Consider the following 144,179-nt stretch of genomic DNA (forward strand, 5'->3'; position numbering starts at 1 on the left):
TCTTTACAAAATCCTAAGGGAGATAGATTCTAGTTAGGCCTTAATTTATATGCTTTCCAATACCCCATCTCCCTGTTTTACAGTTGTTATGCATCCACATGATATTTCTAATATTTATGTAAATGTTATTTTTTAAGGAATTATTCTATGACTGCTTTTATCTCTCAGTGTTATGTGTTTGAGATCTATCTAGGCACTGTGTGGCTTTAGCTCGTTCGCTTTAACAGCTATGTAGTATCTGTCACTACACCACAGTTTACTCACTGATTCCCATATCAAAGGGCATTTAGGTTTGTTATCTCCTTCCTTCCCTTTTTAGTTTTTACTTTTTTTTGCATTAAAAACAGTGCTGCAGGTGAGTGAGTGTGCCAAGACTTGAATGGATGATGTCATAATTTAAGATTAGATTATCTCTGTTGACTTCTTCTCAAAGACTTTGTATAAATGAAGTGTGCTGGATTTTATCTGAAAGCCACAAAAGTGTATGGTTTGGATATATTTATAATGAACTGATTTAAACTTCTATAAGAAAAGCAATTAAGACCACTTATTTGAAAACAAAGATAAATCCTCACCTTCCAGGTACATTCTCATTGGTTCCTTCCCAAGTAAGGTCTTGATACTCTGACTGACATTCTTTGCTCATAATGAGTACTCTCAGGACATTGTGTAGCCTCTGGGAAGTATGATAGAAAAGAAAGACATTTTTTTTTGTATCATTAATCTACAATTACACGAAGAACATTATGTTTACTAGGCTCTCCCTTTCACCAAGTCCCCCCCACATACCCCTTCACAGTCACTGTCCATCTGCATAGTAAGATGCGGTAAATTCACTACTTCTCTTCTCTGTGTTGCACAGCCCTCCCCGTGCCCCCCACGCACTTTAGATGCTAATCGTAATGCCCTCTTTCTTTTTCCCAGCACTTACCTCTCCCTTCCCACCCATCCTCCCCAGTCCCTTTCCCTTTGGTATCTGTTAGTTTATTCTTGGGTTCTATGATTCTGCTGCTGTTTTGTTCCTTCAGTTTTCCTTTGTTCTTATACTCCACATGTGAGTGAAATCATTTGGTACTTGTCTTTCTCTGCCTGCCTTATTTCACTGAGCATAATACCCTCTAGCTCTATCCATGTTGTTGTGAATGGTAGGATCTGTTTTTTTCTCATGGCTGAGTAATATTCCATTGTGTATATGTACCACATCTTCTTTATCCATTCATCTACTGATGGACATTTAGGTTGCTTCCATATCTTGGCTATTGTAAATAGTGCTGCGATAAACATAGGGGTGCATCTGTCTTTTTCAAATGGAAGTGCTGCATTCTTAGGGTAAATTCCTAGAAGTGGAATTCCTGGGTCAAATGGTATTTTTATTTTGAGCATTCTGAGGAACCTCCGTACTGCTTTCCACAATGGTTGAACTAGTTTATATTCCCATCAGCAGTGTAGGAGGGTTCCCCTTTCTCCACAACCTCACCAACATTTGTTGTTGTTTGTCTTTTCGATGATGGTGATCCTTACTGGTGTGAGGTGATATCTCATTGTGGTTTTAATTTGCATTTCTCTGATGATTAGTGATGTGGAGCATCTTTTCATGTGCCTGTTGGCCATCTGGATTTCTTCTTTAAAGAACTGTCTGTTCAGCTCCTCTGCCCATTTTTTAATTGGATTATTTGCTTTTTGTTTGTTGAGGCATGTGAGCGCTTTATATATTTTAGATGACAATCCTTTATCGGATCTGTCATTTATGAATATGTTCTCCCAAACTGTAGGATACCTTTTTGTTCTATAGATGGTGTCCTTTGCTGTACAGAAGCTTTTTAGCTTGATATAGTCCCACTTGTTCATTTTTGCCTTTCTTTCCCTTGCCCAGGGAGATATGTTCATGAAGAAGTCACTCATGTTTATGGCCAAGAGATTTTTGCCTATGTTCTTTCTAAGAGTTTTATGGTTTCATGACTTACATTCAGGTCTTTGATCCATTTCGAATTTACTTTTGTATATGGGGTTAGACAGTAATCCAGTTTCATTCTCTTACATGTAGCTGTCCAGTTTTGCCAGCACCATCTGTTGAAGAGACTGTCATTTCCCCATTGTATGTCCATGGCTCCTTTATCGTATATTAATTGGCCATATATGTTTGGGTTAATGTCTGGATTCTCTAGTCTGTTCCATTGGTCTGTGGCTCTGTTCTTGTGCCAGTACCAAATTGTCTTGATTACTATGGCTTTGTAGTAGAGCTTAAAGTTGGGAAGCGAGATCCACCCCCACTTTATTCTTCCTTCTCAGGATTCCTTTGGCTATCCGGGGTCTTTGGTGTTTCCATATGAATTTTTGAACTATTTGTTCCAGTTCATTGAAGAATGTTGTTGGTAATTTGATAGGGATTGCATCGAATCTGTATATTGCTTTGGGCAGGATGGCCATTTTGACGATATTAATTCTTCCTAGCCAGGAGCATGGGATGAGTTTCCATTTGTTAGTGACCTCTTTAATTTCTCTTAAGAGTGTCTTGTAGTTTTCAGGGTATAGGTCTTTCACTTCCTTAGTTAGGTTTATTCCTTGGTATTTTATTCTTTTTGTTGCTATTATGAATGGAATTGTTTCCCCGATTTCTCTTTCTATGAGTTCATTGTTAGTGTATAGGAAAGCTACAGATTTCTGTGTGTTAATTTTGTATCCTGCAACTTTGCTGAATTCCGATATTAGTTCTAGTAGTTTTGGAGTGGAGTCTTTAGGGTTTTTTATGTACAATATCATGTCATCTGCAAATAGTGACAGTTTGGCTTCTTCTTTACCAATCTGGATTCCTTGTATTTCTTTGTTTTGACTCATTGCCATGGCTAGAACCTCCACTACTATGTTGATTAACAGTGGGGATAGTGGGCATTCCCATCTTGTTCCCAATGTCAGAGGAAAAGCTTTCAGCATCTCACTGTTCAGCATGATCTTAGCTGTGGGTTTATCATATATGGCCTTTATTATGTTGAGGTACTTGCCCTCTATGCCCATTTTGTTTAGAATTTTTATCATGAATGGATGTTGAATTTTGTCGAATGCTTTTTCAGCATCTATGGAGATGATCATATGGTTTTTGTCCTTCTTTTTGTTGATGTGGTGGATGATGTTGATGGATTTTCGAATGTTGCACCATCCTTGCATCCCTGGGATGAATTGCACTTGATCATGGTGCATGATCCTCTTTATGTATTTTTGAATTCGGTTTGCTAATATTTTGTTGAGTATTTTTGCATCTATGTTCATCAGGGATATTGGTCTGCAATTTTCTTTTTTTGTGAAGTCTTTGCCTGGTTTTGGTATTAGGGTGATGTTGGCATCATAGAATGAGTTGGGAGTATTCCCTCCTCTTCTATTTTTTGGAAAACTTTGAGGAGAATGGGTATTATGTCTTCCCTGTATGTCTGATAAAATTCCGCAGTGAATCCATCTGGCCCAGGGATTTTGTTCTTCGGTAGTTGTTTGATTTCCAATTCGATTTCTTTGCTGGTAATTGGTGTATTTACAGTTTGTTTCTTTCTTGGTTAGCCTTGAAAGTTTGTATTTTTCTAGGAAGTGGTCCATTTCCTCTAGGTTTTCTAGCTTGTTAGCACATAGATTTTCATAGTAGTCTCTAATAATTTTTGTATTTCTGTGGGGTCCATCATGATTTTTCCTTTCTCATTTCTGATTCTGATGATATGTGTAGACTCTCTTTTTCTCTTAACAAGTCTGGCTATGGGCTTATCTATTTTGTTTATTTTCTCAAAGAACCAGCTCTTGGTTTCATTGATTTTTTCTATTGTTTTATTCTTTTCAATGTTATTTATTTCTTCTTTGATCTTTATTATGTCCCTCCTTCTGCTGACTTTAGGCCTCATTTGTTCTTGTTTTTCCAATTTCCATAATTGTGATGTTAGACTATTCATATGGGATTATTCTTCCTTCTTTAAATAGGCCTGGACTGCTATATACTTTCATCTTAGTACTGCCTTCGTGGTGTCCCACAGACCTTGGGGCTTTGTGCTGTTGTTGTCATTCGTCTCCATATATTGTTTGATCTCTGGTTTAATTTGCTCATTGATCTATTGATTATTTAGGAGCATATTGTTAAGCCTCCATGTACTTTTGAGCCTTTTTGTTTTCTTTGTAAATTTATTTCTTGTTTTATGCCTTTGTGGTCTGAGAAGTTGGTTGGTAGAATTTCAATCTTTTCGAATATACTGAGTCTCTTTTTGTGGCCTAGAATGTGGTCTATTCTGGAAAATGTTCCATGTGCACTTGAGAAGAATGTGTATCCTGCTGCTTTTGACCGTAGAGTTCTGCAGATGTCTGTTAAGTCCATCTGTTCTAGTGTGTTGTTTGTTCAGTGCCTCTGTGTCCTTACTTATTTTCTGTCTGGTGGATCTGTCCTTTGGAGTGAGTGGTGTGGTGAAGTCTCCTAGAATGAATGCAGTGCATTCTATTTCCTCCTTTAATTCTGTTAGTATTTCTTTCACATATATAGGTGCTCCTGTATTGGGTGCATATATATTTATAATGGTTATATCCTCTGGTTGGGCTGATAGCTTTATCATTATGTAATGTCCTTCTTTATCTCTTGTTACTTTCTTCATTTTGAAGTCTATTTTGTCTGATACAAGTACTGCTACACCTGCTTTTTTCAAACTATTGTTTGCATGAAATATTTTTTCCATCCCTTGACTTTTAGTGTGTGTATGTCTTTGGGTTTGATGTGTGTCTCTTGTAAGCAGTATATAGATGGGTCTTGCTTTTTTTTCCCATTCTATTACTCTGTGTCTTTTTACTGGTGCATTCAGTCCATTTACATTTAGGGTGACTATTGAAAGATATGTACTTATTGCCATTGCAGGCTTTAGATTTGTGGTTATCAAAGGCTCAAGAGTAGCTTCTTAACTACCTATCCATATAACTTAACTCTCTTATTAAGTTATTATAAACAGTCTGGTGATTCTTTATTTCTCTCCCTTCTTATTCCTCCTCCTCCATTCTTTATATGTTAGGTGTTTCATTTTGTAATCCTTTGTGTTTCCTTTGAATGCTTTTGTGAGTAGTTGTTTTTATTTTTTGCCTTTAGTTAGTATTTGGTTGGTCTGCTTTCTTTGGTGTGATTTTATTTTCTCTGTTGACATCTATCTAGACTTAGGAGTGCTTCCACCTAGAGCAGTCCCATTAAAATATCCTGTAGAGGTGGTTTGTGGAAGGCAAATTCCCTCAACTTTTGCTTGTCTGGGAATTGTTTAATCCCTCCTTCATATTTAAATGATAGTCATGCTGGATACAGTTTTCCTGGTTCAAGACCATTCTGTTTCATTGCATTAAATATATCATGCCATTCTCTTTTGGCCTGTAAGGTTTCTGTTGAGATGTCTGATGATAGCCTGATGGACTTTCCTTTGTAGGTGACCTTTTTTATCTCTCTGGCTGCCTTTAATACTCTGTCCTTGTATTTGATCGTTGCCATTTTAATTATTATATGTCTTGGTGTTGTCTTCCTTGGGTCCCTTGTGTTGCGAGTTCTATGGGCTTCCATGGTCTGAGAGACTATTTCCTCCGTCAGTTTGGGGAAGTTTTCAGCAATTATTTCTTCACAGACCGTTTCTATCCCTTTTACTCTCTCTTCTCCTGGTACTCCTATAATGCGAATATTGTTCCATTTGGATTGATCAAACAATTCTCTTAATATTCTTTCATTCCTAGAGATCCATTTATCTCTATCTGCCTCCACTTCTCTGTGTTCCTGTTCTCTGATTTCTATTCCATTAACGGCATCTTACACCTCATCCAATCTGCTCTTAAGTCCTTCCAGAGATTGTTTTATTTCTGTTTTCTCCCTCCCAACTTGATCCTTTACCTCTTGCATATTTCTCTGTAGGTCCATCAGCATGGTTATGACCTTTATTTTGAATAGTTTTTCAGGAAGATTGGTTAAATCTATCTCCCCAGGCCCTCTCTCAGGGGTTGTCTGGGTAATTCTGGACTGTACCAAATTCTTCTACCTTTTCTTGGTAATAGAGGTAGCTTAGGCAGGTAGCACATGTATCAGTTGGGAGAATAAAGTCCTTTCTTGCTTGTTGGTCACTTGGCCCTTCTCTGCTGCCTATGTTGGTTATCTGCACACCTGGTGCAGCCTCCAGATTAAACCCCTAACCTGCCATGGGTGGGGTCTGCATCAGGGTTGCCAAGAGCCCTGCAGGGAATGGGAGGCATGCCGGGTGTCCTCTCCTGTGAGAACGACACCCCTTCACACCTTGCCCTGGTTTCTTCTGCCTGTGCCAGGTAGCTGCGTGTTGGCGGCGGCCTCTGGGTCTGGCCCAGGCGATTGCACTCTGGGAGGAGATTCTTCGCAGTTTCTGTGGGCACAACCACTCCCCAGCTGCTCCGCTGCTGTGACCAGGTGCACAGCTGCTCCCCAGCTGCTTTGCCACTGCGTGCACACAGACGCGGCCGCTCCCGAGCTGCTGCTCCTCTGCGTGCGCGCACCCGACCGCTCCCCAGCTGCTTGGCCACTGCAGCTGTGCCGCACTAGAGGGGTATCAACTGGCAGGCTGTTTATCGCCATCAGGGGCTTCAGAGCTATGCTGTATCCCAGGGGTCTGGGGCTCCTGAAGTTCCCCAGGATTCCCAGCTGCTGGGATGAGTGTTCTGGAATGCTTCCATCCAACTGTGAGGCCCTTGTCCCTTTAAGACTTTCAAAAAGTACTCGCTTTTCATTTGTCCCAGGGGAGCTGGCTGCAGGGACCGCTCGCAGATTTTACTTTTCAGTTTCTCTAATATCCAGCACACCATGCAATGTGTATCTGCACTCCCATTGCTGATTACTAGGGCTGGTTATTCAGCAGTCCTGTGCTTCCACTCCCTCCCCGCTCTGACTCCTTTCTTCCTGATGGGGAGCTGGGGTGGGGGGAGCCCTTGGGTCCACCGGGCCACAGCTTGTATCTTATTCCCTTCATGAGATGCTGAATTCTCGCAGATGTAGATGTAGCCTGGCTGTTGTACTGTGTCCTCTGGTCTCTCTTTTAGGCATAGTTGTATTTGTTGTATTTTCAAAAATGTATATGGTTTGGGAGGAGATTTCCGCTGCCCTACTCACGCCACCATCTTGGCTCCTCTAGTATTGGGTCTTCCTTTTTTATCCACTGATAATTTCTCTATTTGGTTCTTAAAAAAAAAAACTCTTGTATTCTTTGCCTAAACTACTGCTTTCATTTAAATCCTTGAAGATTTTAAACTAGCACATTTAACATTATTTTCAAATTCTTTCATCCGTCATTTCTTGGCTTATTTTCATTGACTGCGTTTTCTCCTCCTTATGATCCATATTTTTTATTGGAGTCTGGACAGTGTTAGTCTTATTGTTGAGTGCTGGATTTTTTGTATTATTTTAAAGAATGCTGGACTTAATTTTCACAGGCACTTAAGATAGTTGTTAATCAATTTGATCCTTTCAAGGTTTTTAGTAGTGGGAGGCAGATCTAGAGTTATTTTTACCTCCAGGGCTGGTTAGACCTACCACTTATCTGTGAACTGTTAGGGTCTTCTCTGAAAGCTTGTCTATACAGCATAGTCTTCACTGGCTGGTGGAAACTTTAAGTTTCTGGCCCTGTGTAATCTTTGGGAATTGTTCAGCAAAAGTTCCCCAAATTGTTTTCTCATTGGAATTATTTATGTCTAGAGAAAAAAAAGAGAACTTATTTTTGTTTAATCTTGTTGAGTTTTCACCCATGCACATGCAAATTAGCATTCAGCCAGAGAGTAAAAGAAACCACTATGCAGATTTCTGGAGCTCTTCCTCTCCATAGTTCTCACCTCTTCATTTGTCAGCCCTTTAAATTCTAACTACCTTGACCTTCCTGTATTTCTGACATCTGTTTTCTCCAGGCTTTGTTTAGTTTCTACCACCCTATTAAGTGTTAAGAAGTTGCCTCCTGGGAGAAATCTTGGACTAGCGTTGGGCTCATCTCTTTTGTTTTCCTTCTCTCACATATTAGACTTCTATACTGCCTGCTGGCTAACACTTGTACACAACTGTTCCTTGTATTTTGTTTCTTTTTCTAGTCTGTGGCAGGAGAGTAAGGCTAGACTCACTAATGATCGGTGCTTGTAACTACATCTTTAAAGTTGGCGTTTGAATTCATGTTCCTCACTTTAAATAGAATCACCCTGGTTAAATTATGTAAGCATGGATATATTATTTCTTTTAATGGACCTCTGATTAAAGCTTTGATGTCTTTGATGTTTAAAAAACATCATAGAGGATGGGCAGAAGATGGCGGCATGAGTAGAGCAGCAGAAATCTCCTCCCAAAACAACATATATCTATGAAAATATAACAAAGACAACCCTTCCTAGAATAAAGACCAGAGGACACAGGACAATATCCAGACCACATCCGCACCTGAGAGAACCCAGCGCCTAGCAAAGGGGGTAAGATACAAGTCCCAGCCCGGCGGAAGCCGAGCGCCCATCCCCCCAGCGCCCGGCGGGGGAAGAGCAGGCAGAGCGGGAGGGAGACGGAGCCCAGGACTGCCGAACACCCATCCCCAGCCATCCCCAGCCATCCGGGCCAGAGTGCAGGGCCCTCGATACTAGGAAAACAGGGCAGCAAGAACAGTGAGCGGGCATTGGAGGCTGGGTGTCGGAGGACATAAGAAAAGCGTGCGACAGTTGTTTTTTTTTTTTTTTGCTTTTTTGCTGTTTTGTTTTGGCGAGCGCTTTTTGGAAGTCTTAAAGGGATAGGGACCCCAATACTAGGGAAACACAGCAGCAAGGCCAGTGAGCAGAGGCCAGAGGCTGGCACCAGAGAATAAAGAAAAACGAGCGACCATCATTTCTTTTAATTAAAAAAATTTTTTTTTTTTTAAATTAAAAAATTTTTTTTTCTTTTTTTTTTTATTTTGGTGGTCGTTGTTTTTTTTGGCGGGTGCTTTTTGGAAGTCTTAAAGGGGCAGGGCGGGACACTTAATCCAGAGTCCAGAGGTAGGGAATCCGGGGATCTCTGGGCACCCTAACCCCTGGGTTGCAGGGAGCAGGGAGGCCCCCTACGGAGATAAATAGCCTCCCAGCCGCTCCTGCTCCAATGCGACTCCACCATTTTGGAGTAGCTGCCTGAGCCAGGCCACGCCCACAGCAACAGCGGAGATTAACTCCATAGCAGCCGGGCAGGAAGCAGAAACCCTGTCTGCGCACAGCTGTGCAGCACAAGCCACTAGAGGTCGCTGTTCTCCCAGGAGAGGAGGGCCACAAACCACCAAGAAGGGAAGTCCTTCCAGCCATCACTCGTCCCAGCTCTGCAAACTATTCCTATTACCATGAAAAGGCAAAGCTACAGGCAGACAAATATCACAGACACAACACCAGAGAAGGAGACAGACCTAACCAGTCTTCCTGAAAAAGAATTCAAAATAAGAATCATAAACATGCTGACAGAGATGCAGAGAAATACGCAAGAGAAATGGGATGAAGTCCGGAAGGAGATCACAGATGCCAGAAAGGAGATCGCAGAAATGAAACAAACTCTGGAAGGGTTTATAAGCAGAATGGATAGAATGCAAGAGTCCATGGATGGAATTGAAATCAGAGAACAGGAACGCATAGAAGCTGACATAGAGAGAGACAAAAGGATCTCCAGGAATGAAACAATATTAAGAGAACTGTGTGACCAATCCAAAAGGAACAATATCCGTATTATAGGGGTCCCAGAAGAAGAAGAGAGAGGAAAAGAGATGGAAAGTATCTTAGAAGAAATAATTGCTGAAAACTTCCCCAAACTGTGGGAGGAAATAATCGAACAGACCACGGAAATACACAGAACCCCCAACAGAAAGGATCCAAGAAGGACAACACCAAGACACATAATAATTAAAATGGCAAAGATCAAGGACAAGGAAACAGTGTTAAAGGCAGCTAGAGAGAAAAAGGTCACCTATAAAGGGAATCGCATCAGGCTAACATCAGATTTCTCAACAGAAAACCTTCAGGCCAGAAGAGAATGGCATGATATATTTAATACAATGAAACAGAAGGGCCTTGAACCAAGGATACTGTATCCAGCACGACTATCATTCAAATATGACAGTGGGATTAAACAATTCCCAGACAAACAGAAGCTGAGGGAATTTGCTTCCCACAAACCACCTCTACAGAACATCTTACAGGGACTGCTCTAGATGGGAGCACTCCTAGAAAGAGCACAGCACAAAACACCCAACATATGAAGAATCGAGGAGGAGGAACAAGAAAGGAGAGAAGAAAAGAATCTCCAGATAGTGTATATAACAGCTCAATAAGCGAGCTAAGTTAGGCAGTAAGATACTGAAGAGGCTAACCTTGAACCTTTGGTAACCACGAATTTAAAGCCTGCAATGGCAATAAGTACATATCTTTCAATAGTCACCCTAAATGTTAATGGGTTGAATGCACCAATCAAAAGACACAGAGTAACAGAATGGATAAAAAAGCAAGACCCATCTATATGCTGCTTACAAGAAACTCACCTCAAACCCAAAGACAGGTACAGACTAAAAGTCAAGGGATGGAAAAACATATTTCAAGCAAACATCAGTGAGAAGAAAGCAGGGGTTGCAGTACTAATATCAGACAAAATAGACTTCAAAACAAAGAAAATAACAAGAGATAAAGAAGGACTCTACATAATGATAAAGGGCTCAGTCCAACAAGAGGATATAACCATTCTAAATATATATGCACACAACACAGGAGCACCAGCATATGTGAAACAAATACTAACAGAACTAAAGGGGGATATAGACTGCAATGCATTCATTCTAGGAGAGTTCAACACACCACTCACCCCAAAGGATAGATTCACCGGGCAGAAATTAAGTAAGGACACGGAAGCACTAAACAACACAGTAGAGCAGACAGACCTAATAGACATCTACAGAACTCTACATCCAAAAGCAACGGGTATATATTCTTCTCAAGTGCACATGGAACATTCTCCAGAATAGACCACATACTAGGCCACAAAAAGAGCCTCAGAAAATTCCAAAAAATTGAAATCCTACCAACCAACTTTTCAGACCACAAAGGCATAAAACTAGAAATAAACTGTACAAAGAAAGCAAAGAGGCTCACTAACACATGGAGGCTTAACAACACGCTCCTAAATAATCAAAGGATCAATGACCAAATCAAAATGGAGATCCAGCAATATATGGAAACAAATGACAACAAGAACACTAAGCCCCAACTTCTGTGGGACACAGCAAAAGCAGTCTTAAGAGGAAAGTATATAGCAATCCAAGCATATTTAAAAAAGGAAGAGCAATCCCAAATGAATGGTCTAATGTCACAATTATCGAAATTGGAAAAAGAAGAACAGATGAGGCCTAAGGTCAGCAGAAGGAGGGACATAATAAAGATCAGAGAAGAAATTAATAAAATTGAGAAGAATAAAACAATAGCAAAAATCAATGAAACCAAGAGCTGGTTCTTTGAGAAAATAAACAAAATAGATAAGCCTCTAGCCAGACTTATTAAGAAGAAAAGAGAGTCAACACAAATCAACAGTATCAGAAATGACAAAGGAAAAATCACGACGGACCAAACAGAAATACAAAGAATTATTAGAGAATACTATGAAAACCTATATGCTAACAAGCTGGGAAACCTAGGAGAAATGGACAACTTCCTAGAAAAATACAACCTTCCAAGATTGACCCAGGAAGAAACAGAAAATCTAAACAGACCAATCACCAGCAACGAAATTGAAGCGGTAATCAAAAAACTACCAAAGAACAAAACCCCCGGGCCAGATGGATTTACCTCGGAATTTTATCAGACATACAGGGAAGACATAATACCCATTCTCCTTAAAGTTTTCAAAAAAATAGAGGAGGAGGGGATACTCCCAAACTCATTCTATGAAGCTAACATCACCCTAATACCAAAACCAGGCAAAGACCCCACCAAAAAAGAAAACTACAGACCAATATCCGTGATGAACGTAGATGCAAAAATACTCAACAACATATTAGCAAACCGAATTCAAAAATACATCAAAAGGATCATACACCATGACCAAGTGGGATTCATCCCAGAGATGCAAGGATGGTACAACATTCGAAAGCCATCAACATCATCCGACACATCAACATAAGGGAGACAAAAACCACATGATCATCTCCATAGATGCTGAAAAAGCATTTGACAAAGTTCAACATCCATTCATGATAAAAACTCTCAGCAAAATGGGAATAGAGGGCAAGTACCTCAACATGATAAAGCCCATCTGTGATAAATCTACCATCAACATTATATTGAACAGTGAGAAGCTGAAAGCATTACCTCTGAGATCGGGAACTAGACAGGGATGCCCACTCTCTCCACTGTTATTTAACATAGTACTGGAGGTCCTAGCCATGGCAATCAGACAAAACAAAGAAATACAAGGAATCCAGATTGGTAAAGAAGAAGTTAAACTGTCACTATTTGCAGATGACATGGTACTGTACATAAAAAACCCTAAAGACTTCACCCCAAAACTACTAGAACTGATATCGGAATACAGCAAAGTTTCATGATACAAAATCAACACACAGAAATCAGTGTCTTTCCTATACACTAACAATGAACCAACAGTAAGAGAAATCAGGAAAACAACTCCATTCACAATAGCATCAAAAGAGATAAAATACCTAGGAATAAACCTAACCAAAGAAGTTAAAGACTTATACTCTGAAAACTACAAGTCACTCTTAAGAGAAATTAAAGGGGACACTAACAGATGGAAACTCATCCCATGCTCGTGGCTAGGAAGAATTAATATCGTTAAAATGGCCATCCTGCCCAAAGCAATATACAGATTGGATGCAATCCCTATGAAACTACCAGCAACATTCTTCAATGAACTGGAACAAATAATTCAAAAATTCATATGGAAACACCAAAGACCCTGAATAGCCAAAGCAATCCTGAGAAAGAAGAATAAAGTAGGGGGGATCTCACTCCCCAACTTCAAGCTCTACTATAAAGCCATAGTAATCAAGACAATTTGGTACTGGAACAAGAGCAGAGCCACAGACCAATGGAACAGACTAGAGAATCCAGACATTAACCCTGATAAACGGTCAATTAATATTTGAAAAAGGAGACACGGACATACAATGGCGAAATGACAGTCTCTTCAACAGGTGGCGCTGGCAAAACTGGACAGCTATATGTAGGAGAATGAAACTGGACCATTGTCTAACCCCATATACAAAAGTAAACTCCAAATGGATCAAAGACCTGAATGTAAGCCATGAAACCATTAAACTCTTGGAAGAAAACATAGGCAAAAACCTCTTAGACATAAACATGAGTGACCTCTTCTTGAACATATCTCCCCGGGCAAGGAAAACAACAGCAAAAATGAGTAAGTGGGACTATATTAAGCTGAAAAGCTTCTGTACAGCAAAAGACACCATCAATAGAACAAAAAGGATCCCTACAGAATGGGAGAATATATTTGAAAATGACACATCCGATAAAGACTTGACGTCCAGAATATATAAAGAGCTCACACGCCTCAACAAACAAAAAACAAATAACCCAATTAAAAAATGGGCAGAGGAACTGAACAGACAGTTCTCCAAAAAAGAAATACAGATGGCCAACAGACACATGAAAAGATGCTCCACATCGCTTATTATCAGAGAAATGCAAATTAAAACTACAATGAGGTATCACCTCCCACCAGTAAGGATGGCAGCCATCCAAAAGACAAACAACAACAAATGTTGGCGAGGCTGTGGAGAAAGGGGAACCCTCCTACACTGCTGGTGGGAATGTAAGTTAGTTCAACCATTGTGGAAAGCAGTATGGAGGTACATCGAAATGCTCAAAACAGACTTACCATTTGACCCAGGAATTGCACTCCTAGGAATTTACCCTAAGAATGCAGCAATCAAGTATGAGAAAGATCAGTGCACCCCTATGTTTATCGCAGCACTATTTACAATAGCCAAGAATTGAAAGCAACCTAAATGTCCATTGAAAGATGAATGGATAAAGAAGATGTGGTTCATATACACAATGGAATACTACTCAGCCATAAGAAAAGGGCAAATCCAATCATTTGCAGCAACATGGATGGAGCTGGAGGGTATTATGCTCAGTGAAACAAGCCAAGCGGAGAAAGAGAAATAACAAATGATTTCACTTATCTGTGGAATATAAGAAAAAAGGAAAAACTGAAGGAACAAAACAGCACCAGAATCACAGAACTCAAGAATGGACTTACAGGTACCAAAGGGAAAGGGACTGGGGAAGTTGGGTGGGTAGGGAGGGATAAGTGGGGGGGAGAAGTAGGGGGTTATTAAGATTAACATGCATTGGGGGGTAGGAGAAAAGGGAGGGCTGTACAACACAGAGAAGGCAAGTAGTGATTCTACAACATTTTGCTATGCTGATGGACAGTGACTGTAAAGGGGTTTATAGGGGAGACCTGGTATAGGGGAGAGCCTAGTAAACATAATATTCGTCATATAAGTGTAGATTAGTGATACCAAAAACAAAACAAAACAAAACAAAACAAAACAAAACAAAATGGCTGTTCCTGTGTGGTAACCTCCAATGAGTTCTACACAAGGGTATAAAGGGCATATAAAAGTGTAGGCAAAGGGTCTGTTTGTGTTTATACAGAGGATCAAAGCCTAATTGGGCTACCGTGAAGATGAACTAAGATACGATATGAAAGAGAACTTCCAACATCAGCACTCTCTGGAAGACTCATGCCAGAAGATGATCATCAAAAAACCCCAACAAAGATCCACGCACTGCTACAGCTGTAGATGCACTCATCCCACCAGTTCCTGGACTTGTCATGGGAATGAGGAAGGAGATATCTAAGCTGGCCTGTGCATACAGTAAAACAACAAATTTGGCTGGATCTATACTGTTGGAACTCAAACAAGAATTATTAGAAGTGCAAATTGTAGCGCTCCAAAATCTTACAACTACAGACTATTTACTGTTAAAAGAACATAAGGGATGTGAACATTCCCCAGGAGTGGGTTCTTTTAATTTGTCGGATTTTTCTCAGACTGTTCAAGTTCTGTTGGACAATATCCACCATATCATAGATAAGTTTTCACAAATGCCTAAGGTGCCTAACTGGTTTTCTTGATTTCACTGGAGATGGCTGGTATTTACAGATATGCTTTGGTTATGTAACTATACTGCTATTATGTTAATGTGTGTGCGCAATTTCAGTATTAGCTTAAAACCTATACATGCTGAAGTTACTCTACAAGAAGATATGTCAAAGAAATAACCAATCTTCCCATGTTTTCTTCCGCCTGCTACTTCTGTAGCTTTTCTTCTTCCTTCCTAATTACAACCCTTAAATAGAATTCGTGCCTCATATCAAATTTACCGAGTATCATAATTCTTCCAAGTGGTAAAGATACCTCAAGACAAATGCTGGGCATAGAAGCTACATGGCATAAATATGCAAAGAAGTAAAAAGCTAACCATTTCAAACAATAAGGCTTCTCTCTCACTTACCAACTTTACATTTCCCTGTATGGCCCCGGAAGATGACTGGTTAGCCAGAGACGGGTAAGATTCCTCAAGGGAGGAACAACCTAAGACAGGCACAGTCGCAGGGGGAACATCAGGTGAGAAATTGGGGATCAACAGAGGTGAGGCTTAGATCCTCACCCCCCCTTTCTGAGAGAAATCTTCTGCATACGTAGATGTTTTATTGCCCTGGTCTAGCTTGGATTAACACATAGTCTACAGGCACACACTTGATCATCTACATTTGCTCTCTTACAACACTAAACTATGTTTTCTACCTTTATCTTGTATCTACCTACCACTTCAGCATTTTATTAAAAATAATAATAATAAAGAGAGAAATGTGGTATCCACATATAAATCAAGTATAAAAACCAAATGTGTATTCATATTTGAACTGACTGTTTATAGTTCATAATGCATGAGCAAAACCGAAAGTTTCTGTGATGACTGCCCTTATACTACTGTTCACTATGTAACTTATTCATTATGTAAGAATTCGTTCCCCATGTAGGAACTTGTTTGTTATGCCTCAGATGATTGGAGACTGACGAAAATTTGGCTTGGGGTGGATTAATGATTGTGCATTGAGCATTGACTCCCCTATACAGAATTTTATTGTCATTAACAACCATTTGATCAATAAATATGAGAGATACCCTCACACACACACAAAAAAAAGGACAGACTTCCAATGGTAAAATAAATAAGTTACCGGGATGTAATGTATAGCATAAGGAATATAGTCAAGATATTGTAACAGCTTGGTAGGGTGATAGCTGGAACCTAGAATTATGTATATAAATGTTTTATCACTGTGTTGTACACTTGAAACTAATGTAATGTAATACTGTGCGTCAACTACCCTTCAATAAAAAATAACTATAAAAAAAATACATCATATAGTTGTATCTGTAAAACTAACGTTTTTGTCATTTTTATTGGGGGAGTTTTTATTGTCTTTCACGTTGGCATACATTTCTTTCATTGTTATTATGAAATTACTTAAGTCTTATTCTTTTTCCCCAATAGGCTAATAATTTAAAGAAAGTACTTCAAGGAATTATGAGTTATTATAATGAGGTATGGAAAACATCTGACTTTGCTTAAGTACAAAATACTGTGTGATAATTATTGACACTGAAAAATGATGTGACTTTTTATTTATAACATTTACCAGACTATAATTTATAATTGGAATGCACCGTTGTTTCTTGTCATTTTTAGAACATTCAAATTATGTGAAGATAAACAAGCTTAATACACTGATTTGTAAAATAATGTTTTTCTATACTGATACTTTAAATTGATATTTTTTCTCAAATAGAAGTGCCTTCATCTTTATATGATTTGATTTTATGTAGTGCCATCAAGTAGACTTTATAATTAAAAATAGAGGTTATTTCCTATTCAAAGCATTATTTTGACATTTTTTCCCAGTGTAATAACAGCAAAGACATACTGTGAACTTACACTTGTGCAAGTGAATTTGGAAAAAAATGCAAAATGGAAGTAGTGTTAAAGTCACTTTAGATAAGTACATTACTCAGGTAGTTTTTTCCCCCCTTATTCAGCATTATACCAAATTCTTTATTCGGATTATTTGATATAAAAAAGTTCATGTTATTCAAGAAAGTTATGTTTGGGAGATTGTGGTTTAGTGTTGCCTTGAGTTTGTTTTTAATTTTTAGATTTGTCACATAATTGAACTTGTAATTTCTTCCAAATAAACTTCAGACTGAAAATTTTCAATTCATTAATGCATAAAACTCATTTTGAAGCTTTTTGTTTAATGCCAAGAAAACTTAATAAGCTACAAAAAGAATTCATTCGATTCATTATGTATTTGTAAATATGTGATGATTTATATTGTGGTTCTCTTGTCAATCAGTCATACACCAAAATATGAATATCCTTTGGCTTAATATAAATATGCTTATGTTTCAATGGAAAGGCACAAGTTTTGTCATAATAGATCAGACCAGGGGATTCTCAAATTAAACAATCCCTCTGGCAGTGTGATCAAAGGATATTTGGTATAAAACTACTTTAGTTAATTTTGCCTGGTTACCCAACATTTTGGGACATTGCTTGAACTTTGTTAGCTTTAGTCAATAATTATGAATTTATCCATAATTTATCTGAGACGCATCATGAACCTATTTATAATTTATTTTTCTTATAATAATTAAGTGTAGTAAATTCTTTGTAGCCTACATAAATTAGTGATCAGATTTATTGTCTTAATACTGCAGTTTTCGGGCAGCAGATTTCTGAAGAACTTATTCCTGATTTAAACCAAATAACTGAATGTTCCGATTCTGTGGAGCTTGGGAGGTTGCTCCAGCTTATTTTAGGTTGTGCAGTCAACTGTGAAAAGAAGCAAGGTAAGTGAATTTCAATCATTTGAGGATACTGACTTTCTAGAAAAAACTTATATTGCTATTGAATGCATAAAAATTTACTATTACAGCTTGGCAGAAAGCACCCTTGAAATATAAGCCCTAAGATCTGAATTGTAGCCCAGCTCTGACATTAAATGCTGAGGATCTTATTTGCACCTGAATTCTGAGATTCATATTCAGTGGCTTAATTAAATATATTTTAGTTTAATTAGTTTAATATATTCAGTTCTCAGGACTTAATGGATACTCAGCAAAGTTGTACTTATTCATCTGATAGATTATCTGTTACACATGTAAGATAGAACATTAGGTTGATTCAGATTTCCATAAATAAATATGTAGCTGCAAAATTATAACCACAGCTTCTTAAGTGATATTCTGCCTGTCCAGTATGTCCTCCAGATAAGAATTTTGATGCTATACATGGAGTAGAATATTATATTGTTATATCCAAACACAGTGATCCATATCCTGCTCAGTGCAAAAACGTCATTTTTTAATTGCATATAGTAAATAAAAAAATGAACTGAACAGAGCAAGATTTAATTCCATTAGGGGCTTGCACTAGTTTGGGTGATGAGATTTTTGATGGTGATGTGTTTTGCATGATTCATCCAAACTTGGTCTTTAGTACATCACCTTTAAAAGAGATTGTTGGGTGCTTAAGTTTATAAAATATAAAATACTTTAAACCAGGACATTAGAATACACATTCAGTATTATCTAACTAGTGAAGAGAGCATATGAGTTGGGATAAATTCAGGAGGAAGAAAAAAAATGCATGATACCAATTGTTTATCAATAAAAAAGGACAGGGATCAGGTATCAGAAATCTTTGATATTAGTTCATCTAGATCATTAACTGGCTGTTTTCTTCTAGGGCAAGTCAGTACTTCTCCATAGGTCTTTATTTCTTACAAATAATGTCAAAGATCTATATGTTGGATTTTTCATTAAAATAAGAAACATTTGCTCATGTAATGTTAAAACGTACATAAATGTTTAATTACAAGTTAACACATAATAATTCATTTATAAATCTAGCAATTTATTGTCCCTCACTGCGATCCTTTTTTAAGTTGATTAATGCTTTGTTTCTATTTCAATTATTGGCTATAACATCTTTTTTTTTGGCCTAATTTTAGCATGTTCGTCAGTATTAATAGTCTTTTTCAAAGAACCAACTTTTGTCTTTGATTTGATTTTATTTGTACTGTTTAATATCTGTTACTTTTTATCTCATTTCTTATGAATATTTTTGTTGTAAATCGATCAGTCCTTTCCTCTTTAAACTACAATTGTCATTTTAAGCCATAATTTTCCTGTATGTGATGATTTTGTTGCCTACTATGCATTTTGATACATGTGGTACTTTCATAGTTAAGTTGTAAACATTACTTAGCAATTTTATCCTCAGATTTTTAAAAGGAAATTGAATTCCTGGATGCATAAATAAAAGTTTAGCAAGTAGTAAATACAAAATATTTTTCATTGTTATTATTAAGAACAGGATTATCTAATTGGATTTATTTTTGGAGGTACATGAGTTACCAATTTTTACCAGTGAGCAGGTAATTTTTTAAAAAGTGAGTAATTTTACTTAAAATTTAAAAACAAAACACATTCACAATGTAAAACAGATTTCATAACCTTTATACTTTGAAGTGAGAATTTTCAAAATGACTCCAAGATACTGTAATAATCTCAATCTTGAAAGAATGGAATAGTTTGGTTAACAGTAGTATGTCTGTCTTGGTGGGGAAAGAGATTTTTTTATGAAGGTTTCAGCAAACCTGAAACATTCCATTATCTAGAAAGTCCGGGTAAAGGAAATCATCCGGTGCCCGTGCTTTCTCCAGATAGTTCTTCCCCTTCTCCACTGCGTGGCACTTGGTGGTCAGGTGCATCCCGCATCTACCAGAATCTTTGTGTAGTTCTTGGCTTCACAAAAAAAGAAAGCTTTAGAGAACTTTTAGGAGTTTTCCAGAAGAATTGTTAAAACAATAAACATATTAGAAAATAAGTCCTCAAAATTCCTGGAAAATATTTTAGCTGAGAAACAGTTGAAGTGGATTTAAATCTGCAAATATATGAAGGACTTTTTCTCATGGCTCCTCACTTCTTATTAGGACAGAACTAACTTAATTACTGCAGGTGTGTTTGTGGTAACATAAGGCTGTCCTTGAGGTGAGACTTGGTGAATGTTAAGCAGGTGTTACAGGAGGCTGTGTAAGTCCCTTTTTTGAAAGCGTTCCTGAAATGAACTGAATAGGTGACAAAATGAAACTTCTTGGCCTTAAGATTTTAGGAGTTCATTTAATGCATATAAATTCATCCCCATAATATTGAATATTTAATAAGAGGGAAGAAATTGTCATAATTGTTTTAAAATTCATTGCAATTTTTTCTTTCTCTTTCTTATAAGAAAATTAAAGGCTTTCTTGTTCAGGAAAAATAAGACACTTAAAAATATTTATATGACGATTTCCAACTCTACTTATTTGATTTCAGTGGACCTACCTCTTGTGGATAAATAATGTATTTGCCTAAAGAATTAGTGTGATAAATACATTTTTATACTGTTAGTTGAATGGCTAAAGTACTATGGATGAAGAGATTATTTTTTCAGATCTGATTTTTTCTTAAATCATAGAACATATTCAAACTATAATGACCCTGGAAGAATCTGTGCAACATGTGGTCATGACTGCTATTCAAGAGGTAAGTTATATTGTGTTCACCAATGTATACAGATTCTAAACCAAAGGACATAAATTTCTACATAAATTTTACGCTTGTGTATCTTTCTGTTTGTATTAACCTACCATTTGCAAAAGGTTTACTTACCTTTATCTAGTGTCTCCAGCCACCTTTTTTTTTAAGTCTCTTAAAAGAACTTTAAATTCAATTTTTGTACCTCTGCATTTTTTTGTTGCTGTTCTTGATATATATTTTTATTGAAGTATATTGTATTGGTGTCAACATAGTGATTGCAAGCTGGAAAATTCCTGCACGTGAACTGATACCCTCTTGTTTTGGAGTACTGGCCTCTGTTGCTAATAGGCTCCAACCCTCTTTCTGCTTAGGCCCAGGTACAATCTCAACATCCTTCAGAGAGGGCCTAGACAGCCACTAGGGAACATCCACGAGATTTGGCATGTGAGCCAAGTCTGAGGAAAAGCCTTTTTGTGAGTCCTGTACTATGGGAGGCAAAATGGTGTCATTCCTCCTACCCCCACCCCCACTTTCCATTCCATGGTTTTTCTCTGAAACTGAGATGACAGGGGGCTGAATCCAAAGCCTAGTCACTGGGGTGACATCATAATATGGAGCCAGAAGCAGAGGTTGAGATTGAGGCTATTTCCATGATACACTTCTTTCTTTTTTCTTCAATGACACAACTTGATGACTGTTCCATATATTTGAACAGTGAATATTGTGAAATCAAAAGTAACCCAAACATTTTGTATATTTTCTCCCTTAATAGTTTTAAAATGCAGGCAGCTCTGTGCTTCTCTCAGTATTGACTGTACCATCCCTCCTCATGGGAATCCATTCTTATTATTTGGAAAATGGGATGTCTAATACTAAGAATTTTCTGTAACGATAAAGCTTTCAAATCATGAAATGTACATATATGATAATTACCAGGAAGTTCAAGGTAATTTTTTCAGATATGGAATTTCTTGATGATTGAATCTCCATCCTAAATTCATCCCTGAGTTCTTGAATATTTCTGTACCTCCATGAGCATGTTTATGATGTTTATTTTGAACTCTCTTTCAGGAAGATTAGTGAGTTCAGTTTCATTTGGCCCTTTTTCTGGTGTTTCTGAGATTTTTGTTTGAACCAGTTTCCTTTGACATTTCATATTTCTATGTGGGACCCTCCAGTGCCCAGAAACTCTAGTCTCTGGAGCTGCTCAGCCCCCAGAGCGATGTTGGGGATCTTGGGGAAGCGGCGTTGGTGCCTGGAGGGAGGGAACAGCTGTTTCCTGCATCCTGGCTACAGTGCCTGTCTCCACTGTCAGATCCAGTGGGCCAAGCACACAGGTGTAAGCCTCTGTGCTTTGTGTCTGTAACTGCTGTAGGCGGGGCTTCCGGCTGGCTGGCCTGACTCCAGGGCAGGGACTGTGGGTTTGCCAGCCGGTGCTGGCAGGCCAGGAGGAGGGCTCAGCAGGCTGTGTATCACAGTGGGGGGCCTTGGAGCTAAGTAGCCAGCTAAGGACATGGAGCACCTGAAGCTCCTGAAAGTTCCCGCCCTGCTGGGCAGAGTGTGCCCAGACAACCTCGTCCTCCTGTCCCTTTTCCTGTGCAGCAAGCTCTGTGCAAACCCACCCCTTCAGCAGCCCTCTCACTGCTAGGAAGCCTCTCAGACCACCTGCCTTTCCTTTGTCCCAGAGCGGCCAGATGTGGATCCCTGTCCTTCACAAATGGCTGGAATCTCAGTCTGTCCAAATATTACACCTTTCTTAGCTTTCCAAACCCACCAGCCTCCAGAGCACCACACAATGTAGGTTTGTGCTCCCATCGCAGATCTCTAGGGCTGGGTGGGTTTTCAGCTGTCCTAGGCTTCCATCCAGTCCCCACTCCGCTTCTCTTCCTCCTGCTGGTGAGCTGGGGTGAGGGAAGGGCTTGGGCTCTGCCCATCAAGGCTTTGGTACTTAACCGTTTGGTGAGGTCTGCTCTGTTCTCCAGGTGTATGCAGTCTGGCGCAGCCTTCTTTCCTGTTGCTCTTTTAGGATTAGTTGTATTAACTATATTTTCGTATTATATGTGATTTTGGGAGGAGTTCTCTGCCTCACCTCTCATGCTGCCATCTTGAATCTCAGTACTTCTGCATTTTAAAAGATAAATTATTATTGTTGAAGGGCTCCCACCCATAAGATGGCGAACTTCCTGCTTCTCTTCTGGGTCCTCGGTTCCCGCCGGTGCCACCTGAAGCCCAATCACCCCTCGCCGCCCTAATCCCAGCACCTAGCCAATAGCTACCAGCCCCATAGAAGTGACACCTCAATCAGCTCATGCCCCTTCCTATATAACCCAGCACCTTTCCCTAATAAAGCGGAATTCTCCGGTGAATTGCTGCTGTGTGTCGCTCCCTTCCTTTCATTGGTGCTGAAACCCGGGAGACGGGACACCCCAACTGGGCCCCGTCTTCCCCCCGACACCAGCCGCAGCTTGCCCTCGTCCTCTTTTTCTGGTGCTGGCTCATCACACTCACCACTCCTCTCTGGCCTTTGGGTAAGTTTTCCCCCAGAAAGGGCCGCTCTTCCCCGAGCTATCGCAGCGCCATTGACCGTGATCGTCCGGCAAGGCCCTGATGCTCGGGGACGAGGAGGGAACTCTCCCCGCCTCAGGCCTTCACGGATGCGGCGGACCCTCAGGCCCCCCTCCAAAAGCCATAAACGAGGTGACTCCTTTGTGGATGAGAATGCTCCCTCCCCCCCCCTTCCATTCCTTCCGCTGAAAACTCCTAGTACTAGGTACCTCGGACTCCGGCACTCTGCCTCCTTAGAGAAGTCTGGGTGACGACCCACACTTCCTAAGAAACCGACTCGTATACGAGTTTCCGCAGACCACCAAGGATCATCGGGGACACCCTTTGTCTCCTTGCGGTCTGCTCCCAGTCCGAGGACCTCCGTTCGTCTTCTCCTGTTTGTCTCCTTCTCTGTCCTTTAGCCATGGGAGCCTCCTCATCCCTCCCTGAAAGTTCACCTCTTGAATGCCTGCTCAACCATCTAGCCACCCTCTCCCTGATGCCTGATATAAAACCAAAACTTCTCCATAAACACTGCTCCCAAGATTGGCCGACATGCCCCCTAGACAATCACAACCAATGGCCCGCAGGGGGAACTCTTGATCCTAACATCACTCGCGATCTCTTTAACTTCTGCCAGCGCCTGAAAAACTGGAAGGAGATTCCCTATACCGAAGCTTTCCGCCTCCTCCTCCCGCCCCCCTTGCCGCCGCCTCCTCCTCCTCCCCCTGCCTCCCCCCAAGTTCTCCTAGCCCGCAAGCCATCTCCCCCGCAGAAGCCTCCCGTTCACTCCCTTCCCCCTCCTCTCCTACAACAGCCCCTCCCCCTTCCTCCACCACCATCTCCTCCCCCACCTCAACCCCATGCAGATCAAGCCTGAGCCTTTCAGCCCCCCTCTAACTAAGTCCCAGGAGCCTCCTCCGTCTTTGACCCCATCACCTGTTTCTCCCCCACAGACTGAGCCAGAACCCTTCAGTCCCCCACCGCTGTGTGTCTCCTCTCTCGAGATATCTTCACCTGCTGCTTATTAGCAGGTCTGAAAAACGCAGCTCGTAAAGTAGTCAATTTTCAAAAGCTCCAAGACATAATTCAAAGGAGGGAGGAAACTCCCTGCGAGTTCTTAGACAGACTCACCCAAGCCCTATTACAGTTACCAGCCTAGACCCAGAAACGCCTGACGGGAGACATGTCCTTATGACATACTTCCTGACTCAAAGCTACCCCGACATTAAAGCTAAACTCAAAAAGTTAGAACAGGGCCCCGCTACCCCACAGACTGAGATCCTAACAGTGGCCTTTAAAGTCTTCCATAACCGGGAGGAGGAGAAAGAAGGCCGTAAACAAAAGGCTGATCAGGCCAATTTCCAAATGTTGGCCCAGCTGATAAAACCACAACCTGGGCGCCCTTCTACAAACAAGCCCCCCAGGAGCTTGTTTCAAGTGCAGACAAGAAGGACATTGGTCAAGGGCATGCCCCTCCCCCAGATCTCCTACCACCCCATTCCCCAGATGCCACAAAAAGGGCCACTGGGGGTCTGATTGCCCAGCCACCCAAAGGGGAGGCTGGACGAACAACCCCCATCCTAAGCCCACCGTAGTGGGGCTGGCAGAAGAAGATTGATGGGGCCTGGGGGCTTCTCACCCGACCATTTCCATCACCAAACAGAAGCCCAGGGTTACTCTAATAGTAGACGGTCGCCCCATCTCCTTCCTCCTAGATACAGGAGCCACCTTCTCAGTCTTGCGAGAATACTGGGGCCCTACCATGCCTGCCATTACTCCTATAGTCGGGGTAGGAGGTAAACAGATTTTCCCATTAAAACCCCCCCTTTTATGCACAATCCAAGACAATCCCATACCTTTCTCCCACTCCTTCCTGGTTATGCCCCAGTGTCCCATCCCTTTACTGGACGGGACATCCTTTCTCTCCTCCATGTTTCCATAACTGTATCCACTCCCACAGCCCCCAGTACTCCCTTTCTGATGGCCCTCATAGCCGATGACTCCCCTCTACCCAATGAAAGCTCCAGTTCCGCCCTCATACACCCTGTAAATCCCAAAGTTTGGGACATTACAAGCCCCTCCGTGGCTCTATGTCCTCCTGCCTCTATCAAATTATGTGACCCCTCTCAGTATATCTGTCAGGCCCAATACCCCCTAACCACTTCAGCCCTCATAGGCCTCCAACCCATCATTCAAGATCTTTTAAACAAAAATTACCTCAGACCCACTCATTCCCTGTTTAATACCCCCATATTAGCTGTTAAAAAAACCAACGGATCTTTCCGCATCATCCAAGACCTTAGTCTCATCAACATGGCCATCATCCCTATCCATCCCATAGTCCCAAATCCATACACCCTTTTATCGCAGATCCCTGCCTTGGCCTCCCACTTCTCAGTCCTAGATCTCAAGGACGCATTTTTTCTATCTCTCTGGACCCCTCCTCCCAAGATTTTTTACAGAAAACAGCTCCTCTCTGACCTGCCCATTCCCAAAACCAAGACAGAAATCCTTTCCTTTCTAGGCCTGGCTGGGTATTTTAGAGCGTGGATCCCTAACTTCTCCCTGTTGGCAAGACCCCTATACGACCTCAGCAAGGGCCCCCCTGAAGAACCATTATCCTCCTCACCCCAACACTCCTTCATTAAGCTCCGTCAAGCCCTTGTGGAAGCCCCAGCTCTCCATCTTCCTGATTTGTCGAAGCCCTTCTCATTATACATTCATGAGAGGTCCAGTCAAGCTCTAGGAGTCCTAGGCCAACATTATGGCCAATCCTTTGCCGCAGTAGCTTATCTTTCCAAGCAATTAGACCCCACATTTCAGGGATGGGCCCCCTGCCTATGGGCATTAGCCGCTGGACAGCTCTTGCAGAAGGAAGCTCATAAACTGACATTTGAGGCACCCCTTACCATTCTGCCCCCACATCACCTAAAGGATCTCTTAACCTACAAAAGTTTACAGACTCTCCCTCCCTCCACACTCCTGACCTTACTGTCCTCTTTCCTCCAAAATCCCGTTCACCCCCTTTGCCATCCATGCCCGAATCATGACTTTTTCCTCCTTTACTGCTCCCTCGCTCTCTCTCGCTTTTTTCCTCATTCCTATTGTCTTCCCCGCCACCCCAGCCTCCTTTGTATGGCAATTCAAAGTCAGACAGACTTACACACAGCATCAAACAAAAATTACTGCCCTCATTGCCACATCAGACTCCCCTCTGAAAGGCTGCTCCGAGCCTTTATACCCCCACTTTCCTCCCTCCACCGAAGTGTTCACTAGCAGCTACCTTTATTCTCCCTACCTCTGCTTCCTCTATGACCAAAGACAAGCCTATTGCAGGCGATGGCCAGACACCTACAGGGGATGTCCCTACAGGTCTTGCACCATTTACTACATGGGTAACTCCCGGTACTCACAGTATTACTCCTCCAACCATTTCATAAAATATCCCAACAGCTCATTCTCCTTATTAATCCCAGATCCCTGGAACTCTCGATGGGCCACCGGAGTCACAGCCTCAGTTTACTATGGGGGGTCCTCGACCCCCCACGGTACCCTTCATAACTCTCGAGAGTATGTTCCCTCTCATTCCCAGATCTCTCAAGTTGCATCAGACATCGGACATTCCGAAAAAGTCATTGTCCAAACTCTTGAAGGCGCCTCTTCATCTTCTTACCCCTGCTCCTACTCTTGGTTACAGGTCATTCAAGACACCACCATCTTTCTCAACCACACCCTCAACACCACCAATTGTTTCTTGTGTGCATCACTACAGCGCCCACTTCTGGCCGCCGTGCCCCTTAATATTTCCAACTTCTCCTTCCATGCAGAAGGACAACCCTTCTGGCCCCTGGCAGACATACCCCTATGGGAACCAGAATATGCAGATAATCTCACCATCCACCACTGTGTAGGCCCAACCCCTCCCCCCTCCAGTGCACTTCACTGTCTCTCTATCTACACCCCTACCTCCGGCTCTCAGACTTTTATGCAACCAGGTCACTTCTTTTGGTGTAATGGCAGTCTTTTCAACTCACTGCCTCCCAACTCCAATATACCCTGCATTCTCATCACCCTAATCCCACAGCTTACACTTTACAGCATGGCAGAATTCCTTGAGCTCCAACCTCCGTTGCCCTCGTGCACAAAAAGGGCTGCTTTCCTTCCCATCATGGTCGGTATCTCTTTGACCACCTCAGCCATTGGGGCAGGGTTTTCAGGAGGAGCCTTGGGTCACTCTCTATGGGCAATTAGAGATCTCAACACCAAACTTGAGGGAGCCCTGACATCCACTGCCGATTCCCTGGCCTCTCTCCAAAGACAGGTCACTTCGCTAGCTAAGGTCACCCTTCAAAACCAGTGAGCCTTAGATCTGCTTACAGCTGAAAAGGGCGGCACCTGCGTCTTCCTTCGAGAGGAGTGCTGCTATTACATCAACGAATCCGGCATTGTAGAAACTGACATTACCAAACTCACCGACCTTGCCTCCAGCCTCCACTCTGCTTCCAATTCCAACCCATTCTCTTCAATACTAACAAACCCCTTCCTCACCTGGCTGTGGCCTATTGCAGGCCCTATAATAATCATTCTTCTCGCCTGTCTCTTCTTACCTTGTATAGTAAAGTTTATCAAATCCCAAGTTGGTAAAATCTCTAATCAAACTTTCAACCAGCTTTTACTCAGGAACTACCAGCTTTTAGCCACAGAAGATCCCTCACCCTCATGTAACCTCCTCACCACACGCTGATATGGACCCCTCTCTCCTATGGAAACTGTTCCTGGAAACAATGGCCGAAGACACCTGGCTTCTGGCACCCGTATCCTCTTGGCACCATTAGAATCAACAAGTCCTCGACGTATGGTTACAGGGAACCTTCATTGATTTCCAACCTGAAGAAGTCCACATCTACTGGTCCTTACTGTGGGGAGTCCTATCAACCCTTTCCTCCCAGTCCTCAAGCCCTCACTCCCTTCTTCGCCCCCATTCAGCAGGAAGCAGTCAGAGAGAAAGCAATGTCCACAACCCCATAGAGGAGAAAGGGGGGAATGAAGGGCCCCCACTCATAAGATGGCGAACTTACTGCTTCTCTTCCGGGTCCTCGGTTCCCGCCGGCGCCACCTGAAGCCCAATCACCCCTCGCCCCGCTAATCCCAGCCCCTAGCCAATAGCCACCAGCCCCGTAGAAGTGACACCTCAATCAGCTCATGCCCCTTCCTATATAACCCAGCACCTTTCCCTAATAAAGCAGAATTCTCCGGTGAATTGCTGCTGTGTGTTGCTCCTTTCCTTTCAATTGTCATGTTTCTTTAAATACCTTCAGCTAAGCAGGATAAACAATCTTAGTCTAGATGGAAATTTTTCTTTTCTCTTTTACCAATTAGAGAAATCTTCCTTGAAGACTGATTGTGTGTATTTGTGTGTATAACTCATATGTATTTTCAGAATATTAGAACTGTTAGCAAATATAACGACACTTAGGTTTTGGAGCTAGGTAGCCTGGATTGAAACCAATCTAGTTATCTAAATTTGACCACAAGGATTCAAAATTCATGTGGTGTATGATGATTCTTAAAATCAGGCTAAAAGGTTGCCATGAAGTTGAGTGCAGAGGAAACCTGAGGGAGAGATTAGTAAGGACAAACAGTTTGGAAGGGCTTTGATTTAGAGGGAGGCAGCATATGGGACCTCAGCCATTGGCATATGCTGATTGTGCATTGCTGGTTTGAATTCCAAACATCACTACCCCTAAACAAGTCTGCCTTTTGAGTGCAAAAAGTTATTTGACAGGGTCCTGTTCTTTTTTCATACAATTATAATGCCTACTTCAAAAATGACTTCTCAAATTTGGAATTTTGCCATATCACTCATTTAAAGGCTATATTTTAAAAATATTAATTTATATTATAGACATACGTTTTTATTAACATGTCCAATTTTTTTTAGTAATTCATCTTTTAGAACTTGGATTGTAGTTTTTCAGTACACAATTATTTTAAATATATCTACATATTTCAGCACACTTTCCTTATTATACCCTCACTAAGATAATGCTTGAATATTGTGTTATTTAGCTTAGACCTCTAAAGAATTTTTATTTGAACAATCGTCTAAGGAGCATCAAATTAAGGCAAGGAAAAATATATAAATCATGTTATTGTACTGTCAAACCTAGTTTTACTTCATAAACATCATTTTATTGTACTTAATTTTACTATTTTAATTTCCTAGTTGATGAGTAAAGAAATACTAAACTCTCCTACAAACGATGCTGTTGGAGAATTAGAGCAACAGGTGAGTATTTCAGTATGTGAGGAAAATGTTAAAAACATTGCCAATTACTGTCATTGTCATAAGGCCTACATAGGAAAACATATACAAGAATATTTTCCTTAATGAAATTTAGACCATTTGTTCTGCCATAGTATCTCAATTGAATGTTATTATTCATTCTTCGTGAATGTAAGTAGTAACCCAGTTTTTTCTGATCATGTTAATGGAACTTCCTTCTGACACTTAATGTATGTAAACTATTTAGATGGATACACAATTAAAGAATAGACAATTTAAAAATTTCTGCTAAGTTCTAATTTCTCTAATAAGATAAGTTTTGTCACAGTTACTATTCTCTCTCCTGATAGTGAAGAAACAGCTCAGAGGCCTTTACTCAAGGCTCCTTTCCCTGGTTCTGTTACATGACTGTTTTGCATGGAGGAAAAGGCACTGTCCTCCTATGTATACCCCAATCTGGGTTGTAGGGGAAAGGGTAAGAGGAAAGGTAAATGCATCTAGTACTTTCCTGTTTAATTTTTGGATGTCTGTACTTCATGAGTGTCACTAGTAATTTCAAGTATTTCAAATTAAATTTTTTTCTATAAATGCTCTTCTAAAACATGTTCTTTCTAAATTTTTTCTGTGATGAGATTAAATAGTGCATCTTCTAATACTCTTTTGCTTGTATATTTCCCAAAGATTTACATAAAATTTTATTCCTGTAGGGTTTAAGCTTAAAATGCTAATGAGACTATGTATTAATCATAAACAATAAATTAAGACTTATTAATAGGTAAATTTTTAAAAGAATTCCAATTATCAGTGTATATATGTATTGTGATAAAAATCTAGTTTTCAGTTTGTGTCAAAACACGATTTACTAAGAATGAGGGCATTTTATATTTCAGCTTAAGAGGGCCTTGGAAGAACTTCAGGACGCACTAGCAGAGAAAGAAGAACTGAGGCAAAGATGTCAAGAATTAGATATGCAGGTGCTGAAAAGAAACCTAATCTGAGAAAAATTTCCTCTTTAGTTTACAAAGGTGTTATTTTAGTGAATTAATTGGCAAAGTGTTTTGGAGGCTGGGTTTCATTTCATGGATGGACCATTAAAAATATTTGTTATAGGCTTGAATATCCAAGCATTTATAGTTATTTTTCTCTTAGAGTTGAAAATTGCTGGCTTACCTACTTCTTTGAGAAATAATTCTACTTTTCGAATTTCAACTATATTTAGATGAAGCCTTAATTTTTCTTTTATAATTAAAAACTATAATTTAAAATATTAAATTATATTTTAATGTAATTAAAATATCTACTTCATAGGGTATAAAAATTAAGTGAGGTTATTTATAGAAATATTTAGAAGTGCCTGACTCCCAATAAATGCAAATACCAAGTTTGTTTGCTAACATGTACATGTGTATGAAGATGTGTATATAATTCTTGTGCTAATGTGTACATCATACATGTTATCAAAATAAACTTAACATGAGGGATAATAATTAACGGTTAATGGAATAGATTATCAAACCAGGCCACCCATATTCAGGACCTGACCATGTTACTAGCTGGTTGTATATTCTCAGGCAGATTACTTAATTTCTCTGTACTTTAGTTATCTCCGGAGTATTCTGAAGATTAAACTGGTTATTTTATATTAAGCACTTAGAGCAAGGCCTGCACATAAGTGCTATGTACGCATTTGCGTATATTGCTGTTATTATTGTTATATGAAAATGCAAATGAAAAAGTTACAAAATAAGTCTTAAAATTAAATAGGTTAAATGTGTTATATACTATATGTAAAATTACATTTTTTGGTTCAAATAATGAGGTTCATAAATAGGTGACTCTCTCAAAAGTCTGAGGACCAGGACAAGGGTTGTGGTAGCATTATTACTGCTTAAGATAAATATATAATGATAGTCCTGGGTAATATTTCTAACCCTCAAGGGCTTGCCAATAAGGCAAGAGAAGTGACTTGGTCAGGGTGAGTCGGCTACATAGGGCAGGGACAGCACTGGACTCCAGGTCTTTTAACTTCATCTTAAAAAATTAGTTCTCTATGTTTGAACAAAGCCAGTGTTTGTATTTGAACAAAGTCAGAGTGTCAGTACTAGGGGAAATTCTGCCTGTTACTTTATCTTTCCTAACCACATTCATCTCATGCAGTAACACCCATGCGCACACATAGAAAGCATCTAATATGTGTTATTTTCTAAGAAGGTCATATTGGCCCTCGAGAATGCCTCATTAAAGAATAGAGTATTGAATCATTCAGGTATCACCAGTCTCATGAAGGATCTCTGTATAGTTTACTGAGAAACTATTATTCAGTGAAGAACACAAAATTGTAAGTTAAAAGATTTAAATTTTTGTAACACAGTGAAGAAAATATGATCTCAGTATTTTAGTTGAAAACTGCAGACATCCCAAGTTACAGCATTTTTTTTTGAGAGGGCATATCTTATATTTATTGATCAAATGGTTGTTAAAAACAATAAAATTCTGTATAGGGGACTCAATGCACAATCATTAATCAACCCCAAGCCTAATTCTCAACAGTCTCCAATTTTCTAAAGTATAATGAACAAGTTCTTACATAGTGAACAAATTCTTACATAGTGAATAAGTTCTTACATGGTGAACAGTGCAAGGGCAGTCATCACAGAAACTTTCGGTTTTGATCACGCATTATGAACCATAAACAATCAGGTCAAATATGAATATTCGTTTGATTTTTATACTTGATTTATATGTGGATCCCACATTTCTCCCTTATTATTATTATTATTATTATTATTTTTAATAAAATGCTGAAGTGGTAGGTAGATGTAAGATAAAGGTAGGAAACTTAGTTTATTGTTGTAAGAGAGCAAATGTAGATGATCAGGTGTGTGCCTGTAGACTATGTGTTAATCCAAGCTAGACAAGGGCAATAAATCATCCACGGATGCAGAAGATTTCTCTCAAAACAGTGGGGGAGAGGTTCTAAGCCTCACCTCTGTTGATCCCCATTTCTCACCTGATGGCCCCCCTGTGACTGTGCCTGTCTTAGGTTGCTCCTCCCTTGAGGAATCTTACCCGTCTCTGGCTAACCAGTCATCTTCCGGGGCCATACAGGGAAATGTAAAGTTGGAAAGTGAGAGAGAAGCCTTATTGTTTGAAATGGTTAGCTTTTTACTTCTATGCAGATTTATGCCCTGTGGCTTCTATGCCCAGTATTTGTCTTGAGGTATCTTTAGCACTTGGTGGAATTATGATACTTGGTAAATTTGATATGAGGCACGAATTCTACTTAAGGGTTGTAATTAGGAAGGAAGAAGAAAAGCTATAGTGGTAGCAGATGGAAGAAAACATGGGGAGATTGATTATTTCTTTGACATATCTTCTTGTAGAGTAATTTAAGCATGTATAGGTTTTAAACTACTAATTAAATTGCGCACACACATTAACATAATAGGAATACAGTTACATAACCAAAGCAGATCTATAATTACCAGCCATCTCCAGTGAGGCCAAGAAATCCAGTTAGGCATCCTAGGCATTTGTGAAAATTTGTCTATGATATGATCGATATTGTCCAACTGTACTTGAACAGTCTGAGAGAAATCAGACAAATTAAAAGAGCCCATTCCTGGGAATTGTTCACATACCGTATGTTCTTTTAACAGTAGATAGTCTGTAGTTGTACGATTTTGGAGCACTACAACTTGCACTTCTCCTAATTCTTGGTTGAGTTCCAACAGTGTAGATCCAGTCAAATTTGTTGTTGTACTGTATGCACAGGCCAGCTTAGGTATCTCCTTCTTCATTCCAATGGCAAGTCCAGGAACCGGTGGGATGAATGCAGCTACAACTGCAGCATCGCCTGTATCTTTGTTGAGGTTTTTTGATAATAATCTTCTGGTATGACTCTTCCAGAGAGTGCTGATGTTGGAAGTTCTTCTTCGTATCGTATCTTAGTTCATTTTCTGGGTAGCCAAATTAGGCTTTGATCCTCTGTATAAATACAAAGAGACCCTTTGCCCACACTTTGATCTGCCCTTTATACCCTTGTGTAGAACTCATTGAAGGTTACCACACAGGAACTGTTTTTTTTTTTTTAAGAGAAAAGAATATTATCAGAAAAGTGTACCTCCATAGCTGATCATCTGACACCATTTAAGTGATCAAGGTTAAGGATATTTAAAGCAATCATTAATCGTTGATTTACAGTTAGTTTTATCCTATCATGGAGTAATCCACCTTTTCTTTCTTTTTTTTTTGGTTATCTTTAATCTACACTTACATGAAGAATATTATGTTTACTAGGCTCTCCCCTATACCAGGTCCCCCCTATAAATCCCATTACAGTCACCGTCCATCAGCATACCTAAATTTTGTAGAATCACTACTTGTCTTCTCTGTGTTGTACAGCCCTCCCCTTTCTCCCACCCCCCCTATACATGCTGATCTTAATACCTCCCTTCTTCCTCCCCCGATTATCCCTCCATACCCACCCATCCTCCCCAGTCCCTTTCCCTTTGGTACCTGTTAGTCCATTCTTCGGTTCTGTGATTCCGCTGCTGTTTTGTTCCTTCAGTTTTTCCTTTGTTCTTATACTCCACAGATGAGTGAAATCATTTTGTATTTCTCTTTCTCCACTTGGCTTCTTTCACTGAGCATAATACCCTTCAGCTCCATCCATGTTGCTGCAAATGGTAGGATTTGCCCTCTTCTTATGGCTGAGTAGTATTCCATTGTGTATATGTACCACATCTTCTGATCCATTCATCTACCGATGGACATTTAGGTTGTTTCCAATTCTTGGCTATTGTAAATAGTGCTGCGATAAACATAGGGGTGCACTGATCTTTCTCATACTTGATTGCTGCATTCTTAGGGTAAATTCCTAGGAGTGGAATTCCTGGGTCAAATGGTAAATCTGTTTTGAACGTTTTGATGAACCTCCATACTGCTTTCCACAATGGTTGAACTAACTTACATTCCCACCAGCAGTGTAGGAGGGTTCCCCTTTCTCCACAGCCTCGCCAACATTTGTTGTTGTTTGTCTTTTGAATGGCAGCCATCCTTACTGGTGTGAGGTGACACCTCATTGTAGTTTTAATTTGCATTTCTCTGATAATTAGCGATGTGGAGCATCTTTTCATGTGTCTGTTGGCCATCTGTATTTCTTTTATGGAGAACTGTCTGTTCAGTTCGTCTGTCCATTTTTTAATTGGATTACTTGATTTTTGTTTGTTGAAGCATGTGAGCTCTTTATATATTTTGGATGTCAAGCCTTTATCAGAACTGTCATTTACAAATATATTCTCCCATACTGTAGGGTTCCTTTATGTTCTATTGATGGTGTCTTTTGCTGTACAGAAGCTTTTCAGCTTAATATAGTCCCACTTGTTCATTTTTGCTGTTGTTTTCCTTGCCTGGGGAGATATGTTCAAGAAGAGGTCGCTCATGTTTATGTCTAAGAGGTTTTGCCTATGTTTTTTTCCAAGAGTTTAATGGTTTCATGACTTACATTCAGGTCTTTGATACATTTTCAGTTCACTTTTGTATATGGGGTTAGACAATGGTCCAGTTTCATTCTCCTACATGTAGCTGTCCAGTTTTGCCAGCCCTATCTGTTGAAGAGACTGTCATTTCGCCACTGTATGTCCATGGCCCTTTATCAAATATTAATTGACCATATATGTTTGGGTTAATGTCTGGAGTCTCTAGTCTGTTCCACTTGTCTGTGGCTCTGTTCTTGTGCAAGTACCAAATTGTCTTGATTACTGTGGCTTTATAGTAGAGCTTGAAATTGCAGAGTGAGATCCCCCCTACATTATTCTTCTTTCTCAGGATTGCTTTGGCTATTCGGGGTTTTTGGTGTTTCCATGTGAATTTTTGAACTATTTGCTCCAGTTCATTGAAGAATGTTGCTGGTAATATGATAGGGATTGCATCAAAACTCTATATTGCTTTGTGCAGGATGGCCATTTTGACGATATTAATTCTTCCTACCCACGAGCATGGGATGAGTTTCCATTTGTTAGTGTCCCCTCTAATTTCTCTTCAGAGTGTCTTGTAGTTTTCAGAGTATAGGTCATTCACTTCTTTGGTTAGATTTATTCCTAGGTATTTTATTCTTTTTGATGCAATTGTGAATGGAATTGTTTTCCTGATTTCTCTTTCTATTGGTTCATTGTTAGTGTATAGGAAAGCTACAGATTTCTGTGTGTTAATTTTGTATCCTGCAACTTTGCTGTATTCCGATATCAGTTCTAGTAGTTTTGGGGTGGAGTCTTTAGGGTGTTTTATGTACAATATCATGTCATCTGCAAATAGTGTCTATTTTACCTCTTCTTTACCAATCTGGATTTCTTGTATTTGTTTGTTTTGCCTGATTGCCGTGGCTAGGACCTCCAGTACTGTGTTAAATAACAGTGGGGAGAGTGGGCATCCCTTTCTAGTTCCCGATCTCAGAGGAAAAGCTTTCAGCTTCTTGCTGTTCAGTATAATGTTGGCTGTGTGTTTATGATATATGGCCTTTATTATGTTGAGGTACTTGCCCTCTATTCCCATTTTGCTGAGAGTTTTTATCATGAATGGATGCTGAATTTTGTCAAATGCTTTTTCAGCATCTATGGAGATGATCATGTGGTTTTTGTCTTTCTTTTTGTTGATGTGGTGGATGATGTTGATGGATTTTCTAATGTTGTACCATCCTTGCATCCCTGGAATGAATCCCACTTGGTCATCTTGTATGATCCTTTTGATGTATTTTTGAATACGGTTTGCTAATATTTTATTAGGTATTTTTGCATCTACAATGATCAGGGGATATTGGTCTGTAATTTTCTTTTTTGGTGGGGTCTTTGCCTGGTTTTTGTATTAGGGTGATGTTGGCTTCATAGAATGAGTTTGGGAGTATTCCCTCCTCTTCTATTTTTTGGAAAACGTTAAGGAGAATGGGTATTATGTCTTCTCTGTGTGTCTGATAAAATTCCGAGGTAAATCCGCCCGGCCCGGGTGTTTTGTTCTTTGGTAGTTTTTTGATTACCGTTTCAATTTTTTGCTCGTAATTGGTTTGTTTAACTTTTGTGTTTCTTCCTTGATCAGTCTTGGAAGGTTGTATTTTTCTAGGAAGTTGTCCATTTCTTCTAGGTTTTCCAGCTTCTTGGCATATAGATTTTCATAGTAGTCTTTAATAATTCTTTGTATTTCTGTGGAGTCTGTCATGATTTTTCCGTTCTCATTTGTGATTCTGTTGATTTGTGTTGATTCTCTTTTTCTCTTAATAAGTTTGTCTAGAGGCTTATCAATTTTGTTTATTTTCTCAAAGAACCAGCTCTTGGTTTCATTGATTTTTGCTATTGTTTTATTCTTCTCAATTTTGTTTATTTCTTCTCTGATCTTTTTTATGTCCCTCCTTCTGCTGACTTTAGTCCTCACTTGTTCTTCTCTTTCCAATTTCGATAATTGTGATGTTAGACTATTCATTTGGGATTGTTCTTGCTTCTTCAAGTGTGCCTGGATCGCTATATACTTTCCTCTTAAGACTGCTTTCGCTGCGTCCCACAGAAGTTGGGACTTTGTGTTATTGTTGTCATTTGTTTCTATATATTCCTTGATCTCTATTTTAATTTGTTCGTTGATGTATTGTTTATTTAGGAGCATGTTGTTAAGCCTCCATGTGTTTGTGAGCCTTTTTGTTTTCTTTGTAGAATTTATTTCTAGTTTTATACCTTTGTGGTCTGAAAAGTTGGTTGGAAGAATTTCAATATTTTGGATTTTGCTGAGGCTCTTTTTGTAGGCTAGTACGTGGTCTATTCTGGAGAATGTTCCATGTGCACTTGAGAAGAATGTACATCCTGTTGCTTTTGGATGTAGAGTTCTATAGATGTCTATTGGGTCCATCTGCTCTACTGTGTTGTTCATTGCTTCCGTGTCCTTACTTATTTTCTGCCCAGTGGATCTATCCTTTGGGGTGAGTGGTGTGTTGAAGTCTCCTAGAATGAATGCACTGCAGTCTATATCCCCCTTTAGTTCTGTTAGTATTTGTTTCACATATGCTGGTGCTCCTGTGTTGGGTGCATATATATTTAGAATGGTTATATCCTCTTGTTTGACTGAGCCCTTTATCATTATGTAGTGTCCTTCTTTATCTCTTGTTACTTTCTTTGTTTTGAAGTCTATTTCGTCTGATATTAGTACTGCAACCCCTGCTTTCTTCTCGCTGCTGTTTGCCTGAAATATGTTTTTCCATCCCTTGACTTTTAGTCTGTACATGTCTTTGGGTTTGAGGTGAGTTTCTTGTAAGCAGCATATAGATGGGTCTTGCTTTTTTATCCATTCTATTACTCTGTGTCTTTTGATTGGTACATTCAGTCCATTTACATTTAGGGTGACTATTGAAAGATATGTACTTATTGCCATTGCAGGCTTTAAGTTCGTGGTTACCGAAGGTTCAAGGTTATCCTCTTTAGTATCTTATTGCCTAACTTAGCTCGCTTTTTGAGCTGTTATATACACTGTCTGGAGATTCTTTTCTTCTCTCCCTTCTTATACCTCCTCCTCCATTCTTCATATGTTGGGTGTTTTGTTCTGTGCTCTTTCTAGGAGTGCTCTCATCTAGTGCAGTCCCTGTAAGATGTCCTGTAGAGGTGGTTTGTGGGAAGCAAATTCCCTCAGCTTTTGTTTGTCTGGGAATTGTTTAATCCCACCATCATATTTATATGATAGTCATGCTGGATACAGTATCCTTGCTTCCAGGCCCTTCTGTTTCATTGCATTAAATATATCATGCCATTCTCTTCTGGCTTGTAGTGTTTCTGTCAGGAAGTCTGCTGTTAGCCTGATGTGTTTTCCTTTATAGGTTACCTTTTTTCTCTCTAGCTGCCTTTAAAACTCTTTCCTTGTCCTTGATCTTTGCCATTTTAATTATTCTGTGTCTTGGTGTTGTCCTCCTTGGATTCTTTCTGTTGGGGGTTCTTTGTATTTCCGTGGTCTGTTCGATTATTTCCGTCCCTAGTTTGGGGAAGTTTTCAGCAATTATTTCTTCCAAGATACTTTCCATTGCGTTTCCTCTCTCTTCTTCTTCTGGGACCCCTATAATACGGATATTGTTCCTTTTGGATTGGTCACACAGTTCTCTTAATATTGTTTCAGTCCTGGAGATCCTTTTGTCTCTCTCTATGTCAGCTTCTATGCGTTCCTGTTCTCTGGTTTCAATTCCATCAATAGCCTCTTGCTTCCTATCCATTCTGCTTATAAACCCTTCCAGATTTTGTTTCATTTCTGTAATCTCCTTTCTGGCATCTGTAATCTCCCTCCGGACTTCATCCCATTTCTCTTGCGTATTTCTCTGCATCTCTGTCAGCATGTTTATGATTCTTATTTTGAATTCTTTGTCAGGAAGACTGGTTAGGTCTGTCTCCTTCTCTGGTGTTGTCTCTGTGATCTTTGTCGGCCTGTAGTTTTGCCTTTTCATGGTGATAGGAACAGTTTGCAGAGCTGGAACTAGTGACGGCTGGAAGAACTTCCCTTCTTGGTGGTTTGTGGCCCTCCTCTCCTGGGAGAACAGCGACCTCTAGTGGCTTGTGCTGGGTAGCTGCGCGCAGACAGGGATTCTGCTTCCTGCCCGGCTGCTATGGAGTTAATCTCCGCTGTTGCTGTGGGCGTGGCCTGGCTCGGGCAGCTACTCCAAAATGGTGGAGTCGTGTTTGAGGGGGAGCAGCTGGGAGGCTATTTATCTCCGTAAGCCCAGGGGTTAGGGTGCCCAGAGATCCCTGGATTCCCTACCTCTGGATTAAGTGGCCCGCCCTGCCCCTTTAAGACTTTCAAAAAGCACCCACCAAAACAAAACAACGACCAGAAGGAAAAAAAAAATTTTTTTTAATATTAAATAAATAAATAAATAAAAGAAAATGGCCCTCGTTTATCTTTATTCTCTGGCGCCAGCCTCAGGCATCTGCTTCCCGGTCTTGCTGCCCTGTTTCCCTAATATTGGGGTCCCTATCTCTTTAAGACTTCCAAAAAGCGCTAGCAAAAACAAAACAGAAAAAAAAAAAGATGGCCTCTCGCTTTTCTTATGTCCTCCGGCGCCAGTACCCGCTCACCGTTCTTGCAGCTCTGTTTCCCTAGTATCCAGGGCCCTGCGCACACACTGTGTGTTCAGCAGTCCTGGGCTCCCTCTCCCTCCCGCTCTGCCTACTCTTCTTCCGCCGGGAGCTGGGGGGATGGGCGCTCGGGTCACGCCAGGCAGGAACTTGTATCTTATCCCCTTTACGAGGCACCGGGTTCTCACAGGTGTGCATGTAGTCTGGATGATGTCCTGTGTCCTCTGGTCTTTATTCTAGGAAGAGTTGTCTTTGTTATATTTTCATAGATATATGTGGTTTTGGGAGATTTTCACTGCTCTACTCACGCCGCCATCTTGGTGTGCCCCCTTATCCCCAGCCCATGCAGGGGAATTAACAAAAATCTTGAGACTTCTTACTATAGTTTACCTAATCAAAGGATATTCACTCATTGATTCCTTTTGTTTTATCTTTGGGGAGGAATAGAAATAATGGCTAAGAAGAAACTAAGGGCTTGCCTCCTTTAGATAAAAACAAAGGCTGTTGGGCAACTCACCAAATTGGAGTCTTACATCCAGAGAAATTCCTCCATGGGAATGGAATCCACTTCTTACCACCCTGATATAAGTTCTTAAACCTCAGAAGTGAAAGCTTAGCACACATGTTGTAAAAAGATTATCATTGCCTCACCTGGTGCCCCAACCTTCCCTGACCATTCACAAGGCTTTAGAGTGGTGTGGAGAGAAAACAGTCTCTGTTTAGAGGGAAGCACATACTGGGTCTTGGCCACAGTAGGGAGAGGGTATCAAAGAAATCTTCAACACTACACTGGAACACAGGGTATCTTGACTGCCAGTGAAGCAAGACCTAAATAAAAGGAATAAAAACACGACATGTGTGCGAACATTACAGATCAAAAACAGAAATGTAAAAGAGATTAGTCAAGCTTAGAAAATAACTTTTTCTTCATGTTGTGTAACAATGTCATAAAAACACATCACTAAAATACAGTAGGTGGTAGGACAACAAAATGAGGTTTAAAAGGTAATTGCAGGTATACAGAAAGAAATCAGTGAATAATTGCTTAACGCCAAGCCTTATCCTAGTTAAGCTGTTGAACTTCAAGAATAAAAGAAAAACAACAACTCAGTCATTCGGATAGGAAGCATAAGTCATCTCAAAGACAGGAAAGATCAGGCTCTCCTACAGCCTCAAGGCCAGAATACTGGGGAGCAATATCCACAAAAGGCTGAGGCAAGGAAACAGCACTACCCAGATGAAGAGCTCAGATGCAAACTTACAAGCCCTTCTTGAAAAAACTGCTTGTTGACACAGTCCAGCTAGCAAACATATTTTATTCAAAATAAAGACGCAAGAACAGAGATTCTGTGGTGAAAACTGGCAGTGAAGTTTGAATCTGCGATTTAAATATGGAACTGTGTTGGTTCAGTGCAGATCATGGTTATAAATTCTGGAACAACTGAAATTCTGACTCAGTGAAGTCAGGAGGATGGGCTGATTATGCGTACTTAAAAAAAAAAGAGAGAATAAAAAGCTCTCCTGAGATTTTAGTGTGAAGTTTTGAAGTTCTTGAAGTAGTCTTGCCACTCAAGATTATTAGGGGCTTTGGGGCACAGTGTGGCAAGCTTACCCCTTGCTCTTTATTCTGCCTTTCCCAGCTCTTACTCATAGCACCTTGTGGCAGTAGGTGTAGGTAGCACTCCACTTACGGAAGCAGCAGTGACCATTCTTGCTAATAGTATGTTAAAGGAAAATACTCTTGCCCACCATTGTACAACATTAGCTTACATTTTGAGACAGTGATTTCAAATTCTAGTGTGCCTAAGAATCACTGGGACCGGGTACAGTGTACTAAAGGGACTCCAGCTATAGAAATTCATATATATATATTTTAAGTAAGGAAACATATTGAAAATGTAAAATATGGTTGATATGCATAAAATGTTATTTTGTGGTTTTTTTCTTCAGCTTTTTCAAACTTCCTGTCTCTTAAATAGCTCAGAGGGAGACAAAGACAGGAGAGAGGAAAAAACAGAAATAGAGTGAGAGAAAGGGAGAGGGTCCAAGGCAGGTACAGAGTGAGCCTAATGTAAACATCACTATGGGATAAAGAAGATGTTAAGGAAGATGACTAGAACCATCGCTGGATATCGCGTTCACTCCTTGTGGCGGTGACGACAGCGATACGTTCACAGACCTGGTTCACTTCAGTTCTTTATTGTTGCTCCAAAGGTCGGGAGAAGGTGAGTGAGAAGAAGCAACAGCCGGAGAGAGCGAGTGAGAGGAGGAATGAGAGGAGAGAGACTCTCTTTCTCTTTCCTGCTTATGCCTTATATAAAGGAAGCTGGCCTATGGTGATCAAGATCATGCGTGACCTTTAAGCTGATTGGTAGCATGCCTTCTGCATGAGTTGAGCATGAGCGCGGAAACATGGGGCAAGCCTATAGGAGCAACTTCCTTATGCTAATGCCACCAAACCAGGAAGGGTTGCGCCCAGGAAGCGGGCGCCATCTTAGGGCATTGGTCAGCTACAGTGGAAGGGCGGTGTTCAGCTATAGTGGGACTCAGCCTCGGCCGTAGGCCGGCCCCTACATCTCCCCCTTTTTTGTTTTTTAACACAATGAGGCTCGGGTACCATGCTTGTCTTAGGTTGTCAGGGAGGCACAGCATCCTTACCCGTCATAGGGCAACAGACAGCTAAGGTCTGCTCCCTGTCTTAGGTTGGTATGCGTACCTCCTGATCTTACCCGTCTTTGACTACTGGTCCAACATTTTGAGCCACACCCTAGGGGAGATGCCTTCCTCTATAGCTGCCATGGCCTGCACCAGAGCCATCCGCACTTCCCGATGTTGCCGTTGCATGGAACAAACTTTTCTCCCAAGTAGGAGAAGACCTACAAGGAGTAATATACCCACAACACCCATGCCTGACCAGGCTTTGGTGGCATTTAGCACAGCTTCAGCAAACTGAGCTACAGACAGCGCCTCTACCTTTTGGGAACTAACATTCAATATTTCTAGCCGTAGCTGAGTGTTGAGCATGTCAAACTCACTGGACCAATTGGTGGATAACATCTTGCCTAATTCCCTGGACAGATTGGCAGCTTAGAGAGGTTATGAAAAGGAATGCCAGTAACACATAGAGCTGTCAAAGGGCAGATATGGGAGATTAAGTGTACTATTGGTAGAGAAAAAGGCGGGAAAGGTATGTGCAGTTTCAGTCACCAGGAGTGGTAGAGGCAAAGCCTTCACCAGACCCCATAGTTCTCTGGGTTCCGCTATCGCCTGCTGAAGGATCAGTAGCAGGATCAGCATCAGTCGGGTCGGCATCTCGCACTTCCGGTTCTGGTCTTGCCACTCTCCATGTCAGGCATTCAGGCACCCAGATGGGATTGTTTCGGTCCTGTGGGAAAACACAAACAGAGCCACGGTTCCAGATTAACACTGGATCCGGGCCTTTCCATGATCCTTCCAATACATCCTTCCACATAACTGTGGGCATGTCTTTAGGCCTGGAACGGCGATTATGCCGCTCTGCTGCACTGTGGCCATCTTTGTCTAATGTCAAAAAATTTTAACTGAATAATATGATGTTAAGTTTGTCTCTGGGGGATCTGAAGTCTGCCCCTATTCCCCCTTTTTGTTTATAGAGAGCATTTTTAAGGGTCAGGTTGGTGCGCACTACCACGCCTTGCCCTTGAGGGTTGTAGGGAATACCTGTGGTGTGGGTGATATCCATTACCCTTAAAAATCTAAGAAAGGATTGGGATGTATATGCTGGTCCATTATCAGTTTTTACATGCTTGGGTTTTCCCCAGGCCAAAAACGCCTGAAGGCAGTGAGTTATGACATCTCTAGTTTTTTCCCCTGTATGGCAAGAGGCGAAAATGATGCCTGAGCAGGTGTCAACAGACACATGAATATATTTCATCTTGCCAAACTCTGGAATATGAGTGACATCCATTTGCCAAATGTGATTGGGTAGTAGTCCCTTTGGATTGACTCCCTCTGAAACGGTGGGTAAGAGTGTAACACACCATTTACAACTTACTACTATGGCTCTAGCTTGGTCTCTAGTAATATTATATTTTAAGCGAAGGGTGTTTGAATTCACATGAAATTGTTTGTGAAATTGTGTGGCTTGTTCTACATGGTCAAATATCACTGAGATGTTAGACTCACGGGTCAGGGCATCGGCACGTCTGTTTCCCTCAGCAATGGGTCCTGGGAGGGAAGTGTGGGCTCTTACATGTCCAATAAAGAAAGGTGTTGATTGATCCCAGATCCATTGTTGTAGCTTTCTAAAAATACTGGCAAGGGGGGAAGACTGGCTAATATAACTTACATTCTCTAAGATGGACACAGCATTCACTACATACTGACTATCTGCTAAAAGGTTAAAAGGTTCCTGTGAGAAAAGTGTAAAGGCTTGTGCTACAGCCAACAGCTCTGTTTGTTGGGCTGAAGTGGTTGGAAAACTGAATGTCCAAGATTGGTCACCAGTGACCACAGTCCCGATGCCATTCTTTGACCCATCAGTGAACACCACCTTAGCCTTGGGTATGGGATTACATCTTGTGTTTTTAGGAAAGATGACGGGATTAGAGAGGCAGAACTGTAGCCAAGGATGTTTTGGGTAGTGGTTGTCAAAGGAAGCATTGGTGATGGTGTAAGCAACAGCCCATGCATCACAGCATACAGTAAGACATTCAATCTGCTCAGCAGTATAAGGTGTTATTATTATGTTTGGGGGAATCCCAAATGTTTTTATAGCTGTCCTGATTCCCTTGATGATCAAATCAGCTATACTCTGAGGATACCATCTTAATGTTTTTCCTGGAGAGTGGGCCAGATATACCCAGAGAATTGGCCCTTCCTGCCAAAGTACCCCTGTTGGGCTATTATTACTGGGTATCACTATAAGGAATAGCAATTTGCCATAGTCTATTCTATCTACCTGGGCAAGCTGCAAGCGGGATTGGACTAGTCTCAAGGCTTCCTTGGCTTGCTTACTGAGAGAGCGCGGAGATGATAAATCAGAATCGCCCTTCAGTGTCTCATATAATGGACTGAGCTCTTCATCTGTAAGCTTTAAGAATGGCCTTACCCAATTTATATCTCCAAGGAGTTTTTGAAAATCATTTAGGGTGCTTAGATGATCTGTTCTTATGATCACTTTTAATGGTCTAAAAATAGTATCTTCCAATTTTATTCCTAAATACTGTTTGGTACAAGTTACCTGTACCTTTTCTGGTGCTAGTTCTAAGCCCCATTGTTTAAAATGTTCTTGCAAGAAGCAGAGGCCTTCTTCTACTACACTGTTCCTTTCATGACATAAGAGAATATCATCCATATAATGATAGATAATCACTTCAGGGAACTTTTTCTAACTTCTGCCAGGGCCTTATGTACAAACAATTGGCACATAGTAGGGCTACTCGCCATGCCTTGTGGCAACACCTTCCATTCATACCGCTCATCTGGGTGACCATGATTGACAGCTGGTATGGTGAAGGCGAACCTTTTACAATCCTCAGGATGAAGAGGGATGGAAAAGAAACAATCTTTGATATCTATTACAATGGTCTTCCAATATTTTGCCAGGGCCATAGGCAATGGTAAACCTAATTGTACTGATCCCATGAGAATCATCTGATTATTTACAGCTCTTAGATCATGCAGAAATCTCCATTTTCCTGATTTCTTTCTTTTGACAAATATGGGTGTATTCCATGGGGAAGTAGAACTTTGAAGATGCCCTGCAGCAATTTGCTCTTGCACTAATGTGTGGGGTGCTTCCCTTTTCTCTTTAGTAAGGGGCCACTGAGGAACCCACACGGGCTCCTCTGATCGCCATTGTATTTTTAGTTCTTGTCTGTCCTCAATGGCCCCGAGGAAAAACCCAGTCCTGGGCCTCCAATCCTACTGGGTACCACTCCTGAGAGCAGGATGGGTGTCTCTCTGCCAGTCAAGTTTTTTCCTATGCCTCCGGTCCCTGTATGGCCCTGCTTCCTCATAATGGACTTTGCCTGATTACTATAGAAGGTTTCTGTTGTTAGTTTAAGATTCATCTGGGTCAGTATGTCTCTTCCCCAGAGAGACACCAGTATGCTCAGCACATAAGGTTGAACTACTCCCTCATGCCCTTCCGGATCTTTCCAGGGGAGTGTGGCAGCACTACATAATGGGGCTTGAGCTATGCCCAGCCCTCTTAGAGTCTGAGCAGCTCGGTTTAGAGGCCAATCTTTAGGCCACTCAGCTTCCCTTATAATGCTGCGATCTGCCCCTGTGTCTAATAGTCTTAAGAAGTTCCTATCTCTAATCTTCAGGACAAGCATAGGCCTGTCTCCCAGCTCCATTGTGAAACAGGTCAGAGGGGCCCCAGATGATCCAAATCCTGATTGACCTCTTTTCATGTTTTTATGTCCATATTGTCTATGCTTACTAGGAAGCATAAGAATTTGAGCAATGCGGTCTCCAGAATTGATGGCTGTAATGCCTCTTGGGGAGGAGACCATAATCTTTACTACTCCCTCAAAATCTGGGTCAATAACTCCTGGGTGTACTATCAATCCTGCTTTGGTTGTGGAACTCCTGCCCAATAGGAGTCCCACTGTATCCTTAGGTAATGGACCTTTAAAATCTGACTCTACTAACTGGACCCCCATCTTGGGTGTCACTACGAGTCTGGTGGTGGCACGGATGTCCACTCCTGCGCTCCCTGTGGTGGCTCTCCTTGGTTCTTCAACTCCAAGCTGGATCCTTCATCTGTCAGATGAAAATGTGTCCTGGGAATTTGTTGGATCACCCCATACATTTGAGGGCCCTGAGGTGGGGGGCCTGGCCTCCCGTTTTTTGCCTGCTGCGGGGGTTGTGGGCATCCCTCCACATCTACTACTGATCTGCACTCTCTTGCCCAATGGTTTCCTTTTCTACATCTGGGACATAATCTCGGTTGTGGTTTGATGTTGGTCACACTGGCTCCTCCTCCGCCTAATTTTGGGCAATCTCGCTTTAAATGACCCATCTGCTTGCAATGGAAGCATGCCCCGGGAGGGGTACCCCTGCTACGCGCCTGTTGCAGTCCCTGAGTTATGGCTGTGGCTATCACTTGTCCTTGCACTACACTATCATTGATGTCTCGGCAAACTTTGAGGTACACATTTAAATCTTTATTTTTCCAAGGCCTGATAGCTTCTTTACACCATTTATTTGCTTGCTCATAGGCCAACTGTTTCACTAGGGGCATGGCTGTGTCAGCATCTCCAAACATACGGCCTGCGGTTTGCATCAGTCTCACCAAGAAATCTGCGTAAGGCTCATTTGATCCTTGGAGTACTCTGGATAGTTGACCCTGTAAATCACCAGAGCCCTGGAGTGTTTTCCAGGCCTTGACAGCTGCTGTAGCTATTTGCATATACACTGCAGGCGGGTAATTTATCTGATTATGCTGTCCTAAGTAAGGTCCTGTGCCCATCAGCATCTCTAGGTTTTACTGTTCCCTGCGGCAGCGTTGCGCCGGGCAGTGTCTTGTGAAAGCTCTGCCCACGCAGTTTTGAATAGCAGGTACTGACCTCCAGTAAGTCATGCTCTGGCTACATTAGCCCAATCATCTGGTGTTAGATTCTGAGTGGCTAATGACTCCACTATGGCCACAGTGAATGCTGCTTGCACTCCATAGGTGGTGGCAGCTTCCTTGAGGCTTTTTACAAGCTTAAAATTTAGGGCTTGATGGTATCTTTGACTGGGTGTTTGGATCTTCTATTACTGGGAAGGCTGCATTCCCCTCCATGGTTAGCCATTCCCTCCATCTATTCTTGCCCAATTGTTCTTGGCACCCCTGGCCACCACAACATGAGTAACTCTGGTAAGGGGGTGGCTCTGCTCTATAGGTTGGAGAGCAAAATGGATGACTTGGGGCAGTTGGCACAATCTCTTCTACCTTACTGATCTTATTGGGGAGAGGGGCTGAACTAGTCTCTCCTTCCTCTCTGCTTATTCTCAGTTGGCTCAGTGAGGGGTACAATGTGGGCCGATGTCCTCTCTGAGCAGCCCTAGCCTCTAACACTTCTCCTGATAATTCTTGGTCCTCTTCCTCATCAGAGGACACCCCCTGTGTAGATCCTCTTTCAGATGCTCTCGCAGAGGCTTTTTCTTCTTTCACTTCCTCAAGAACCTCCTCTCCTTCCCTTATGGCCTCTCTACAACTAGGTTTATTCTCTTTTAGGCAGCTCGTAACCAACCCCCATATGGGGAGCGTCCCAGCTGGGAGCGGCTCCCTGCAATCTGCGTTGCGCAGATCCTCGCCTAACTTTTTCCACACGGGGGTAGTGATTCTTCCTTCATCTAGGAACCACGGAGCATGCTTCTCTACCGTGTGGAGGAAAGCCCTTGCGGTGTTTGTTTTTAATGGTATTCCGTTGGCCCTCAGGAGTGCTCTCAAAGGCTCTTCTGCTCTCAGTCTAGACCCTTCAGACCCCATGTTAATAGTGAAGAGATTAAGATATACTCCTGATGTCTACAGGTAGGGGGTACTCTTATCACTAATTTACATTCGTTGCTATACCGCGAACTTTCCTTGCTTTGTCGCTATCCCGTGAACTTTCACTGGCGCCTTTACTTCATCTAACATACTTAGCAACAACAAACACAATAATAAGCACAAGGATGAACAAGACGAACAGACAGAATAGAAATCCCCACCTCGGCTGCTTACTTTCGTTTTGCTTGTTGATCCACTCACCCTCCTCTTTCGAGGTGTCCTCCTGAACGATCCTTCCGAATGGAGTCCACTGGTACTGCTTCAGGGTAAGAAGCTCTATGGCGTCTGCATCCGCCAGTTTCTCCTCTGGGTGGTTGGAGAAAAAACTCCCGGGTTTCGGCATCAGATATCGCGTTCGCTCCTTGTGGCGGTGACGACAGCGATACGTACACAGACCTGGTTCACTTCAGTTCTTTATTGTTGCTCCGAAGGTCGGGAGAAGGTGAGTGAGAAGAAGCAACAGCCGGAGAGAGCGAGTGAGAGGAGGAATGAGAGGAGAGAGACTCTCTTTCTCTTTCCTGCTTATGCCTTATATAAAGGAAGCTGGCCTATGGTGATCAAGATCATGCGTGACCTTTAAGCTGATTGGTAGCATGCCTTCTGCATGAGTTGAGCATGAGCGCGGAAACATGGGGCAAGCCTATAGGAGCAACTTCCTTATGCTAATGCCACCAAACCAGGAGGAAGGGTGGCGCCCAGGAAGCGGGCGCCATCTTAGGGCATTGGTCAGCTACAGTGGAAGGGCGGTGTTCCGCCATAGTGGGACTCAGCCTCGGCCATAGGCCGACCCCTACAGCTGGATGCTTTATTTTAATTTCCTGTTATTAGCTCAGGGTATCAGTATGTGGTCTCATTCACATAACTGGGTTGAATTAATTACCTGTTGAAAATATAAATAGCAAACTTGTGCAATAATATGTTGGAAGTCACAATAGGTCAACTTTGATTCAAACTAATATTAATAAATTCATATGTAAACTTCTGATCTTAGAAAAAGATGATATCACAGCCTCAGCTATAAATTTTAAAGATATTTTTAAGTGGAAAAGAAATAGAACAGAGAGACCAAATCATTCTTGTTGCATAAATATGTAAGTCATCTTAAAGTGTATCAGGTACTGATATTGATGTGGTTCTAAAGTTGCACTTTTATCCCTTTTAAATCATAAGCTTTTGTTTCAGTGTGCCAGTGGATTCAGTTCAGCTTTTTGTAAGTAATCCATTAACCAAATAATTTGCTCGTTCCCTGAAGACATGTTGTATAACTGGTAATTCTCCACTATGAGCCTAAAACAGTAACTTTGTGTATATGTGTGTGTGTTTCGGCTTAGTAGGTAACAGCCTCCTAAAAATAAATTTATACCTGATGGGGAATAAATTAATTTTCTGAGATTAATCGGTACATCAAATTTTAGAGCCTAGAAACGTTTTCTTCCCAGAGCTAAGGCAAACATAACACTTTGAAGATGTTCTCTTTATATGTATTAACTGTTTTCACTGTATTAATCAAGTTAACTTCTTTTGTTTGACCCAAAATTTCCTAGAACCAGAATTCCAGAGTTGGAAGGATTTTTCTAAATTATCTAGTCTGATTGACCAAGCTATTTAATGGCTTAGTCAGAATTAGAATGCAGGACTGTGGGATCTAATCTAAGCTTTTCTGCTATTATTGCTTATGTTTGTCTGTTTTTTAGGTGACTTCACTACAAGATGAAAAGAGTTCACTAGTTTCTGAGAATGAGATGATGAATGAAAAACTTGACCAGTTGGATGGATCTTTTGATGATCCAAATACAATGGTTGCAAAAAAGTATTTTCATGCACATTTACAACTGAAACAATTACAGGAAGAAAACTTCAGGTAGCATTTTTAGTAGAAATCCTGTGGAGTTCTATCTGCTAAACTAGTAGCTAAAGAATCATAAGCAATGAATTATTAAGCAGAATAATCATATTTAGGATACTCATTAAACACTGAAAATACCAAATAGTATAATATAAGTAGTTCCTGTCCTCAAAGGGCTTACAATCCAGTAGGCAGGTGGGATGTGTATATAAAAAGCAATTTAAATAACGTGTCCAAGTCAGTAAGGTCCAAGTGAAGTCCATGGACAAGTTCAATAGGAATTTAAGAGAGCAATTATTGAACCTTGGGAAAAGGGGGACATCTCTAAGGAGAGGGAGAGGGAACTTGGTAATAAATGGAAAAACTTCAAATCTGAAGCAAAAAGATGCTTTTCACTTTAACTTTTACATTTCTTCTTTGAAAAAAAAGTGTACATCTTATCTTTAATAAACATTGATTATCTCCTGTGTGTTTACCACTGAGGCTCGAACTATATGGCTTTGAGTGCAGGCACTTTAATTGTGTGTAGTTTTTGTATTTTTTAACTGTATGTATATTTTTGTATTTTTTTACATAATTTCAAACTTACAAAAAATGTTGTAAAAATAGTACAAGGAACTCCTTTATACCTTTTACTCACATCCAACAATTGTTTTACAGTTTTCTTCATTTGGGTTAGCAGTCTCTGCTAGATGTACAAATGTTTTATTTCTAAACCATTTGAGGGTAAGTTGGAGACATGCCCATTTACCCCTATATACTTTGATACACATTTCTTAAGAACAAGGATAGTCTTTTATAAACCACAGTGTAGTGTTTAAACTTAGGGAATTTGCTACTGTCACAATATTATCTAATCCACAGATCATATTCAAATTCTGTTAGTTGTCTTAATGTCCTCTGTAGCAAAAATTTTCCCCCAGTTCAGAAATCAACCCAGGATCATGCATTCCATTTAGTAATGGACTCTAATTCAATAGATGATAAATTCATTACTGTCATCATTTATTTTGATGCTGGAGTTGTCCCAGATTTGACCATTAGGGACCCTTTCAGTTGACCCCTGTGTCCTTTCAACATAGTGCTATCCTTCTTTGAGCATTTACCTTTTTTTGAAACAACAAAATGTTCTAGCCTTATCTTGTCCTTCCCCTTTCCCAACTCTGTAATCAATTATTTCCAAGGAGCCCTGAATCCTTTTAGTGTGGATAATGTTGTTCAGAAACAAAGGTCTATGCTCCAGATGAATTTTTGTTCTGTCATTGCTCTAGGTCCCTGTGGTGTACAGAGCTAGGAAATACACTTATGCAGGTTCATACTTGCCAGTGCTCACACACTTGTTTATACATATAACTGCATTTATTTTTATATTAGTATGAACAATGAATTCATATTGACCTCTTCCATCTCAGCTCTGTGTCATCAGGGTTCATTCTTTTTCTCCATTTCCATTATGTAACTTCCTTTTGCAACAGTCACCTGGCTCCCATTTTCCTCAATAAATTTTCTCATATGCTCAATCCCAAAACACACAGGAAATAATTTAAAAATTGCTAACCCATACCTTTGTAAAAAGCAAACTATTTTTAGACTGGTATGTTTTTGATTATTTTTTTTAACATGGTAATATATACATGTTGTGAAATGAATAAATACTAAGTACAATTTGACATGTTTTTAACAAAGGTGCACATTTGTGTAACTCACACTTTTACCAATATATAGTTCATTTCTATCCCTGCAGAAAGTTCCCTTATGTTCCCCAGTCAAACCCTGCCTTCCAAAGTCTAATTACTCTTCTGATTATTCTTGATCATAGATTAGTTTTCTCTGATCTAGAAATAGGTATAAATTAAATCATGCAGTCTGAACTCTTTGGTAACTGGCTTCTTTTGCTTGGCATGTTTGTGAGATTGATCCACATTGTTGAATGTGTTTGTAATTCTTTTATATTGCTGAATAGTATTCCATTATATGGGCTTATCTCACATTGTACCACATTGTGTTTATCCACTTTCCTTTAGATGGGCATTTAGGTTTCCAGATTTTGGATAATAGACATATGTATATGGAGTATGTCTTCTTTTGGACATAATTTTTCTAATTTTTTTTCTTGCTGCAAATACGAAGAATAATATTGCTGTATTGCTGAGATGGGTCTCCATGAGGAGTTGTTGCTGCTACTTGTAGTTGCTCTGCCTGCATAACATAATTTGATTTTCCAGTCTTCTTAATTTTAGCTATTCCAGAGAATATGTAGGAGTATCTAATTGTGACTTTAATTAGCATTTTACTGATAATTAATGATGTGATAAGCCCGTTTTCATGTGTTTTTGTGGGATATATTTTGTGAATGTCTCTGGACATTGTTGGCCTATTTTTAAATTGGATTGTTTGTCTTTATTACTGAGTTGTAGTCATATTTAAAAATACATTCTGGATACAAATCCTTTGTCAGATATATATATAGTAATATTTCATCTATTCTGTAGCCTACCTTTTCATTTTTTAAATGGTGATTTTCAAAAAGTGAAATTCTTAACTTAGATGAAATTTAACTTGCCAGTATTTTTAACATTAGTGCATTTTTTGTACTGTCCTAGAAATCTTTGTCTACTCCCATGTAGACAAAGATACTCTCCGGTATTTAGAACCTTCATAGTGTTAGCTTTCACTTTTAAGTTATGGTCCATTTGAGTTTATGTTTTTGAAAATAGTGTGAGATGTTGGTAGAGAGAGGTGAAGATTTATTTTTATTTTCCTTATGGTATCTAGTTTTTCAGTATCATCATTTGAAAAGATTTTAACTTTACTCCAGATTGCTTTGTATGTTTATGAAAAATGATATACCATAAAATTTGGGTCATTCCCTGGATTCTTAGTAGTTTTCCATTTATCAGTTTGTCTTTTTTTCTTACATGGCATGTCTTGATTACTATAGCCCCATGATAAATCATTTAAAATCAGGTAGTATTCCAACTTTGTTTTTTCTTTTCTAAATTGTTTTGGCTATTCTAAATGTTTTGCATTTTCACATAAGATTGAGAATTATCTGTTCAGTTTCTGTTAAAAAAAAACTTCTGTGATTATGATTTAGATTGTATATAATTGATATCTTAATTATATTGAGAATTTCTATCTCTGTATCTTCACTGATTTAAGTCTTTAATATTTCTCAGCAATGTTGTGTGGTGTTTCCAGCAGAGAATTCTTGTTTGTCTTTTTAACTGTATTCCCAACTATTTTATGTTTTTGATGCTATTACACCTGCAATTAAATTTTTCTGAAAAGTAGCTATTAATTTGTAGATGAACAGTTGACTTCTGTGTATTGAAACTTTTGTATCTTGAAACTTGATCTTGTATTTTGAAACTTCTGTCTTGCAGTTTCTTAATTCACTTATTGATTCTAGTAGTTACTTGTTTATATAGAAAATCCTAAGAAATTTATAATCATCTAATCTATTAATAGAGCTTTACATCTTCCCTCTATTATTTCTGCTTTGAATTAATTCTTGCTTTGAGAAAGAGACATCTTGTTCCAGGTCTTAAGGGGGCAAATGTTCAGGTTCTATCTAGAATGATGCTAGCTGTAGAGTTTTTCATTGTGCTTTTTGTCAGATTGAAGAGTTACCCTTCCTTTCTGGCTTGCTAGGAGTTGTTTATCTTCACTTGGTGATTTTTGTCAAATGATTTTTCTGCATCTTGAAATGGTAGTGTGGTTTTTCTTTTTCATTCTTTTATTATACTCATTTATTTCTTAATGTTATATAGTCATATTCTGGAAATGAACCACTTTGGTCATATTTATTCTGTTTCTATATACATATATGACTGAATTTGGTTTGTTTATATGTTGAAAGAATTTCTGTGACTGTCTTCATAATAGATTGTGATCTGTAGCTTTTTTCTCTCATAATGTCTTTTCCAGGTTTTGTTATCAGAGTTCTGCTACTCTCATGGAATAATTGGGAAGTATTCTCTCCTCTTCTATTTTCTGAAAGATTTTATGTAAGAATGATGTTATTTCTTCCTTAAATGTGGGATAGAATTTACCAGTAAATCAATCTGGGTCTATGGTTTTCTTTGTGAAAAGGCTTTTAATGACAGGTATAATTTCTTTAGTGGTCATAGAACTTTACAGATTTTCTGTTTCATCTGTGTCAGTTTGGTAAATTTCTTTTTCAAGGTAGATGTTTATTTCATTAACGTTGTTGAATTTATTGGCATAAAGTTCATAATATTCTTTTATTGTCCTATTAAGGACTGTAGGAGCTGTACTGATATTACCATTTTCATTCCTGGTTTTGGTAATTTGTGTTTTCTCATTTATTTTGATCACTCTTGCTAGGGGTTCATCAATTTCATTAATCTTTTCAAACACCCTTTATTAGCTCTCCATACTGTTAATTAATTTTAGATCTTTGTTCTTTCTTTCCTGTTATTTATTTTGGATATAATTTGCTCTTCCATTTTTCTAGTCTTTTAAGGTTGAAACTTAGATGACTGATTGTAAGCCTTTCTTCATTTCTAACATAAGCCTTTAAAACTGTAAGTTTTCCTCTAAGCAGTGGTTTAGCTGTGTCCTAGAAATTTGATTGGTTGTCTTTCTTTCGTTATTCCATTTGAAATATTTTCTATTTTCCCTTTTGAGTTCTTCCTTGACTCATGGGTTATTTAGAAATATGTTGTTTAATTTCCAAATATTCAAGGCTTTTCTAAGCTTCTTATTGTGACTGATTTCTAATTTAAATCCTTTGTGGTTAGAGAACATATCTCATGATACCTCTTTTGGTATTTATTGATAATAACTGCACATCATACATTTGGCTGTGGTGGATGTTCCATGTGTACTTGCAAAGAATGTGTGTTCTATAAATTTTGACTAACATATTTTATAAAAGTTAGTTATATCCAGCTGGTTAATAGTGTTGTTCAGATCCCTTCCATATTTTCACTGCAATTTTTGTTTGATTCTTTCATTTATTGGGAGACTGGTGTTAAACATGATTTTGGACTTGTGGATTTCTACCTGTGAATCTTTCAGTTTTTGCTTCGTGTAGTTTTAAAACTCTGTTTTTAGGTGTACACACATATGTGGTATGTTTTTCTGATGAACTGACCCCTTTATAATTATGAAATATCTCTGTTTGTCTTTGCTAATACATTTTGTCTTAAAATTTATTTTATTTGATATTAATATATCCACCCCAGCTTCCTTTGCTTACTGTTTGCATGGTATCCTTTTTTTTAAATCTTTTTACTTCTGACTTATCTGTGTCTTTATATTTAAAGTGTCTCTTGTAATTAACATCTGTTTAAGCTTTGCTTTTATATCCAGTCTTACATTCTTTGATTTTTAATTGTTGTGTGTAGTCCTTTTGCCTTTTATGTAATTTTTGACATGGTTATACTTAGGTATCAGTTTGATATTTTTCATTTGTTATATCTATTCTTTTATTCCTCTCTGCTTTCTTTTGAGTGAATCAAGTAGTTTTTTAGTATTTTATTTTAATCACTGTACTGTCATTTTACTTTTTGTTGTTGCTAGAGAGTTTGAAGTATTCATCCTTAGCTTATCGGTCTGCTTAGAGTGTATACTTAGAGTTAATATTTGCCACTGTACATTCTACATATATTTTTAAATAATTCCAATGTATGTCTAACATCTTCTCTTCCCTTTCTGAAATAAAAATTTTTGTGAGAACTAGAGGTAACCAAGCCCATGTTTCAGAAGTAAAAATGAAAATTCAGACCATTAAGTTTACTTTTCAAGGCTATTTCAAAACCAAGAGCCAAAAATTGTTCTATTCTTTTAGTTTTTTTTTAATGTGGAATTTTAAAATTGGGTCTCAATAAGGAATAAATGATGGCACTTACTTCATAAATACTTATTTGTTTTCTTTATGCAAGGCTTGAAGCTGCAAAAGATGATTACCAAGTTCACTGTGAGGAACTTGAAAAGCAACTCATTGAATTTCAGCATAGGAATGATGAATTGACGAGTCTTGCTGAAGAAACAAGAGCCCTAAAAGATGAAATAGATGTTCTTAGGTATGGCTTGTCTAAATAAAATTACGTCACTTCTAAGTTATTACTTATCACTTCTGTATTCTTTATTTTTCAGGGAGTCTTAGTCTTACTATCTCTGTATCAAGTATTGAAGAGTTTCTATTTGGACTCCTCGTCTTTCCTTCTTTTTTACTTGTTTGTAATTGCAATTTAAGGATAACATTTGATTCTTTTTTAATAATTATTTTTTATTGAAGGGTAGTTGACACACAGTATTACATTACATGAGTTTCAAGTGTACAACACTGTGGTAGAACATTTATATACATAATTCTAGGTTCCAGCTATCACCCTACCAAGCTGTTACAATATCTTGACTATATTCCTTATGCTATACATTACATCCTGGTTACTAATTTATTTTACCATTGGAAGTCTGTCCTTTTTTTTTTTTTTTTTTTTTTTTTTTTTTTTTGTGAGGGCATCTCTCATATTTATTGATCAAATGGTTGTTAACGACAATAAAATTCTGTATAGGGGAGTCAATGCTCAATGCACAATCATTATTCCACCCCAAGCCTAATTTTTGTCAGTCTCCAATCTTCTGAGGCATAACAAACAAGTTTTTACATGTAGAACAATTTCTTACATAATGAATAAGTTACATAGTGAACAGTAGTATAAGGGCAGTCATCACAGAAACTTTCGGTTTTGCTCATGCATTATGAACTATAAACAGTCAGTTCAAATATGAATACTCATTTGGTTTTTATACTTGATTTATATGTGGATACCACATTTCTCTCTTTATTATTATTATTTTTAATAAAATGCTGAAGTGGTAGGTAGATACAAGATAAAGGTAGAAAACATAGTTTAGTGTTGTAAGAGAGCACATGTAGATGATCAGGTGTGTGCCTGTAGACTATGTGTTAATCCAAGCTAGACCAGGGCAATAAAACATCCACGTATGCAGAAGATTTCTCTCAGAACGGGGGGGTGAGGTTCTAAGCCTCACCTCTGTTGATCCCCAATTTCTCACCTGATGGCCCCCCTGCGACTGTGCCTGTCTTAGGTTGTTCCTCCCTTGAGGAATCTTACCCGTCTCTGGCTAACCAGTCATCTTCCGGGGCCATACAGGGAAATGTGAAGTTGGTAAGTGAGAGAGAAGCCTTATTGTTTGAAAAAGTTAGCTTTTTACTTCTTTGCATATTTATGCCCTGTGGCTTCTATGCCCAGCATTTGTCTTGAGATATCTTTACCACTTGGAAGAATTATGATACTCGGTAAATTTGATATGAGGCACGAATTCTATTTAAGGGTTGTAATTAGGAAGGAAGAAGAAAAGCTATAGAAGTAGCAGGCGGAAGAAAACATGGGAAGATTGATTATTTCTTTGATATATCTTCTTGTAGAGTAACTTCAGCATGTATAGGTTTTAAGCTACTACTTAAATTGCACACACACATTAACATAATAGGAGTATAGTTACATAACCAAGGCATATCTGTAATTACCAGCCATCTGCAGTGAAACCAAGAAAACCAGTTAGGCACCTTAGGCATTTGTGAAAACTTATCTATGATATGGTGGATATTGTCCAAATGAACTTGAACAGTCTGAGAGAAATCAGACAAATTAAAACAACCCATTCCTGGGGACTGTTCACATGCCATATGTTCTTTTAACAATAAATAGTTTGTAGTTGTAAGACTTTGGAGCGCTACAATTTGCACTTCTCCAAATTCTTGGTTGAGTTCCAACAGTATAGATCCAGTCCAATTTTGTTGTTTTACTGTATGCACAGGCCAGCTTAGATATCTCCTTCCTCATTCCCATGGCAAGTCCAGGAACTGGTGGGATGAGTGCATCTACAGCTGTAGCAGTGCGTGGATCTTTGTTGGGGTTTTTTGATGATCATCTTCTGGCATGAGTCTTCCAGAGAGTGCAGATGTTGGAAGTTCTTTTTCATATCGTATCTTAGTTCATTTTCGGGGTAGCCGAATTAGGCTTTGATCCTCTGTGTAAACACAAACAGACCCTTTGCCTACACTTTTATATGCCCTTTATACCCTTGTGTAGAACTCGTTGGAGGTTACCACACAGGAACTGCCCTTTTTTTTTTTTTTTTTTTTTTGCTATCACTAATCTACACTTACATGACGAATATTATGTTTACTAGGCTCTCCCCTATACCAGGTCTCCCCTATAAACCCCTTTACAGTCACTGTCCATCAGCATAGCAAAATGTTGTAGAATCACTACTTGCCTTCTCTGTGTTGTACAGCCCGCCCTTTTCTCCTACCCCCCCATGCATGTTAATCTTAATACCCCCCTACTTCTCCCCCCCTTATCCCTCCCTACCCACCCATCCTCCCCAGTCCCTTTCCCTTTGGTACCTGTTAGTCCATTCTTGAGTTCTGTGATTCTGCTGCTGTTTTGTTCCTTCAGTTTTTCCTTTGTTCTTATATTCCACAGATAAGTGAAATCATTTGGTATTTCTCTTTCTCCGCTTGGCTTGTTTCACTGAGCATAATACCCTCCAGCTCCATCCATGTTGCTGCAAATGATTGGATTTGCCCTTTTCTTATAGCTGAGTAGTATTCCATTGTGTATATGTACCACATCTTCTTTATCCATTCATCTATTGATGGACATTTAGGTTGCTTCCAATTCTTGGCTATTGTAAATAGTGCTGCGATAAACATAGGGGTGCATCTGTCTTTCTCAAACTTGATTGCTGCATTCTTAGGGTAAATTCCTAGGAGTGGAATTCCTGGGTCAAATGGTAAGTCTGTTTTGAGCATTTTGATGTACCTCCATACTGCTTTCCACAATGGTTGAACTAACTTACATTCCCACCAGCAGTGTAGGAGGGTTCCCCTTTCTCCACAGCCTCGCCAACATTTGTTGTTGTTTGTCTTTTGGATGGCAGCCATCCTTACTGGTGTGAGGTGATACCTCTTTGTAGTTTTAATTTGCATTTCTCTGATAATTAGCGATGTGGAGCATCTTTTCATGTGTCTGTTGGCCATCTGTATTTCTTTTTTGGAGAACTGTCTGTTCAGTTCCTCTGCCCATTTTTTAATTGGGTTATTTGTTTTTTGTTTGTTGAGGCGTGAGAGCTCCTTATATATTCTGGACGTCAAGCCTTTATCGGATGTGTCATTTTCAAATATATTCTCCCATACTGTAGGGATCCTTCTTGTTCTATTGATGGTGTCTTTTGCTGTACAGAAGCTTTTCAGCTTAATATAGTCCCACTTACTCATTTTTGCTGTTGTTTTCCTTGCCCGGGGAGATATGTTCAAGAAGAGGTCACTCATGTTTATGTCTAAGAGGTTTTCGCCTATGTTTTCTTCCAAGAGTTTAATGGTTTCATGGCTTACATTCAGGTCTTTGATCCATTTTGAGTTTACTTTTGTATATGGGGTTAGACAATGGTCCAGTTTCATTCTCCTACATGTAGCTGTCCAGTTTTGCCAGCACCACCTGTTGAAGAGACTGTCATTTCGCCATTGTATGTCCATGGCTCCTTTATCAAATATTAATTGACCATATATGTCTGGGTTAATGTCTGGATTCTCTAGTCTGTTCCATTGGTCTGTGGCTCTGCTCTTGTGCCAGTACCAAATTGTCTTGATTACTATGGCTTTATAGTAGAGCTTGAAGTTGGGGAGTGAGATCCCCCCTACTTTATTCTTCTTTCTCAGGATTGCTTTGGCTATTCGGGGTCTTTGGTGTTTCCATATGAATTTTTGAATTGTTTGTTCCAGTTCATTGAAGAATGTTGCTGGTAGTTTCATAGGGATTGCATCAAATCTGTATATTGCTTTGGGCAGGATGGCCATTTTAACGATATTAATTCTTCCTAGCCACGAGCATGGGATGAGTTTCCATCTGTTAGTGTCCCCTTTAATTTCTCTTAAGAGTGACTTGTAGTTTTCAGAGTATAAGTCTTTCACTTCTTTGGTTAGGTTTATTCCTAGGTATTTTATTTTTTTGGATGCAATTGTGAATGGAGTTGTTTTCCTGATTTCTCTTTCTGTTGGTTCATTGTTAGTATATAGGAAAGCCACAGATTTCTGTGTGTTGATTTTGTATCCTGCAACTTTGCTGTATTCCGATATCAGTTCTAGTAGTTTTGGGGTGGAGTCTTTAGGGTTTTTTATGTACAGTATCATGTCATCTGCAAATAGTGACAGTTTAACTTCTTCTTTACCAATCTGGATTCCTTGTATTTCTTTATTTTGTCTGATTGCCGTGGCTAGGACCTCCAGTACCATGTTAAATAACAGTGGAGAGAGTGGGCATCCCTGTCTAGTTCCCGATCTCAGAGGAAATGCTTTCAGCTTCTCGCTGTTCAATATAATGTTGGCTGTGGGTTTATCATAGATGGCCTTTATTATGTTGAGGTACTTGCCCTCTATTCCCATTTTGCTGAGAGTTTTTAACATGAATGGATGTTGAACTTTGTCAAATGCTTTTTCAGCATCTATGGAGATGATCATGTGGTTTTTGTCTTTCTTTTTGTTGATGTGGTGGATGATGTTGATGGACTTTCGAATGTTGTACCATCCTTGCATCCCTGGGATGAATCCCACTTGGTCATGGTGTATGATCCTTTTGATGTATTTTTGAATTCGGTTTGCTAATATTTTGTTGAGTATTTTTGCATCTACGTTCATCAGGGATATTGGTCTGTAGTTTTCTTTTTTGGTGGGGTCTTTGCCTGGTTTTGGTATTAGGGTGATGTTAGCTTCATAGAATGAGTTTGGGAGTATCCCCTCCTCCTCTATTTTTTGGAAAACTTTAAGGAGAATGGGTATTATGTCTTCCCTGTATGTCTGATAAAATTCCGAGGTAAATCCATCTGGCCCGGGGGTTTTGTTCTTTGGTAGTTTTTTGATTACCGCTTCAATTTCGTTGCTGGTAATTGGTCTGTTTAGATTTTCTGTTTCTTCCTGGGTCAATCTTGGAAGGTTATATTTTTCTAGGAAGTTGTCCATTTCTCCTAGGTTTCCCAGCTTGTTAGCATATAGGTTTTCATAGTATTCTCCAATAATTCTTTGCATTTCTGTGGGGTCCGTCGTGATTTTTCCTTTCTCGTTTCTGATACTGTTGATTTGTGTTGATTCTCTTTTCTTCTTAATAAGTCTGGCTAGAGGCTTATCTATTTTGTTTATTTTCTCGAAGAACCAGCTCTTGGTTTCATTGATTTTTGCTATTGTTTTATTCTTCTCAATTTTATTTATTTCTTCTCTGATCTTTATTATGTCCCTCCTTCTGCTGACCTTAGGCCTCATCTGTTCTTCTTTTTCCAATTTCGATAATTGTGACATTAGACCATTCATTTGGGATTGCTCTTCCTTTTTTAAATATGCTTGGATTGCTATATACTTTCCTCTTAAGACTGCTTTTGCTGTGTCCCACAGAAGTTGGGGCTTAGTGTTGTTGTTGTCATTTGTTTCCATATATTGCTGGATCTCCATTTTGATTTGGTCATTGATCCATTGATTATTTAGGAGCGTGTTGTTAAGCCTCCATGTGTTAGTGAGCCTCTTTGCTTTCTTTGTACAGTTTATTTCTAGTTTTATGCCTTTGTGGTCTGAAAAGTTGGTTGGTAGGATTTCAATCTTTTGGAATTTTCTGAGGCTCTTTTTGTGGCCTAGTATGTGGTCTATTCTGGAGAATGTTCCATGTGCACTTGAGAAGAATGTATATCCCGCTGCTTTTGGATGTAGAGTTCTATAGATGTCTATTAGGTCCATCTGCTCTACTGTGTTGTTCAGTGCTTCCGTGTCCTTACTTATTTTCTGCCCAGTGGATCTATCCTTTGGGGTGAGTGGTGTGTTGAAGTCTCCTAGAATGAATGCATTGCAGTCTATATCCCCCTTTAGTTCTGTTAGTATTTGTTTCACATATGCTGGTGCTCCTGTGTTGGGTGCATATATATTTAGAATGGTTATATCCTCTTGTTTGACTGAGCCCTTTATCATTATGTAGTGTCCTTCTTTATCTCTTGTTACTTTCTTTGTTTTGAAGTCTATTTTGTCTGATATTAGTACTGCAACCCCTGCTTTCTTCTCACTGTTGTTTGCTTGAAATATGTTTTTCCATCCCTTGACTTTTAGTCTGTACATGTCTTTGGGTTTGAGGTGAGTTTCTTGTAAGCAGCATATAGATGGGTCTTGCTTTTTTATCCATTCTGTTACTCTGTGTCTTTTGATTGGTGCATTCAACCCATTAACATTTAGGGTGACTATTGAAAGATATGTACTTATTGCCATTGCAGGCTTTAAATTCGTGGTTACCAAAGGTTCAAGGTTAGCCTCTTTAGTATCTTACTGCCTAACTTAGCTCGCTTATTGAGCTGTTATATACACTATCTGGAGATTCTTTTCTTCTCTCCCTTCTTGTTCCTCCTCCTCGATTCTTCATATGTTGGGTGTTTTGTGCTGTGCTCTTTCTAGGAGTGCTCCCATCTAGAGCAGTCCCTGTAAGATGTTCTGTAGAGGTGGTTTGTGGAAAGCAAATTCCCTCAGCTTTTGTTTGTCTGGGAATTGTTTAATCCCACCGTCATATTTGAATGATAGTGGTGCTGGATACAGTATCCTTGGTTCAAGGCCCTTCTGTTTCATTGTATTAAATATATCATGCCATTCTCTTCTGGCCTGTAGGGTTTCTGTTGAGAAATCTGACGTTAGCCTGATGGGTTTCCCTTTATAGGTGACCTTTTTCTCTCTAGCCGCCTTTAACACTCTTTCCTTGTCCTTGATCTTTGCCATTTTAATTATTATGTGTCTTGGTGTTGCCCTTCTTGGATCCTTTCTGTTGGGGGTTCTGTGTATTTCCGTGGTCTGTTTGATTACTTCCTCCCCCAGTGTGGGGAAGTTTTCAGCAATTATTTCTTCTAAGATACTTTCCATCTCTTTGCCTCTCTCTTCTTCTTCTGGGACCCCTATAATACGGATATTGCTCCTTTTAGATTGGTCACACAGTTCTCTTAATATTGTTTCATTCCTGGAGATCCTTTTGTCTCTCTCTATGTCAGCTTCTATGCGTTCCTGTTCTCTGATTTCAATTCCATCAATGGCCTCTTGCATTCTATCCATTCTGCTTATAAACCCTTCCAGAGTTTGTTTCATTTCTGCGATCTCCTTTCTGGCATCTGTGATCTCTTTCCGGACTTCATCCCATTTTTCTTGCGTATTTCTCTGCATCTCTGTCAGCATGTTTATGATTCTTATTTTGAATTCTTTGTCAGGAAGACTGGTTAGGTCTGTCTCCTTCTCTGGTGTTGTCTCTGTGATCTTTGTCTGCCTGTAGCTTTGCCTTTTCATGGTGATAGGAATAGTCTGCAGAACTGGGACGAGTGACGGCTGGAAGGACTTCCTTTCTTGTTGGTTTGTGGCCCTCCTCTCCTGGGAGAACAGCGGCCTCTAGTGGCTTGTGCTGCGCAGCTGCGCGCAGACAGGGTTTCTGCTTCCTGCCCGGCTGCTATGGAGTTAATCTCCGCTGTTGCTGTGGGCGTGGCCTGGCTCGGGCAGCTACTCCAAAATGGTGGAGTCGCGTTGGAGCAGGAGCTGCTGGGAGGCTATTTATCTCCGTAAGGGGCCTCCCTGCTCCCTGCAGCCCAGGGGTTAGGGTGCCCAGAGACCCCGGATTCCCTACCTCTGGATTAAGTGACCCGCCCTGCCCCTTTAAGACTTCCAAAAAGCACCCGCCAAAACAAAACGACCACAAAAAAAAAACAAGAAAAAAAAATTTTTTTAATTAAAAAAAAAAAATTTTTAATTAAAAAAAAAAAAAAGGTGGTCGTTCGTTTTTCTTTATTCTCCGGTGCCAGCCTCAGGCCTCTGCTCACCGGTCTTTCTGCCCTGTTTCCCTAATATTGGGGTCCCTGTCCCTTTAAGACTTCCAAAAAGCGCTCGCCAAAACAAAGCAGCAAAAAAGCAAAAAAAAAAAAAATGGTCGCGCGCTTTTCTTATGTCCTCTGTCGCCCAGCCTCCAGTGCCTGCTCACTGTTGTTGCTGCCCTGTTTTCCCAGTATCGAGGGCCCTGCGCTCTGGCCTGGATGGCTGGGGCTGGGTGTTCGGCAGCCCTGGGCTCCGTCTCCCTCCCGCTCTGCCTGCTCTTCTCCCGCCGGGAGCTGGGGGGAGGGGCGCTCGGCTCCCGCGGGGCCGGGGCTTGTATCTTACCCCCTTCGCGAGGCGCTGGGTTCTCTCAGGTGTGGATGTGGTCTGGATATTGTCCTGTGTCCTCTGGTCTTTATTCTAGGAAGGGTTGTCTTTGTTATATTTTCATAGATATATGTTGTTTTGGGAGGAGATTTCCGCTGCTCTACTCACGCCGCCATCTTCCGCCCCCTCCTCAACATTTGATTCTTATTAGGACAATTTCATATTAGAATCCATAAACCCAAAATAATTCCTTTCTCTTAAAGTTTTGTGAGCTGAGTTACTTTGAGATACATTTAGCTTGACCTCCTTGTACTCATTAGTGTATCTTGTAAAATTTTTATGTAAGGAAATGCATTCTCACAATCCATATTTCAGCATTGATTAAAATATGAATAAGAATCCTAACATTTACTTCAGTATTATCTCTGGGTTCTCTTTGTCCCATTGTCTTTGACAATATAAAATTTATATTTAGCTTTTGCCTATGACATATTACTTGAACAAGTAGTCTATCCATATGCTCTTTATGTTTTCTGTTAAATTTTATTTATTGGCCATTTTCTTGCACAGCTTTTAAAGTCGATTTGAAATAAAATCTTCATAACCATTAATCAGAATCTGCATGTATGAACTGATGTGGTTAGTTTATTTTTGCTCTAGTTGGTCACATAAGCACAATTCTAAAGGGAAGTGCTTTGCCACCCAAATTATAAGTTGATTGAGTTAACTTCCTAAGCATTTCAAATATTTAGAACAAAACTGCACTAAATGTCATATAATGAATAAGGCAAAATTGGCCTGTAAGCTACAGAAGAGCTCAGAATTGTTCAGTTATATTTACAAAATCATTCATTTTTATACATTGTGTCATATAAAACAGTTTGATTATTTAATGTACCAAATTTAAAGCATTTTTATTTTGATGCCTTTGTAGGAAAAAATTTTAGCTAGCTTAAAGCCTCAGTCTGTTTCCAAAGTTCTCACAAAGTTTGCGATTTCTGTATCTCATTTTTTTTGTTGTTTTAGTCAATTGATAGTTTATTGGAAGAATCATTTTACAGCCAGAATAAAATTGTTAGTACATTTATTAGTTTTTACAGAGTAATGTATAGTCTTATTGTTATAGGGCTACCTCTGATAAAGCAAATAAACTGGAGTCAACAGTCGAAATATATCGTCAGAAACTACAAGATCTGAATGACCTTCGTAAGCAGGTGAAAACTTTACAGGATACAAACATGATGTATATGCATAATACAGTGAGCTTGGAAGAAGAATTAAAGAAGGCAAATGCAGCACGTACACAATTAGAAACATACAAGAAGCAGGTAAGAAAATATTTTGTTAAATTGATAAAGCTGAAAGAGCCTAACTTTTCTATTCCATTTGATACTTTCAGAATGATTTAAAAAATTGCCCATAGTTAGCTGTGAACTTATTATGATAAATTTCTTCTATTTGTAATTTTAATCCAAGGGTTGATAATTGTGTTTGAATTATCTAGGTCTTTTACCTTTCTATTGGCCTTTTAGCTTTTCTTTGGACATTGTAATGTTTATCAGCATTTCTGGTATCAAATAATAAATGCCTACAGAATGGAGCTATAACTTAAACTGTTTTGCTTTTTCTCAGTCAAGGTACAGAAGCATTAGAGTAGAACCATGATTTTTTTTTAGTAAGTTATTATTGGGATATTTAAAAATACATATTAAATCTCTTCTACATGCCATTTCCACAAATATTTAGAATTACACTATAATCTTATTATAAATGTTATTTCCAATCAGTTTCTCATTTACTCAATTCTGAAAAACTATCAGTATTATATGTTATTGTTTTCTATTTTTGTTTCTGACAAAAAGGTTCAAGATCTTCACATTAAACTTTCCTCTGAATCCAAAAGGGCAGACACATTGGCATTTGAAATGAAGCCGCTTGAAGAAAAACACGAAGCTTTATTGAAGGAAAAAGAGGTAAACAAAATATAATTGATAATTTAATGTCTGTCTTCTTTTAGTTTTTAATACTATCCTTGCTGTTCCAAGAATGGAACTCACATCAACCAGTTCTTCTATCTTTCTCCTAATTGAAACTGTTGTAAAAGAATTTCTTATAAAATTCTTCATGCAATCTTGTTCGTCTCCTTCTCAAGGGAAGATGAAGTCCTGGGTCATATGTTTCAGTGCATATTTTCCGGTTCTAGACTTGTCAACTTGAAGGCAAGAACCATAGATGCAATTTTTTTAACAGCTCTATCAAGATATAATTTACATACCATAAATTTTGTCCATTTAAAGTTTGCAATTCAGTGGTTTTTAGTATATTCGCAGAGTTGTGTAGCTATCAACACAATCTAATTGTAGAACACTGTCATGATTCCCTGTCCATTAGCAGTTACTTTGCATTCTATCCTTGGGAAATAGTGTTTTTCCAAAGTCATACTTCCAGGATGCTACTTAACACTTCTTTCAGAAGAATTCATAACAATGTTAAAAGGAAATAACAAGTCTCCAGCATCTCTTACACACCAGAATATATTCTGAATACTTTACAAACTTTACTCAGAACACCTTTGCAAGGGTTTATGTATCAATATTGCTGTTTTGACTGTATGATACTAAAGCCGAAGAGTCAAACTACTTGCTCTAGACAATGTAGCTAGGAAGTAGTGAAACTGGAATTCAAGCCATGATCTATTTGCCTCCAACGTCCATCCTTTTTTATTACTCTGCAGTTGCATATTTGTACTCTGTTGCATAATTACGTCCATTTAGTTCAAAAATAAACTAATAGGGAAATCAGAGCTTTCTGTTGTATAAAGAATATTATGTGATTTAAGCAAGAAAAAAATTACATCTTAGCACTGTAACTGAAACATAGTCATTTTTAATTAAGCAACAATCATCAAATTAACTTCAGATAAATTATTGTAAGCAAAAGTATATTTCCTGTGGGCAGAATTATATATTTGATTAATATAAACAATTCTTTTTTAGAGATTAATAGAACAGCGTGATACTCTGAAAGAAACAAATGAAGAGCTTCGATGTGCACAAGTACAACAGGATCACCTAAACCAAACAGGTGATTTTTGGTGGATTTAGAAAATTTCCTTTTAGTGGTAGAAATACTAAAATGTTAATCTTTGTTGTTCTTGTTGTTTAGATACATCTGCTACAAAAAGTTATGAGAATCTTGCTGCTGAGATTATGCCAGTGGAATATAGGTAAATTGTTTTCATTAATTGATTATTCATACTTAACATTAAAATGTGATTTCTGCATTTTTTTTTTGGTAAATTTCTTAGCCTCTAAGATTTAACGTTTTATGAGTCATAGTGCTCAAAATTACTTTGCCTCATCTGCTTAAATTTTGTAAATCATCTTGTTATTGCTACAGCAACAGTTTTAAAACTTGTCAGAAGTAAAATTTCACAAACTAGCTGAATAACATATTATGGTTTTATAATATGACCTTATTGCTTTGAAACTTTTTTTCCTATCCTTAAACTCCATGCAAAATCCTTTTAATAGTTAAAAAAATAGAATAGCTGTCAGGAGGAGGCAGATTAAGTAGAAATTACATAAAATAGAAATTTTAGAGGTTCCTCTTGACTCAAGTTTTATCTTGGAATGTTATTACTATGTTTACTTATAGACATTTGGCTAATCTGGTACTTTTACAGTTTTTCTATTTGTGCCAACACTTTTATTTTTTTACTTTAAACTTTTTATTTAAACAGCTTTATTAAGATGTAATTCACCCATTTAAAACTGTACAGTTTGGTAGTTTTTAGTATAGTCATAGAGTTATACAGCCATAGAAAGATAAAACTATCTATTTAGTTTTGTCATTTTAATCATTAGATAGATAAAACTATCTAATGTTAAAATATTTTCATTCGTCCAAAAAGATACCTGTACCTGTAACTCCAGCCCAGGCAACCAACAATCTATTCTTTGTCCATTTGCCTGTTAATAACAATTCACGTACATGGAATCATAATATGTAGCCTTTTATGACTGACTTCTTTCACTTAGCATAATGTTTACAGTTGTTGATTTTCCACTTATTCAGTTTTTTGTTGCTAAGACAGAGCTTCTTACATATTGAACTAGAAACCATCTGGCACTTTTAATTGTTAATATCCAGTGACAGCAATATCATTTAAAAAATAGCCATATGAGCCTGTATTTTAAAGTTATGGGGCTGACATTCATAAGAACAAATACTTAAATTAATTGAAATTAGTTCATTTTGGGAAATGTGATTTAGGAGGGCAGCAGGTAAGAGAGAATTACTTTTTTAATACCATTCATTGATCATTTACATTTTTTAAAATGTGTATGTAAACCTTTAGTAAAAAGCAAAAAATCTAGAGACATATGGTTGTCATTATAAAAGTATATTTAAAAATCTTATACAAACTGTAGTTTCTTAAATATTGCTTTTCACTTACATGTTTTCTAAGGATATGCTATGTATTAACTTCAGTGAATAGTTTCTAAATTATCAAAGCAAAATAATTGATATTATCCCTTAGGGATTTACATAGTATACATTTAATGATATAGTCTTATACCTGTACCTTTAAAAATTTACTTCTTTTTTGACACATAGTCTTAAAATGTACATAATTTTCTCTTAAACACTTTCAGGAGCTTTGGTAATACTCAAAAGTGATAGCTATTGAATAGATAAGAATTTCCTTTTTTAAAGTTAATGTAAAAACTCTTACATTTAAAACACTTAAGAACAAATTTTGCTTTCCAACATCAGAGAGGTGTTTATTCGACTGCAACATGAAAATAAGATGCTTTGCTTACAGCAGGAAGGTACTGAGAATGAGCGCATTGAGGAACTTCAGGAGCAGCTAGAACAGAAGCACCGTAAGATGAATGAATTGGAGACCGAGCAAAGGTGACGCTCTCCTTTATAACTGACAGTCATAGTGATCTAATTAGCTAACCACAAAATCTTGATTCACTGAAGTGGAAAATATCATTGTATATATAGATAATTAGGATTTTCAGAAGCTTAATTTTTTTTAAATCTCTCATTACACATTACTTTTAGCAGACATTGTTAACCAGGTTGCTGATTCCTGAATTTCATTTAAATGTCTTCACAATTACAGAAAATCTAACAAATGAATAAGTGACAATCTAGCTTTCTTCTGCAGTCCACTGAATAGATGAGACATAGATTTTGGAGTCAAATTTGAATCCCACCTCTACTTACTCACTGTTTGGTTCTGGGCAAGTTACTTAAATTCACACTTAGTGTCCTCAGCTGTGAACTGGGGGATACTTATTTGTATGTTGTCATGAAAATTACAGTTAATATGTTTAAAGCAAGTGCTGTACTTACTTGATACAAATGAGGAGTTCAGAAATTATATTTTAAAAAGTAACATTTATATAGTGCTTCCTATATGCCAAGCACTTTTCTAAGCACTTTTTTGGCTTCAACTCAGTAAATCCTCCCAATAACTCTATGAGTTAGTAACTCTGATTATGTCTTTTTTATGGATAAGAAATCCAAATTACAGGGAGGTTAAGTAACTTGACCAATGTTACACAGGTAATAAGTTCTGGATCCTTCATTTGAACGCTCTGTCAGTCAGATTCCTGAGTCTGTGCTCTTAACCACTGTACTAACCTGCCTTACATAAATAGCAGACTTTCAATAAAGGTATATGGATTTATGTGACCAACTTTCATTGGATCTTAGAGATTACTAGGAATTTTAGAGATACTTGAACCTTGTATGTATGCTATAACATCAACTGTGGTTAAAAGTAGAATAATATTTTACCTTTTTGAAGAGACCACTAAAATATTACTGTTCTATGCAGTTGAAACTATTTAGCACTGGAGATAATAAGTTTCAGCTTTTAGAGAGTCAATAAAGAATACAGGCATGTGAATAGGTAATTATTATATTATGTGATAACTGCAACAGTGGAATAATGGAGTAATATAATGGGTATATAATAATATCCATTAATTATAATGAGTATATATATATAAAGAGAGAAAGCCTCTCTCTTGCTGGTAACATTAGTGGAGGTAACTCTTAAGCAGGCTTTAAAGAAGGAGATTTTGCCAAGTTAAAAATCCATACTAGTTGCTAGTGCCAGTCTCTTTAATTTAAGTAGAGTCATGAAGAAATGGTTGTTAAATGGTGACCTTCCTCTTCTTCCAGTATACTGTGAAATCTGAAACAGGAAAAGGAAACCTAGTTTCCATTCATTAAAAATATAACTGTAGGAAAATTGAGCTAGTTTTCTAACTTATACCAGTGAGTACAGTGCAGAAATGTGCTTTTGCCATTGATACATACATTTGTTAAATTTTTTTAATGTGGAGATACATGCTTTGAGGATAAACATGTCTTCTAGTTTTAAAATATTTCCTTGAAAGCAACCTATTCCATTTATTGTACCAAGACACAGATCATTGTTCTGCATTTGTTGTGGCTGTTAAGTGTATACTCTATGAGTTGAATTCCATTAATGCACCTTTGTAGATCCTTAATTACTTTGACTTTCAATACAATAAACACATGATTCATCTTACAAGGCTGAGCAAAGAGCGCATCCAAGAATTGCAGCAGCAGATCGAGGACCTCCAGAAATCATTACAGGAACAAGGCTCCAAGTCTGAAGGAGAAAGTGTAAGTAACTTAGAAATTATATTTCTGCTGTGTATGGACTCTCTGTAATAAGCCTGGAAGCCCAAATTAATCTTGTATTTGAAGGTGGTACCCTCCTCATTGAAGGTACTCTTAAATACCATATTTATCTGCATAATAGATGCAATGATTTTGCCAACTTGGAGCCTATAAATTGATCATATGTATTGGAGGGTGATTTCTATCTGTCCTGCTTCAACAGCTATACCTAAATTCGTGGTAACTCCTGTTCGGGAGCATGATCAATCAGGCCTCCTGACTGAGGCCTTTACAGTTCTGCTGAGACCTAAGGAAAGTAATGAGCAGTCAGAATTGAAGAAAATTTCCAATAGGAAGAGATAATGAGAAAATGATTTCTACCAAAAGAGCATTCAAGAAGTGGATTATACTAACCTGCAAAGGACAGAAACCTTAATGCAGTCCTGAAGACCTTACCCTTATTCTTCCCTCCTCCCATAGTGCTCATGGCCTTGCCATTTCTAATGGTTTTTCATGGCAGATTATGAAGGCAGATATAAAAGGACTTAGAAGAGATCATATATTCTAAATTTGAATAAACCTAACAGTGTTTCTATAGTTTGATCTCTGTATGCAGAGGGAAAAAAATAATAACCGAGGGAAGAATGTATTTAACGAAAACAACAACAGAAAGTTAGGGCTAGATGTGTGTTAGATAAATAGTGCTTAAATAGAGTGTTAGGTGATAGACCTGTGTGGATGGGGCGACAGCTATCGAGAGTAAATGAAGAGATGAAAAGGAAGATTGAAATGGTGGCATTTCCTTTCTGTCTTTTATGTGCTTTATATGATTTTTTTCTTTTTCCCTGGGGACTTGGAAAATAGAAATCATCTCATGTAAGGCGGCATCTCATATGTGCATATATACGGTATTGTAACCTCTCTAATATGAATACTTTTTAAGCCACATTAGGGAATACTTTATAAATGGGATCTATTTGGGGGACTGCGTTTTGGATTTTAAGTTCATCTTTTAAGAAATATATATTGGTGCCCAATTTATGTTTCAGATTATATGCTTTAAACTCTTCAGCTGTTCAGATGATTCAGAACTGCTGTTGCAATTTAAATTACTCCTTTTCTTAAAAAGGAAATTTTGTTTAAAATTTTATTTAATCAAAATCCAGTTGCTTCATTTTGATGTTAATATTAAAGTATTTGCATTTATAATGACAAAGTTTTGTTATAAAAATGCTTATTTTAGTTTTTTAAGTCAATTCTTCATTAAAAGCCTGAAATCATAAAACGTGTATGTTAAATAAACAGTTCTTTAGGTATATAAGTGTTTGATACTCCTCAATATATCACATTCAGCTTGGATTTGCTATTTCTCTTCAAGTTCAAATTTCATTTCCATGGTGTTCAGAAATATGAAGCATTTTTTTTCTGCTATCGTACTCATTTCCTATCCTCCTTTCCTTTCCCCTTTGAAGTAAAAACTACCTAGAATGTTATGTTTTTACAAGCATGTCATTAGAAAAACAAAATTTTCAAAGATGTATAATTTTAAATAATACACCTTCAAAAGATACATAGAGATTTTGATGTCTGGAAAATTTATCATTGTCATAATAGTTATCTTACAGCAACTTTCTTTAATTTTTATAGTCCAGCAAACTAAAGCAGAAGTTGGAAGCTCATATGTAAGTAAAACTGATTATTTCATTTCAAATATGAGAAGGAAAGGGTTTTAAACTTTTCACATTTTGTTTATAAAAGTAAATAGCCTGTTGCTAATGGAGTGTTCACTACTGCCACCAAAAAGTGAAAAGCACAACATAAGCCAAAGATCTCAAGTGCTTGCCAGCGATCCCAAATTCCTCCTACATTTTTCAATCATTAATGTCATTTGAAGTTTATGAAGCAGAGAACTATCACAACTTGACTGTATGGAAATGTCGGATGTTTAACCTAGAAAATATTTCCTCCAACTTTCATAGGAAGTAAGGATGGCAAGGAGAAACATTTAACATTTTTGGAAACAATCATGTGCCAGGCAGTTTGCATCCTCACAACCCCTGTAATAGTTGGCAGGTAGTATTCTCATTTCACAGGTGAAGAAACTAAGGATCAGAAAGTGAGTTGGCCACAGTCCACCAATGTTAAAAGTGGTAGAAACCAGTTTTTATTGGCTCCAATACTCCATGCTCTTTCCACTACTTAGGGAAAAATTAACAGAGGTCCATGAAGAATTACAGAAGAAGCAAGAGCTCATTGAAGATCTTCAGCCAGATGTAAACCAGAATGGTAGGTATTTGTAAAAACCCAGATCAGACTGTATCTAAAGACCTGCCCTTTTTAGTTGAAGGATGAAAGAATGGTGTCATTGCAAACAACAGCTATGATAATTTTTAATGATTTAAGTTATAAATTATTTAATTTTAAAGCAAAAAAATGCAAATCTAATAAAATCAATTGATTGATATATAGGAGTATCAAACATTGTAAAATAAAACAGTATTAATACTATGAAAATGTAAATAATTATTAGGTTAAAATGAACTTCAAACATTACATAGGAAAAATGCTTTATTTTCTCTTATGATCCTTGTGATTACATTGTAAGGTGTATTTGCTCACTGAAATGCTTGATAGAAAGAAAAATAGCTACACAAAGCAGATTATATTTTTCAGAAAACAATATGAAATGATAGAGGATAATTGGTTATAATTCAGAAGTTTTAGATAAGAATTCACTACAAAGAAGAAAAAGTTTTCTCTTTTAAATTCTCTTATCAGTCTTTAGAAAATAATTTTTTTATGATAAATATCATCTTTTGTGTGAGGAAGGAGTATTTTACATACATAGTAATTGGTTATTTCATTTCATTTTCAATAATAGTGCAAAAGATAAATGAACTTGAAGCTGCTCTTCAGAAGAAGGAGGAAGATATGAAAGCAATGGAGGAAAGATATAAAATGTACTTGGAGAAAGCAAGAAATGTGAGTGACTTATCATGCCCCTGATTATAGCACTCTTCTTGTGTCTGTATCGCTTACCCACTACCCTGCCTCACCTGTCCGGTTCTTGGTGCATCTCCACATCAGTCCACATACTCTCTCCCTCTCACACGTCAGCACCAGATAAAACAAACATGGCTTTAAGGGGCAGTTTAAATGTGGACTATAGTGTTCTCATTAGAGAAAATGACTACTGTGATATGTGCAATCTTTAGTTCTTAAAATGAACATTGCCTTTTGTGAAAATTTAGCTTTTCAAATTTGTGTGAGATTGTTTCAGCATTTAGTTTAGATTAGACAAACACAATTCTAATGTTCATCACACTGTTCTTTTTCCTTCTTTCATATTTAGTCTTAAATATCTGTAAGTAGTGTTCTCATGAAATCTTTGTCCATGAATACCATTATATTTTCCTATTTAACTGTAAGAGAATGTTACTGTAGTCTTCTCTATTTACTGACCAAAAGAAGATAATTTTACATAAAACTTTAAACTATTGCTAATATATCTGCCTTTTTTATGTTTAAGTTTTATATTTATTAGGGTATAAGTAATACCTACAGCAACAGTAAACTGCCAGATCTCTGGGCCTAACCAGGCGGGAGTTTGTTTCTGGGTCACAACAGGTCTCATCAGTGGGGGAGGGCTCTGCTGCACGCGGTTATTTGGGCTGACAGAGGCTCTGCCCTTGAACATAGGGTTCCCAGGCTCACTTGACATTGTTTAACCCGTAGATGAGGGAGGACAGACTAGATTTCCTGGGGGATATGTAATGGTCAGGCCTGGGAACAGCATGAACCGCTTTCAGTCTCGTTTCAGTGGATAGAACATAGGCGTAGAGCCATACCCAACTTTTAGGGAGGTAGGGCTTGATAAACATTCAGGCAGTCTCTGCCACAGTTCAGTTTCTCTCAGTTATGAAAGTATAAATCCTTTTAGTAGAAAATATAGAAATGTTCCCAGAGATAACTGCTGTTAACCTTTTGGTGTATTTTCTTACAGTGCATTTTTTTCAATGCTTATTATCTCCATGATTATTGATCATAACATATGCACGCACACACACACACACAATTTGTATGATCATGTCACATAGATTTGTGATCATATGATTTGTATTTTTAACCTTAATTAATGATTTCCTCGTGTTATTCATATGTAATGTAATGTTTTTTGAGCACCTGTTTTGCTAAGCACTGGGAATACAGCAGTAAACAAGACACATACTTGTTTATGGAGCAGTCTTTGCAATATAAAATGGCTGCATAATATTCTTTTGAGTGGAATATGATACTTACTCATCATCCTATTTGATTTTGAGATGGGGATCTTCCCATATTTTGTACTGAATTTTTATATAACTTCTTATCTATAGGATAGTATTTCTGTTATACAAATTAGATGGTAAACAGGCTCCTGGATCACTTTCTGGATAATTTTCCACTTACAAGATTTTGTATGTTTTTTTTTTTTAAACAGGTAATAAAAACTTTAGATCCCAAGTTAAATCCAGCATCAGCTGAAATAATGCTACTTAGAAAGCAGTTAGCAGAAAAAGAAAGAAGAATTGAGATTTTGGAGGTAAAACTTCTATATTCATACATCTCTTAATTATTCTGTGTTATCCTGGTAATTAACTGCTGTCATATATTTGCCATTAATGATCAAGTTCCACAAGAAGTTGAAGTTACAAGTTAAAAATGTCATGTTTTAGTATACAATGTGTTTATTACAAAGCATCTCACTGGCTCTTAAGATTGGTGTCTGCAAAGTACCCTATTGAAGTCTCTCTCTCTCCCTCTATAACACTCATGGGGATATGTCTTAGTTTCTGACAGAGTACTGCGATAATGCTCCTTTTAAAATCATGTGGATGAGAGTTCACTCAGGAGAAAAACAAAGAAAACATGCTCACCTTTTTAGAAATACATGCCATAACCAAATTTTTCTTCTCTTATCTTCTCCCTGTTCTTCACCTGCACCTAAACAAACTAATCAGTAGAATTTCAGGAGAAGGAAGTACTTACAGAATTCTAGGGAACTGTTGAACTAAAGTGGCAGTCTTGGTTATTAGTCAAAGTTATGTTAGTAATGGCATATTCTTATTAATTAGCTGAATCTTTACACTTTAAAGTTTTTTTTGTGCCAATGATTACATCATTTTTACTAACTGGGTTAAGTATGTCAGTATGTAATTATATATTCATAGGTTTTATAATTTGGAATGTTCTAGTTTCCTTTGCAAAGTGTTTTACAAAACTATTTTTAATAATATGGTGATTTTGATGCTATTCTTGACGTCAACATATACTTCTTCATAACAACGCATGAGTAACTGGTTTGCACAGGCATGATGAGTTCTTTGTGCTACCTTGAAGTTCTTATAATTGACAGCTGGTTTCTTTTATTTAAAAAATTGATTTACAACTAGAAATGTTACATTTCAGAGAAACATGTTATATTCATTTGCTATTTCCTTTGTGTTATTTCTGAGCCAATATATATGCACTGTGTTGGAAATATTTGTTTAAAGACTTTAAGATTTACTTATCCAGAGTACACACCAGCCTTATATAACTTGCTATATAAGTGCTTGTTCAGGCCATATCAAGTGTAAAAAGCACTGGAGCACGCTCTCTCTCTGAAGAAATAGTAGTCATTCTTTAGGATCCAACTCAAATGTCTCTTCGTTTATGGTGCTTCCCCCATATACTTTAGGCAAAGTTAGTTATCTCTCCATAGTGATTCCATGTACTTTGAATTCATGAATTCATCTGACAATAGCATTGTTTTTCTTTATGGCATGTGTCAGAGTGTATCGTACCATGTACACAGTAGAGGCTTGATCTTATATCTGGGTACCCCCAGCATTAAATATGACATAAATCAGGGGCCAGGGTTTCAGCTTTAATGGTAACTTAAAGTTATCACCTCTTTTCTCTAGTCCTTAGTCTCTTCACTTGTAAAATAATGAGGCATGGACCAAGTTGCTCTGATTATTCAATGTGTGTGTGTACATCATTGTGGACTCTGGAAATGCAGCTCCCTGGCAAGTATGGTGACAGAACATGCCTTTAACTATAGGCTCTGAGGAGCAACTTCAGTTCATTCACACTTAACTGTGGGTCTTCAGTATGTGTATTAATCTGTAACACACTGCAAAAAATAAAAAGGAGAAAGGTAATACAAATAGTAGAGGTTATTTTGTCTGCCATCCTTGTTGGGAAGTCTGTGCCTGGAGTGGATAGAAGCCAGAAGGGCATCTTACCCCCTTGCTTCCTGTGTGCTTTTGTATCATGAGCAACTTGCCATAGGAACATTCACATGTTTCAGATTATAATTTTTTATATGAGCCATCCTTCTCTGGTACTCAGTGAAGTTAAGTAATTAGCTCTGTAGAGTAATTAAGAAATGGATGTCAGTCTGTAGGCCGGCATGGAAATACGGCCTCAACAGTCTACTGTACAGCTACCAAGAACTGAGAGAAAAATTTGTGCTAAGTTCTATAGGAGATTTTTAAAGGTTTTCTGCGATATTTTTTACTATGTCCTTCTCCTTAGTTTTGACTCCTCCATAGGTGCAGCTGTTTTGTCATGAAAGCCAGTTTGTTACATTTTTCCCCAGATACGGAAAACAGCAGCATAGAAATCACTAGTTTCTTGTTTCTGCTGTTGTGTACTATCTGTTCTACCAGTAAAATTACTAAAGTGAAGATTTACTAGTTACAAATAAAGGTGTCATGCATGCATTTCTCTATTGTTCAGTTTATGTTTTGAGTTTTTTCTGTGCCTCACAGTGTCTTCACATTCTCTCAGTAATGAGCACAGTGAAAAAATAATTCCATTTTTAGTAATTGGGGTTTATTTCTGGAATTTTAATAGTCCTCATATCTTTTTTCCAGAGTGAATGTAAAGTAGCAAAATTCCGTGATTATGAAGAAAAACTCATTGTTTCTGCCTGGTATAATAAGGTAAGTTAAAATTCAGCCAATGATTGGGTGTTAAGAACAGTGTTTAACAAACATTTTGATCATGAACCACAGAAGGAAATATAACACAAATAAGTACGTATACTGCTTACATACAAACTGAGTAAGTTAACTCTGACTACTGTGTGAATTGCACTCAGGTATTTTCTCTCATATTCTCCAGTTTTTTAAAAATGTTGGTCATAATCCAAATTGTATACTTCACTTTGTTTTTAGATGATTTTGACTTTCCCCAAATAAGTAAATTGATTTTGTGACTCATCAACCTTTGTTGACACACATGAAACACACTCACACTTCATAAATATTTTTTAAGTGGCCTTATTTGAGCTAAAACATAATTTGTGCTCCATGAAGGATTTCTGTAGAAATATGAGTATCTGTGTAATGTAAAATTGTTTCTAAGGCTCAACATTTATTTTAATGCCCTGTAAAGCCTCTCATTGTATCCTCTACTGTATTTACCCTGTTTCATTTAACCCAGGAAATAATCTTTAATAATTGTCTGTCAGTTCTAACAAAGAGCAAATAGTAAAAAATAATTTGAAATGTGTATTATTTTGTCATCCTTGGTATCACTGGAGTGTTTTCAAAAGTAGCATTTCATCATATATATGATTCTTTTGGGTTATTCTAATCAGAATAGATAATAATACAGCCTTACCTACCTTAGCTGCTACTGATTTGGTATGAGAAAATAACCAGTTTATAGACTCTTCATGTGAACCCTGTGCTTCACCACATAGAACTTGTCCTACTTCAAACATGCCTTGTTCCTTATGCCACCATACTTTTTGTCTGTGCTCTTACCCTCCCTTCTCATTTGGTAAAATCTACCTCAATTTTATAAAGCCTTGAGGGAAATTATGTAGGAAATGTTCCTAGAACCTAGAACCTTCCCTCATGGATTGGCCATCCTATGTAAAATCAGGGACTGTGTATTATTTTCTTTGTACTTATGTGGCCTCTTGACACAATAATCATTGAAGATATTAGAACTAAATAACACATTATGTACTCATTTTTCAACCTATATTTTTTGAGCATTTACTATATTCTCTGTATTGTACTACTAGTGATGTCAAATTCAGTAAAATTGTATTGTCTCTAGTGACAGAGAAATAATGATTTTCCTGAGAAACTGAGCAGCTACAATTACAGTAAATGTCTCATGTATCAAAAATGTATAGTAAATTTGCATTATCGTGGTGGTTCTCAAACTTTAGCATAAATCAGAAGACTTGTTAAAACACAAACTTTTGGACTCATCTGCAAAGCAAGCTTTTCTGTGGTGCTGTATTTGCTCATAGTGGGTGGAATTATGGCCGAAACACGACAATTTGCTTTGGATTTACTGTTAAAATTAAGCTTAATTGTAGAATAGTATTTTAAGCTACTGTTTTTAATAATTTCAAATTTATTGGATTACAGTAGAGAAACTGGGTATACCTTTTGCTTCCTCCTCCTTACTAACATTACCATGGGCAGATTAATTAGCCCCTTGCTTTTTTTTCTATAAAAATGAGGAAAACACCAATTTTATGGGATAATTTTGAGGATTAAATTTTGAGAACTTTATATATATGAAAAGCTCTTCTCAAACTCTAAATAGTCATGCTATTTGTTTATTTTTTGTTCAGAGTCTAGCATTCCAGAAACTGGGGTTGGAATCTAGGCTTGTGAGCGGCAGTGGTGCGTGCAAAGACACTGGTGCATGTACTCCTGCACGGTCTTTTTTAGCTCAGCAACGGCACATCACCAACACCAGAAGAAATCTCTCTGTTAAAGTTCCTGCTACAACATCCGATTAAACTGTAACAGAAAACGTAAACAGAAGTGCCCTTAAAATATTTTGTCTCTTTCAACTACTTACTAGATTGAAAAAGAAATTCATGATATAAGCCAATTTAAAATCAAAATGCATAAAATTAATTTTGCCAGCTGACTTTTCAAACAAAATACAGAATTAGTTATCTCTCTAAGGGAGTACATTTGAATAATTTGGAGATGTTATTAAGCACATATTTCAAACAAACATTTGTCTTTTGAGAGTATGGTAATTTCAGATTGACATTCTATATTTTAGTTTCATATTTTCAGTTTTACCAGTAACTTGGTTAATTTCCAATGCGTAATCAGTAATATGTAATTTAAAAATATATATTTGTTTTATTGTTTTGGATGATGTAAACAGTCTTGAGGTAGCACCTGGAGAACTATAAAGAGTTAGTTTTTGACTTGATATATACAAGATTTTACCTTTATCCTCTTAATTCTTCATTATTTTATCATGTAATGAATTGAAGATTTAACATTTGGAAGATTTGACTATTGAAATAATTTTGCATAGTGAAAATGACTAATTGGAAATTTTATAGATTCAAAAAATGTCATAGTTTTCATATGTACCTACTGTACACAAGGGCTTCTGTACAGCAAGGTTGAAATGTTAAGGGCATAGAAATGAACTGATTCTTGTACGAGGTGACTTTCTGATGGGCAGCAAGCTAAAAAAAATGCTTTCTGTGAAATGCCCACATACTTTTAAATTTAATGAAGATTACAATTGTTACTGCTTTTAAGGATAAAATTATCAGGGGGTCTCTGCTAAAAAGGATTTTTTATTTTATTTATTTTTATTTTATTTTATTTTTTAATTTTGGTATCATGAATGTACAATTCCATGAGCAACACTATGGTTACTAGACTCCCCCCATTATCAAGTCCCCACCACATACCCCATTACAGTCACTGTCCATCAGCATAGTAAGATGCTATAGAATCACTACTTGTCTTCTCTGTGTTATACTGCATTTCCCGTGTACTACACCCCCTACACTATGTGTGCAAATCGTACTGCCTCCTTTTCCCCTTATCCCTCCCTTCCCACCCATTCTCCCCAGTCCCTTTGCCTTTCGTAACTGATAGTCCATTCTTGTGTTCTGTGAGTCTGGTGCTGTTTTGTTCCTTCAGTTTTTTCTTTGTTCTTATACTCCACAGATGAATGAAATCATTTGATATTTGTCTTTCTCTGCCTGGCTTATTTCACTGAGCATAATACCCTCTAGCTCAATCCCTGTTGTTGCAAATGGGAGGATTTGTTTTCTTCTTATGGCTGAATAATATTCCATTGTGTATATGTACCACATCTTCTTTATCCATTCATGTGCTGATGGACACTTAGGTTGCTTCCATTTCTTGGCTATCGTAAATAGTGCTGCGATAAACGTAGGGGTGCATCCGTCTTTCTCAAACTTGATTGCTGCGTTCTTAGGGTAAATTCCTAGGAGTGGAATTCCTGGGTCAAATGGTATTTCTATTTTGATTTTTTTGAGGAACCTCCATACTGCTTTCCACAACGGTTGAACTAATTTACATTCCCACCAGCAGTGTATGAGGGTTCCCGTTTCACCACACCCCCACCAACATTTGTTGTTATTTGTCTTTTGGATGGTGGTGATCCTAACTGGTGTGAGATGATATCTCATTGTGGTTTTAATTTGCATTTGCCTGATAATTAGCGATGTGGAGCATCTTTTCATGTGCCTGTTGGCCATCTGAATTTCTTCTTTGGAGAAGTGTCGGTTCAGATCCTCTACCCATTTTTTAATTGAATTATTTGCTTTTTGTTTGTTGAAGTATGTGAGCTCTTTATATAGTTTGTATGTCAACCCCTTATCGGATATGTCATTTATGAATATATATATTCTCCCATACTGTAGGATGTCTGTTATTCTACTGATGGTAGAAAAAGAGAATTTATAATAGTTTTGCCTCTTTGCTGAAAAGAACTGGTGCAGTGATGAAATAATTTGGAATCAGTTGGATTTTATTAATTAATGAATCTGTCTTGGGCTGAGTTTATGGTATTCAGTTCATTTCTGTGCAAAGCTCTTATTTTCAAATGTGTTACTTTCTAATTTTTCTGGTCATTTGTAAGTACATATTAGAATTTTATTTCAGTGTTAAATCTGTGCTGTCCAATATTTAGCCACAAGCCATATATGGCAACTTAAACTAAGTAAAATAAAAAATTGAGTTCCTTGGTTGCACCAACCACATTTTAAAAGTTCAACAGCTGCATGTGACTTGTGGCTACAGTATTGGACAGTGAGGACATTTCCATCTTTGCAGAAAGTTCTGTTGGACAATGCTATGCTAAATTTTTTTTATAATAACTTGGAGATATTCTTTGATGTCAGACTGCAAAATAAAAATAACAGAAGTGTTAGGACTATTTCAGGTGTGAAAAGGAATCGAATATTGACATACCCAGCATCTTGCATTCCTTATAGTTGAATATCTTATGTTGGGGCATTCATAGTTAATCTTCCCAGTGCTGTTCAACAGCGACATACCTATTAGCCATATGTCTAGACTAGAGGTCAGCAAAATACCATTTATTCTTGTAAAGGAATAAATGGTAAACAGTAAATATTTTAGGCTTTTTGGACCATATAATCTATTTCAAATACTCAACTCTGCCCTTAAGTATGAGAACAGCAGCCATATACAATATGAAAACAATGGATGTGGTTGTATTTCAGTAAACCTTACAAAAACTGTCATTAGGCCACATTTGGCCTGCAGGCTGTACATCTCTGATCTAGATTTTATTCTTAGCCTTTCTTTGCAAATATAAGTATTGTTCTATTTACAGTATTACTCTTTTAGATACTTGGTTTTTAGATTCTCCACCAGTAAATTTTTTTAACCACTGAAAATACAAAACTTTCATACTGCATTTGGGTCTTTGAGAATAGAAAGCATCTGTCGGGATACCTTTTTTTTAATCAGGGTTATTGCTGTTGACTACCTCTTAGATTTCGTTGTTTTTTATTGGTGCAGTTATATTAGTTGGTTTGTGTTTTCATATATTGTAGTCTGCTTGCCTGCAAATTTTAGTGAAATGAAATGAGCCTTAGAAAATATTTTAGCATGCTAATTATATTTTTCTAAATATTATGACATTTCTGTATATTTGGTCAATGTAAGTCATCTGCTCCTTTGGTGTTTACTACTTGTCTTTGAGATTTTACAAGTTCTTCAAGCTCCCTTTAAAACATCAATTCCAATAAATTAGTATTTTTACTGTTCAGTTGCTAATAAATGATCAGTCATTATATTTGGAATTTCTAAGTAAACATGCAGTTTCTGAAAAAGCACATAAGACTAGATTTTATTTTTCTTCATAGAGAAAAAGTAAATTTCATGATTTATCACTTTTCTAGTTGATAAGTAGAATTTAAAGTGCTTGATACATAAGTATTTACACAAACTAATGTGAAGTTCTGTATTATTGTGGTTAGTCATATGAAAATTCAGGAACTTATCAGAAGTGAGATTCTTTTCCACGTCTGGTTAATGTGAGATTGACACCCTGTGGGTGATAAAGCATTTTACGTTTTCATCATGAACCATGATTTATACGTGTCTGCGTTGTGAGGCTTAAGTACATACACCAGCAAAGAGAAATTCCGCATTTATCTACTTGATAAAGACTTGAATGGCCTGTTATAGTAAAGTAAAACCATAGACCAATTTGGAAATGATCTTTAATTTTGAGTATTTGCTCTAAGATTGATAGTCCTTTCTCTTTTTAAAATAAAAAGTGTATATTCATATGACAGTGATGTTTATCCTGAAATTAACTTAATTTATTGAGAAACATTGAAGTTCACTCTTATTTTTTTCAGTGAATAAGGCTGTTGAACTAATGATTTAGCATAATTAAGAATTAATGTCTTATCTAGAAACATTAAACTGAGTAGGCGTCATTAAGATGTCATCATCTTTGCAACTAGAGTGCTAATTTGAATGTTAGATAATGCTTCTACATCTATACCTGTTTCTGTATACTGGCACATCTGGCCCAGTGAGGTGGCTTTTGGGCCACAATACCGTGTTAGGTTCTCTATATGTATATTTAATGAGAAACATTACTATGTAAAAGGTGTGTATGGTTGTATGCATACATTCTTATTGTGAACTTTAACATTGCAAAGAAGTAGTTTGGAAATTTATAAAGTGAAACTATAGAAGAAAATAATGTGCAGTTATTAAACTTGATGTAGCATTTAAATGTAATGTTTAGTTTATAAAAGGTTCTATTTTCTATGGGAAAAACTTTGACACTTGAAAAATAGAAACAATGATTTATTTTTGTAAGTATTTAGGATATTATTTTAAATAAATGATTGTCCAATAACAATATAATAGTTGTGAAATGTTTTAGATATATAAATTTTCTGATCCTGTGTCTGATAGCTATGGATTTTTAGCAGGTACAAATGCACATTATTTGTTGCTTTAAATAAAGAACTTAAAATATTTAGATGGATTAAAGAAAAATAACTGCTTCAGTTGAATTCTTCTAATTTTGTTTTTCATTTGAATATATTTGGTGAATCATAAGATGGGTAAAAGTGATTTTTTTAGTGTTTGTTATGTGCCTCCAGTTTTATTACTACAATCTAGACATTTTGCATTATTGTGGAATCCAGAATATTTGTTTTCTTTGGCAGAGAGTGCTATCTATCCCTTAATATCCATTCTCTCTTTCTTCCTTTAGTAACAGAACCCCATATTTTATGGGGTTTGCTATGTTTCCCATCAGGGAGGATAATAACTATTCCTTTTGAGTAGGTGGGGCTGTTTAACCAAGTTCTGTCCAAAGAGATGTAATAGTAGCGATGTGTGCCTATTAAAAGAATGGGTGTCCCTTCCCTAGCTGTTTCCCCTCTCCATCTGGAATACCGTGTGCCTGGGAGCAACCCAAATGTGGACTACAGTCCAGACTTCTCTTGTTTAAGCAGTTTTTAAAAAGCCACATGGGGGTTTCTTCCAGCATGCTTCTTATTGTCCAGTTTATACAGGTTTGTAAAAATGAGTTGTGAAATCTTTGGAAAAGTATAGGTGTTCCATATACTTGGAACATGTCTTGGGAAGTTTTAATTCTGTTGCTGTTAATGGATGCTCAATAAATATTTGTTTAATCAATTGAAGTTAATGTGCTAGTATGCAGATATTGAGGCAAACGTAATCCTGTTTTACTTCAAGTAGATGCCCATGATCCCCAAATCCCATGATTCTATAAATTTAACTTTCTTAACCACACAATAGATGCTGGCCCAACATCATCGCCTAATTTTGTGACTGGCTCACTAGCAGTGACCCAAGGATCTAGACCTACACTGACCAATATGGTGGCTACTAGCTACATGGTATATTTAAACAAATTTTAATTCAATTTTAATCCTCATTATAGCCACACATGGCTAGAGGCTACAGTATTGCATAATGCAGATAAAGAACATTTCTGCCAAAAGAAAACTGCATTGGACAGCTCTGTTCTCCATGTCCGGGTTGAATGTACACATTCTACATGTCTCTCAAGTCCCAGGTGATAGGGGATCACAGAAATAGAGTGAAGTGAAACTTTCAGACATCACCCTCCACACACAGACAGGCTCAGGAATAGAGCTGCAGTTGGATTATTAAACTGGCTATAGTTTTGATGGTGAAGTGCTCCATTCCCTTGCCCATCTGGGCTGTAGCAACTTGCTATTAATAAGTGCTATACGCTGTATTTTAGACCTCTTGCTTCAAGTCAAACATTCCCATCTTCTGTAAATCCTTCCAAGATTTCTCCAGATGAGAGATCTGTCTAAAACTTTCAGTCTTTGTTTCATTGACCTTAATGTAAACTACCTCTTTTTTTTAACATATCTGTCCTGATACCCTAATTTTCTTGCAATTATGGGCCACGTTTGGTTCATTTCTGTTTCCCTTACAACGCTTAGTATAGTATATTCTCCACAGTCAGTAAATAAGTACTGGCTGAACTAGACTTGCTAATGATAGAATGCTTTCTTTAGAAATCCAGTCTCAATATGCTTTGAAGAGAGGGTAGTGCATTCAAAGGAGCCTCTGAATAGACAAGAAATTAAGAGACCATGGACTCGGTGAATAAACTGCTACACATGGATCAACACCTCTGAAGAAATACAGCAACTACTTAAGACTCCTGCACACAGGGTGACCATGGAAATACCCATACTGAAAGAGATCGGAAAAGCTGAGGTGCATTCTTACCATAAACCCCACCCCAGCAATGTGCCAAACAATTGGGAGACAACCCCCAACTACCAGCTTCTCTCTTTGAGGAGTGAAGGGTTTGGACCACACATCTAGCATCCCAACTTTGATGGCTGCTACCTGAAGCATTAGCTTCTAACTCACCCATCTCTGGGAGCTGATGAAGCCTGGCATTTACTAGTACCCTAAGACTTCAGAAAATAAAGAGGTTTTAAATAGCTGTGTGAACACTTACCAGGGTTCTTCCCGCTGGCTTAGTGCTGAGTGAGCAGGCAACAAAGCTCAGCTCCCACCTTCTGCCCAGAAGAGGTTTGATTGTACATAGAATCCCTTGACGTTTCCAGCTACTGCCTGAGGGTTTGCCTTCTAACTAGCCTGCATCTGGGAACTGGTGAGGTAGTATTTTACTAGGCTTCTGGGGTATTCAGAGAAATCAACACTTTTGAATCTCTCTTCAGGCTCTTCCTATGAGTCTTTGCTCACTCTAGCTATAAAACCCAGCTCCCAGCATTGGATTGCACTCTCTGACTTTTCCAGGTGCTGCTTACGGGTCTGGCTTCTGATTTGTCCGTCTCTGTGAGCTGATGAGACAGGAAAGGACTAATTGGGAGTTTGGACAGGTATATGGGCACTTCCTGCAGCTCCTAGTGATAAAACCAAGTCCCAGCTTCTCCCTAGAAGTTGGACTTCACATCTAGCCTCCCAAAAGTCTTTCTGGCCACTACAAACGGGACTGGATTCTAACTGAGCTATGAGAGCTAACATGACTCAGCATTTTTTAGGAGCCTGGGGGCAACAGAGAGCAAAGTAGCCATTTGAAAGCACATGTGGTCTGGACAAGGGTTCAGGAATTTGCTACAGCTTTTCCCAACTCAATGCAGAACAAGTATTGGAAAATTGCAGCTCCTAGCTTCTCCCTGAGGAAAGAAGGAGTTGGATCACATACCAAATCCCCCAGCTTTCCCAGTTGCCTTGTTGAAGGACTGGCTTCTATTTTGCCTGCCTTGAGGCACTGGCAGGATCTGGCATACTGTATTCTCCTGGGGGCCACTAAGAACAAAGATGGCAGTTTGAACAACGGGTTAAGAGGTACCTAAAATCTCTGGGCAGTCTGATTCATGAGGTTCATGTCCTATATGAGGCTGGTCTGTGAAGACTGGGAGAGGAGGGTGTTTAAGGTGCAAAGAGAAAGACAAGAAAAATGAAGAAATAAGTTCCAAATAAATGAAAAGATAAACCTCCAGAAACTGATCCTATGAAATGGAGAGTTGTGATTTACCTGACAGAGAATGCAAAGTAACAGTCATAAAGATGCTCTCCAAAGTCAGGAGAGCAATGCATGAACAAAGTGAGAATTTCATCAGAGACAGAAAATATTAGAAAGTATCAAATCATACAGATGAAGAATGCAATACGGAACTGAAAAATTAAAAAACAGGTTTCAACAGACTAAATCAAGCAGAAGATCAACAAACCAGATGGTCACAGGAAATCTATCAATTAGAGGGGGAAAATAAAAATGAGGGAAGATAGCTTAAAGGAATTACAGGACACTCATGGTCATTCTAGAAGGAGAAAGGGGCAAAAATGTTATTTAAAGAAATAATAGCTGAAAACTTCCCTAACATAGGGAAAGAACTAGACTCCAGATCCATGCAGCCCAAATAACACCAAATAAGGTGAAAGATGAAAGAGACCAATACCAAGACACTTTATAATCAAACTGTCATAAGTCAGAAATTTGAAACAAGAGAAAAGTGACTTGTTACAAGAAGGGAACCTGCGCAAGACTGTAAGCAGGTTTCCCAGCAGACATCTTGCAGTCTAGAAGGGCGTGGGATGATATATTGAAAATGTTGAAAGAAAAAGCCTGCCAGCTAGGGATACTATAACTGACAAACCTATCTTTCAGAAATCAAGGGGAGATAAAGACTTCTCAAATTTAAAAAAAAAAGCTGAAGGAGTTAATTACCATTAGACTTGCCTAACACAAGAATTGCTAAAGGAAGCTCTCCAAGTTGAAATGACAGAAGGCTAAACAGCAACACAAGAGCATAAAGTATGAAATTCATTGGTAAAAGTAAATACATAAGCAAAAACAGGACTTTTTCAGTAGTATGTAAATTAATTGTAGTATAAAAGTTCATAGACAAAAGTATTTAAAATATAGCTAAATGATAATGGATACAACACAATATAAACAGCTGCAAATTGTGACATCGTATAATGTGGGGTTGAGGGGAAGGAGAGGTAAAAGTATAGGCATTTGTTTGCAAGTGGAGTTGTTACGAACTTACACTGTTATATATAACTATATTTTATGTAAGGTCCATGTTAACCAGTTAGGAATTACTTACAGAAGTTACAAAAGAAAAAGAGAAAGAAAATGAATCAAAGACTGAATACAACAAAACACAAAGGATGACAAAAAGGACAAAGAACTAAAGACGAACAAATCAGTTAATAAAATAGTAATAAATCATTCCCTATCAATAATTATTTTAAATGTAAATTGATCAAACTCCAGTCAAAAGATACAGAGTGGCTGGATGGATAAAAATCCAAGACTGTATGCTGTCAACAAGAAGGAGAAAGATTAAAAGTGAAGGGATATTAGGAATGAAGACAGTCCTTTCATATGCTAACCAAAAAGAAGCAGAAGTACTATATCAGACAAAATAGACCTTAACTCAAAAACTGTCCATAAAAACAAAGTTATATAATAATAATAAAAGGGTCAGTTCAACAGGAAGATATAACAATTATACATATATATATTCACCCAACTTCAGAGCACCTAAGTACATAATGTAAAGCAAATATTGACAGGTCTGAAAGAAAAAACTGGCAGCAATATAATAATAGTCATAGACTTCAAGACCTCACTTTTAATAATGGAGAAATCATCCAGAAAGAAAACCAGTAAAGAAACAGCTGATTTGAACACCACTACAGACCAAATGGACCTAACAGACATATACTTTCCACCAACAGCATAATACACATTCTTCTCAAGTACGCTTGGAACATTCTCCAAGCTCATGTTAGGTTACAAAATAAGTATTTACAAACTTAAGAAGATCAAAATCATACCAACTAACCTTTTTGACCACAATAGAAGGGAACTAGAAATCAAAAACATCAAGAAAATGGAAAAATCACAATTATGTGGAAACTGAACAACATACTATTGAACAATCATTGGTTCAAAGAGGAAATCAAAAGGGAATTTAAAAAATATCTCAACAAATGAAAACAAAACACACTATATGAAAACTTATGGGATGCAGCAGAAACAATATAAGAGCAAAATGTATAGTGATAGATGCCTACATTAAAAAAAATAACGATCTCAACCTAACTTTACAAAGAACTAAAAAAAGAACAAAGTCCACATTTAGCTAAAGATTAAAGCAGAAGTATATCAAATAGCATATAGAAAAATTATAGAAAAATCAAATTTGGTTTTTTAAAAGATAAAACCTACAAACCCTTAGACTAAGAAAAAAGAAAACATTTAAAATCAGAAATGAAAGAGGAGACTTTATAAAAGATGCCTCAGAAATAAAAAGGATCAAAGAGACTATTATGAGCAATTATATGACAAAAAATGAAAAAAAAGGTAAAAACCTAGAAAAATACAAGCTACCAAAACAGAAAAGAAAAAATAGAAAGCATCAATACACCAATAACAAATAAGGAGACTGAAGCAGTAATAAAAAACCTCCGCCACAAAAAAAATCCCAGGACCAAATGGCCTCATGTGAATTCTACCAAACATTCAACAAGAATGAATACCAGTTTATCTTAAACTCTTCCAAAAAATAGAAGAGGGAACACTTCCAAATTCATTTATGAGGCCAGAATCACCCCAATACCAAAGTCAGACAAAGACACCAAAAGAAAACTATAGGCAAATATCTGTAGAGAACATAGATGCAAAAGTCTTCCAATAACATACTAGTAAATAGAATTGAACAGCACATTAAAAGGACGATACACCATGACTAAGTGGGACTTATCCCTGGGATAAAAGGGTGATTTAACATATGCAAATGAATGTGATTCACCATATCAATAAAATGATAAAAACCACATGATCATCTCAATAGATGCACAAAAGGCATTTGACAAAATTCAACATCTATTCATGATACAAACTCTCAACTAAATAGGTAAAGAAAGAACTTGCATCAACACAATAAAGGGCATATATAGAAATCCCATAGCTAACATCATAATCAATGAGGGAAAACTGACAGCTGTTCCTTTTAAGAACTGGCACAAGGTGATGATGTCCACTTTAACTCTTTCTAGTCAACAGAGTAGAAGTCCTAGCCAGAGCAATTAGATAAGAAAAAATAATAAGATGCATTTAAATTGTAAGGGAAGAAGTAAAACGTATGCATATTACATGATCATAGATATAGAAAACACTAAAGACAACAAAAAAAAACTGAAAACTTAGAACTAATAATCAGGTAATGGTGGAGGATAAATATCAGTGTACAAAAACTAGTATTTCTATACACTAGCAATAAACTATCCAAAAAGGAAATTTAAGAAACATTCCTATTTGCAATAGGAACTAACAATAAAGTACTTAGGAGTAAACTTAAAGATGTGAACGGTTTGTACACTGAAAACTATAAAGCACAAGAAAATGAAAAAAGACACAGAAAAATGATGGAAAGACATCCCATGTCTAAGAATTAATATTCCATGTCTCAATCATAATATAAGTTGGTCACAGTGATGGCTAGTACAGCATGGAGAATATAGCCAATGATTCTGTAATATCTTCCTATGTTGACATAGTAACAGCATTAGTGGGGCTGAGCATTTAATAATATGGGTAACTATTGAACCACTGTGTTGTATACTTGAAACCAATATAAGATTGTATATCAACTATACTAAAACTAAAAAAATTGAACTAATATTGGAGAAATGTCCATGTTACCCAAAGTTCTCTGCAGATTCAATGAAATCCCTACCAAAATCCTAATGTCATTCTTTACAGAAATAGAAAAACAATCCTAAAATTCATATGGAAGCACAAAAGACCCTTAATGGCCAAAGCAATTCTAAGCAAGAAGAACAAAGTTGGTTGGCGCTATCATGCTTCTGGATTTCAGACTACACTATGAAGCTTTGATAATCATAAGCATGTTACTTGCATTAAAATAGATATATAGTCCAATAGAAAAGAATGGAGAGCCCAGAAATAAATATACACATTTCCAATCGATTGATATTTAACAAGAGAGCCAAGAACACACAATGGGAACAGGATAGTCTAAAACTGGATATCCAAATGTAAAAAAATAAAATTGGACCCACATCTTGCACCACATATAAAAATCAACTCAAAATGGATTAAAGACTTAAATGTGAGACCTAAAACTGTAAAAATACTACAAGAAAACATACAGGAAATATATTTTTTTTTGGTATCATTAATCTACAATTACATGAAGAACATTATGTTTACTAGGCTCCCTCCTTCACCAGGTCCCCCCACATACCCCTTCACAGTCACTGTCCATCAGCGTAGTAAGATGCTGTAAAATCACTACTTGTCTTCTCTGTGTTGCACAGCCCTCCCCGTGCCCCCACACACACTATACACTCTAATCGTAATGCTCCCTTTCTTTTTCCCTGCCCTTATCCCTCCCTTCCCACCAATCCTCCCCAGTCCCTTTCCCTTTGGTAACTATTAGTCCATTCTTGGGTTCTGTGCTTCTGCTTCTGTTTTCTTCCTTCAGTTTTCTTTTGTTCTTATACTCCACATATGAATGAAATCATTTGGTACTTGTCTTTCTCCGCCTGGCTCATTTCACTGAGCATAGTACCCTCTCGCTCCATCCATGTTGTTGCAAATGGTAGGATCTGTTTTTTTCTTATGGCTGAGTAATATTCCATTGTGTATATGTACCACATCTTCCTTATCTATTCAGATATTGATGGACATTTAGGTTGTTTCCATACCTTAGCTATTGTAAATACTGCAGCGATAAACATAGGGGTGCATCTGTCTTTTTCAAACTGGAGTGCTGCATTCTTAGGGTAAATTCCTAGAAGTGGAATTCCTGGGACAAATAGTATTTCTATTTTGAGATTTTGAGGAACCTCCATACTGCTTTCCACAATGGTTGAACTAATTTACATTCTCACCCGCAGTGTAGGAGGGTTCCACTTTCTCCACAAACTCACCAACATTTGTTGTTGTTTGTCTTTTTGATGATGGAGGAAATATTTTTGACATTGGTCTTGGCATAAATTTTTTGGTCATGACACCCAAAACATGGGCAACAAAAGCAAAAATAGACAAGTGGGACTACATGAAACTGAAAAGCTTTTGTACAGCAAAGGCAATAATCAACACAGTGAAAAGACAACTTGTGGAAGGGGGGAAATATCTGCAAACCATGTGTCTGACAAGGGATTAATATCCGAAAATATAAAGAATACATAAAATTTGAGGAAAAACAAAAAACTTAATCAGAAAATGGACAAAGGACTTGAGTAAACATTTCTCAAAAGACATACAAATGGCCAACAGGTACATTAATTGGTGCTCCACATTACTTATCATCAGGGAAAAGCAAATCAAAACAATGAGGTGTCACCTCACATGTGTTAGAAGGCTGTTGTCAAAAAGACAAAAGATAAGAAGTGTTGGCAAGTATATGGAGAAAAGGCAATTCTTGTACACTGTTGGTGTAGCTACAAATTGGTACAACCATTATAGAGCTCAATAAATCTCTCAGAGCTTTCTGCATGTGAGTTGGGCTCCATCTTCTAAACTCAATCAGGTAACATGGCTCCATCTTTGCCTTAATTTTCTACTTCTGCAGAGCCTCACGGTCAACCACCTATGTGAGATTAGGGCTTTCACAGCACCTACCTAGACATACATACAGCCCTTGCATGTTCATGGCTTTCTAGATTTCCCAGGAAAACATGTTGGGGCTTCTTGAAGCCCCAGTGGACATAACCTTCCCCAGTTTTCCCTTTTAATCTTCTTGATAGCACCTACTGGTATTGCTACCTAGGGTTACTGCAGTGTTGTACAATTGTCACTGATTTTTTTCAACAAATGCCTTATAGAGTGGTTCATGCAGACTAAACTTTGAGTCAGGTCAAATAAAGACAAGGAGAATGGGGCTTTTCAGGGAGCTGCCAGATAGGTCAAATAGGGACAGCTATCTCAGCAAGGGGTCTTTGGGGTGCTCCAAACCTATTCTCCCTCCAGTGGCTGCTTGGCACTTCATTTCCTCAGCTGCCATAGTTGCAAGGCTGTTGCTTTTCAAGGAGACTGCAGAGCTAGGGAGAGGAGAAAAGGAACTGGGATATTTAAATGCCACCGAGCTCACTCTTCTTATTGAGAGGCAGCTCTTTTTTCCCCTTAAATAAATGCTCAGATTGTTACAAGACTGGTTAATTTCCAGAGTTCTATAAAATGTTGATTTGACAACTTCTGCTAGTTTTCTTAGTGCTTTTTGAATGAGTGAAATTTTGGATGTCCTCACTTTGCCATTTGCAGAAGTTCTGTCTACTAATGAGAGTTTTATAAGTAGAACTTAGTAAACAGCCTTTGAGTCCACACTTTCCAGAATGTGAAGTTAAGGCACATAGAGATAAAACGCTTGCTGCAGAGCAACAGAACATCTCTGACACATTACAGCATTAATACTTCTGCTCTGTTTTAGTCACTTGCAGCTCTCCATCCCACCCCCAATAGGTTCAACAAACATTTACTGAGCATCTAGAATGCATCAAAACTATTAGGTACTGAGTCTCTGTAAGCAAGGCACAAATGCCTCTGAAAAGCTCAAATGGGAGATTACATGGAAACAGGAAATTAAAACTTTTGAAATAAAATTCTCAGAGAACAGAGGAGGGAGTAACTAACTGGTTGAGAGAATCAAGAAAAATGTCATCCAAGAATTGATATTTAAGTTGGGTCTGCCAGGTGTAATTAGACATTTCTTAGAGAAAAAAAAAAGCTTATAAAAAGACATGAAGATGATAAAGAACCTGGCCTGGCTGGCTAAGGAATTGATAAGAGTTCAGAAGTTCATCAGGATAAGTACTAAGTGATCTAAGGGAAGAGGTGAACAGGTTTCAGATCACAGAAGTGATCATATGCCCAGCTAAAGAGTGTGGCCGCACGTATGGCCGTACATGGACCAACTGTAGAAGGCACCATTCACCTAGGTAACCAGGGACGGCATCCCGGGGCCCCAAAGTGTGGCAGACCTGTGAAAGGATTTAGTGTAAATCCTGTAGTCAAGAGGGAGAAGAGTATCTTGTTCTGTGGATTCAGTGAGGAAAATATCAAACTGCCTAGAGAAAAACCTATAGAGATAACTGCAGGCTTTGTCTGAAATAACCATATAGTATTCTAACTACAGTTTCATATATTATATGCCAAGCATACCATTGCTTTAATATATATGCATATATATGGATATATATATAAAACATTTATGTAGTATATTTTTACATATAATGGGTGTGTATGGATATATATACACCAGCACACACTATTTGGTGCTTACAAGAGCTACACATAGATAGATAGACAGATAGATGTTAGATAGATAGATAGATAGATAGATAGATAGATAGATAGATAGATAGATGATAGATAGATAGATAGATGATAGATAGATAGATAGATATAGATAATTTAGTCCTCACAAAAAGCAGTTTAAGTTATGCTGAAGTTATCAACACTCCCAAAATTTTAGTGGCTCACAACAAAATAGGTTTATTTCTCACATCACACGTCCATCTTGAATCGGCTACGATTCTGCTTTATCTTTGTCGTCTGGATGTGGGCTGAGATCCTTATCTGGGACAATGCTAGTAGTCTCATGGCAGAGAAGAGACGAACATGCTGAACTACCAGCTGGCTCTTAAGCGCACAGATGTACCTCAGGGAACCTATGCTCTCGTTTTATTGGCCAAAGCAAATGACGTGGCATTCCTGCATGGATCAGGGTGGTTACATTACCCTGTGCCACAGATGAGTGGTACATAGAAGGACCACCTACACAGAGGTGTGGATCTTCTGATCAATGCCATAAGCTACCACAACAGGGGTTAGTAATTCCATTTTGCCAATCAGAAAATGGGTCCAGGAAAGCAAAGTAGCCTGCTTAAATGGTAAGGCAAAATGGTAAAACCTACAATTGAATTCAGGCCAGCCTAGTTTCAAATTCCTGACCTCCAGTTCATCTGACTCCCTCCCAAGTCTTTCCATGTTGTCTTGTGTGTATCAGAGCCCTGTGATCCCTTTGGACCCTTGATGTATCTGAAGAAAAGCCTCTGTTCTGTCCCCGACTGTGGTAACAGACGTCATCCATGACTCAGTGCCAGTCCCCGAGGGTGACCCTTTGCATATGACCCTTAATTTTGCAATCTTATCTGTTTCAAAGGCAAAGGGAAAGGTTCTTAGCTTTTCAGAGCAGAACAAATAGTTCACGGTGAATGCACAAACACAGCGTGGCCCAGATAGCACAAAATACCCATCCAGGGACTTCAGCCTGTTCTTGTTAAATAAGTATGGGAAAATCGACTAGGTGGTCCCATGCCAGACAGCCAGTTGGGAAATGGAATGAGGAGGTGAGGTAAGAACAAGCCTCCTACACTGAGTGCCTGAAGCACTACAGCAGTGGGCTCAGGACTGAGAAACAGGTCACTGCAGTGAGATGACAAGGAGGGGAGGGGTGGCATGGACTGGATTTCCCGCGGCAGGTCCAATCCAGCACCAGCCCACAATGACTCCACCTTTATTCCTTAGCTCACCATTTACTGAACCCTACCATGTCCCAGGCACTGTTCTTGATACTGAACAAGACAAATACTATTCCTGCCCTCAAGGAAGGTATTAACAGTTGTGTAACAATGCACCTCAAAACCCAGTGGCTGAAAACAATAACCATGCATTAATTCACAAATCTGAGGCTGGCAATTTAATTCACAAGCAAGGTTCAGCCTGGATTCAGTTGGGACCCTTCTTGTCTCAGCTAGGATCACTCAGGTGTCTGCACTCAGCTTCTGGATCTACTTGGGCCGGGCTGGTCTTGGATGGCCTGAGGCACTGCCCTGGCGGCTGGCCATCTGTCAGCTAGGACAGTGTCACAGGAATGCCTGGGCCATGTATTTCTCTCATCATCCAAGGATTGGTTTATTTAAATGGTGGTAGCAAGTTCTAAAAGAGCCAGCAGAAAAACACCTTAGGGAAAAAGATTTTCAATATAACCTAGCCCAGGTTATTAGGTATTTTTGTTTGTATCCTTTTTCACTAGAGTTGGTGTCAAAACAACACGGGCCACCACAGTTACCTGGCATTCCATTTTATGGCCATTCTCTCTCCTCAGCGACTTTGTGCAGGACGATCGAGTAGGATTCTGGCATTTCTGCTTTCCTGCTATGAAGTACTCTCCCAGGGCCCCACTGAATTTAGACTGGTAAATCTTGCCACCCAAAAGCTGACAATCAATTTGCAAAAAAGGATCACACCCACCATGCAGTTCAATCCTATGTGAAATGGCTTGAGAATAAATGCCTGATAGCATACTTAAGACAAGGAGGTACCCTTAAAGACAGAAGATATTTCCACATTTGTTTCCCAAACCAGCTTCCCAGTCTGGTGAATTATGGTCACATTCGACTCAATCCTGGGTCCAAAGGCCACCATAGTGCTTCCTTAGGCAAACCACACAGAAACTACTTCTTCAGAAACCTGCTACTGTTACAACCTGCTATTCAGATAGGGAACAGTAACCAGCCGGCAGACTTCCCAGATGGCCCCGCTGAGGCAGGCGCAAGGTAAAGTGTGCCCGGTGATGCCGAGTGTGAAGCCCTTTAGAACCACCCTCTGGTTCCGACCCCTGACTCTTACCGACCAGAACACCACTTTCACCTGGGCCACCTCAACAGGCCAGAAGCAAATCCATGGCTACGGAAGGAAGCATGAAGGAGGTGGAGGAGTTTAGCTGTAATTTTTAAGATGAGCTTTAATGGTTTGCAAATCACTTAAAGTCCATTATTTCCTCTAATTATCACAGCAATTCTTTCTTTAAAGAAGGAATCATGATCCTCTTTTCATCTAGATGAAAAGGTAAATAATTCACAACAAATGATTTGCTCAAGGCTATATGGGAGATGGCAAAGCTGGGATTTGGATCCCGTTTCCTCGGAGTCCAAGTCCTACCATCTTTCTGCAGAGCCCCTTTCCTTCCTCCTCTGAGCAGGCACCGGTGCCTCCAGAGACATGCTGACTCCTGCTTTCCTGCCTCCTCTCCCTCCCCGACAACTTCACGATCACGGCCGAGGGACCGCGCAGATGCGGTGGTTGACTGGGGAGAGGGTGAGGCCCATTCTGAACTTCAGGCTCAGCTTCTCGTTGTCCGGGGGCTTGAAGGTAAATTTTTGCACCAGGGAAGTGAAGAAAATGAACAGCTCAGACTTGGCCAACTGTTCTCCAAGGCATACGCGCTTTCCTGAAAGACAGAAGGACAAGTTATCTTCCCAGCTGGTGTTGGTGCCCAGCAGGGATGGAAATCTACCATGTCTTGCAAAACATGAGGAGGAAGGGCCTGGTAAGCTCCGGGACTTCACGTGCAGAGACTCATTTAATCTGCCAACCCCGTAGGTTAACTATATACAGATATTCAAGATAATCCAGGCATGGAAAGCCTCCGTCCGGACTCACAAACTCCAGTGCTTTCAGGGTCTTCCCTGGATGAAGATGCAGGGTGCAGGGCACCAGAAGTGAGAGGCCTGTCTTGACCTGGAAAGTGGAGGTCTAGCCTACAGGCTTTTAAAAAATCAATTTGCAAATAACAATGACTAAAGCAGACAATGAAACAAAACTCTATAATAATTGTTTTCAATCCTTAAAAGAAAACTGTTGAAACATGTAAGCAGATAAATGTCAGAGCAGGGGTTCCAAAATACATGTGTCCCCTGTGTCACATTTTCCTCCTCACTGACATGGATGGCCCTTTCTACTGGAACTGCTTCAGCCTCCCTCCTCGAACAGCCCTTTCTATACACAGTGGCCCTTTCTCCAGGAGGTTCTCTGCCTCTAATGCAGGGCCCCTGATGAATCCTTTATTCCACAGCTCCTACTTGGCACTGTCCTGCCCAAATCCCACTATATTAGGTGAGAGAAGCCCTGGAGGCTGATGAATGGAGATCCAATTCAGTTCCTCCTAATTGCTAGCCATGTGATTTGCAGCAAATTAGGTAACCTCTCCAGGTGTTAGTGGAACTGTGTGTGTGTTTAAGATGGGAACCTTATTTTGTATGTGTGGCCTACACATTGATAACTCATACAGCCAAAACAAAATGTTCTAACATTTCACCTGGGTAATAGTAAACATTCTGGCTGTAAAATAGTTTATCATTAACTTCATCTGATTAATTCTCAAAAAATAGAAGAATACAATTTAAAAGACTACTTTTAAATAAAACTTGGTTATATTATAAAAAATATCTTCCTATGTATTACAACTCTTCACTGTGATACATTCCATATCATGCCTTTTATTCTGAAATAATTTCAAAGTACAGGAAACTTGGAAGAATAACACAAAGAACTTGTTTTATCTTGTCTGAGAGTGAATTACATTACCCATATATCTTTATATTATCAGAAATCTTTAGTATACATTTTCTACAAAGAAGGACTTTCTTCAACATAAGCACAATATAATCACAGCAGGAAATTCACACCAGTGTATCACCACATTTTGCCCTCAGACCCCAGGCAGGTTTCACCAGTTGTCACAATCATGTCTTTTGTTATAAAAGGATCCCATCCATTATCACTACTGCATTTGGCTGTCATGCAAGAGACTCCTAAGAGACTCCTTCATTTTCATGACTTCGGCATTTTGGAAGATGACAGATCAATTATTTAGTAAATGTCTCATGTTTTCTCACAATTAGATTCAGGTTGTGAGGTCATATGTTTCTGGTAGGAATATCACTGGAGCAAGGCTGTGTTCTCATTTCTTCCTATCGGGAGGCACACAATTTTGATTTGTCTCATTACTGGTCATGTTAATTTTGATGACTTAACGGTGGTGCCTTCCAAATTCTCCCCTGCAAAATTATTCTTTTTCTCTTTGTAACTAATAAATACTTTAAGACTATATCAATTAACCATTCCTCACTGAACTTTCACCCACTTGTTTCCACTGCTGTTTCTTGGCCAAATGATTTATTACTCTGATGGTTTCTGAATTGTATTAAAATTCCATCATTTTGAAAAAATAAAATCCCATCATTCCTTCCATGCCTATTCGCTAGCATTCTATTAAAGGAGATGCTTTCTCTCCTCATTTTGTTTATTCATTCATATATACCTGTATGAATTCAGATTTCTGTTTTTATTCAAAAGGTCATAATCTGTTGTTATCACTGTTTTGATGTTCAAGATATTCCAGATTTGGCCATACAATGCCCATTCACGACGGTAGTCCCTTACTTTTGGGCACAAAATATGTTCCAGGCTCATCTTATCCTTTCCCTTCTCCAGCCTTGGAATCAGCCATTTTCCCAGAAGTTCTGGTTACTTTTAATGGATAATGATATCTAGAAACTAAGATCCCAGCATTAGACATGCTCTTTGGTATCAGGGTAGTGTTTCTCTCAAGGCATCTCATGGACAGAGCAGGGGAAATCTATGTACATATATAATGTGAGTATGTGTTTAAATGTATGTATATATCCCCATATTTACATCTACATTTACTTCTATGCCTATCAATCTACCTACCTATCAAAAACCCAAGTTCATATTGATAACATCCAATTCCAATCCAACACCACAGAGTTCACTCTTTCCTCTCTTTCCCCATTTGTAACTTCCTCCCATTATCCTCAAGATGTTCAATTACTGGATTAGAATCCTGTGTATGGAGCTTAACTCTCATCACAGCCACAGCCACCAGTGCAGACCCTGCCTTCTCTTGCTTGTGCTCTGACACCCACTCTAGGCTTCCTCTATCCCCTCCCCTGCTCAAATGCCCTCCGAATTCCACTTGAACTACACCCCCCGACACTGGCCACTACCACCATCTTGCATGTTTTAAATAACTTACTTTCTCCCTAAGTAATACATATCCACTGTAAAGAATTTTGACATATTTCCTCACTGTCCTTGCAGGCACTCCCCTGGACCCAAAACTGGTATTATTCTCTGAAGTTAATTCCATCTGCTAGGTTTGTTACTTTGTATTTTCCCATATAATTAAACACCTTGGAAAATCATTAATGTCCACATGCCTTCATTTCGTCCTTTGTTTGAGGTAAAAATTATATAACATCCACAAAAGTGTTCAGTGAATGCAAATGTGCTTCACAGTTATGTCATTACTTAGTCTCTGCCTGTGTTTCCCACCAGTGTGTTAGTCTAATTCATCTCTGATGCCCTCATCCTTATCTCTTACCTACCGCAAAGAGCACAATAAGGAAATTTGTTAAAATGGTAATAGATCAGCTATTTTGTAAATATCCAAGACTCCCCTATATTATGTCAAAACTGAACCCAGAGAGTCAGGAGCCAGGGTTAAAGTACTGGTTCCATCAGTAACCAGCTGTGCGTTGGGAGTCAACTCTTCATTCTCAATCTTCTTGAATTTATTGGGGCTCTTCCTGGGGCCTAGTATGTGATCTATTCTGGACAACATTCCATGTACCCTTGAGAAAATGTGTACCCTGCTGCTTTTGGGTGGAGTGTCCTGTAGATGTCTGTTAAGTCCATTTGATCTAATGTATTTTTCAGTGCCTCTGTTTCCTTACTTATGTTGTCTGGTTGATCTATTGATGTGAATGGTGTGTTAAAGTCTCCTAAAATGAATGTGTTGCAATCTATTTCTGTCTTTAATTCTCTTAGTATTTGTTTTGTATATTTAAGTGCTTCTATGTTGGGTACATAGATATTTTTAATGGTTATATCCTCTTGTGGGACTGATGCCTTTATCATTATGTAATGTCCTTCTTTGTCTCTTGTTACTTTGTTTTGAAATCAACTTTGTCTGATACAAGTACTGCAACTCCTGCTTTTTTCTCCCTATTAGTTGCATCTAATATCTTTTTCCATCCCTTCACTTTTAGTCTGAGTATGTCTTTGTGTCTGAAATGAGTCTCTTGTAGGCAGCATGTAGATGGGTCTTATTTCCTTACCCACTTTGCCACTCTATGTCTTTTGATTGGTGCATTCAGTCTATTTACATTTAAGGTGATTATTGATAGATATGTACTTACTGCTATTTTATTACTTGTTTTCTGGCTGTTTTTTTATATCTCCTCTCTGTTCCTTTCTTCCACTTTTATACTCTTCTCTTGTTACTGATGGTTTTCTTTAGTGTTGTAACTGGATTTCTCTCTCTTCTTAAAATTTATTTATTTTTTGTGTGTATTTACTGTAGGCTTTAGTTTTATGGTTACCAGAGGTTCAAGGATAGCTTCTTTACTGTATAATAGTCTACTTAAATTGCTGATTATTTCAAACACAATCCAAAGGTACTTTTTCGTTCTTCTTCTTCTTCCTCCACATTTTTCATATTAGATGTCATAATCTGCACTTTTTGTGAATCCCTTGACTGATTTTGTGTATATTTGATTTTGCTTCTGTTGTTCTTTTGTAATTTCATATTTGCTTGGTAATTAACTAGTTACCAAGGTCTACTACCTTTACTGTGGGTTTTTTTCACTGGTAAAAGCTATTTAGCCTTAGGGTCATTTACATCTACAGCAATTCCTTTAACATATTGTGTAAGACTGGCTTAGTGGTGGCCAATTCCTTCAACTTTTATCTGGAAATTGTTTAATCCCTGCTTCAAATTTAAATGATAATCTCATGGATATAGAGGATTCTTGGTTGGAGGTCCTTCTGTTTCATTGCATTAAATATATCATGCCACTCCCTCCTGGCCTGTGGAGTTTCCTTTGAGAAGTCTGCTGATAGCCTGGTGGGATTTCCTTTATAAATAATCTTTTTTCTCTCTCTGGCTGCTCTGAGCACATGCTCCTTATCCTTGTTCTTTGCCATTTTAATTATTATATGTCCTGGTGTTGTCTTCCAGGGGCTCCTTTTGTTAGGGTATCTCTGTACTTCCATGACCTGAGTGTCTATTTCCTTCCCCAAATTGGGGACGTTTTCAACAATTATTTCCTTAAAGAGACTTTCTATCCCTTTGTCTTTCTCTTCTCCTTCTGGTACCCCTATTAATGTGAATATTGTTTCATTTGGATTGGTCACATAGCTCTCTTATCATTCTTTCCTTCCTAAAGATCCTTTTCTCTCTCTGTTTCTCAGCTTGTTTTCCTGTTCTCTAATTTCTATTTAATTTACCATCTCCTCTACATGATCAATCTGCTTTTAAATCCCTGCATTGTATGTTTCATTTCAGATACTGTATTCTTTAGCTCTCAGTGGCTCTTTTTCAGGTTCTCTATCTCTTTGCTGAAGTCCTCTCTGAAATCTTGAATACTTTTCGGTAAATCTGTGAGCGTGATTATGACTTTTACTTTGAAATCTTTATCAAGGAGATTGGTGATCTCTGTTTCATTTAGTTCTTTTTCTGGGGTTCTGTATTATAGTTTTGATTGGATCAAATTCCTCTGCCTGCTCATTTTGTCAGGGATTCTGTGTTTCTTCCTTTGTACTAGATGTGTCTGCTGCTATGCTTTCTGGTCTTAAGAGTAACACCTATATGAAGAAGGGATGCTAGGGTTCCCAGAAGCTCAAGGTTCTTTACTTTCTATTGCCTGGTTCACTTTTGTGGGGACCCCAGATGGTGTGCCATGGGCGGGGTGCCTTTCTGTCTGGCTTCTGTAGTGGTATCAGTCTGGGTGGGCAGTTTGCTTGAGCTGCTATCTTTGTGATCAGCTCAGGAATCTCTGGCTGCCCTCTTCCTGACCTGCAGCAATGATGAGGTTGCAGCATTAATGGGGTGAGTGGATTGATGTGCCCAGCTGTATGCACAGCACTGGGTTAGGACACCCTCAGTGAGGAAGCACTTCTGGGGCTGGCTCCTTTAGGCACCTCTCTGGTTAGGCTAAAATGGAGCCAAGCAAGCTGAGAGGGTCTCCCTCTGCCTGCCAGGTAGCAAAGTCTGATTCCACTGGGCCAAGCGGGTTGCCTGTCAGCAGTGCACAGGGAGGAACCTCAGGGCTGTGTTGCCAGCAAGGGGGATGGCACATCTGGGACTCCTGAGAGTTCCCAATTTGTTGGGACAAGGAAGGGCTGGGGAGGTATCTACCACCTGCTCTTTCTCCAAAGGAGAGTTCCTTCCAAACCTCTTCCCCTCTGGTACCCTTCCCACTGCTGGCAAGTTCTTCAAACTGTCACCTCTCCTTTGGGTCTCAGGACTGGTGGAGGATGTGCCTGTCTTCCACAAGTGGCTGGAGTTGCAGCCCCCCAGAGTGTTCTGCCTGTCCCTGGTGTCCAGTCCCAATAATCACCAGAATCCAATGTAATGGGGGCTTGTGCTCCTGGAGCAGATCTCCAGGGCCAGGTGTGCAGCACTCCTGGGCTCCTACACCCTCCCCGTTCCATTCCTCTTTCTCCCGCCTGTGGCCTGTTGTTGGGGGAGTCCTTGGGTCCCACTAGAAATTGGCTTTGCCCCCTTGCCCTTTTCTGTGCGGTCCTCTCTTCTTCCTTAGGTGTAGGGGGTCTTTTCCGCAGTTTTCAGTTCATTTTCAGGTCTAGTTGCATTTGCTGTATTTTCCTTTTTTACATGTTTTTGGGAGGAAGTTTCTGTTTTGCCTTCCTATTCTACCATCTTTAATCCGATAATCCCCAATTCTTCACTCTCACGCAGCCAAACTTTTCTCATTTGTCCTTTATATGAGATAATTTCTCATCTAACTATGTTATGTGGCTGGATACCAATAGGATGGCAGGTTAGAATTTGCTTTCAAAAGCATAAAAATGAGGAATACATGATTTCAAAGATTCAACCTGGATCTTGGAAACTTGGACCTTCTTCTTGATGCTTGCCCTAACTGGTTATCACTAGCTAACCAGGTTAATCACCTCATAAGTAAAATGAGAGAACTAACCTAGGCATTTTGAGCAAAGTTCTTTCTAACATTACTTCCTATGATCTGGTGACTTTATTTGAAAAATGAGGATCCAGACTCTTCCCTTTCATCAAGCTGCCTGCTGCTTTATTGAATCAAGTAGGAAGGACTTAAATGAGGAAAAGAAAACATGAATTTGTGGCAATAGCTTCACCATGTGCCCTGATTATGCATATGTAGTCATTTCACGCATGGCGCTCTTCTCCAAGAGAAGGGGAGAAGCTGTCCACATCTCATTCTTACAGGGAGTCTGTCTTTAGAAAGTGGTCGACCAAGAACAAAAAAAGCAACTGTGCCAAGGGTGAGAGCGCAGTAGGAACAAAACAGATATTCAGGCTGACATTTTGTTAACTCATTGGATTTTTCAGGTTTCTATTTCCTGTTCTGTTTAACTATCCTCATTCTGTCACACCTTCTGTGGGAATCACCAAATTGCTCATCTTCTCTGTATTTTGTTTTCAGTCAGAGGTAACGAGTCCAGCTGATTGCAAAAATAGCTCCAATTCCCCACCCCACACATCATTTGTGATGCAACTTCATAGCCTTTCCCATAAAAAATTGTACTATTTTCTCCTCCCCCTAATGGGCTGACCTGATGACTTGTATTGGCAGTCAATACAATCAGTCAGATGACAAGAAAATGCAGTGGAGGTGATGGGTGCCAACTCCCTGCCTGGAATTTAAGAGACATTGTGTTCTATTCTCCCTCCTGGGCTCTTATCACTAACATATAAACAAATCAGGAGTGCTCACTAAAAGAGACTGGTTGTTCCAGCTGAGGTCATCCTAGATTGGCCTTCAACTGGCTGGCCTAGAAAACATGTTAAATAAGCCCAGTGAAGATCAGTAGAGCTACCTAGCTGACCTGTAGACTTGTGAGCAACAATATATACTTATTATTTTAAGTCACTGAGTTTTGGACTGTTATGCATCAATATGCTACCTGATACATAGGGTATGAACTTAGTCAATCAACGTAAAAGGGCCTGTAAGTGAGGAGATGAGTTACATTCTAGTTGTGTTAGAGTGAGCTCTAGACTAGAAGTATAAAACCTTGAGTCTTAGGCCCTCTTCTTCCAATTAGGCCCATGATCTTGGATAAGAAATAACTCTCCCTTATTCTTAGTTTCTTTATATTAAGAAAAGAAATATTGATCCATTTTCTAATTATTAATAACTAGGTTGCTGTAAGAATTAAATGAGGTAATGTGCTTGCAATGAAGCCTATCATTAAGAGGGCGTGATAAAATTCACAAAGCAAAACACCAGTGAGGCAAGAATAATTATAATACTTGAAACATACAGCTGGAACTTTGAATTGAAATACACAACTTGACAACTGTAGACTGAAGGTTATTCTTACATCTCCTATCAGCCTTCATATTGAGAAGTGACTCATCCAACGTGAGCAAAGGTGACAGAACCAAGTGAAGCCAGACAGAGAAGATCTAATCTGTTTCAGCCCAGAGACACTCAGGACTGGGCCTGAGTTTGGTTTGGTGCATCATTATGAGCACAATGATATGGGTTCAAATTCCAGTTCCTCCCTTTCTGAGCTTTAGGGTCATCATCAGCAAGATGATATTGTATCATAAAATCAAACTATATTCAAATTTAAGTTAATGATGAACAAACTATCATGCATTCCACAGTGTGTGTTCTGTGTAGCATTCATTGATTGATCTTTAGGAGAATAGTGCTAGGAACACAACTTTGGTTTCTGACAAGTCTGGTTAACACTGAGCTTAAGTACTGCCACAGTCAATTTTATGACTTTCGTACCTTTCTAACTTAACCCTTCATACTTAACACTTCTAAGATTCAGTTTCATTATCTCTGAAGTGATGATAGTAATTTGAACCTTGTAGAGTTACACTAGAATGCATGCTCCATGAGACCAGGTGTTTTTCTACTTCATTCACTACCTTATCCTCAGGGTTGAACGCATGGCATATTATTATTAAATGCTCAGGAAATATTTATAGAATCAAGGAATTGGGAAAGTACTTGAAATAATCCATGTAACTTATATAACTCAATACCTGGAATACACTAAGAATTGTCATTATACATTTTACAATGCTATGAGTTAAATAAAACACCCTTTTGGAATTGACTGACTTGGAAGCATGTCAGTTTCCACTGCATCCTTGTTCGTTTGTACCTCTCAAGCTGTGTATTGTATAAATGTATTAACCAGATCTTTAAGAGTAATTAAAAATTTTAGAAAGCAAAAAGGCCTCTTCAGGGAGTGCTTATAGAGTAGAATGCTACTGGGTTAAGCCCATGGCATTCAGAGTAAGTCCTGATACCCATGATGATGAGCAAGCAGCTAGCCCTTTTCCTTGCCCCTTCCTCTTCCCTATTATAAACTGGCTCTAGTTCCATGTGAGTGGGTGGTCCTTAAAAAGAACTTGGGACATCTGAATAGTCTATAAAGATGGCAAGTGTGTAACCTTCTTTGTGAGCAAGAGGTGGGATCTAAGTCTCTGTCCCATGTTCTGGGAGACAGAACAAAGTGAAGCTGAAATCTTCAAGGCAAGCGAGGATCTAGGAAGTACGGAAGCCTGAAGCTATGCCCAGCCCAGGGAACCCTGAGGTGCGAGTAACAGCAAGAGGGCGTCATGCTGAGCAGGGCTCTGTGGAAACATTTCAGAAGCAAAGGACTACAGGGAGAACAGGAGGAGGGCTGAGAGAGGAACTCTGATTCTCACGCTCCCATCTGTTATAACGCACCTACTGAGAAAGGCAGAAAGGCTTCCCTTCTCTTAAACTGTCCGTTCTCCAGAAAATGCTCTGGATTGAAGGTGTCGGGGGTGGCCCACTCTGCGGGGTCCCTGTGCAGTGCCGTCAGATTGGTCAGGACGATGGTCCCCTGGAGAAGGCAGCAAAGAAACAGGCAAGGTTTGACCCATGCAGTACACTTATGCAGAGGGGCAGCAGTGCCTCGGCGCCCACGCCAGGGCCTGACCACACCCTGACCTCCCTCACCCTCCCCAACCAACCGATTCCTGAGCCCAAGCCCCCAGGACCTGGCCTTCACCGGGGCAGCTTACAATGATGGACTAGCATTGCTTGCTGGGAATTTTACCAGGGAAGTGTGGCTACTCTTGCTGGCAGAATGGATCTTCTCTACAGGGACATGTAGGCATCAGTGAGAGAATAACACAACAGCTGGCCAGTCAGTACTGTACCAAAGTCAACCCAGCTGTCCAGCGAAGTGGTGACTATGGCAGCTCACCAAAGTGAAAGACATCGATCTGTTCCTCCCGTGTGCGCTTCCCTCCAATGTCCAGTGTGTTCCACAGGAGGCTTACTGATAGGATCGGGTCACCCAGGGCAGGGAACCACTCTGCATCCGGGCACAGAGCAAGGGACTCAGAGGCCCTCCTGAATGCCTGCTTTCCCTCATTCTACCTTCATCCAGTCCTTCACTAAGGCTGATCAATTTTACTTTAAATTTCTCTTGATTCTGTCACCTCCACTTTATGTCCTTCTCATTTGCCTATACTCCTAATAATAACTGCCTAACTCTGCCCCATAAGTCCCATATTCTCTTTCCCTTTCAATCTGCTCTACATTCCAACAGCAGAGCGAGCTTCGAGTATGATTTAATCATGCCACACCCATCCATTCCCCCACACCTTGAACTTCATACCCTTCAAGAGCTTCCCATCGCTTTTAGGTGGAAGATCCATTGCCTGTATGGGCCACTCTTCTCTGCTGCCATTCCCCCTTCAGTGGCCTTCTTTCTAAAACATTTTCTAAAAACATTGCCACGTTCCTTCTAATTCCCATGCTGTTCACCCTGCCTGGAATGTCCTTCCTCCCGACTTTGTCACTGAGCTAGCTTTAACCACCTTTTAATCCTGAACTCAAACACCACTTCTCCTCGTGAGCCTTTGCTGCCCACTCCTGCTCACCCTCCCCATACCGGCTGGCCTGCTTCTTAGGAAATCAGTCAGCTTTTCCCTTTGGGTAGTTATTATGGCTTTTAAGTATATACTTGCATGATGGCTTTATTCAGGGTTGCTTTCCCAGACCTGAGCATTTTACATGCTTAATGAACAGCTGAGAAGGAATAAAAAAATAATAACTGCTACTTTGAGTACTTTCTCTACTAAGCACGAGATGAAATGCTCTAAATGCATAACCTCATTTTAGCTCCACCTGTCAGGTAGCTTTAAATCCATTTTACAGGTAAAGAAATTGAGGCTGTGAGAGGTTAAATAAAACGCTTAGAGCCACACAGTGGGAGGAAGTAGTGCCATAATTTGAACTTGGCCTATTTCTTAGCAAAGCATGGCTCCTCTTCTACACTATATTGATAATTAGATCTCCCCAGCATGGTTATTAAAGTTGATGTTAAAAATCAGTGGGGAGGTGGAGCCAAGATGGTGGTGTGAGTAGGACAGTGGGAATCTCCTCCCCAAAACATATATATTTTTGAAAATACAACTAATCGTAAAAGAGAGACCAGAAGACACAGGAAAACAGCCAGACTACATCCATACCTGCGAGCACCCAGCACCTGGTGAAAGGGGCAAGATACAAGCCCTGGCCCAGCAGGACCTGAGCGCCACTCACACCAGCTCCCGGTGGGAGGAGAGGAGTCGGAGCGGGGAGGGAGAGGGAGCCCAGGACTGCTAATCATCCAGCACCAGCCATCCACACCAGAGCACAGACACAGTGCATGCATGGGGTGCTGGAAACTAGGGAAACAGGGCAGCAAGATCTTTGAGTGGGTCCCAAAGCTGGCACCCCTGTGACAAAGAAAAGTGAGTGCTTTTTGAAAGTCTTAAAGGGACAGGGATGCCACAGCTGGACAGAAGCATACTGGTTCACAGTCCAGCAGCTGGAAATTCCAGGGAACTCCGGGCGCACTAACCCCCTGGGAAACAGCTCTGAGACCCCTCATGGAGGTAAACAGCCAAACAGCCCCCCGTCCATTACCCCTCAAGGGCCCCCCCATAGCAGAGCAGCAGCCTGACGCTGGCCACGCCCACAGCAAGGGAGCTTCCTCCATACCGGCCGGGCAAGACACAGAGACCCAGTCTACATGCAATCGCCCGACACAAGCCACTAGGGGTCGCAGTTGTCCCAGTAAAGAAAGGCAAGGAGCCAAGTGGAAAGCCTTAGCTCTCCCAGCTGACAGAAGGTCAATAGCACTCAACTGCACCTATCAACATGAAAAGGAAAAAATATTTGATCCAGACAAGACTAACCCAGACAGCTTCGGCATCTGCTACATCTTTCCCTGAGAAGGAACCTGAGGAGAAAGATTTAACCAGTCTTCCTGAAAAAGAATTCAAAACAAAAGTCATAACCATGCTGATGGACTTGCAGAGAAATATGCAAGAACTAAGGAGGGAGAATACAGAAATAAAACAAGCTCTGGAAGGACTTCAAAACAGAATGGACGAGATGTAAGAGACCATTAATGGACTAGAAAACAGAGAACAGGAATTTAGAGAGGCTGATGCAGAGAGAGATAAAAGGATCTCCAGGAATGAAAGAATTTTAAGAGAACTGAGTGACCAATTGAAACAGAACAATATCCGCATGATAGGGGTACCAGAAGAAGAGAGAGAAAAAGGGATAGAAAGTGTCTTTGAAGAAATAATTGCTGAAAACATCTGCAAACCAGGGGAGGAAATGGCCTCTCAGACCAAAGAGGTACACAGAACTCCCATGACAAGAGAACCAAGGAGGGCAACAACAAGACACATAATAATTAAAATGGCAAAGATCAAAGACAAGGACAAAGTATTAAAGGCAGCCAGAGAGAAAAAAAAGGTCACCTACAAAGGAAAACCCATCAGGCTATCATCAGACTTCTCAACAGAAACCCTACAGGCCAGAAGAGAATGGCATGATATACTTAATGCAATGAAACAGAAGGGCCTCGAACCAAGAATACTGTGTCCAGCACGATTATCATTTAAATATGAAGGAGGGATTAAACAATTCCCAGACAAGCAAAAGTTGAGAGAATTTGCCTCCCACAAACCACCTCTACAGGGCATCCTACAGGGACTGCTCTAGATGGGAGCACTCCTAAAAAGAGCACAGAACAAAACACCCAACATATGAAAAAGGGAGGAGGAGGAATAAGAAGGGAGAGAAATAAAGAATCATTAGACTGTGTTTATAATAGCTCAATAAGTGAGTTAAGTTAGACAGTAAGATAGTAAAGAAGCTAACCCTGAACCTTTGGTAACCACAAACTTAAAGCCTGCAATGGCAATAAGTACATACCTTTCAATAATCACCCTAAATGTAAATGGACTGAATGCACCAATCAAAAGACACAGAGTAATAGAATGGATAAAAAAGCAAGACCCATCCATATGCTGCTTACAAGAGACACACCTCAAAGCCAAAGACATGCACAGACTTAAAGTCAAGGGATGGAAAAAGATATTTCATGCAAACAATAGAGAGAAAAAAGAAGGTGTTGCAATACTAGTACCAGACAAAATAGACTTCAAAATAAAGAAAGTAACAAAACATAAAGAAGGACATTACATAATGATAAAGGGCTCAGTCCAACAAGAGCATATAACCATTATAAATATATATGCACCCAATACAGGAGCACCAAATATGTGAAACAAATACTAACAGAATAAAAGGAGGAAATAGAATGCAATGCATTCATTCTGGGAGACTTCAACACAACACTCACTCCAAAGGACAGATCCACCAGACAGAAAATAAGTAAGGACACAGAGGTACTGAACAACACACTAGAACAGATGGACCTAATAGACATCTATAGAACTCTACATCCAAAAGCAACAGGATACACATTCTTCTCAAGTGCACATGGAACATTCTCCAGAATAGACCACATACAAGGCCACAAAAAGAGCCTCAGTAAATTCCAAACAGACCACAAAGGCATAAAACTAGAAAGAAACTGTACAAAGAAAGCAAAAAGGCTCACAAACACATGGAGGCTTAACAACACACTCCTAAATAATCAATGGATCAATGACCAAATCAAAATGGAGATCCAGCAATATATGGAAAGAAACGACAACAACAACACAAAGGCCCAACTACTGTGGGATACAGCAAAAGCAGTCTTAAGAGGAAAGTATATAGCAATACAGGCATATTTAAAGAAGGAAGAACAATCCCAAATGAATGGTCTAATGTCACAATTATCGAAATTGGAAAAAGAAGAACAAAAGAGGACTAAGGTCAGCAGAAGGAGGGACATAATAAAGATCAGAGAAGAAATAAATAAAATTGAGAAGAATAAAACAACAGCAAAAATCAATGAAACCAAGAGCTGGTTCTTCGAGAAAATAAACAAAATAGATAAGCCTCTAGCCAGACTTATTAAGAGGAAAAGAGAGTCAACACAAATCAACAGAATCAGAAACGAGAAAGGAAGAATCACGACAAACCCCACAGAAATACAAAGAATTATTAGAGAGTACTATGAAAACCTATGTGCTAACAAGCTGGGAAACCTAGGAGAAATGGACAACTTCCTAGAAAAATGCAACCTTCCAAGACTGACCCAGAAAGAAAAAGAAAATCTAAACAGACCAATTACCAAACGAAATTGAAGCAGTAATCAAAAAACTACCAAAAAACAAAACCCGCAGGCCAGTTGGATTTACCTCGGAATTTTATCAGACATACAGAGAAGACATAATACCCATTATCCTTAAAGTTCCAAAAAATACTCCCAAACTCATTCTATAAAGCCAACATCACCCTAATACCAAAACCAGGCAAAGACCCCACCAAGAAAGAAAACTACAGACCAGTATCCCTGATGAACATAGATGCAAAAATACTCAACAAAATATTAGCAAACCAAATTCAAAAATAGATCAAAAGGATCATACACCATGACCAAGTGGGATTCATCCCAGGGATGGAAGGATGGTACAACATTTGAAAATCCATCAACATCATCCACCACATCAACAAAAAGAAAGACAAAAACCACATGATCATCTCCATAGATGCTGAAAAAGCATTCGATAAAATTCAACATCCATTCATGATAAAAACTCTCAACAAAATGGGCATAGAGGGCAAGTACCTCAACATAATAAAGGCCATATATGGTAAACCCACAGCCAACATCACACTGACCAGCGAGAAGCTGAAAGCTTTTCCTCTGCGAATGGGAACAAGACAGGGATGCCCACTATCCCCACTGTTATTCAACATAGTAGTGGAGGTCCTAACCACGGCAATCAGACAAAACAAAGAAATACAAGGAATCCAGATTGGTAAAGAAGAAGTTAAACTGTCACTATTTGCAGATGACATGATATTGTACATAAAAAACCCTAAAGACTCCACTCCGAAACTACTGGAGCTAATATTGGAATTCAGCAAAGTTGAAGGATACAAAATTAACACACAGAAATCTGTGGCTTTCCTATACACTAACAATAAACTAATAGAAAGAGAAATCAGGACGACAATTCTATTCACAATTGCATCAAAAAGAATAAAATACCTAGGAATAAACCTAACCAAGGAAGTGAAAGACCTATAGCCTGAAAACTATAAAACACTCTTAAGAGAAATTAAAGAGGTCACTAACAAATGGAAACTCATCCCATGCTCTTGGCTAGGAAGAATTAATATCATGAAAATGGCCATCCTGCCCAAAGCAATATACAGATTTGATGTAATCCCTATCAAATTACCAACAGCTTTCTTCAATGAACTGGAACAACTAGTTCAAAACTTCATATGGAAACACCAAAGACCCCGAATAGCTAAAACAATCCTGAGAAGGAAGAATGAAGTTGGGTGAAATCTCACTTCCCAACTTCAAGCTCTACTACAAAGCCACAGTAATCAAGACAATTTGGTACTGGCACAAGAACAGAGCCACAGACCAGTGGAACAGAATAGAGACTCCAAACATTAACTCAAACATATATGGTCAACTAATATTCAATAAAGGGGAAATGGACATACAATGGGGAAATGACAGTCTCTTCAACAGATGGTGCTGGCAAAACTGGACAGCTACATGTAAGAGAATGAAACTGGATCACTGTCTACCCCATACACAAAAGTAAATTCGAAATGGATCAAAGACTTGAATGTAAGTCATGAAACCATAAAACTCTTAGGAAAAAACATAGGCAAAAATCTCTTAGACATAAACATGAGTGACCTCTTCTTAAACAAATCTCCAGAGGCAAGGGAAACAAATGCAAAAATGAACAAATGAGACTATATCAAGCTGAAAAGCTTCCGTACAGCAAAGGACACCATCAATAGAACAAAAAGGTATCCTACAGTATGGGAGAATATATTTGAAAATGACAGAACTGATAAAGGGTTGACATCCAAAATATATAAAGAGCTCACACACCTCAACAAACAAAAAGCTAATAATCCAATTAAAAAATGGACAGAGGAGCTGAATAGACAGTTCTCTAAAGAAGAAATTCAGATGGCCAACAGACACATGAAAAGATGCTCCACATGGCTTGTCATCAGAGAAATGCAAATTAAAACCACAATGAGATATCATTTCACACCAGTAAGGATGGTTACCATCCAAAAGATAAAGAACAACAAATGTTGGCGAGGTTGTGGAGAAAGGGGAACTCTCCTACACTGCTGGTGGGAATGTAAATTAGTTCAACCATTGTGGAAAGCAGTATGGAGGTTCCTCAAAATGCTCAAAATAGAAATACCATTTGACCCAGGAATTCCACTTCTAGGAATTTACCCTAAGAATGCAGCACTCCAGTTTCAAAAAGACAGATGCACCCCTATGTTTATCGCTGCACTACTTACAATAGCCAAGACATGGAAGCAACCTAAATGCCATCAGTAGATGAATGGATAAAGAAGATGTGGTACATATACACAATGGAATATTACTCAGCCATAAGAAAAAAACAAATCCTACCATTCACAACAACATGGATGGAGATAGAGGGTATTATGCTCAGTGAAATAAGCCAGGTGGAGAAAGACAAGTACCAAATGATTTCATTCATATGTGGAGTATAAGAACAAAAGAAAACTGAAGGAAGAAAACAGAAGCAGAAGCACAGAACCCAAGAATGGACTAATAGTTACCAAAGGGAAAGGGACTGGGGAGGATGGGTGGGAAGGGAGGGATAAGGGTGGGAAGAAAAGAAAGGGGGCATTATGATTAGCATGTATAGTGTTGGGGGGCACGGGGAGGGCTGTGCAACACAGAGAAGACAAGTAGTGATTTTACAGCATCTTACTATGTTGAAGGACAGTGACTGTGACCTTGGTGACAGGTAGTGATTTTATACCATCTTACTATGTTGATGGACAGTGTCTGTGAATGGGGATGTGGGGGGGACTTGGTGAAGGGGGGAGCCTAGTAAACATAATGTCCTTCATGTAATTGTAGATTAATGATACCAAAATTTAAAAAAAAATCAGCGGTAGAACAAGTCTGCTGGGCTGGGCTATTTCCTGGGGCTAAATGAATTGCCAAAAAAAAGGAAAAAATCTGTGAATGCACTTAGATCTCAGCCTTCAAGATGGCCAGTCAGTAAGAAAATATTGAGTGCCCTAGCTGCAGGAATAGCTGTTTTTCCTGGCGCTGCAGGGACAATGACCAAGAGATGTCCAGTGAATAAGCTCCTCTAGTTCTGCCTCTTGAGACTGTCTCCAGGTACGACCCACACAGAGGGCCTTAGACACACTGGAATGGATCCGCAGAGAATGACCGTGGTTGTGACAAAGCTAAGAAGGAACTGTAAATGTGCAGTGTGCAGAGAGGACGCTAGGGGGCAGAGGAGAGCTGCCAGCGAGACCTTAAGACTGGCGGGCAGAGATCCGAACTCCCTTTGTGAGAACAGAGAATGTGACTGGGACCCGCAGAACAGTGGCAGGGAGACTCTTTTAAGGTCTAACTTAAAGCAACTCCTGTGGAGAGAACAAAAAAGACGAGCCTGGGAATCAGAACAGATCTGGTGCTAGAACCCAACTCTTGTCACTTTGTGGTTAGGAGAGCTTAGGCAAGCTCATCACTCTCTGAGCTTCAACTGCCAAACTCATGAAATGGGAATAACACTGTTATTCTGAGGACTGATTAAGACATTTTGAAAGAACTTTCATAGTCCACATAATCATTGCTTAATAAGCACTGGTTCCTGTCTCTCCTTTTCTAATAATTAAAATTGCACACACTTGAATTGGGTTCCCTTGTGAGACAGTCCCATCATAAGGCTGTATATAACATCTAGAAGAATACCAATGGGGATATTACGTTAGAAACACCAGCATTAATGTGATGTTGGTCTCAAATGCCCCGTCATATTTTAGTATTCTATAACCCTAAGATTGGGAAGCAAAATTTTCCAAAGTCTGGAAGGTCCCTAGTCCTGAGACTCTACCAAGGCAAAGAGAAGGACTCCATGGCAAAGTCCACCAGGAAACTGCTGCTTGCTGTACACACACACAAATATTCACAGAGCACATCGCATGGTAAAAACACTGCAAGATCCCGTAGCAAAGAAAATCTAGTCTTTGCCTAATCATATTTGACCTAGGAATACCCCTTCCCCTCTGTAAGATTTATTAGTATCTAGTTGAACTAATATTCCAAGGACCACACATGGAGAAAAAAATGTATCAGATATATTTCCCAATTAAGTGATTCCCTAGGACAAGAATACATGTCACTTTTCTAGGTGAGATTCCTACCACTTAACAAGATGAGCTTGAAGATCTGAGGCTGGGAGTCCCTAATTACCTTGGGCAGGTGGTACCCAGCGACGGTGGTATCAACTGTCACTTCCCTGGGCACATTCAAAGGGATTATGTTTCCCATTCTTTGCACCTCGTGGATGAAGGCGTTGGTGTAGGGCATGGACTCTCGAGCAGCTGTACTCGGCTGCTGTGACTGACCAAGCACTCTGTCGATCTCAGCTTGCACTTTCTCTGAAAAAGAAGAGAAGTTTCTATTATTCTATTATTTGGTAACTTTCCTTGAGCCTGGTTAAGGAATGGAATAACGAGGACCAAAATGGCCAAAACTATAATAGGTTCTGTGCACTCTCGGTCTTAAGGAGGTCCATAAGACTGGAAACACACCCTGGTTTAAGACAAATCTGGTTGCAAACTCTTGCTCTACCACATGACTGCTGCAAATACTTAAACTCACTGAGCTTCAGTTTCCTCTTATTAGTGAAGATAAATCTACCTTATTCTTAAGGATGTTTTGAGATTTTCAAGAACTGATTTAGGTAAGCATCTAACAAATGAAAAAAAAACCTGCTAACTGTGCCCAATATCTGTTTTCCTCTTTCACTGCAATAATAGAGATTTTAGTTGGTTATCTGGTTGCCTACATAGAGGCTACATTTCCCAGATTCCCTTGTGAGAAGTGTGATCATGTGACTGAGTTCTGGCCCACAGAATGTATGTAGAAGGGATGTGTAATACGTGGAACATGCCCTTAAAGGAACGATGTGTTCTTCTTCTATTTCTTCCCTTCCTTGGTGGAAAGGCAGCCCTAGTGGTGAGCCATCCTGGAGAATGCCAGCAAGGGCATGACTCTAGATAAACAGAGCAACATGTTGGAAGGAGCTTGGAACCCAAAGACTCTGAAGAGTCCAGCTTAGATTTTTTTTTACTTGAGAGAGAAACTTTCCTTTTACTGACCATTAAATTTTTTTAAATTGTGGTAAGATACACATAACAGAAAATTTACCATCTGAACCATATTTAAGCATACAGCTTATTCATGTTAAATATATTGACATTGTTGGGTAACCAATCTCCAGAAACTTTTTATCTTGCAAAACTGAAACTCTACATCCATCAAACAATAACTCCCATTTTCCCCTACCCCCAGCCTCTGGCAACCACCATTCTGATTTCTGTTTCCATGAATTTGACTACACTAGATACCTCATATAAATGAATCATCCAGTATATGTCTCTTTGTGATGGGTTATTTAATTTAGCATAATGTCCTCAGGGTTCATCCATGTTGTAGTTACATTTCAGAATTTAATTCTTTTTGAAGATTGAATAATATTCTATTGTAGTATGCATTTTGTTTATCCATTCCTCCTTCAATGGACTCCTGGGTGGCTTTTACCTCCACTGATTATTGCATAGTGCTGCTTCGAAGATGGTGTCTCCTATCATTTTTATTCTGGAGCCTCTATTACAGAAGCCAAATCTATATCCTCACTAGATAGCTTTTAAACTTTTTAAAATATGTAATTCATAGTTACAAATGCATTTACATCATGACTCATCAACACATAAACATAATAAACAAACATTTATATATGTTGAGCACACATACACAAACATACACACATATAAAACATACATTTGTACATACAAATGGAAAGAAAGCTTCCTGAACAAAGGTATTCCTACGGCATGGGAAACTTTCTGATCTTTTCTATTCTACTTTTACTTCAGGAAGAAAAGTTGGTCTTGATCCACTACACTGATTTTGTGTCCCATTTATAAATTTATTTTATGTCCCACAGATAGCAATAACATTATCTGCAGTCTGAGAAATCTATATCCTAATAAATCCCATCCCTCATGTGCTCAAACTGTTCTGAGACCTAGAGAAAGAAAAATGATTATAACGTTCCCTGTCCTTGAATGCACTTAGTCTGTGGGGAAGACATGTAAATAATGTGCAATGAGCACAGGAACAGAGGTGCATTAGGTCATCTCTAGAGGAACAAAGTACTAACAATATCCTAGAGGAGTAGGGAAAACATCTTAGAGGAGGTTGTATTTAAGCCCAAACTTAATTTAAGTTTGGGTGGAGACACAAACAGGCATATCAGGGGAACCAGACTAAGGGGTCTGAATATCATCCACAGGGCAATGGAAGCCATCACTTGAAAGGAATAAGGCTATGAACAAACTGCACAGGAAAACATAACCCTCTCCAGTTCACCACAGTGTCAAACGACTTCACTGTTTTCCCACTGTTTCCTAGGGACAGGGACACGGCTGCCTTTGCATTATGTGGACCCATCACAACCCTGACAGAAAATCTGCAGAGTGTGCCATTCTCAAGTCACATTGACTCGTGACTGCCTTCTTTCCACTCCACCATGCTATCTTCAGGCCCTGCCTTCTGGGCAGTACATGCCAGGAGGTCCCATTCTATCCCAGCCCAGAAACGTTCACTGACATGTTCACCTTGGAGTCCTGGGTTGAGGGCCAGGTAAAGCAGACCCCAGCGCAGTGTCGTTGAAGTTGTCTCAGTTCCAGCAAAGAACAGGTCCAGGGTGGTGTAGATGAGGTTTTCCTCATTGAAACTTGAGGTAGCATTGCCCGAATACTAGAAAGCACAATGTTTATTGTTTATTCAGAGGGTTCTTGGTTGTCACAGCATACGGTTTATCCTGGAGGGAGAATGTGGAAGGAGAGATCCCGAGATGGAATGACTTCCCCATAGGCCACCTCAGGAGGCAGAGGCTTAGCATGGCGACAGCATTACATCCTCCCACTCCATGTGTTTGATGCTTTTGTGAGCTTTGGTGGATACAAATCAAGAAAACTAGTTTTTATGCCTACAATTTGGGAGAATCTGTTAGTACAGTGAGAAGAGAAGCTATTAGTGGAAAGACAGACTTGGGTTCCAACATTAACCACATCTATATGTGATCGAGGGTGAGTTACATAAACTTTCCATTCCATTTTATGATTTCACAAAATAGAAACAACAGTGCAGAGATTGGATTATACATGGCGGTGTGAGAGGAGAGACAGAGGCTTCCTCCTAAAACTGGATACAATTAGAAAAAATAGTTGGCGCAACTAATCCTGAGAGAGCAACAGGAAAGAGGACGGCGTCAGAGAGCATATACTTGGAGAAAGGAGCAGACCTCACTGAACAGGGTAACATACCAAAGCTGTGGCCAGGCAGGACCCAAGCCCTTTCCCCACCCCAGCTCACCAGCGGGAGGAAGAGAAACGGAGCAGGGAGGGACTGGAAAGCCTGAGACTGCTGAACACCTAGCTCCAGAGATCTGCTCTCTGAGCACAAACCTACATTTCATGGTGCTTTCATGAGACTCGCATGACTACCTGGTTGGCAAGTTAAAACAGGCAGAATTCCTGGAAAGACTGAGATTCCAGCCACTTGTGGAAAGCAGGGATCCATATCCGGCTGCTCTGGGACAAAAGCTTATACCTGTGTGCCTGGCCCACCGGTTCAGGCAGTGGAGACAGGCACAGCAGCCAGGAGGCGGGGAACAGCTCTTTCCTCCCCCCAGGCACCAATACCCCTCCCCTGCAATCCCCGACTTTGTTTCAGGAGCTGAGCAGCTCCAGAGTAGAGCTTCTGGGCACTAAAGGGCACCATATACAAACATGAAATGCCAAAGGAACCTTGTCCAGAGTAAAATTACTAACACAACTCCCGAGAAAGACTTAAATGATATGGACCTCGTGACTCTTCCTGAAAGGGAGTTCAAAATAAAAATCACCAACATGCTAATGATCGCTGAAGAGCACGATGGAGGGTATTAAAAGCAGGTTGGTTACAGTGGAGGAGACGATAAATGAAATAGAAACTAGAGAAGAGGAATACAAAGAAGCTGAGGCACAGAGAGAAAAAAGGATCTCTAAGAATGAAAGAATATAGAGAGAACTGTGTGACCAATCCAAATGGAACAATATTTGCATTATAGGGGTACCAGAAGAAGAAGAGAAAGAGAAAGGGATAGAAAGTGTCTTTGAGGAGGTAGTTGCTGAAAACTTCCCCAGTCTGGGGAAGAAGATAGTCTCTGAGGTCATAAAGATCCACAGATTTTACAACGCAAGGGACCCAAGGAAGCAACACCAAGACATATAGTAACAAAATTGGCAAAAATCAAGGATAAGGACAGACTATTAAAAGCAGCCAGAGAAAGAAATAAGATCACATACAAAGGAAAGCCCATCAGGCTAACATCAGACTTCTCAGCAGAAACCTTACAGGCCAGAAGGGAGTGGCATGATGTATTTAATGCCATGAAGCAGAAGGGCCTGGAACCAAGATTACTTTATCTGGAAAGATTATTATTTAAGTTTGAAGGAGGGATTAAACAATTTCCAGATAAGCAAAAGCTGAGAGAATTTACCTCCCACAAACCATCTCTACAGTCTATTTTGGAGGGACTGCTATAGATGGAAGTGTTCCTAAGGTTTAATAGCTGTCACCAGAGGAAATAAAACCACAATAAAGAAAGTAGAACAGCTAATTACTATGCAACTGCAAAATTAAATTAACTATGCCCAAAGTCAAACAAGGGAAAGACAAAGAATACAGAATATGATACCTAATATATAAAGAATGGAGGAGGAAGAAAAAGGAGGAGAAGAAGAAAAGAACCTTTAGATTGTGTTTGTAACAGCATATTAAGTGAGTTAAGTTAGACTCTTAGATAGTAAGGAAACTAACCTTGTACCTTTGGTCACCACGAATCTAAAGCCTGCAATGGCAATAAGTACATACCTTTCGATAATAACCCGAAATGTAACTGGACTGAATGCACCAATCAAAAGACACAGAGTCACTGAATGGATAAAAATACAAGACCCATCTATATGCTGCCTGGAAGAGACTCACTTTAAACCCAAAGACATACACAGACTAAAGTGAAGGGATGGAAAAAGATATTTCATGCAACTAACAGAGAGAAAAAAGCAGGAGTTGCAATACTTGTATCAGACAAAATAGACTTCAATCCACAGAAAGGAACAAGAGACAAAGAAGGACATTACATAATGATAAAGGGGTCAATCCAACAGGAAGATATAACCATTATAAATATCTATGCTCCCAACACAGGAGCACCCACATATGTGAAACAAATACTAACAGAATTAAAAGGGGAAATAGAATACAATGCATTCATTCTAGGAGACTTCAACACCCAACTCACTCTGAAGGACAGATCAACCACACAGAAGATAAGTAAGGAGACAGAGGCACTGAACAACACAATAGAACAGATGGACCTAACAGACATCTACAGAACTCTACACCCAAAAGCAACAGAATACACATTCTTCTCAAGGGCACATGGAACATTTTCAAGAATAGATCATATACTAGGCCACAAAAAGAGCCTCAGTAAATTCAAAAATATTGAAATTGTATCAACCAGTTTCTCAAATCACAAAGCTATGAAACTAGAAATAAATTATGCAAAGAAAATGAAAAATCCCACAAACACATGGAGGCTTCACAACATGCTCCTAAATAACCAATGGATCAATGACCAAATAAAAACAGAGATCAAGCAATATATGGAGACAAATGACAACAATAATTCCACACCGCAAAATCTGTGGGATGCAGCCCAGGCTGTACTAAGAGGAAAGTATATTGCAATACAGGCCTACCTCAAGAATGAAGAACAATCCCATATGAGCAGTCTGAACTCACAATTAATGAAACTATAAAAAGAACAAAAAATGAGGCCGAAAGTCAGTAGAAGGTGGGACATAATAAAGATTAGAGCAGAAATAAATAAAATTGAGAAGAATAAAACAATAGAACGAATCAATGAAAGCAAGAGCTGGTTCTTCGAGAAAATAAACAAAATAGATAAACCCCAAGCCAGACTTATCAAGAAAAAAAGAGTCTACACACATAAACAAAATCAGAAATGAGAAAGGAAAAATCACTACAGACACCACAGAAATACAATGAATTATTAGAGAATACTATGAAAAAGTATATGCTAAGTAACTGGATAACCTAGAAAAAATTGACAACTTTGTAGAAAAATACAGCCTTCTAAGGCTGACCAAGGAAGAAACAGAAAATCTGAACAGACCAATTACCAGCAACGAAATTGAACTGGCAATCAAAAACCTACCTAAGAACAAAACTCCTGGAGGAGATGGCTTCACCGCTGAATTTTATCAAACATTTAGTGAAGACTTAATACCCATTCTCCTTAAAGTTTTCCAAAAAACAGAGGAGGAGGGAATACTTCCAAACTCATGCTATGAGGCAGGCATCACTCTAACACCAAAACCCGGCAAAGAGACCACAAAAAAAGAAAATTATAGACCAATATCCCTGATGAGCAAAGATGCAAAAATACTCAACAAAATATTAGCAAACCAAATTCAAAAATACATCAAAAAGGTCATCCATCATGATCAAGTTGGATTTATGCCAGGGATACAAGGATGGTACAACATTCAAAAATCCATCAACATCACCCAAAACATCAACAAAAAGAAGAACAAAAGTCACATGATCATCTCCATAGATGCTGAAAAAGCATTCAGCAAAATTCTACATCCATTCATGATAAAAACTCTCAACAAAATGGGTACAGAGGGCAAGTACCTCAACATAATAAAGGCCATATATGACAAACCCACAGCCAACATTATACTTAACAGCAAGAAGCTGAAAGCTTTTCCTTTAAATTCGAACAAGACAAGTATTCCCACTCTCCCCACTTCTATTCAACATAGTACTGGAGGTCCTAGCCACAGCAATCAGACAACACAAGAAATAAAAGGCATCCAGATTGGCAAGGAAGAAGTTAAACTGTCCCTGTTTTCAGATGACATGATATTGTACATTAAAAAACCCTAAAAAATCCACTCTAAAACTACCAGATCTAATATCTGAATTCAGCAAAGTTGCAGTATACAAAATTAATACACAGAAATCTGTGGCATTCCTATACAGTAACAATGAACTAGCAGGGAGAGAAATCAGGAAAACAATTCCATTCACAATTGCATCAAAAAGAATAAAATACCTAGGAATGAACCTAACCAAGGAAGTGAAAGACCTATATTCTGAAAACTACAAGACAATCATGAGAGAAATTAAAGAAGATACCAATAAATGGAAACACATCCCATGCTCATGGATAGGAAGAATTAATACTGTCAAAATGGCCATCCTGCCTAAAGCAATCTATAGATTCAATGCAATTCTTATCAAAATACCAACAGCATTCTTCAATGAACTAGAAAAATCATCCTAAAATTCATGTGGAACCACAAAAGACCTCAAATAGCCAAAGCAATCCTGAGAAGGAAGAATAAAGCAGGGGGATTTACATTCCCCAACTTCAAGCTCTACTACAAAGCCACAGTAATCAAGGCAATTTGGTACTGTCACAAGAAGAGACCCATAGACCAATGGAACAGACTTGAGAGCCCTGATATAAACCCAACCATATATGGTCAATTAATATATGATAAAGGAGCCATGGACATACAATGGGAAAATGACAGCCTCTTCAACAGCTGGTGTTGGCAAAACTGGACAGCTACATGCAAGAGAATAAAACTGGATTATTGTTTAACCCCATACACAAAAGTAAACTGGAAATGGATTAAAGACTTGAATGTAAGTCATGAAACCATAAAACTCTTAGAAGACAACACAGGCAAACATCTCCTGAATATAAGCATGAGCAACTCCTTCCTGACCACATCTCCTCAAGAAAGGGAAACAAAAGCAAAAATGAACTCATGGGACTACATCAAACTAAAAAGTGTTTGTACAGCAAAGGACATCATCAACAAAACAAAAAGGCATCCTACAGTATGGGAGAATATATTTGTAAAGGACATATACAACAAGGGGTTAAAGTCCAAAATATATAAAGAACTCACACACCTCAACACCCAAAAATCAAATAACCCAATTAACAAATGGGCAGAGGATATGAAGAGATGGTTCTCCAAAGAAGAAATTCAGATGGCCAACAGACACATGAAAAGATGCTCCACATCACTAATCATCAGGGAAATGCAAATTAAAACCACAATGAGCTATCACCTCACAACAGTAAGGATGGCCAGCATCGAAAAGACTAATAACAACAAATGTTGGCAAGGATGCGGAGAAAGGAGAACCCTCCTACACTGCTGATGGGAATGTATGCTAGTTCATCCATTGTGGAAAGCAATGTGGAGGTCGCCTCAAAAAACTAAAAATGGAAATACCATTTGACCCCGGAATCCCACTTCTTGGAATATACCCAAAGAATACAACTTCTCAGATTCAAAAAGACATATGCACCCCTATGTTTATTGCAGCACTTTTTACAATAGCCAAGATATGGAAGCAACCTAAGTGTCCATCTGTAGGTGAATAGATATAGAAGATGTGGTACATATATACAATGGAATACTATTCAGCCATAAGAAAGAAACAAATCCTACCATTTGTAACAACATGGATGGAGCTGGAGGACATTAAGCTCAGTGAAATAAGCCAGGCGGAGAAAAACAAATGCCAAATGGTTTCCCCCATTTGTGGAGTATAACAATGAAGTAAAACTGAAGGAACAAAATGGCAGCAGACTCAGAGACTCCAAGAATGAACTAGTGGTTACCAAAGGGGAGGGGTGTGGGAGGGTGGGTGGGGAGGGAGGGAGAAGGGGACTGAGGGATATTATGTTAAGGACACATGGTGTGGGGGATCATGGGGAGAACAGTGTATCACAGAGAAGGGACATAGTGGATCTCTGGCAACTTGCTGCAGTGATGGACAGTGACTGCATTGGGGTATGGGTGGGGACATGATAATATGGGTAAATGTAGTAAGCACATTGTTTTTTCATTTGAAACCTTCATAAGAGTGTATATCAATCATAACTTAATTAAAAAAAAAGAAGAAACAGTGCATACCCCTCAAGATGACATTATAAATTATGTGAGATGCAAAGGGCATGTAGCAAATATTCAACAGATGTTTGTACTGATACCAGAAAGAGTCAACTGCATTTCTCTCAAGTGCAACAATTCTCATATACCCCCAACTCATCTGTTCTTTTCTGGGTTAAGCCTCTCTGATTCCATCAACCATTCCTCATGGCACTCCATCATCTTTACCACCTTCTCCTGGAACCTTCAACTTATCAACATTCCTCTTAATGTGTGGCCCCAGAACTGTACACAAGCACAGAGCAACTTTCGTCTCCTCCTCTAAGGAGAAATCAAAGCTACTTTTAACGTTATGTCAATAAGGTGAAGTGAGAGAGTTAACAGAAGGAAATCCTCCATTTTGCCAACTCCAAGAGGAGGAACAGATATTCTGATGAGTCAGAGATCGTGACTCTGATTCAGTGACGTATATTAACTACAGGGGTTGGTTACTGTTTACTGTACATACAATTTGGCTTTTCTCCTGCTTCTTTCCTATAATGCTGGGAAGTGAATGAGTTGGGGATGAGGGAGGAAGGCAAAAGTCCCACTCAGGTCTTGGGGCTAAACCCTGGCATCCAGCTCAGTGTTGCTCATGTTCTGCCCTGGGAAGGCGGGGGACTGGGCACAGGTCCAGTTGATAATGGAAGAGTGCTTTGAAGCTCGATTTTTATTTTTCCTTTTGTGTACAGCTCCTCCACATGCGGCAGAGAGTACAGATTAGAAGATGCAAAGGCAGGATTTGGGCATCCCCAGGACCTCACACCAAATACCACTAAGCCCTCACCCTGATTTCTAACTGTCTCATCAGCGCTGAGATAATGCTACTCCTACGCTCTATGAAATACTGCCTCTATTTTTACTCCCCTGTGGTAGGCTGTATAATGACCCACAAAGGTATCCACATCTTAATCTCTGGAACCTGTGGGTGTTACCTTATATGGCAAAAGGGATTTTGTACATATGATTACGTTAAGGATCTTGGTGTGGGAAGATTATCCTGGATTATCTCAGTGGGTCCAATACAATCAGAAGAGTCTTTCTTTATAAGAGGGAGGCAAGAGGCCCATGAAGAGAAATGTTAAAGACAGTAGCAGAGAAGACACTATAAAGCTGGCTGTGAAGACAGAGGAAGGGGTCATCACCCATGCAGGCAGCCTCCAGGAGCTGGAAGAGCCCAGGGAACAGACTCTCCCCTGGAGTAACCAGCTCTGCCAACACCTCGACTTTGGTCCGTGAAGCTGATTTCAGATTTCAGAGCCGAAGAACTGTGGGAGGATAAATCTGTGTTGCCTTCAGCCCCCAAGTCTGTGGTCATTTGTCACAGCAGCACTAGGAAACGAAATACCCCCAGGCGCTCTTCGAGAACATAACACAGGGAAAGGCTGGTTTCCTCACCTTTTCTATTTCCTTGAGGAAAGCATCAATAAAGTCCCTTGTTTCAACAGGATTCCAATCTTTCTTGTGATCTTCAATCATATGAGCAATGAACAATTTCAGTTTCTCCCAGTTGCTAAAGAGTGTTTGGTGGGGTCCAGGAAGGAATTTCATAATCCATGGAAAGACGTTATAGAGCTGATCAGGAAAAACAGAACATTCATAGAGACAACGTGGTGTCAGTTTTCCACCTTTTAAGACAACAGAAATGATCTCTTTCCACCTTTCATTTGATATGCTTAAACTCCAGAGTCGCCCTTGGCTCTTCCGTCTCCTGTTTGCCCCTCTCCCCAAACATGTCGGTGCTCTGTCCAAAACATACCCAGCTTCACACCAACTGCTCTTTCACCTCCTACAGACCATCAAATACTTCTTACCTGGATGCTGTAACAGCCTCCAACAGGTTTCTTGTGCCATTCTTAACCCTTAAACCATGTCTGTTTTCCACAGAGCTGCCAGAGGGATCATTTAATAGTGTACTCAGATCATGCGTCCTCAGCCCTCAATCCTCCAATGACTTCCCATGACACTCAAAGTTCTCCCCCACTCTCCCGGCCCATAGGTGCCATGCAAGTGGGCCTCCTCACACGCCTGTTGCCTCCTCTGTTATCAAGCCCCCCAATCTTACAGTCGATCTTACCCTCCCCAGGCCAGCCCCAGCCCCACTGGCCTCTGCGATGACATCAACAACGATCTCGTTTGGGCCTTTGCATTTGCTATTCCATCCACCTAGAATGCCCTTCCTCTGAAATCTGTGTAACTGCAGCCCCTTCATTAAGGTGCTGCTCCAATGCCACCTCCTTAGAGTGGTCTCGCCTGCTGATATCCTAGGTAGCAGCAGCCACCACCCTCTCTCCATTCCCTTGTCCTGCTTTATTTGTCTTCATGCCAATCATCACTAATATATGTGATATATGTCCTTGTTTAACATAGATAGGTCTTTGCCCCCACTTTGATGTAATCATCATATGGATAAGACATTTTCTCTAATAATATCTGTCACTAAACATAGCCTAACATTATGGAAAATAGTCTAGACTTAAAATGGAGCACACATGGGTTCAACTATTAGCTTTTGGCGCTTTCTGGCTATAATCCTTTGGTAATAATAATAATAATGATAATGATCATGCAATTCGTTACTCCTCAGTTTAACTAGTGACCAGTGGGGCCCCGGGGTTATTCAGGTTATTCTAGCCATGATGTGAGACCCATACAGCACTTCACACAGAGCCAGTGGCCCACACCTCGATGTGCTCACACACTCCCGCATCTGCTGGCACACACCACGACACTTCATTAGACCTTTAAAGGGTTGTCATGGAAATGAACTGAGATAAAGTTCATTTACGTGCAGTGGTCCATCTGAATGCCTCGTCTGTTTCTGCACTCCACAAAATGCTTACTGCTCCTGCTTTCCTACCCCCTATGACCCACTCAGGAATTTCTTTTCCCTGGGGAACGTCAGCTGGGTACCCACTGCGCTCTCATGACTTCCTAAGTTGTCTTAATAGGAGGGAAGAAGATGGAATTACTGAACTGGGGACACCATGACTAGAATCAAAAATAAGAAATTAAAAAACATCTTTGACAATAATAATAATAGCTCACATTCATTAGCCCCTTTAATGTGCCAGGATTCATGCTGACTGCTCTATCAGTTTTGGTGTGACAGACCCATAAGGCTCCTGGCACAGATGCTTATCAGGGAGAAATGAAAATGAATCTACTTCTAGATACAACAGAGGCGACCTTAACACTTGCAGATGATTTTCCCCTAAAAGTGTTTTCCAAATTTAGGGAAGTGGCTGTGAGGGCATGAAGCTGAGCAGCGTTTTGGACAGACTCACAGGCCTAGGGCGACAAGAATGGAGCACAGACCCCACCAAGGGAAGGGCGAGGTTTGAACCCCCAGGTCTACACACCATGGAGTTTAGAGACTGATAATATCACATGTTGATGGACACGTAACCACTTTGGACACCTTTTGGCATCTTTAATGGCCAGGCATATATTCAGAAAAATGAGTGGATGTGTCCACGTGAACAACTGTGTGAGGATGTTCATGACAGCTTTACTGCTAACACCCCCGAAATGGAAACCGCCCAAGTGTCCATCAGTGGAGAACAGAGTGGCGTAGTCACACAATGGAATACTATTCGGAATTTTATAAAAAGAGCAACTGACACAGATGGATCTCAAAACAATTAGCTGAGGGAGAAGCCAGGCACAGATCAGTACTTCTGAGGGAGGAGGAGATGGCTGGGCTAGGGAGGGACATGGAGAGGAGGGACTCAAAAGCAATGGCGATATTCTGCTTTGTAAATAAAACAGCATAGATGCTTAGATGTATGTCATGTAAGGCTTTGTACTTTACATAAGTGTTAGAAATGTTCTTGGTACATAGGAAATATTTAATAACATTATCAAAAACACTGAAGTTAACAGGTTCATTTCAAATAAGGTTGTGTGGAAGTCAATTTAAAAAGGTTATATTTTAGCTTAAAAAAAAAAAAAAGGAGAACCCACCTGTGCCTAACATCAACCCTTACATCCTTAATGATATGGAAAGAGAACCCCTTACCTGGCACCACATTGAGGGCTCCAGACATACAACCTCATCCAGTAACCTCAGCAATTCCTGAAATTGATCATCTTGGTACTCAAAGCGCTCTCCAAAGGTGATGGAGCAAATTATATTGGAAACAGCATTGTTGATCTTGAAGTGAGGATTAAAAGGCTGCCCTGGAGGTGGAAGAAGAGATGGAGCCTTCAGATTGGTTTGTGTCTATTTTCTACTGAGGGTCTGCTCTACATGGCATGTGACATCCTGAGTACAGAACTGCACACGAGGCTCTGGCCACAGCACATGATGTGGTCTGACACACAGCAAGTACTCAGTCAACACCTGTAGCCAAACCAGTGACCTGTGTTTAAAATCAGTAATGTGTTTAATACCCATCTCCTGGTGCTTAATTCCTGAGCTCCGATGGGGCAGGGTCACGGTTAGTTGTTCACTGCTGTATCCTCAGTTTCTAGCACAGGGCTGGGCACAAGACAGGTACAGATAGTAGCTGTTCAGTGAGTGAGTGAATGAGCCACGACCTCCAGCACCTGACCTAGGAAACACTCACCCTTCTCCTCTTCTATAGCCTGGATGAGGTGCTGGGCCTCCTCCTGAATGCGTTCCTCTAAGCTCTTCTTTCCTAAACCAAAGTTTCTTAGTGTCATCAGTGTGAACCTTCTTTGTTCCTTCCACACCTGGCCATTGGACATGATCACCCCTGGGAAAACAAAAGCCAAAATAATAGTATTCTGATCCTATAATGTGGTTATCTGGCAAATGGTATGAGGATATATACTGGGGGAAAGGAGAAGGGAATTAAGGCTCCTGAAAACTACTCAGAGAAATAATCCCACAGTAGTGGGGATAATGGCATTTACTGATTGCTTGCAATGCCAGCTACCATAGTTTTTTCATGTACTACATAACTAAGTACTCACAGAAACTCTATGAGGTAGGTATAATTATCACCTCACCCCCATTTGGCTGATGAGAAAACTGAGGCACAAGAGATAAAGTAAACTTTGCAAAGTCACAGAATTAGTAAACAGCTAAACAGGCTTTAAATTCAGGTTGGCCTGATTCCAAAGCCTGAGCTTTGATTCCTAGTCACCTAAAGTAGATTTAAGTGTTTATGTTATGCTACATATTAAGAATGAACTCATAGATAAGATAAAATCCATGTCCATAGGAAGGTAAGGCTTTAAAGTAGAGGTTTTATCTGAGCTGGACTAGGAACGACTCAAGAAAGCAAGCAAGAATAAATATCCCTTTTGCAGAAAGAATAGCACAGGTAAAGGTAAAAAAAAAAACCTTCATATGTTTAACAGACCATCATTTGCTTTACAACACAGGTAAGGCCACGTTCCTTTCATTTCTTCATTTTCCGAGCACACACCCTTCAGCGCATCTTAGTGTCTGGCTTTGGCCTCGGCCATGTCAGTGTCGGGGGGGGCGGCCCTCCCTGCCACGCCCACGGAAGCTTTTCAGCCTCATCTTCCTTGGCCTTTCAGCACCACCAGACACTTCCTTTTTGAAGCACTCTCTTCCAGTGGTGCTCAGGAATCCACACTCTCCAGATTTTCCCTCTAATTCTCTGACACAGGGAATTCCCCCAGATTTTGGGAGAGTTCATCCTCTTCTATCAAATTTTGAAATGATGTACTTCTTCAAGATAAAGTTAAAACCTCTTCTCTTCACACCAGATACTCCATTCCTGGGAAATATCATCAACTCGACCTTTTAAATACAATCCACTGATAGTGACCATTGGCTTCTGTCCCTGAGCTCCAGATACACATACATGGCTGTCTGTTTAACTTTGCCAACTGAAAACCGTTTCAAACACAGCATCTCCATGAATGAATTCACATTCTTCTCCATACAGCTGCCTATTCAAGCCAAACCAAACATCTTGTCCTCCTTCAAGGGTTCCTCCTTGCTGTCATCTACCCATTTCGGTATTTACCTCATACTTTTCTCCCTCCATCTATGTCACCATGTCTTACTGGATCCACGCACATTGACTACCGCTATCCTGATCTAACCTACTGCACTGTCATTTCTTGCCACCTCCCTACAACCCTCTCTAGCCTAAAACACTACAATAGTCTTGCTCCCTTTATGCCATTTTCTACACTGTATACTAAATAAGTCTTTAACATGTGCAGTGTAAACATGATGATTCTTGTCTCTACTGAAAACCACTCAAGAGCTTCCATTGTTATGAGCATAAAAATCAGCATCCTTAATAAGAACTAGCATGCAAATTCCTGGCCAGGCTCTGCAGCTGCATCTCCATTTAATTATCTCTATTTGACCCATGCACTTGCCACACTGGGCACCTTCCAGTTCCTCAAGTTCACTGTCTTCTTCCACCTCAGGAACTTTTCCTAGTCAAGTCCTTCTTTTCCTGATTGATTCATCACTTTATTAAATTAATTGTCATTTACTTAGATTTCCCTGAATCCCAGGATTAGGTTAGATGCACCTAACAAGGGCCTCCTGCACATATCTTCCTAACACTAGGGATTCAAATTATTATAGTCAATTGATACTGTCTTTCTGAATAGAATAGAAGTTACATAAGGACATGGATTTTATCTGTACTATTCACTGCTATGTCATTAGTGCCTAGCACTGTGCCTCATATAATAAATAGAGTGGATGGACATAGAGTTAATGGATTAAATATTTCAAAAAAGAATTGGGAAGTACCTAAAAAAAAAAATGATGCCTTGGTAGAGTAATAGGTTTGAGTTTTTCACTTGAACTTTTAAATGTTTAGGTTTTTTAATGATAATTTTAATATTCATGCCAAACTGTTCTAACAGACTGGAAGGCTTGAGAGACCCAAAGGACACAGCCTTCATAGTAAAGCATAAAGAACTAGAGGCCAGAGGAGGGAATTAACATAAGAGCTGAAGGAACCAGATCCATCTCCACTTTCTTAGGGGAAGAGACTTGAATGGGAAGCAGACAGACAGACGAGAATGCACTGCCTCTTCCTCCGCTGCCATTGAGTGATGTGGCCCCTTGTCATCGAGCACCTAAAGTGGGCTCAGCAGGAGACACAGCTTCTCCCACAGCCTGTCTCTAGGGCTGATCCTGACAAATTCTCTGCGGGGGTGCCTTCAGTGGGGAAATGTAGGCATCCAGCCTTCTTTAATGGCAGGAATTATAATGGACCTGGTCCCTGGGAGTGCTGGAGACTTACAGTCCCATAAGTACCTTTAGCAGACCATAAGACTATCAAGCATCCACGTCTTACATTGGTTAAGAAACTTACCTTTTTCCTTAAAGACACGTTCTCGGATAGGTGTTACAGGGCGGTTCACAAATATTTGGGCCTGGTGGACGAGCACTTCTTTGATTAAGGGCAATCCAGTTATCACAACTGAAGACAAGGCACCAAACTGGAAGCTAAAAATGTTCCCATATTTCTTCACAAGCTGAAAAATAGTTAAACAGTCACAATTGAATGTGTATGTCTGTGTGTCCAGAAATGGAGGGTGGGAGGTGTCCCTGGAGGAACCTTGCATTGAGGGGAGCATGTGTGTGTGTGTGTGTGTGTGTGTGTGTGTGTGTGTGTGTGTGTGTACCTTAGTCTGATTGGAATGTTTCTTTCTGTTGTCTTTTTTCCTCTTCTCATTAGACTTGTATTTAATTCACTTTAGGTTGTGGATGTTCCTTACAAACATTCATTCATATATTCAACCTACACGAATTGAGTGAACATCTATCATTGCCCTAAGAATGAGGCATGGAAATATAACTATACTAAAATAAACAAGGTCTCCAGCCTCAAGCACTTTAAAGTCTACTGAAGGGAGAGAATCCAAGCATGTGACCTACAAAAAAGGCTGAGATGTGTTTTTTGGGAGTCTGGGGTAGCAAGCAAGGCCTTATTACTAAAGCATATCTGTTTAGCCAGTAGAAAAGCAGTCTCGTTCTGCAGCTATGTGCGGATTTAGTTCTATGGTTCACTACCTGTGGATTTTGGAGAAAGTTGCTTCACTTTTCTTAAGCCTCAGCTCCCAGCTATAAAAGGGAGAAAATTATTCCTCTGAAAGGATTCTGGGAGGAACGATGACAGCTGCAACATGAAAGGCACTTTGTTTTCTGGGACCTGGCACACAGCCACTTGAGTCTCTGAGGGATGAATGGGCTCTGTGTGCAAAGGGATGTGGATACACTCTCATGGTAACCGAGAGGGCAACAGTGAACAGACACTGTGCTGGAGGAAGGCACTCGCAGACACAAGCAGTCGTATTCCCTGGGTGCTACATTAAGCAGCTTTCACGTTTTATCTCATTTAATCTCAGAACCACCCTTTGGTAATCATGATCTTCTTTGTCGTTCAGAAAAGGAAAATGAGCCACAGCTGAAGTAACACAGCCAAGGTGACAAAGCAATGGAGCAGTGAAGGAAATCTGCCAGGTGCTATGTAAGATTTGGGGACAAAAACGTCAACCTGATATGGCACAAGGAGCTTAGACTTTAAGGGGTTGAGAGAGTGAAAGTGAGAACAGGTGAGAGAGAGGAGAGAGAATGAATGGAGGATTGTGCAGGGGTGTCACGGATTGTGCAGGGATTGCACAAACACACAGGTATGTGCAAGTATGGGCTGGTTACAGTGAGTGGTCACTGATGAAAGCCCTTCCGGACCTGACTATTCAAAAGCCAACTCAAGGTGGACCTGCACTGCCTCTTGTCGAACTGGGCAGTGGGGTCCAACAGACGGGCTCCATTTTCCTCCAGGTGTCTGTGGCCCCTCCTGCTCCCTGCTCCCCATGTCGACCTTAGGGCCCTGAACCCCACGGCCCACATCGGAACAAACACAATGCATCAATCCAGTCTTCTTCCACCGCCCTGCTCCCATGTTAAAAACTGCCTGAACTCAATTCTTCCACTGTTCCTCAGGCCCAGAATCTTCCATCGATCTGTTCATCTCTGGCCCAGCATGTCCTGTCTTGATAGAAAGGGAAGAGCCAAGCAAGACTCCATCTCAGATCGCTATGCCTCTCAAGTTCAAGTTTTTGCCTCTAAGACAGGAATGGGTCCATATAGATCAAGCAAACTTTTAATTTCGTTTTGCTGAATGCCTAGATGAACATCTCAGGCTTTACCAAAAGGATTTCTTGATTAATTTAGAATTCAAAAAGGGTGTTTTTAGAATGGCTCAAGTTAAGCTAAACAACTCCTGACAATGTATATAACCTAGAATCTCAGCTTCTACTGTGAAGGCTCTCAGGGCTCCGTCAGTATTTACTGAAATGAACTCCTGAACTGCAGAGCTCCATCTCGACCAGCTCTCTGCCCATGAATATTTCTAGTCCAACAGAACTGGAACAAAAACTTTCATAGTGTGATCAACTTGGTAAACTTGAATAGGTCAAGTGTCCTCCAGCAGCCCTGGTACTGACTACAGTGATGGCTAACAATTCCTAAGTACACTGTGCCAGTCACTGGCCAACTGCTTTACATGGGTGTAGATGTATGGCCCAGGGGGCATCTGAGCCGACTTTGTAACATAGAGCACACTTTACGATATACAATAATAAACAAGTCATTAAAGGAAATTTGATAATAGGGAACAAAAGAGGTTAAAAATAAGGTGGTTCAGGAAGTTAAAACAAGCTTAAAATCCTTAAAAGGATTAACATAGGAGCCATAAAAGGCAAACAAAAGTAATGGGAAACAAAATTTAATATGAAGGATAAAATTTCCAAAAGCAGGACAAAGCACTTAATAATAAGGATGACCAAAATAAATATTTACAATAAAGAAATATTAGAAGAGGAGGGTTAATGAAACATGCAATTGAACTATGATTACCAAGAGATACAAAGTTGACAGAGATCCCATTTAATCTAAATTCTTAAATCCAAGAACCAACAGAACAAACACACAAAAAGAAGAAAAGGAAAAAAGGAAATGTGTGCCAATTCTTACTCCCACCAGCAGAAGTGAGAGGGTATGCTCCTCTGAACTCTCACCAGCAGTATGTGTGTGCATGTGTGTATGTACATGTGTGTATGTGTGTGCATATATGTGTGTGCATGCAGATATCATTCTGATAGACCCCAAAATGCATGCTGTTTCCGTATTTTATGAAGGTTTGGCATCTTTCCCCAACACGTATAATTTAAAAATTGACTATGTTTTCAAACCATTTTTTAATTGGGGAGTTCAACTTTTTACTCATTGATATAAAGCTCTAAAAAACTGTTATCAATGGAAATAATTTTATTACACAGGAGGCTGGAAAGACATATACCAAAGTCTTATCAAGCTATTGCAGAGCGTGAGTAAGTGTGTTGTGGGGAGGGGAGGGGCAGGGCAAGGGACGTGAGAGTCCCACTCACTAAATTGTACTTTAAAATGTCTCAGTGTATTGTATTGCTTTCAAAGTTAAAAACATTTCTATCCAATAAAGCAAAAAGGAAGAAAGAAACCCAAGGAAATAAGGAATTAAGTTCCTAACAGTGGTTCTTACCCTTTCTTGAATCAGAATTCTTTGAAAACCTAATGTGTGTCATTGATCACCTCTACTGTAAAATCCTGTAGACACAGTTATGTAGGCAGTTTCAGGGCTTCACCAGTCTCCTAGGGACCATGAAGTGCTGCTAAGAACCCTAGTCTCACAGGTAGTTCTTGGGGCTGTACTGGGTTTTTGAGAATAGTCTGTGAAAAGCTAATTCAAATTCAATCCTACACATTTTCATGGAATGCTTAAGAGTTGCCAGGTACCTTCTGAGATTGCTATGCCATAGGCGGGGATTACAAAGATCAACATGATATAGCATTTTCCTTAGTCCCATGGGAGAGGCTGAATGCAGAAAAAAATAAATGCATAACAGAAGATAACATATACTATAATACTGGTAGAAAGGGATGTGAAGCTACTGAAAGAAGAGATTTATTTCTACCCGAGGACATGTAATGGGAAAGCAGAGACGTTTTAGGCTGTGAGAAGGGCAAATGCAGATATGAAGGTGGGAAAATGTGGGTGGTCAGGAACAAGTGAGCCATTTGGTTTGACTGAAGTGTAGGCTTCCTTAAAGAGCACTGGCAATGTGGTAGGTCAAGGCCAGGGGCAGAGGACACAAGTCCCGAACTGTAAGAAGCTCACAATCTAAAAGAACATACCGATAATCAGTTCTGATTATTGTCACTCTATAGAATAAAGTACTTGATTGGGGAAGTTAGGAAGCACATACAGGGGCCAGTGTCCAGGGCAGGTTCCTTGGGGAAAGTATCTTCTCACATGAGTGAAGAGCCAGGAGACAAAGCTAGCAAGGCAATCTGAGCTGGACTGGGATGAGTGAATGTTAGGTAGAATATTTGGGATCTTGTTTAGTTAATTAGAAGTTAGATGATGTTTGAATAGGAAAGTGAGGTAAGCAAGCGCTTCAGAGCTTGGATTTTCAGGTTACATAAATCTGTTTGAATCTGCTTATTACTTTCTGGGTGATTTGGGGGCAAGTTACTTAACTTCTCTGTGCCTCAGTTTCCAAGTCTATAATATGGGGGATGTTACTAGGGTTAAAATTAGGGATTGTTGTGAAAAGTAGCCATAATGCTAAAATTAATAATAAAACTAATGTTCCTGATATATTCGGGAGTGTATTTTAGTAAAAGGACTCTGGTAAAACGTCAACAAAGGACTGGAGGGAAAGAGGCCAAAGAGTGGGTTGACAGAGGCCTTTTAGCAGTCAGGCCAGAGAAGTAATGTCTGGTATGCACCCAGCATCTGGCTTCCCTGGGGTTTGGTCGCTATAAACTTTTAAAGAAAGGGGGAGATTGGTAGATATAGAAATAAGCATCACATATGCAGTAGGCACTCTGGCAAGAATATGATATTAATTAACTTACTTGGTTCTTATAATAGTCCTATAAAGTATTCCCAATTTTCAGAAAAGGAGGCACAGAGATTTAGCACATAACTAGTTGCATAAAGTTTGGGCTCTTTCTGACTCTGTATGTTTCATCCTTACATGAAAAGATGAAGATATTCTCTCTCCCTTCATTTGAGTGATGCAGCTCCCTAAATATTAGCTGACCACACAAATCAAAAATCTCACTTCCCAGCTTCTCGAGGTGTACCCAACAGGACGTAAGTAGTGGGAATGTGGGCATCTTCTGAGACACGTCCTTAAATGAAAGCCAGTTACTCCCCACCTTCCTGTTTCTCTTCCAAACACCAGAACTCACATCTGATGGTGTTGCAAGACCAGAGAAACAGGATAAAAAGAACTGGAGTTTCTTAATTACCTTGTGGCACAAAGCATATCCTGGACTTTCTGTCTACATCTGACTCATTTGTGAGACAGAAATAAATTTCAATCTTTTGTATACTAGTGTATTTTGGGGTATCTTTGTTGCTAGCAGATTGATGTGTTTCCTAATACATTTAATCACCTTATCTATCATTCTCCCACTTTAGTCCAATAAGATTTTCCCTTCTTTAAATAAATGCTAAGATAATAAGTCATTTAGTTATAATAGAGAAAGTTTGGAAACTAGGGATAAATACAAGAAAAATCCCCATCATGCCATTCAAACAGGCTAATTTCTTCACTGTTCTCTTTCTGTTTTAACTTTTGCCACTTTCCGCACTTAAAATCTCCTATCCCCTTTACTCCCTTTAGCCACTTGCCCAACTTATTTTCAAGTTGAGCCCAGTTTACTCCAATACTCTACAAGAGATTATTTCCAGGTTTTCCATTCACAGTGATCCCATCTCCTGGTATGTCACTTGGTTACCAAGAAATTACACCACAAACTGCATACACTGTCTTACACTGTTCTTGTCATATGGTAAGCACTTCATAAATGTTGGTCAACCCAATGAACCTGTGAATCAATCAATCATCCACAACAATGTCATGAAAAGTCAGTTGGCATAAGGTGTTAAGTTAGTTCCTGGATTCAAGACTCTGTTTTGCCATTCTCTGCACTGAGTAACTTGGGCAAATCACTTTACACTTTTCAGCCAGTTTCCTCTTTGATAAAATGGAAATACCACCACATAATGCCGAAGCTGTGTGTCATTATGAGGATTAAATAAAGAAGAACATGTAAATCCTGATACAAGATCTAGCAGATAGTTGTTACTTACTGTTTTCAAATTGCTAGAATGTAAATTTAATTATAACTAAATCACATTATTTAATTCTATGTTTTACAACTAAGTATTTTAAAAATGCAAACCTATATAAAATAAAATTAAGTATTTCTGATGAAAAATCATTCAGTGATTAGCCACATCTATCTTAGTGGTAAAACAAAGGTACAGATCAAACTCCTGATTCTAGGCAAGACTGGGTAAAAGGATTCTATTTTACTCTTCCTACTAATCATGATAAAAATTGGCACAGACAAAAATAACTCCAGGAAAAGGCTTCTCTTTCTACCCAAAGGACCAGAAAAGGGCTGACCAAACAGGAGGGAAACCTTTTAACCTTTGTACATCCTGTTCTGGAGGCAGACACCATGGAAGCAGGGAATCATAAAGAGATTCCCTGGGGGGGCCATGGAACATTATTTTGGTTTCTACCCTTCTCCTGCAGAAATAAGGAGGTTATCCATCTCCATGGAGCAGATATGGGTATATCTCAGACTTCCATCCTCCCTGAAGTAAGGAAGAGGCTACCCTAGGCAGAAAGGTCCCTGTCTTTTGGGACCATCCTCATCCTTTCCAGCCTGCACTGATGAGAATGTGGGGTGGAGTCCTGTGGGAGTGGGTAACACACAAGTTGGTATTCTAGAATAGCACTGGTTTTATAACCTAAATTGACATTTGACCTACAATTCACAAAACTGAGTGTTTTGAATGTAAGTAGGTTGACTATCTCCCAAAATGACAGGTTAAGATTGTACCCAGAGTCGTATTATACACAAAATGCCCAGGATATCATTCAAAATACTCACCTTACCAAGAACCAAGAACCAAAAAGAAAAAAAAAAAACTCAGCCTGACTGAGTTGACAATATTGAGATGACACAGATGGTGGGATTATAAGATAAAGATTTTAAAGCAGCTATTATAAAAAATCATGTTTTGATAAAAAATTACACTCTCCAGAAATTGCAAAGTAGAAAATCTTAGCAAAGAAATAGAAGATACAAATAAGAACCAAAAGGAAAATTGGACATTGAAAATATAAATATATATAACCTGTATAAAAACTCAGTTGAGCAACCCAATAGCAGAGTGGTAATGACAGAAGAACTAGTGAAACTGAAGACAGATCAATAGAATGTATCCAGTCTGAACAACACAGAGAAAATAGATTGAAAAAGATTAAAAGCTGAGCCTCAAGGACCTATGTTAAAATGCCAAAAGTGCTAACATTTGTGCTATTAGTGTCCAACAGTCTCAGAAAAAGAGGAAGAAAGAATGTAGAGTTGAAAAAATGTTTGAAGAAATAATGGCTGACAACTTCTCAAGTTTGGCAATAGACAAACCTACAGATACAAGAACCCAATAAATTTAAAAAAATGAACACAAAGATGTATCATAATCAAATCTCTAAAAATTTAAAACAAAGAAAACTTCTTGACAGCAGACCGAAAGAGAAAAGTCGTTACTTGGAACAACAATGCAGTTCATAGATTTCTCATTACAAACCAGAGTCCAGAAAGAATCAATCAGCACAACATTTTAAAATGTTGAATGAAAGAAACTGTTCACCAAGAATTCCATATCCAGTGAAAATATGCTTCAGAAATAAAGGTGAAATAAAGACATTCTTACATAAAGAAAAGCTAAGATAATTCTTTTTCCAGCAGATCAGATGAAAAAGAGAAAATTTCTTCAGGTAGAAAGGAAATTATATTCATACAACACTTGGAAAACTGGGAACAAAGAAAGAGCAACAGGAAGGGTAAATAAGCAATGGACTTTTATTGGGTAAATAGACTATTTTTCTTTTGAATTTAAAAATGTGTTTGACAGTTATAAGCAAAACTATAATATTGTCCAATATGGTTCTCAATGTATATAGAATATCAAAAACATTTATATTATAAAATGGGGACAGTAAAGGGACATAAGTGGTTATAAGGTATCTATAATCTACTCTAAGTGGTAAAATGTTGATACTAGTAGATTACACTAAGTTATTTGTGCATATTGTAATCTTTAGAGCAACCATGTAAAACAATACAAAGAGACATACAAAAAAACACTATAGATAACTGAAAATGGAATTCTTTGAAAAATGTTCAAATGATCAACAGGAAAATGGGGGAAAAAAGAGAGAAATTAAAAGCAAAGGAAAAAACAGAAAATAATCACACTTAAATCTTAACATATCAGCAATTACATTAAATATAAATGGTCTAATTTTATGGGTCAAAAGACAGAGATTGTCAGAATGAAAAATATAACCCACCTATATGCTGTCTACAAGAAACTCATTTCAAATACAATGAAATAAGAAGTTAGAGATAAAAGATTATAGAAGCATATATCATGCAAATACTAATTAAAAGATAAAGTTCAGGCAATGAAAATCACTGGGGATAAAGAGGGACATTGCATAATGAGTCAATTCACCAAAAGGTTATATCAGTTTTCATGCATGTGCTCCAAATTACAGAGTTGCCAGACACATAAAGGAAAAAATATCAGAAATGAGTTGAGAAACAGACAAAACTACAATTATAGTTGGAGACTTCAACATGCCTTTCTAGTAATTGATAGAATCAGTGGATAAGAGGTCAGCAAAGGTTTAGAAAAACTAAATCCAAGATAACCATTCAAGAATACATAATTAACATATACATAACACTCTACCCAACAACAGCAGAATACAATTTTTTTTCAAACATGCATGAGACTGTATCTTGGGTAATAAAACCAACCTTAACATATTTGAAAGAATCGAAATTATATAAAGCATGTCATTTGTCTATAATGGAATCAAACTGGAAATCACTAACATAAAGAAAATTTCCAGTTGGAAACTAAACAATACGTTTCTTAAACAAGAGTACAGATTTAGGAGCCTAGTTTCAAAATTCTGTGATTAATCCCATCACTTAATGTTACTAATGAGGTATTTCTCACAGAAAGTCTTAAAAAATTCTCCATCTATACATGAGTATATAGGCATGTGTTTAAAGTTTTCTAGGCATTTCTAGGGAAAAGGGAACTAATATTTTTATATACCTCCTATAAGCCATGTAAATCTTGATAAATTCCTGTTTGATTTAATCTTCACAACCACCTATCATAGTGTTGTCTCTCAGCTAGATACCATTGCTGAATGGAAGGAAACCAGCCGAGAATTATTGAGAATGTTGGATGTTGGAGGGAATTTTAAGTGAACCAGGGAGCTCTGGTGGGACGTGATTGTAACAGGTGTGAAGAAGCTGGGTCCATAACATTCCCAGGTGGCTCTCTAAGGAATCTCTACTCTGGGAAGCAGCGGGAAGCACTAAGAAAACTTAAGCAGAGAAATGACATTTTTAAATGATTGTTTTGGTGTGAGCAGACTCCAGGCAGCACAGGCTAAATGTGAGTGGCTCAGTCGTTATGGTGATCCGAGCAATTCAGTAGAAAAGTGGTGAGGATTTAGGTAGTAGTACCACCATTTTACACATGGGAGATGAAACCCTTAGGAAAAATACAGCACTTTTTTCAAGTATAGAAATATTAAAGAGGACAAGGTGATAATGTTATATTTAGGATGTTCCAATATTTAACAAGATACACAACTTGAATGAGTTTAAGAAGCTAACATATCTAGCACACTTAAACAGTAAACAGTTAACAATATTCCACCTCCAGAAACTGCAGATGGAATCATGGCAGTAGGTGGTGAAGAACCAGGCTCAAAGCAGAGTTTACCGGGGCGTGGGCATTAGCGGAACAGCCACCCATCCTCCCACCCTCTGCCGGGATGGCCCTTGTGCAGATCAATATCAGGACCCTGCCACGCACATTTACCCTCTCCTACCCGCTGAAACTCCAGGTGATTCTGCTTAAAGTCCAGTTGGAAAAAGTTGCCAAAGATGGGGAGGCTCGGGGGCCCCGGCGGGTAGTTTCTCCGGTGCCGCCTTTTGAGGAAATCAGCAAAGAATAGAAAGGCGACGGCACCCAGCAGGAGGGTGCGCGGATGGAGCACTGTCCAGGTGGCGGCCGCCACCGAGCCCAACGCAGCGAGCATGGCAGGGAGGTCCGCGCTCGACTCAGGCGTGAGCAGGCGAGCTACCCACGGCTCTCTACGGAGCTCGCTGCACGCCCGCCGCGACCCGCCCGGATTCCACCTCCTTCGCGCCCGCACTCCGACCCCCGCCCCGACCGGACTCCGCCTCCGTCCCGACCGGACTCCGCCTCCTCCGCGCGCGGCCTCTGCCTCCGCCCCGCCCGGGCTCCCCAGCGCCCAGATCTTCCCCTCTTCTTGCCGCCTTTAACCCCCTGCTGCCTGCCAGATGCTGGGAGAGTTTCCCTTCTCTATTTAGGAAGCCTGTCTTTTCCTGAGACGGCTGCGCTCTCGGGTTTATGGTCTCAATGCATCTGGAGAACACGGGCTTTTGAGCTCCGGGTTTTTCAGTCGCCTTCTCAACCAATCTTTGGGACCGTAGATGGTCCGCAGTAGTCATAACAGCGGCACCTGTCAGCTTGGGTGCCGACCATATAATGCCAGAAAGCACCCTCGCCGCTTTACGTACACTGTTTCATTCTGACAAAATTATTCAGGAGATGCTCTTCTGAGTCCTATCTTGCAGTTGTGGAAACTGAGACAGGTGAAGTACCAAATATGTGGTGACAAATGAATCCACTGGTCTGTAACAGATCTGAATGAGGTCCTGCATTTGTAAATATTTTCAAGTTTACAAACATTACATCAAAACTCCTAGCACTGAGCGTAGTCTTTATAGGTGCTTAATTAACAGTGAAGGAAGGTATCTTAGTCCTGGTCCTTACTGGTTTGCCATGTCAGAACCTCCTCTGAAGCCCCAAGACAATGTTAGGCACCCAGGTTCCAAGCTTCCATGCCATCCCATGTGTGCCTACCTGTGTCTCACCATTTGTGAAACACTCAAAACACGAAGCATAGTTCTAGAGTAGTAGAGCACACACTCATGTACTCAAAATACAGATACACAGTCTAACTTTTTTTATAGGGATAAAATAACAAAATTGAAGTCTCTTTTCTCTCTTTACAAAATCCTAAGGGAGATAGATTCTAGTTAGGCCTTAATTTATATGCTTTCCAATACCCCATCTCCCTGTTTTACAGTTGTTATGCATCCACATGATATTTCTAATATTTATGTAAATGTTATTTTTTTTAAACTTTTGCATCATTAATCTACAATTACATGAAGAACATTATGTTTACTAGGCTCCCCCCTTCACCAAGTCCCCCCCACTTACCCCTTCACAGTCACTGTCCATCTGCGTAGTAAGATGCTGTAAAATCACTACTTGTCTTCTCTGTGTTGCACAGCCCTCCCGGAACCCCCCACGCACTATACATGCTAATCATAATGCCCTCTTTCTTTTTCCCCAACCTTATCACTTCCTTCCCTCCCATTCTCCCTAGTCCCTTTCCCTTTGGTAACTATTAGTCCATTCTTGAGTTCTGTGATTCTGCTGCTGTTTTGTTCCTTCAGTTTTCCTTTGTTCTTATACTCCACATATGAATGAAATCATTTGGTACTTGTGTTTCTCTGCCTGGCTTATTTCACTGAGCATAATACCCTCTAGCTGCAGCCATGATGTTGTGAATGGTAGGACCTGTTTTTTTCTTATGGCTCAGTAATATTCCATTGTGTATATGTACCACATCTTCTTTATCCATTCATCTACGGATGGACATTTAGGTTGCTTCCATATCTTGGCTATTGTAAATAGTGCAGCGATAAACACAGGGGTGCATCTGTCTTTTTGAAACTGGAGTGCTGCATTCTTAGGGTAAATTCCTAGAAGTGGAATTCCTGGGTCAAATGGTATTTCTATTTTGAGCATACTGAGGAACCTCCATACTGCTTTCCACAATGGTTGAACTAATTTACATTCCCACCAGCAGTGTAGGAGGGTTCCCCTTTCTCCACAACCTCCCCAACATTTGTTGTTGTTTGTCTTTTGGATGGTAGCCATCCTTACTGGTGTGAGGTGATATCTCATTGTGGTTTTAATTTACATTTCTCTGATGATTAGTGATGTGGAGCATCTTTTCATGTGCCTGTTGGCCATCTGGATTTCATCTTTAGAGAACTGTCTATTCAGCTCCTCTGACCATTTTTTAATTGAATTATTTGCTTTTTGTTTGTTCAGGTGTGTGAGCTCTTTATATATATTGGATGTCAATCCTTTATCGGATCTGTCATTTATGAATATGTTCTCCCAAACTGTAGGATACCTTTTTGTTCTATAGATGGTGTCCTTTGCTGTACAGAATCTTTTTAGCTTGATAAAGTCTCACTTGTTCATTTTTGCCTTTGTTTCCCTTGCCCAGGGAGATATGTTCA

The 144,179-nt window shown here is 39.2% G+C and overlaps 2 protein-coding genes across 3 annotated transcripts; one reads left to right on the forward strand and one right to left on the reverse strand.

Annotated features, from left to right (window-relative positions):
* The first annotated feature begins 16,624 nt into the window (after nucleotides 1-16,624).
* LOC130683214 (protein Hook homolog 1-like) lies at nucleotides 16,625-84,183 on the forward strand. Its single transcript, XM_057499459.1, has 19 exons — nucleotides 16,625-16,629; nucleotides 17,773-17,933; nucleotides 20,605-20,672; nucleotides 29,440-29,502; nucleotides 30,390-30,473; nucleotides 49,806-49,972; nucleotides 55,870-56,010; nucleotides 65,278-65,479; nucleotides 66,014-66,124; nucleotides 67,148-67,235; nucleotides 67,317-67,377; nucleotides 68,931-69,071; nucleotides 70,736-70,829; nucleotides 72,474-72,508; nucleotides 73,030-73,112; nucleotides 73,708-73,808; nucleotides 75,307-75,408; nucleotides 77,729-77,797; nucleotides 79,456-84,183. Exons 1-19 carry the CDS (start codon nucleotides 16,625-16,627, stop codon nucleotides 79,624-79,626), a joined length of 1,947 nt encoding a protein of 648 aa, XP_057355442.1. The 3' UTR covers nucleotides 79,627-84,183.
* A 12,742-nt stretch (nucleotides 84,184-96,925) lies between these two features.
* LOC118925441 (cytochrome P450 2J2) lies at nucleotides 96,926-141,956 on the reverse strand. 2 transcript variants are annotated; one of them, XM_057500250.1, is made up of 9 exons: nucleotides 141,659-141,956; nucleotides 131,977-132,139; nucleotides 129,259-129,408; nucleotides 128,709-128,869; nucleotides 126,086-126,262; nucleotides 118,205-118,346; nucleotides 115,773-115,960; nucleotides 106,766-106,904; nucleotides 96,926-97,431 (listed from the first exon to the last, which is right to left on the reverse strand). In XM_057500250.1, exons 1-9 carry the CDS (start codon nucleotides 141,866-141,868, stop codon nucleotides 97,253-97,255), a joined length of 1,509 nt encoding a protein of 502 aa, XP_057356233.1. In that variant the 5' UTR covers nucleotides 141,869-141,956; the 3' UTR covers nucleotides 96,926-97,252. The 2 variants fall into 2 exon arrangements, with proteins under 2 accessions (XP_057356233.1, XP_057356234.1); XM_057500251.1 differs by lacking the exon at nucleotides 106,766-106,904.
* Between the last annotated feature and the right edge of the window lie 2,223 nt (nucleotides 141,957-144,179).

The sequence above is a fragment of the Manis pentadactyla genome, chromosome 4 (genome assembly GCF_030020395.1).
Source record: "Manis pentadactyla isolate mManPen7 chromosome 4, mManPen7.hap1, whole genome shotgun sequence".
NCBI classification, from domain to species: Eukaryota; Metazoa; Chordata; class Mammalia; order Pholidota; family Manidae; genus Manis; species Manis pentadactyla.

What these genes read in the sequence shown, in the direction of transcription:
- LOC130683214 (XM_057499459.1), top strand. An exon ending in TAGAAACATACAAGAAGCAG is followed by an intron (nt 65,480 to 66,013) that starts GTAAGAAAATAT and finishes TCTGACAAAAAG; the next exon opens with GTTCAAGATCTTCACATTAA. An exon ending in ACTTGGAGAAAGCAAGAAAT is followed by an intron (nt 73,809 to 75,306) that starts GTGAGTGACTTA and finishes TTTTTTAAACAG; the next exon opens with GTAATAAAAACTTTAGATCC.
- LOC118925441 (XM_057500250.1), bottom strand. Translation starts at nt 141,868, where the DNA reads ATGCTCGCTGCGTTGGGCTCGGTGGCGGCCGCCACCTGGACAGTGCTC. An exon ending in ATCACCTGGAGTTTCAGCGG is followed by an intron (nt 132,140 to 141,658) that starts GTAGGAGAGGGT and finishes ACTATTTTTCAG; the next exon opens with CTTGTGAAGAAATATGGGAA. An exon ending in ACGTGTCTTTAAGGAAAAAG is followed by an intron (nt 129,409 to 131,976) that starts GTAAGTTTCTTA and finishes TTGTTTTCCCAG; the next exon opens with GGGTGATCATGTCCAATGGC.